General features: G+C 37.8%; 3 protein-coding genes across 4 annotated transcripts; 1 reads left to right on the top strand and 2 right to left on the bottom strand.

Annotated features, from left to right (window-relative positions):
* Positions 1 to 27,757: 27,757 nt before the first annotated feature.
* Positions 27,758 to 34,368, bottom strand: LOC140233843 (interleukin 17-like protein). The gene is made up of 5 exons (XM_072313935.1): positions 34,360 to 34,368; positions 32,781 to 33,050; positions 31,529 to 31,556; positions 30,778 to 30,983; positions 27,758 to 27,864 (listed from the first exon to the last, which is right to left on the bottom strand). Exons 1-5 carry the CDS (start codon positions 34,366 to 34,368, stop codon positions 27,814 to 27,816), a joined length of 564 nt encoding a protein of 187 aa, XP_072170036.1. The 3' UTR covers positions 27,758 to 27,813.
* A 12,247-nt stretch (positions 34,369 to 46,615) lies between these two features.
* Positions 46,616 to 83,271, bottom strand: LOC140234121 (tRNA selenocysteine 1-associated protein 1-like). Of its 2 annotated transcripts, none has more exons than XM_072314197.1 (9): positions 83,091 to 83,271; positions 79,877 to 79,974; positions 78,618 to 78,717; positions 77,690 to 77,781; positions 77,116 to 77,216; positions 71,664 to 71,811; positions 56,232 to 56,433; positions 49,664 to 49,688; positions 46,616 to 47,832 (listed from the first exon to the last, which is right to left on the bottom strand). In XM_072314197.1, exons 1-9 carry the CDS (start codon positions 83,127 to 83,129, stop codon positions 47,693 to 47,695), a joined length of 945 nt encoding a protein of 314 aa, XP_072170298.1. In that variant the 5' UTR covers positions 83,130 to 83,271; the 3' UTR covers positions 46,616 to 47,692. The 2 variants fall into 2 exon arrangements, with proteins under 2 accessions (XP_072170298.1, XP_072170297.1); XM_072314196.1 differs by having other exon boundaries at positions 46,617 to 47,832; positions 49,664 to 49,691.
* A 5,806-nt stretch (positions 83,272 to 89,077) lies between these two features.
* LOC140234247 (ATP synthase subunit C lysine N-methyltransferase-like) lies at positions 89,078 to 93,872 on the top strand. Its single transcript, XM_072314310.1, has 3 exons — positions 89,078 to 89,450; positions 91,097 to 91,285; positions 93,305 to 93,872. The coding sequence occupies exons 1-3, from the start codon at positions 89,139 to 89,141 to the stop codon at positions 93,509 to 93,511; spliced, it is 708 nt and encodes a 235-aa protein (XP_072170411.1). The 5' UTR covers positions 89,078 to 89,138; the 3' UTR covers positions 93,512 to 93,872.
* Positions 93,873 to 144,179: the final 50,307 nt, after the last annotated feature.

The following is a 144,179-nucleotide window of genomic DNA, read 5'->3' as shown; positions in this document are numbered from 1 at the left end:
TGGGAAAGCGGTTTAGGTCTTCCTCTGCAACGAAGAACCACGGACAGAGACTGATGGCGTCCTGATTCACCCAGTGTACTGGCGCCGGACCGGTAGGGCACCGACTAAGGTCATGTTCGGCAGATATCAGGCCTTCGAGACGCTCACGCGCCGCCTCAGAGCTGGTGCTGACATAAGATGTCTCTGTCAGGTTCGTGGTAGCGTTGATTTTCTGGAAGGCGACAAAGCGGCGAGGAAAGGTTGTTGTGCGCTCTGCGTGCTCAAGTGACATAGACGTGACTGTCGCCATCACAACGCAGAGTATCAACGCGATGATTTGTTTCATCTTATTCCTCTGTGATGTGAAAAGATATTAAAGAGAAGGAGACACAAAGAAAGTTGACAATATGATTATTATGTCTTCCCTGCCAATCAGTCCCCAAATCCTCCAAGCATTCTTTAAAAAAAATCATGGGCGTACGTACTCGAGCAAGATACACCTGCTCGAGTATGTACCCCACAAATTCTTTTATCATGGCTACTACTAAACCATTGATTAATTCAGTGCTTATTTACGTAGATGTAGGGCAATTCGTCAATCAGTTGCAATGATAATGTTGATGTTGTTGTTACAATTCATAAAACTAAGGGGCATTGAAAAACTCACTCATTAACAAGGAAAAAAGAAAATGAGTGACTGAGTACCAAACTTTGGTCATTCATATTAAAATGTTGACCTTACCCCACATTTCAGAGTTACTGCACCTCAATAAAATCTTTATTCACAAAACGTAGGATATAATTTTTCATGGAGAAATTAACAGTTTTTCTGTGGTAACCTAGCATGCATCGAAGATAGCAATAACTATCACACTCAGATTTCGAAACATTTTGGATTTTATATACATATATTGTATAGTGTATTTATCATATTGTTATCATTTATTCGACCAGGTAAAGAATATAGGATACATATATAATGTATATATACTTGTAGTGCTATACATTTTATGCATATATGAGTTCCATTATACATATAAAATATAGCTTGCAAAGAGTAAACCAAACAACGATACACGCACACACACAAAAAAAAACATATTCAGCAGTATATAGCCATTCATTCAAACAAGATATATCATTCCAGTTTATCTGCTTGAAGTCAATAAGGTTATTGTGTATATATACTAATCTACTAATGTGAGACCTATTTCAGAGCCCCCCCCCCCAAAAAAAAAACAAAAAAACAAAAACAAAAACAACAACAACAACAACAACAACAACACAACAACAACAACAACAAAATTTTAAACTGCCACGAAAGTCCCGAGCTTTCTTTGCGCCTATTGTAGCTGAAGATTTTTATAATTATTTAGGAGGGTATCTAGTGCCATTAATCGGTCGGCATTTTGAGAGAGCGGTTGCTTCGGGAAGAGGATTTAAACAGTAAGAATCTTCTTACTTAGTCCAAGGAGGTACTAGGCGAGTTCGCCTAGTACCTCCTTGCTTAGTCTCAAATAATTACACATTCCTTGAGCGCTTCCAATGTGCACTCGCTGAATTTTGCCATTTGCTCTCATTGACTACAGGTAGGTACAGTTACTACAATGCAGCACATTTTAAATTCAAGGAAATCCATTTGTATACTAATCTTACAGAATTCACACATGAAAGTATCGTTATTTTGAATTGGAGGCTTATGTATAAAAGCGACAAATTTAGGTAAGTTGCGTACATAACGTTTTTTTTTTTGTTTTTTTTTTTAGATAAAAAAAGAAAGGTTATTTGTACCAATGTGCACATGAGCTAACTCCAAACCGGCCTATTGTTATCGTTTCATTATATTTTCCTCATCTTTTCTTAAAAAAAGATGGACACGTGTTTTTAATTGATACTGTTATTATCATGTGCTATTACAGAGGTCTTACAGGGAGCGGCCAGGGGAGAGAAGACCCTTTTGTGTGTGTGTTTGAAATATAAACATGTCAACAGGGCATGAGTTTCGCCTGTCTCCGCTTTTAGCGACTTGTCGACGTTTGATGCTTATTGCTTCTCGGGTTCACTGCATAGAAAATAGTAAACCATCCTCCTTCCGCACGCACGTACAGTCGGAACTATAAAGTATATGCACACTCGGTGCTTACGACAAGATACATATCGCTAAACGCTTCATCCATTGTGATGTATTGTATTTTTACAGAGCGTCAACTCAGAAAAAAATGCACAATTATTTTCCTTTTGTTGAGTTGGTATGAGTTTAAGTGATGGATTTAGTTGTGATGATAATTATATTAATTAGTAGTGTATATACATATCTGCCATACAGCACAAGTAACGTCTTGCTCCTTCGAATACGTGTCGATCCTGTTAAGCCGTTATTGTAATGTTTCTTGAAGATTATCGCAATGCACCCATTTCCTATGTGGATCAGCTTGTCAAGCCTTCCGGTTATAGTTTGAATAGAAACTTACGTCAACAATACGGATGAGTATTTTCTCGTATCTTCGTTGGGGAAAAATCATTCATCGTCTTCAGGAAAGTGAAAGATACCAAAATATGGAAGGAGTTCAAACTCAGGCCTACGTTTTGTGTGTGGATGATTTAGTATTCAAGTTGAGGAATGTACCTTTTCTTTCTCTCTATTAAAGTTTTGGTTTGACTTTAAAGTTTTGGTTTTGACGTCATAAAATGATTTTTTTTTTAATGTACATTCGTTCAATGCGCAAATGCAACATTTGGAAAAGAAAATGTCGCAAAGTCAAATCACATTGGACCAAAACAAGAGGTACGGCACTCAAAGCAAATACATATAGTCAGTGCTATACTTTTTGAGTTGTATAGACGAGCACGTATCTAATCATTTGTAATTATTCAATTTATAAGAATGCACATGAGATGGTAAGCGCCCGATGCGTCCTTTCTTTAAAAAATAACACTCACAAATAACGAAAGGCACATCCACAAATTGTGAAGCTTCAAAGAAATACTATATACATATAGGCCAGGTCAACTTACTGAAACCGGTAAAGATTCTTGTACAACAGTTCGCCCAGATGGAAATCTATTGATGCAGTAGATATTACAGGTGCAGACAATAATCAGACCAGCTTCTCTTTTTTATCAGTCCTCAAAAGTTGAAGTTCGAACTGACTAGGGTAGATTCACGATCTGTCAAGCCTTTTTATGCAGTAAATTACAAATAAAGAACACATTATGAAATCAATTTGAAAAGAAAACATCATTCCAGAAACAGTTTTGTTTTCTTCTTCTTTTTTTACTTCATGTTTTTTCTAAAAACAAATGTATTATACAAGATATATTATATTGTTACCGGGAAGTGCCTGTTTTTATATTCAGGGTTTTTCCTGTGTATTTTCTTTTTTTATTTCGATAGAGTGATCTTAAAATACCATTTCTGACACATTCAAAAGTATCAGTCTATTGGGTGTATTGTTATTCAGATAAATATGGAAACATTACGTTATCATAATGGGCTGCTGAACAGGAGTACAAACATACAACAAGACGTTTTAGTATGACATTTGTGGTTACTGCCCACTGCAATAGTGTAGCCAGCAAGCGTGACCAAAGAGCCCTGAAGTAGACACTGGTGTAGAAAGTAAACACTGTGACCATTGAGCAAATGTACATAGACCGCTGACAGAACAAAACCTGTTCAGATGTTTCCAGCACACAGAGAAAACACCCTTTACTTGATTTTGCTATTTGAGGTAAAGAAAATACCACGGTCAACACCGTAAGGTCATCAGGATTGGGCGAGGTCACTTCATATTGCTTCAAAACCGGATATATGAAGTAAGCACTTCCCACTGTGAATCCAAGAAAGATATAAAGCAAATGACGGTGGTATTTTTACAAAAGCGAAAAGTCCATGTACGTACGTTAGTTCATTATTTTTTCGGAAGTATGTATATGCGTCGATTATAAACTATGTGTGCAATTTATTATCCCAAGCGGTAAATGGTAGTAACGCTTTACGCATCAAAACTTCTTTTCAAATCATTTCCGATACGTGTAGGCAGTAACCGTAACACATGAGTTCATCAATTCATATGAGTATATATTGTTCTTAATTTTTCCCTGATCTTATCACTAGTATCATATATAGATTCTTTTCATATGGAGAGCAGCAGTAGTATGTATATATATTTATAATTAACATCACATTTTCTTTATAGCCGTGCATTAAAATCGAACGTATGAGTATATGCTATATATATACATATATATATATATATGTATATATATATATATATATATATATATATATATATATATATATATATATTTGTTTGTTTGTTTGTTTGGTTTATTTTTGCATTTTCTTTCTCCGAATACAATTGCAAATGAAAACAGAATTATACAGATAACATACAAATCAATACAAAAAACAAATATAATTTGCGTAACAACATTAGTCTGAAGTGACATATGAATCAAAATAAAATATTAAGGCATACTGTATCTATTAACAAAGGAGAAATCAATACAGGGGACCGTCATCATAAGCAGAGCTTGACGTGGATGAGGCCCTATCTGAATATGTGATACCAATATAATACAACACCAATCATATATGTACTCATAAAACTCTTAATCTTAATACACGAAAATCTTTCTCTCTCTATCATTATCATCATATAAGAACAATGCTTTGTCGAGCAGTTTCTAAAAACTTACATGGTGATTTTCACCACTGAATGTTGGTTTCTGTCTTGTTTTCTTGTTAGAATAACCCTGCATTATAATAGAACATCCACTTCTCCTATTTTTTTAATCTGTATTTCATCTTTTCCGAACATAGTACGACAAACTTGCCACCCAATTTGTTCGCTTCGAAAATATCATTTTCAGCACCAAGGATTTTAAAATATGCCCAAGCGCTAAAACATTGACTTCATGATTACAAACGTTACCACATTAATTAACGGATTTGCACCCACATATTATCGTGTCTATGCAAATTATGATATATTATAGAAATCATATGTGCACATAAATGATATAGTCTAACGATAATGATACTACTACACTGATAAGTATAGTTATGTATACAGATAGATAGATATGTGTAGGGAAGCAGCATATTACATTGCGCAGCACAGTTCTGCCGTATCACGCAGTATACTGAAAAAAAAAAATTGTAAGTAGAATTTATATTTGCTTATTATGAATGTGTGTGTATGATGTATACCTTTTGTGTTATGAGCCCAGGCGCGCGTGCCGACACACCATCTATTCCCCTACTGCCACCTCCCTGCTGGTATCGAGCTTGCCAGTGTGCACCAGCTGTAATGACAATGACCACGAGAATGCCTACTCCCAAAATGACCCACCTCTTTAAGCCACCAAATGGATCTACCCAGTTTTAGTTTACATGTAGTACATGACATGATTTCCCCTCATCCCACCACAAACAGCCACAACACAATTACCCAAGCAAGTAATACAAATGCACTGCAAAGTATAGTTATGATAATAATATGCCTATTTCTGTTTGTCATTTTCCTTTATATGAGATGTCCGTACAATGATGTATGCCCATTTATACAGTAACCATTTGTTGTGTTATGTTTTGAAGTTGTCAAATTTAATATGTTGTCGAATTCGTCCTTTGTTTGTATAAACAGACAACAAAGCTGAGGAAGACAGAAGGGTAGTAAGCTGCTACTACCCACCAGTTGGCATCCTGCCACATCTATTGTGTTCATTGTCATAATAATGTGTATATACATATACATATATGCATAATATATACTGTATTATGTGAGTGTGTGTGTGTGTGTGTGTGTGTGTGTGTGTGAGTGTGTTTGTGCCGGTCTTGTGAATATATGTATTCACATGCAGAAAATTAATTCCCACCATCAAAACACAAAACAAAACAAAAAACATGCAAATTATACACACACACACACGCACACACACACACACACATATATATATATATATATATATATATATATATATATATATATATATATATATATATATATATCACATCAAAAACCTTTTCAACTTGAGACCCCTTAAGATATAAAAGCCTGGTGCACTGGTAAGAGTTTTATTCAAATTTTTAATGTTGGCAAACACAAATATCTTCCATGATGTTTATTCTGAGCTCAAAGAAACTCCTCTCTTCGCCAAGAATGGAAAGTCAATTTAAATGCACACTCGGTGACAACCTCTTCATATCTTGATATAGTGGCAATAATTATTTCTGGAAACACTTCATAGACTCGCCGTAGGGTGACATTACGGCTCAGGATGAATAAAAATTGCTTATTGTCCAGGCTGCGAGTGTGATAAGCAAGTATTGATCATGCCTATTTATGAGGAAAACTGAATCGATGAAGGCGACTTGTTGATTTACCAAAAAGCGCATTCATACATTGGTTCCATTACCATTTGAAATGACACCAGTCCCCTTATAATGTCTTGAAATGTATGAAGTGTACCCGTAAACATGAAACTCCTCGACATCACGAAGATTTCATGGAGAAATAAGTGAAGTGTGGATGAAACTTTTATCACTTCTGGCCACAGAAACTTCATGAACACGACGCATGATGAAAGATATAGTATTGATGTGTGGTTTGAAAAGACTCTGCCGACTCACAATGTCTTAAAATGTGTCTTAAAATGTCTTAGAATGTTTTCTATGATCACTCCTTCATTAACAGTGAGTAATACGCACTTTTCCACTCCCACGCCGTGACTCGATCTCTACTAGGTCTTTATTTTCATTATACTGTTTTGATCTCATTGGTATGCACTTTGTCTTTTGAGGATAGAGAGTGAAAGAAGCATCGGAGATAGATGCTTTGGTCAAAACAGGGAGGTGAGCACTCCCTGGTCAAAAGTATCACACTTTACAACTTCCTTGAAAGATTCATCACTACCCAACTTGTCTTGAATACATCGTCTGGACTTCAAGAAATCAGTAGCTCTTTTCACCTGAAATGCTTGCAACTACATAGCAAACCCAGATGAGGTAAACCCAGGTGTAGCTTTAATTCCATCCTCTAGGAGTTTTCCCAGCTTTTCATTCGTGAGATCTTTTTTTTTTTCTTTTTTTTTAAAGAGAGACACACACATATTCGATTACTACTAAGCTGTTGCTTGGTTTATAATTTGACTTTATTTCAAAGTCGTATGAAGGAAAAGGTGATATAATATATAATTATCTTAGACCCACCTTCGAGCCTTAAATATGAAAGATTAAAGAAATGATTTTTAAGTGCCAACCCGTCTTCTCTCTCCTGTGATTCTCTTTTGTTTATATCAAAAAAAGGGAATACCTCCAGCCAAGCTACTGCTGGATTATCTAAAATTTGAAATCATCTCTGATGTTTAGCATAACACGACGGTGATGCAGTTCGTATATTACGAACAGATAGGAAAACTCTAGAACGAGTTTTTTTTTTTTTTTTTTTTTTTTTTTTTTTTTTTTTTTTTGTCAGCTAGCTACGCCCTAAGTCAGTCGAGTAGCACTTGCTACTACGGGCTGGCAGGGGGTACCTTCAAAGACAGATATAGGAATCATTTTAAATCCATCAAGAATGAGAAATACAAAAATGAAACCCAACTCTCAAAATACATCTGGAGCCTGAAAGAAAAACGCGTAAACTTCACACTGACATGGGACATCCAAAAAAAGTCAAACTTAACTCTAAGAAGGAGTGGCCTGTGCAACCTCTGCCTCGATGAGAAGGCCATCATCATCCGAAACAAAAACGCACTCAATAAAAGGTCCGAGCTCATATCCAAATGCAGACACCGGAAAAGAAAAATCATCCATGCGTCAAACCGATCCACCGCGCCACATGAGCACAGAAACACACCATTTTGTCAGTCTGCCTGAGGATCGCGACAGCGTGAAACCGCCGGTAGCAGACAAGGCACCAAAACACAGGTACGCCTAATATGCTCTGCTTTACAGCATTGAGCACTTTTCAATCCTCAATAAACTACATATTCCCGACGGATATATACCAAACGGATATATATATATATATATATGGGATATGCACACATGTATATATATATAATATATATATATATATATCGTATATATTATACACAAAAAACATATCATTTCATTTGAAGGAAGAACACATTACCATGATGACTAGAAGACAAATGCACATTCACAAAAGTCACATTGAATGACACGTCAGCACCGCTTGTCATAGCTGTATGTCTGTATCTCTCTCTCTCTCTCTCTCTCTAAATATATATATATATATATATATATATATATATATATATATATATATATATATATATATATATACTGTATACATGTATATATAATTATCACCTGTTATGATGGCAAAAACTACCTGTAACAGTATTCAGCATGTTCATGCAGAAAAACTCTAAAGTTTATTGAAAAAGTAGCAATTTGGCCATCAGTTTTGTTTCCCTAAACAAATTTGCCCATTCAGTACTTATTTTACCCCATGATGGTCGTTTCTTTGGCTGGGGGTGGGGGGGCAGTGTTCGTAGTTGGGTTATGGGTCAATGGGTCACAGGTACCCCCCCCCCCCCCCCCCCGTCACCACGCCTCGATATGAGGAATCTCCCTGCGAAACCTTCGGCAAGTCATGGGTTTTGTAGTCCCATTCCCAGATCCACCCCCCCCCCTCCCAACTGCCCCTGTCAAGAAGAATGATGTTTCTTGTGTTAAGGCAATCCATCCATGTCAGCATAATTCATTTAATGTCATTTATTGGTTTTCCAACTTTTTCATGAATACAGATTTTACAAAGAAAATACATATCCAAAATAAGAAAGGCGACATTTTTATATAATAATATAACATAACATACCTAGTCTTTACAGAATCAATGAGCATTATAATAAATTGTACTTTCCAACGTTTTCCTTACGTTTTATGGGGTTGCAGGGGTTAACATAAAATGCAGAGCTTGAAAGTGTAACAACGGAGAAAGAAATCTATAATCTGTATAAGAGGTGCAGGTGCATGTGTGTATGGGGGTGGGGACAGAACAAGGGAGGGGAGCTTGGCCCTTCTAATATGTTTATATCATTTATATCAAACTTAAGCATAAAACATATTTTACTCAATACACAAAGAAACATGTAAATCTTTACTACATATCCAATTGATTAGGTATTGTCTCATTCAGATTTCTTTTAACTTCTTTCACAAGAAAGCACAAATGTTCAAATTCATGAAATTACGTCGATATTGGGTAATTTGTCAATCAGTTGCAAAGGCACAAATGTATCTGTGTGAGGGAATGCGAAATGACTCCATAAATATGTCAGGTCCATGATGGCTAAGGGTTGTATGTGCTAAAATATCTTAGGGTCATTTGAGCAGATATTATTGTTGCATGTACGTATTGGGTAAGAATGCAAATTACATGAAAAGAAATTGTGTGAAGAAATCTAAGAATGCTGAGGAAAGCATTTTGTAATCAAATACTACAAATGATAATAAAAATGTTATGATATACCAGGGAGGTGAGACTCTCACCTCCCTGGATATACATAAAATACCTGTAGACTACTTATATCTGATACCTTGCAAATTTTCAAACGAATGAATAGTTGATCCACGTGTGAGGGATATGTGATTTAGTGCAAATGCTTACTGCTTTCTTTTTACAATGAAAAGTTTATGTATATATGATCTAGTTTGGTTTTCGAACAATTTCCCCATATAACATTGCAATAAGTAATATACATGTAAAACAAATGTTACGACAAAAAGTAAGGTTTCAATTTATCCGTTATTCAAATTCCTTTAGCTATTCAGTGGCGGATCCAGGAATTCCTTAAAGGGGGGAAGGCGCAGAAAATATTTCTGGTGATACTTAGTCAGCTGAGAGCTGACCTTCAAAAAAAAAAAAGCTCTCGTGTAATTTTCTTCTTTTCTTCCCTTTCTCGTGCCACTTCAGGATTTCATAGGCAATTCTTTTATTCTTATTTCTTTTATTCCCCCCCCAAAAAAAAAATCCAAAAATTAAGGGGGGGGGGGCGGCGCGCCAGGTGCGCCCCCCCCCCCCCCGATCCGCCACTGCTATTGAAGAACACACATTGTTTACGTGCTGGCAACATGATGAATGCATATCTATTAAAACAGCAAGAGATTTAACGTAGTCTTTCCCACTTAAATTACAGGAGATTATCTAATATATTTCAATGTAAATTAACAATTCTACAATAAATTTGGAAATGCGTAATATATTCTGTCTTCATTCAGATGAACTTTCTTGAAACAGGAAGAATACCTACCAGCAAGGATAACAAGTTAAATAATACAATCAAATTGAAATCACACATTTTCCTGTTGGCATTATATCTGTATACTTATTGTAACGACTCAAACAATATCTTAATATTTCATGGTATTTTTTGCCACAAATCATCAGTTACATCATCATCATTAGTACATCATCAGTTAATTGCGTTTTTATATTGTTACTTACATCTAAACTTGTAATACCAAGTATATCATATATATTAAGTAGAACCATACATTTTGATTACTTCTTTGGCCCTTGAAAGACAAAGGCTATTTATTAAACAAAAAATTGTTATTTATGTTTCAGTTAATATTGTGAAGCGATATGAAGTAATCCACAAGCAACAGAATTATACTGATGAAGAGGATATTCGTGCATGTATTAATACACATATGTATACATAATAATTATATAAATACCAAAAGTTTATCTTTTGCAATATCTGTATAATAGAATATTCAAACTGCGTGGAGTACTTTGGAGGAAAATGTTCTGTTAAGTTAATGCAAGTAAGGGAAAACGAATCTCCATGCAGATCAGTATATTGTGATGATTTTCGTCACCTTGCATAAAGCTTTTCTGGGTTGCAATAACAAAGAAAACACTGTGTTACTTAATTATGTCCTTACTTGGGCATTCAAACTCTAACTTATATGGCATTCATGTGATTGTTGGCTCAGAATAGTTTTAAATTCATAACGGTCGACATTAACGAGATTTTTCGCAAGTTAAAATTTTGCATGGTTTTTGTACCATTTCATTAAAGATGTAATCAATAACAACTAATAGTACACCAACATTTATTTGTACAGGGTCAAAAAGTGTCATACTACGTGCATATCTCGACGTAAAAAGCAGTCTGACTCACAAACTCAAATTGAACAATGTGATGAAAATAGCGCGATCAATCAATACAGAAAGATGACTACATTCGAATCTGCATTTTAATGCATACTGCTTGTCCTGCTGGCTTTATTGTTACAAATCGATTTTAAATCTAAATAACAATTTATAACTGCAATTTCTGACAAGACAAGGGAAATGTTCATTGACAAATGCAGAGGATAGCTAGTCAGAAATGTTTTCTATAGATGTCATTGCCCTATGTCACTCTCCTGATCGACTTCTAAAAGGGACGAGTTATACATTGATGCTTGTGATGTCATGCCCGCTGCTGTTCTCTTTCTCATGCACGCACATGCAACAGGAATGCGCTCGACTTCAGCCTGAATAAAAAGAATAAGGTGGAGAAATGAGAGAAGAGTGAGCTGTGTTGATGAGAGCAAAGCAAGGAGTAATCACTGGCACAGGCTGCTTAATTTGGCTTCAAGAAACCAAAACATACAAAACCGAATGTCATAAAAAGAATGCATTTTGATTCTTAAAATACTTCCAACACGCGGCTATTGTACAGTTAGCTAATATAGATAAAAATAACATAAAAATTTACGCTACGATCAGTTTTAAGACATCTATAAACACACACACACACACACACACATTCTACAAAAAAGTATGAATGGCATAGTATAAGCCTATTCTTTGAACATTATAAGTAGGATAGGGTCATCGGAGGAGTTACTTGGTTTAGCATCCATGCCATGCATTTTATTCATCTTTTAAGACATTGTATGAGGACATGCAAGCTATGCTCAGTTTAGGGCAAGGTGCATTCAAATGCCATAGAGGAGTTTGGTAGTGATTGACAGATGATATCATTGGAAGCATCTTTGGAGGGGAATCGAAGTATTCTTTTTGTTTTGTTTTAATTTACTTGATGTTCATTTTATTTCCCGTTTTTGTGTATTAATTGGTGCTTTGTTTTGTTTCGCTTTTGTTTTATCATTGAGGGTCCTTTTTTGCTGAGATTCACAACTGAAAGACATCAAACTCATCATTTGCTGAATTGACAAAATCTCATAAAGTTCACTGCTATACATCACACTAAATAGTATGTTCAAACTTTTGAACTGTTGAAATTGGTTCTTTTCATCACAATGTCCCCATTCATCAAGATGATAATGACACCATATCTGTCTCTTTAGTGTTGTAACTTGTAACTTACTTACAACCGATATACACAGTGAAATAATGTCTACAACGAAATGATCTAAGAGTTATGGACCGGACCTTCCCTTCTTTCTGTTTGTTGATACGTTTTAAGAGTGTTTGCAGTGTAGGGTTAAGTTACCCGACTTTTCTTTGAAAGACCATTAGCATAATAGTTCTGGCACAGATAATGGCGCTATTCTATGCAGATGTGAAGAAGATAAAAGTAAATGATATCTGAGAGGAGACAGACGTGGCGGTAAAACACAGAATGGAACACCAAATGCACCAATTACCCATGATCCACCGGCAATGATACGTAAAACATGTATGGCGAAGTGTGAGCAACGGAAAAAAAGATAATAATGATAATAAAAAAAAATGAATAAAAAGCAATATCTAATCTCAACAGACAAAAAAGATTATGTACTTACAGATTTGACTTGACAAACAAAAGAAAAAGAAAAATCGAAACAATACCAGACGCTACAACTGTCAAAGTGTGCTAGTAAGCATGGTTCTGCAGTGTATACCGACTCCCTCAACTAAGTGCATGGACATGAGGAAAAGAAAAAAACCCTATGTTATAGATTGTCAAAACGAGAGATTGCGCTGTGACATGATTACGTCAGTGAGCTTTACACGCACCATCAAACTTTCTAATCAAAGGTTTGAAATGTTTCGGGGCAAGAAGACTTAATCCTTATTCGCTAATACGTTTTTCTTCCTATTTTATCGCAAATTACACATTATAAGAATTATCTTGTGCAAACTCCATGTGGCAAAAGTAGAATACATGTTTGCTACCGAAAGGCCTGTCGTCTGCTTAAGGTAGGCTTATAATTAACATCACATTTTCTTTATAGCCGTGCATTAAAATCGAACGTATGAGTATATGCTATATTTATTATATATATATTGTATATATATATATATATATATATATATTGTATATATATATATATATATATATATATATATACATGTATATATATATATAGTGTTTTATGTATTATAGTTTAACGGTACCACACTTTAAAATTTTTTCCCAGTTTGTCCACCCTCTTTCCCTGTCTTTTCCATGTTAACACACTCATCCAGCCTATTATGACTGTTGTCAAACGCACACACACACACTCACACACACACACACACACACACACACACACACACACACAGAAATATATATTACAAGATACATGATAAATGACAGGACATGCATTCATAACCCCCCCCCCCTCCCCAGCACTTTCTTTTCGCAGGACATTTCGCCATTATGCACTGCCTGTACATCACGCTGCTTTGCTAGCTTCCCTTCCAAACCCTTGTGATACAGATAGAGGGTAATTTTGCTGGCCTGCCTTCCAAAAGCCTGTGATAGGGTGTCAAAATCCTGTCCCATTTCCATCCATGAAAAGGGAATCACTAAGAATTGGAACAAGCATTATATGAACTGTTGAGCGCTTGAGCTTGTGAGAGGTACATAACTGAATAAAATGTACTATGCATGAGTAACTCTTAGCCATCCAAATGATATAAGTAATATCGATAGGCCCTAATATTAATAGGCCCTAGAATTCCATGTTAAAGATATGATAAACATCAGAAAGATAACAAAATAAAGATACAAGAGACCCCCGCCATAATCATTTTATTTTTGCTTTATTTCGGATCGAGAACACGAAATGTATGGGCCTTCAACAAAAACTGAGGATAATAAAAAATAAAAATATTTATAAGAGAAAAACAAGTCAAAAAATAAACGAAAAGAAAATATGTTAAGTGTGAGTGGAAATGGCTTAAGCGTATATCATGGGCGTAAATCCGGGGGGGGGGGATGGGGGGATATATCCCCCCCCCCCTGAAATGGAGGAGGGGGGGGTGGCCTGTACAATCATCCCCCCCCCGAATTTTTAGGGAAAAAATGGAGGAAGCAGAAATGTGATATGTATCAATTTTGGCATATTGCATGACGTTTGTACGCCGGCCTTCAGACAGGTAACAGAGCTGAACAATATATGCTATCTTGTAGGAAAATGTATATACAATTTTCTCAGGCGCTCGCTCGCTTCGCTCGCTCGCGAAGAAAGTAACATCGACATACACTGCGAGGTATGGCTCAGACGTTGACAACGTCAAATAGTATAGGCCTACATGTAAACATCCTATGACGCGAGTAACTAGGGACCATCTGCAAAATATGTACGAAAACAAACAAACAAACAATAACAAAAAATATATCGCCATAATTGAACCCCCTCCATTTCCTAAATCATTATTGAGAAACGACAGTGACTGACGACTCAGTCAGGATACATCTATGGGCATACCCAGGGAAGATCAGGGGCGTCGAATCTATTGGGGGGGGGGGGGGCAAAGGGGCATTTGCCCCGCCCCTATACGGATGTGTTTAGGCAGACAAATCATTTATCCCCCAAGCAATTCCCGAGATGAGGACAAATCTCGAACTTTCTTACTGGAAAATATTGTCCAAATATCGCCAGAATTATGCACCAGATCGTTGTATTGCAATCATAAACATGCAAATGCTCTGCTATACAGGATCCCTTTCGATAAACTTTGTACACTTTTGATATTGACGTATATTTCCCTAATTTATCAAAGAGTGTGGAGCAGATCTTTCACTTAAAGGACAAGTTCACCTTCATAAACATAAGGATTGAGAGAATGTAGCAATATTAGCAGAACACATCATTGAAAGTTTGAGGAAAATCGGACAATCCGTTCAAAACTAAGTTATGAATTTTTGAAGTTTTAATGCAGTAACCACTGGATGAGAAGACTACTGCATTGTATGAATAACTTAGATGTCACATGCGTACAACAATATAAGGAAAATACAAAGAGAATTTCACAAAATTTCATCTTTTGAAAAAAGTACACATTCCCTTGACTCGTTACCGACAAATACGTTAGGGGTAATATCATTCCCCCTGCCTTTAGGAAGAGGCAAGTCAAGTGCTCTTTTATTATGCGAAAAAAGTGAAAATATGTTGAATTTTCTTTACATTTTTCTTTATACTGTTGTACGCATATGACTCACAAGCTGTAGTAGTCTCCTCATCCAGCGGTTCCAACACAAAAATTTTAAGAATTCATAACTTTTGCATCGATTGTCCAATTTTCCTCAAACTTTCACTGATGTGTTCTACTAATATTGCTGCATTCTCTCAATCCTTATGTTTATGAAGGTGAACTGTCCTTTAACAAAAGCACCCTCATATTATGAAGAGGCGTCGATGGGGGGGGGGGGTGGTTCCCCCATAAAAGTGGGACAAACAAAAGCGAAAAATATAGCTACAAACGGCAGTTTTTGGAGTGTAAAATGTCAAAATTTTAAAGCTTGCTCGCTCCGCTCGCTCGCATTGAACCGCTATGCCATTCTCCTGACGTTGCTGCCAGTGACTGACAGCAGTTGCGCCCGGTGCGCCCCCCTTAATTGCCAAAGCGAAAAATATAGCTACAAACGGCAGTTTTGGGACTGTAAAATGTCAAAATTTTGAAGCTCTCTCGCTTCGCTCGCTCGCATTACTAATCATTATTCCATTCTCCTTGTGTTGCTGCCAGTAATTGCCAGCAGTTTTCGCCCGGTGCGCCCCCCCCCCTTAATTTCCAAAGCGAAAAATATAACTACAAGCGGCTGTTTTGGGACTGCAAAATGTCAAAATTTTGAAGCTCGATCGCTTCGCTCGCTCGCATTTAACCATTATGCCATCCTCCTGATGCTGCTGCCAGTAATTGCCAGTAGTTTTCGCCCGGTGCGCCCCCTTAATTTCCAAAGCGAAAAAATACAGCCACAAACGACAGTTTTTTAGACTGTAAAATGTCAAAATTTTCAAGCTTACTCGCTTCGCTCCCTCGCATTTAATCATTATGCCATTCTCATGATGTTGCTGCCAGTAATTGCCAGCAGTTTACGCCCGGTGCGCCCCCCTTAATTTCCAAAGCAAAAAAATACAGCCACAAAGGACAGTTTTTTAGACTGTAAAATATCAAAATTTTCAAGCTCACTCGCTTCGCTCGCTCGCATTTAATCGTTATGCCATTTTCCTGATGTTGCTGCCAGTAATTGCCAGGAGTTGCGCCCGTTGTGCACCCCCTTAATTTCCAAGCGAAAAATATAGCTACAAACGGCAGTTTTTAGACTGTAAAATGTCAAAAATTTCAAGCTCGCTCGCTCCGCTCGCTCGCATTTAACCACTTATGTCATTCTCCTGATGTTGCTGCCAGTGATTGACAGCAGTTGCGCCCGGTGCGGCCCTCCTTAGTTTCCAAAGCGAAAAATATAGCTACAAACGGCAGTTTTGGGACTGCAAAATGTCTAAATTATTAATGCAAAAAGATTTCATCGTGGGAGGGGGAAACCTCCCTACCATACCCTCCCCCCCCCCCCCCGCTTGCTTCGCTCCCTCCGTGGCACATAACCGCTCCTCCTAAGATCAAATCCTGTCTACGCCGGTGATAGGCCCCATTATTTAGTAGGCCTTCACAGTGATGTCGCACAGGCGGAGCAAGAGCTGAAATACCACGATTTAGTCATTCAATAATATATTGAGAATATTTCATTTTCTTATTGTTTTTTAAAGAAAAGAAAACAAAATTTCACCAAAAGTGTGCACCAGATCGCTGAATTTCAGGTCTGAAAATGCAAAATCTTCCTCGTGTGGGAGAGGGATACACACCCTCCCCCCGTTCGGTCGTTCCGCTCCCTCTCACAGATATTTCAAAAACAAAAAGACAAATATTTTCATACTTTTAAGGTCTCATTTTCCGCCGAAAGTCATCTGACAAGCAAAAAAAAAAAAGCAACAAGAACAAAACGTCTTCATATTTTTGCTGCCACTTTCCTCCCACTATAACTCATTCCATGCAAAAGAGTGGGACATCCGATCCCTGTAAAGTGTGTGTGTGTGTGGGGGGGGGGGGGTTCACCAAGCTTCCCTTCCCCCCCCCCCCCCCCCCCCCAAGGCTGCGCCGGTCCGGTTTTGGGCTTGTAATCGTGGTGATGGTGACCATCCCCCCCCCCCCCCCCACTTCTCAGTACGGATTTACGCCGTTGGCGTATATAGAAGTATGATTACATTCGTAAGAAAGAGAGAGAGAGATAGAGAGAAACATAATTGTGTCTTAATTTTCTTAAAATTGTACATGAGTGCACAATAAACTATAGTCTTTAGACAAACACAGGCAAGTAAGTGTTCACAAGATGATTGATGCACAGTACTTCTCGAAACCAAATATTATTGCATAACATAATGTTAAGATGGCAGGAAAACTTACAACGTATTTGTAGAGACCATGTGCACATCCGGTTTTCCGCAGGACTTGCATATTAAAATAAACGGGCTGGCAAACGAGCATTGGGTCAACTCTGTGGGTGTAGGCATCGAGGCACACCGTGCACCGGCACTGCGCCACGGTGATGGTAGCTGGAATTCGATCGGCGTCATAGCAGTGTTTGTACGTCCACGGACAAACGGAATCAGAGTTTGGATGGGCAAGGTGACTGGCGTTAGCTCCTAGAAGAATTAACAAAGGTTAATCATAAGGTATAAAATGTGTTAGTCCGCTTGAATGCCTATCTAACATTTGAACAAATTGTATTGCTAATGACTGCAATTTCAAATTCTCATCGCTAATATGCAATATGTGTTTCACTCTTCTCGCCTCAAACAACATACAATTTTACCGAGCTGCAAGGATTGTAGGGCTAATGTCTCAAAGGCATTAATTCATTCCATGGTTTTGAGCACATTTTGTTTGTTTGTTTATTTGATCGATTTTATTTTCTTCAACATAATTTTACGCATAAATCAAATTTATTTTCAGTAATACCACAGAAAAAAAAAAATCAATATACGGATTACAATGTACATGACTTGAAGAAAGAATTGTGTTCATTAATTCCATTAACAAAATTAACATTGCATTATCAAATTGGCAAAATATTCAATAAAAAATTGATATCATCGGCATAAAGTATAAAATGAACTATTCATACACAATCTCATCAATGCATACTCATAGTAACAAGATAAGGGACCTAAAATTGAACACTGGGGCACGCCACATCTGATCTCCAAAAGATAGGATGACATTTCATTATGTACATCATATTGCTATCTACATGATAAATAATCCCTACACCACTAGAGTGCAACTCCTCGAACTCCATAAAATTGTAGATTTTTGATTAAGTTAAATGTCATGTTGTAACGTATCGAATGCTTTGAAAGATAGATCCATGAAAATCCCTCTGACATGCTTTTTATTTGCATTTGCATTTGTTATTTTGTCGTATAGCTGAACCAAAGCGAAATCTGTAGAATATTCCTTTCTAAAGCCATATTGATTTAAATCCAAAAACTTTACGACTTTTCAAAAATTTATAAAGCCTATCATAACTAATTTGTCAAAAATCATCTTTCTTTAAATTTTAGTCGATAAACAGTTGCGGATTTTGTTTAAGAGACTATTCAATTGTTATGCGTATTCGATCTTACAGGAGTAGTGTGTATGAAAGAAAAACAAAACAAGCCCTACCCCCAAAATAGTTTATGCTAATGTGGCAAGCTTTTTAAACTTTAAGATTTTGATAAATCGCACAATAAATTTGTCAATAAAGCTCAATGCAAATGGTTACAAGACTATACTAATACGTCACACGATGGTATGAAATTCACGTTATGCCCAAGGTTAATGCAAATAATCCACCTTGAATAAATGTAAACTGAAAAGGTATTTATTTCCACATATATTAGATGATTAAATTGCTTATGTAATGGATAAACCTTCTACTTTCACCTGTACTGGCGTTGAAGCGATGTAATCACAAACCTCTCTTCCTTTCTTCTCTGCTTCTTGCTCCTCCTCCTCCTTCTCCTCGTTCTTTGTTGCGCTATAATGTCATTCTGTTCTGTTCTTGCTACAAAACTGTTTCTTTTTTTTTGTATTTATGCATTTTTTCTTTTCTAGTTCTTTTTGCTTTTGTTTTTGTTTCGTGTCACTACCTGTGCGTCTTTTCATGTCTTCTTTTGTCACCATATTTCCCTGTACACTAGATACAGAGTATAATGAACAGTGTTCGTACCGTAATATTGTTAGCCTGCTTCAAGTTCATATTTTCTAGTACTTTAAAACATGTACTGTTATATGGTATATACCATTACCATCATATACATCAATATATGAAATGCTTTAACGGGACATATGTAGATTAATATTGCATATATGTTATTGGTACATTGTGTGTGGGTTTTTTTTTTTTTTTTAATGAGTGATCTACGTTTTACAAGCTTCGCTTTTCAGTAGATCACTCTTTTCCATCTTTCCATCGCTTTGATATGATAATTATGTTCTGCTACAATTGCAGTCCGTACATAATTTTGTACTATATTTCATGATTCGTATTTTTTTTAATTGTTCAGCAATATGAGGTGACAAATGTAAACTTTGCATCATGTTTTGTGTTTTGTTTGATAGAAATAAAGTTCTTAAAGAAAATAATATATTTCACAATATTTTGCATATAAGCAACAAACATTACGGCAAAGAAAATATTACATATGACGAACATTTTGTAAAGCTTACCATCAGGACATACTGCGTCTGTAGTCAATTCTCCTAGTTGACATTCCGTCACTGCATCTTCAGGGACGCTGGCGACATCTGCCGGCAAGCTTACGACACCATAAGCATCGACTGTCGTTCGTCTCCTTTCATGGGCGAGGCTTGGGTCAGGATGATGAGGACATCGTTCCATCGGATTACTAAAAAATCGAGTTGCAATCGGATTGCAGTCTGCTAAATTCGATACCAGAAGAAAGGCTAAACTGGAGCTAATGATCTGTGTGTATAGAACAATAACCAAAGAGTAGATTCTTTCTGTCAGTGATCATATGACATCGAGACATTTATATAATGTAACAAGACACAACGAATGCATGGTAATTTGTACCATCTGCACTTTTTCATTTCACCAATTAGAAAGATACCCACCCCTTTCTGTGCCAGTGAGTCAATGTACACAAGTTTCACACACAAATACATGGACAGGAAATTAACTTGGCATGCAGAGGGTTAAAGAACTTTGAAAATCTTCGTGAGCAAACACACAAAATAGTAACTCTGAAAGTGAATCTTCATGATTATGCTACAGGAAATGGAACAGGAATTGATCATGCCTGGACTATGTATGGAATTAACCGATGTACAGGCATGACATTAGAGTTATCAAAGCTTTTAAACCACGGATTTTGAATTTGAATGAAACAAGTTTATAGGAACAATCATGGTTGAAACATAAAAGACTAACAAAACGGCAAACATTGCTGCAGAGCACCAAAAGAACCCCCCCCCCAAAAAAAAAAGAACAAACAAAAACAAAACACGCATCCTCGCCGAACAACAAAAACAACAAAGCACATGCAAACAAATTCTACTGATAAAGATTTTTTAAAAAGATCTCACTGTTCTGTCACAAACCTGTAAATCATCTTTTATATTTTTAATATTCATATTCAAAGTTTTCTACTTGAAATAGAAAAATCTGAATGCAGTCAGGCGTGTAATAGGTATTTTGAAATGAACGATTGGTGCACAAAACATAAATATGACAAATTCATATTGAAAATAATAAAAAAACACGATACATTTAGCTTTCAAACATTTTTCACAACAATATTTCAACTTACAATAACAGAACTGTCCATTGTGAAACTCCCGGAAAGACCCACTATTACTGAAAGCTTCAACTGCGTTTCGGATTTATACGTTCTCTAATGGAATTTGTTTTATATTCTATGCCTATTTATATGCAATATCGCATAAAACACGTGGACAAATCGGTGAAAGAAGCTATCAAATCGCTGTTGAATAATGATCCCCACATACGATGTCAAGCACCGTGAATAATTTTTACGAAATAGTTCTCACCATTAAAACTAAAAATGAGGGCACTAGAGAGTCAGGGTAAGGATAGAAAATAAGTATATAAGATTTTGTTTGTTGTACGCTACACGTACATCGCCTCAGGTCTTTAGGGACACAATGATCTGTTTTTAGGTATGTCAGGTCCCCTATTGTTACATTCTGATAATTTTCTGAAAGATTAAGAACTACAAAAAACGAATCAACAGCCGTAGACCGTTTTTGCATATCACAAATTGTCGGGTTCACATCTCAGAATAATACGTGCCATTTACGTCAGATCACTCGAAGTTTAATCAAACAGAAAATACAATGCAGTACAATTCAAGTAGACAGAAGAAACAAAGAAGAAAAAAATTAGCTACCTCACCACGTTTGCATAAAGACACAAAGACAAAATAATCGTGCACTTGAAGTGGAATAAGTAAGGTTGAAAGCCGTCTCGCCTCAGGTCAATCGTATACAAATACACTTCTTTAGCCACTGTTAGCTAAGAGCGTGTATTGCGCACGTAACCAAAGAGTCACTGTGTATGACGGTGTGTAAAAAGTAAAGGCGCATTAATTCGATGAAAGGTACGCGGTGCGATGATGAATGAATGTGAATACACATTTCATCAGTTTTCACTTACACAGACTGTGATGTACATAATGGGTGAAAAAAAAAATACATGTAAGTCTCAAAAGTTGTTTATCTCATGCAACAAATATGTAGAGAAGCTACAAATCTGATCATTAAACTAACTTTCTTTTTACCCCGAACTGTTACTGTTTGTGAAGAAGCACATAAAATGTGTGGTTAAGGTGGATTGTCCTTACCAAATATATCTGCAGCGAGCCTTCCGATGTCATTGTCACTTTAACTTCACCTTTCGTTGATTTGTTGGCCCTTGATAGTGTAAGGGATTTGATGCTACTTTGATAAGAATTAACTCCTCCAATGTGTTACGAACTGCCCTCAGACACGGTCGAATTGAATCAAATATAATTTTTACGTAAATTTGGTTGCACCTGTGCGCCTGGTCCAGAAACGCCTTAACGAATAAAATATCTCTCACATTCAGGGCATTTTATACAAAATCAAATATCCTACATTTTTTTTTTTTTTTTTTTTTTTTTACTTTTATCATACACTTGAACGAACATCATGATATCATCAACGGAAATAGTTTTCTCCTTTTTTCACTCTAATTAAATGACTGGTTATAATGCATTGCGTAGGACTTCAGGGCCTATACTCGTGTTTGTATTAGGTCATTATATCTGATGTTTCTGGTTAATAGACACTATTTAAAGCAAAATGTCAATTCCTCTTTCTTATATAGTTTCTTTCCACAAACTTTAATAAAATGAGACATTATCAGGTTCAACCTCTTTTAGCCAAATATCCTACGTACATATTAGATCAGTAGAGACAGTAAAGACTCCTCAACCTATCTATAATCATCTGTTCCTTAACTACTCAAGATAATGACTGAATTGGGATATCGAGTCCCAAATGATGCTTGCTGTCTTAATTCTGGAGATTCCAATGACTTAATTTGTACCATTACAGTGAGTAGGCTTCATCTTTACTGTTGACGTAGATGAAGAGCTCACTGATGAATAAGTCACAAGAAGATTGTAAGACAATACTCAAGTATTAAGATGCAAAAAGCTGCTGATGTTGACGTGTATCAACGTGGTAATCTTTTATTCATCGCACTTTTGTAATGCCAATATGATGATGATGATGATGATGATGATGATGATGATGATGATGATGATATAATATAATGATAATGATAATAATAATAATAATAATAATAACAATAATAAATAAATAATAATGACGATGATAATGTGTGTTATGCTAACTAGTCATCTAAGAAGGGAATGCACACATTAACGCTAACAAGAAAGTACCAAAATGACAAAGAAGTCACAGAGGACAAATGAAATATTACAAGAATTTGAAAAACATATAAAATGTGTGGTAACATTGTGTGGGGGGAGGGGAGCGTTTGCGTGCGTGTGTGCGATTGTGTGTACTCTCTTCAATGCATATTTAATGTGCCTGGGTTTATGTTTGCATTTTCCTGTTAAAGCCTGTTTGTAGACTTTGCTGGTCATATTCAATAGTGATAAACTTGTAACTTGATTAATGATAATTTTTTTCTGCATTAATGCGCTTAGAAACATCAGTATTAAGCGCTATTTATTCATTATCATTATCATTAATTATTCACTTGCATGCTCTGGGCAATGTTATATTTTGCAGTCTTCCTCAACATCCTACATTAAATCGCATTAAGTTCCTTTGTGTGTTTTGTTTTTGTCAAGACCACGGGCATACCCTTTAGGTGGAATTGTCGGAAATTGCAGTTCATAATCCATCTTCCTTCTGCTGAAAGTCATTTGATAACAGAATTCGAATTTTACAAGTCTGAGCAGAGCTATACACAAAGCTATTACCGCTAAAAAGAGCCAATTATTTAAATGCTAACTAACTAATGAAATATCAGTCAACAACAGTCCTTTGTATATGATTATAACGAGTACCCTCTGTTTCTACTTTAAAGTAAAAATTGTGACTACAGTCTATTTTTAATCCAAAACAATTGTGAATCATGACCCCTAGGAAAGTCATTACGGAAACAAACGGAAACGCTTGTGTTAGAAATAATATGGAAATGTATGTTCTACTAATCCTGATAGTAGGACCTACTGTTATCATGTATATTTTAAGGGATGAACCGCGATTATGATGTTTTGGTTGAAGCAGGTACAGCCGTTCCTTAAGTGAGTAGCAAAGAGTCAGGGGCATCGATAGAGAGAGGGGGGGGGGAGTAAACATATAATTTTTGCACCCCCCCCCATTACTCCTGGAGATGAGGAATAAACTTTCCTTCTCTTTTGATTGAAAATTGTCTAGATATTTCGCCGAAATTATGCACCATATTATTGAATTCAATTTCTGGCTCCCAAAATACTTCCTTTTGACTTCTAGACTTGAGAAAAAGATTCCGAGGACGAAACCATGAATAGAATTTGAAAGAGATGTTTGAAGTGTCATTTATTTGCTACATTGTAACCGATTCATATATATGGCAGTATACTTTCTTTCCTTATCTGCTATCTCATTCTGTTGTATTTGATATTAACTGTTAATTTGCTTGTACTATATGCATATGTATACATTTGAAAAGAAAATACTATTGCTTTTTTCTTCAGTGTTTCTCATTTTCATATGTATTTAGTCAATCTATATTTTTGCAAGCATTACAAATATGTTCTGCCTAGACATTGTATATAATTTCTGTTTATTTTATGGAAATGAAAATACATTTGACTCTTGACTCTTGAATCTTGTTATGATTGTTGCAAAGCACTTTCGAACGCTGCTATCAATATACGCTTCAAGCTAAGGTGTTATCATCATTTGTAAAGACATTTCTTTTGTTATATTGTTACGGTTCCTTTTTTTCAATAAGTGTATAATATATATATATATATATATATATATATATATATATATATACACATATATACAACAGTAGTGAGTACACCCAAAGTGAACATTCAAAAATTTGAATGTAAGTCTTTAACTTGTTTGTTTTATCTCACAAGTCTCACAGAGATTGTAAAAATGACATTGAATGATATGGCTTGAGACAGAAAACGAGTATTTATAACCTTAATTTTGAAATATTATCATACTTGAGAAAATAATGGCAACAAAAGTGGGTACACCCTGTGTAATATTTGCATGGAAACATGGTTAAATCTGGAATTTTATGGTCAACAGCACTGGTCATAATTTTCCTTAGCACAAAAAACAAAACAAACATGTTGATATGACATGGCACTGCCTTATAATGCCCCTCTGCATGCTTTTGTCTGTGTTTCACTCCTGTTTGATGACTTCTTGGAGTGGTCAGGTTTTGACTCACTTTAATTCTTATATTCCTCTGTGCATTACTACTGGTGTGACTAGTGTGGTCAGGAGAAATCATCGAACATGCAACTGACTCCCTTGCTAACTTTTCACAAAAGCAGTTACATCCATGGAACACAAACTCAAGGTCACTACCATGTAAACATGTTTTTCACGCTAAGGAAAATTATGGCAAATGCTGGGACCATAAAACTCCAGATTTGATCATATCTCAATGCAAATATTACACATGGTGTACTCACTTTTGTTGCCACTATTTTCATGAAATATGCATAATATTTCATAATTAAGGTTATGAATATTAGTTTTTGCTTTGATTCCTATCACGCCAGGTCCTTTTTACAATCTCTGTGAGACCTTAAAATCAACAACTTGAAGAATTACATTCGAATTTTCAAATGCTCATGTGGGGTGTACTCACTTTTGTTGGGTACTGTTTATATGCTGTATAGCTGATTTATTGAATATAAAGAACGTTAATAACGCTTGATATTGTGTGCGTGTGTGTGTGTGTGTGTGTGTGTGTCTATTAGTATTCGAAATTGAAAACCATGTGTAATAGTTCTTAAGTAAACTCCAGGTATCATGATCAAAAAGAAGACACAAGCACTAATCGAGAGTTTGATATCTGAAAGATTTATTTTTAATCGATAGTTGAAAAGTCACATACACAATGGTAATAAATATCAGTCCAAAGTCGTGAATACAACGTAAACGTAATACATCCTCAGTAATGTAATCCCACTAAGCGTTGGTATGGATTAGAGATCACTAGTTTTATAAAACACATGTCAAAGAATGTCACAATTCGTTTACTGAAATAGACGTTTTTTAATTTAATCATCTTTTCTTTTACCTCCACATACTGTGTACTTTTCTATGATTGTTTTATATGTGTCTCTTTGCCAGAAACCTGGACATGCCGGCCGGGCTTTGTCGGTATGATGCCTTCTCAGGTCAATGATCAGTTTGATCTTACAATTTCGAACTATACACGGTTTAAGGAAATCTAATTTCACGCGCAATTTCTTGCGACCAAGGTTACGTGTATATGATGTGTATACACATTACTTGGATGTTTATGATTTTATATTTCAGTTTACTTCTGCCACTTTTTTAAAGAACATACATACAAAAAAAAAACACCCCGTCGTCAAGAACAGTAAGCATGTGCCTCTCCTTCCCTACTCCTCTTTAAATGAGCAAGGATATTAGCCAAAATCTTCAAATACATGATCATCTGATTTTTGACTCTGCAAAGTACCTGAAATACCTCAATACTTTGTCGAAACGGGGTTTTCTGTTGTTATATTAAGTTTCTCATGAACAAAGAACTACCCCACCAAAGCACACAATATGGACCAATAATTCTTATTACTTATTTCTTATCACGTTGTATTGCAACTGCCTCATAAGTATCGTTTATCGGGTAAAAGAAAATAAGCATCAAATTTACCGAAAGATAATTCAAAACCAACATGAAAACGTTGTTGTTCGATGCATTGAAAGAGTGTATATCTTATATTGGTATCAGTATTGATTGCATACAAAACAGTACAAACATATTCGCAGTTACTCCTCACAAGTTTATGACTCAAGATCATAGGGTGAAAATGACTAAGAAACTCTTTCAAGGCATGCTAGCATAATCGTTGGTATATTTTGCTCCTATTAGGACTGTTTCCCGCTGGAGACAGCTGGATTCTGCGTGTGGAACGTTAACCCTCACAGCCTCCCCTATTATGTTTTCCCCATCAGATGTAAGACCGAATGATATAGAACAATCAATACATTTTACAGGTTATGTCCCAAGTAATATATTGCAATGTGTATTTCTTTGTTTTCTCAGCTGTCAAAAGGGTATCTTAATACTATCATGTCAGCACAGCAGCATGATGAATAAATATGAGTTCTTTACGCCCCACATGGTGGGTACTATGATAATTATTTCCGTGAACAAGTTCTCTTTCTTAACAGCTGCATCACAGATGCAAAACTTTGAATACATGTCAATATGATGTATTACATAGTACGTCTCGTATTACGACAATCTCATGAACTAGTACTGTTCGTCAGAGATCGATAATCGATCGAAAATTCAGTCATTTTCAATGGTACAAAATGGTATATAACACAAACTGCAAATTTGATGAAATAGATACCTTGATATCGGTTTACTCGACAATAACCGGCGGATAACATCAATTATAAAGGAGTGTAGTTAGACACAACAATGGGCTTAGAATCAGTTAGCAATATTGGTCCTTTATCACTTTATCACATATTTACATGACTCGTTTTGTTTGATTATTTGTTAATTCAAGTTTAGAATTGTTTTGCTTAGTTTTTTTTAATGGAAATTAACCGAAAAGGTTTTAACGATGACCTACAGAGCACAAGCCCTTCGTGAAGGAACAAGGTAAATGAAACAAATGCTCCCAATACACAATATGCATAATACATATATGGATGAACATTGCTATTATCACAACAAACGGTCTTCCTGAATGTAACCTAACTTGTCAAAATCAAGACGACTTGGATATATATAAATAAAGAGAAATAAAGATCAAGTAGAAACTGATTTCACCGCAGCAGAGATTCAGGCTCGCCGCATGCAGGCACAGGAGACGGGGACCTTTTCTATCTCCAGCTGTGGATTATCGAATAGAAAAACAACAGATAGAAATCAAGTTACGTAAATGTCTAGATATCAAAAAGCAGGTTGGAAAAGTAAACTTAAATAACAATGGATTGGCTTTTGGGGAACAATATATCAAATGTTGATTATTATTTGTAGGCACGTGCTACAAACTCCAAACTTTGTTAGTGAGCACTCCTGCTCCTAAACACTGACGAATTGATATAATATACGGTGTTCACATCCTGCCATCTGTTGATATACCTACTGCCGTCAGCGAACAGTTGTAAATACCAGTGTATGCAATTACAACTTATTATTATGTTATGCAAACCGTCTTCGGCTTGAAGACAATCACATACGTACCTATTACCTTTAACAAATTGTTTTTGTCATGTTTTGGTCATTCCGTTTTGCCAAAGAGGCCAGAAAAAATATGACACATGACACGTATATTAAAAGGCAGTCAGAAGGAAAGGAAATCATCTCAGTCTAGAAAACTGCGAGAGTTAGTCGGAAAAGTTTTAGGCGATGATAATTGTCTTTGGTGTACAGGTCATTCATCTGGAATTAAATGATCTATGAGTACCAATTTCACTGTAAACGTTGATTTAAAGTTTGAGCTTATTCCCTACCACCCTCCCTCTTCCCGTTTGTTCCATGGAAAAGGCTCGGGTAGTACCGATATTTAAAGCAGGAGATATTTCTTCGTTGAATAACTACCGCCCCATCTCAATCTTACCAACAGTGAGTAAAATTATCGAAAGGGCCGTACATCAACAACTGAGCGAATTCATGAATGCGAATGATTTACTACACCCTAATCAATCTGGTTTTAGACCATTTCATTCCACATCAACTGCTCTTGCAAAACTTGTGAATCAGTGGTCTTTAAATATAGATAATAATCAAATTTCTGGAGTTGCCTTCATAGATCTTCGGAAGGCATTTGACACTGTAGATCATGACCTACTTTTACATAAATTAAAGTGTATAGGGTGTAGTAAGACGACTGTAGATTGGCTTAGATCCTATCTAAGTGACAGACAGCAAGTGACGCAATTCAAAGGAGCCAGGTCCCACCCTTCAACTATTAAATTGGGTGTACCTCAAGGGTCAATTCTTGGTCCCCTTTTATTTTCAATATATGTCAACAGTCTACCCGAGTGTACTTCAGAAGGTGTTATAGATATGTACGCTGATGATACGACCCTCACTGTCAGTGCTAATGACGCAACAGTTTTAGAAGAAAAGATAACTGTTGCACTAAATAAAGTAATGGGGTGGATTAAGAAAAATCGGCTCGTCCTTAACACTGACAAAACTTCTGTCATGATTATCGGCTCCCGTGCTAATCTCGGGAAAATTGAAAATTTCAGTATTTCATTAGATGGTTGTCGGATTAAAAGAGTTCAGTTCACTAAATGTTTAGTTGTTTTAATAGATGAAGAACTGAAATGGTCTAAACAAATCGAAAATGTATGTAAACGTACCCAAAAAAGTGTCTGCATGATAAAGAGAGCGAAGGCCTTTTTGCCCCAACAATCCCTAAAATTACTTTATAATAGTCTAGTGTTACCACAATTTGATTACTGTTCTGTTGTTTGGTCAAACAGATTTCAATACCATACAACTAAGTTAGAAAAAATTCAAAAGAGGGCAGCAAGAATAATTTTGGACAAAACATATGACACACCGTCGGCTGATTTATTCAAAAGTCTTAAATGGATGACACTAGACAAACGTTTTGATTTCAGCCGCGTTATGATGATATATAAATGCGTCCATAACTTAGCACCTTCGTACCTTCAGGTGCACTTAGTTAAGCCTAGTGATGTACATGAACATCATACAAGGCTAATAGACAGTGGAAATCTATGTGTACCAAGATTTCGCTCTGATTGTCACAAGTGCAGCCCAATCGTATCCTCTGTACTTGAATGGAACAGGCTAGATCGTTCAATTAGATCAGCTTCTTCCATATATTCATTTAAGAGATTGTTTAAGCAAAGTTGCTATTTGTAAGTAACACACGAAATTCATTCTGGGCTTTATCATTCCTGTATAATAGCGTTTTTCATTGTTATTTCGGCATTCTGGTGAACTCTTGCTGTGGCATGTACTTTTTATGTTACTTTGCAATGTACAGTATGCTGGTATGTATCTACACTGTATTATGTCATCTTCTGTATATACGTTTTGCTATTTAATGTACATATGTTCATCAATATTATTCAGGGCTCCATGGAAGACCACTATTTATTGGTGAATGGACCACCCTGACAAAAGATTAGAAATAAATAAATAAATAAATAAATAAATAAATCGTCTTGGGACAAAAGATTTGAGGGTGAGTAATTTTTCAGACGTAACGCATTTTTCATTGATTAAAAAAACACCTGAAATGCTACTCACACTTTAGTAGTGTGTATAAAAGAATGACAAAGAAGAATACAGAGACAGTCATCGACTGTAACGGACATAGGTGAACAATGAAGTAAATCTCTTCTGCTTCATGTATGATCTATGATTTTCTCATCCGTAATGTACTCCAAACGTTGTACTGTTTAACAGTTAAAAACGAAATGGTTTCGTTGATAGGTGGTACCTACCACTTGTCACTTGTGACGAGTATGACATTAGTCGTTTCAGTGTGAATAAAGGTATATTATTCTTCATAGTTAAAACTACTCTCAATACACGTACATGATTGAATCATTATCAGGGATGTGATCTTTAATAGGAAAGGCTTGGTGCATTCCTCCTATTTTATTGGTATCAAGGGGTAATAGCAAACGCAATAACGTTGACGACAATTAGCGATAAGACGTTTAACCTTTTTCTTCTCAACCCACTTATCGCGACGCTGACTGCCCCGCGTTACTTTTTGTTCAATGCCTTAGATTCTCGGCGGGGTTCACTCACCTCATACTGAAATAGACCATTATTGTCGCAGCCTTTCTTCTTCAACACAGGCATGTTGTAATACACTGGTTGGCAGCTTAGATTCAGATCGGGTTTGCTGGTGTGGGGGTCGAGACAGGCCGTGCACTGGCACTGAGTCACCGTGATCTGACTCGGGATGCGATCTGGGTCGTAGCAGGTGACGTAGGTGAAGGGACATGATGAGTCTTGATCGGGAGTCTTCATGTGACCCGGTTTAATATCTGAGGGCACAGAAATGGAAAAAAAACCCACCCGATATGAGACTTCTATAGTCGTGTGATACAAGCGCCAGTCAACAGGGCTATCAAGTTTTGATCAATGTTCACAAATGTGATTTTGTATTACTATAATATTCATGAGATATTGCAATTTTACGTTTTTATTACACAAGAAATTAAAGTGATGTCAATATATTCTTGTACATGTTGTACGAGCGCATGCGATATGGCACGGAAGAAATAATTTGTACTATGTAGGTTGCACTTTTGTCGGTATTTATAGGCGCTGAGTTATAAGTCTATACTTTAGCACCACAGCAGTCTCAGAAGATTTCGTCCATTGCCGCAAAATTATTATGAAGAAATGAACTACAGTTGCTGCTCTGAATTGGATTGCCGCAATAAACGTGTTGACTACAATTTCGGAAATGTTCTGCACGAAATGTTGGTTCACAATAATTTTCAAACACATTTCTACTGCCAGCTATCCATGTTAACAAACTTTGTTACACCTGTAAGTACATCGATGACTTTTTTCTTCTTAGCAACAAAAAGTAAAAGAAAAGAAAACATTTCTTGGTGGAGCAGGTGACCGGGAGCAGTTTGACCGGCCATTATACTGTAATTGCTTCTAATTCCAAAAATACCGTTCGTAACAACTATCCCTTGTGTATAGACATTCATTATCACTTCTGTATTGTCAAAATTAGTTTTTATGACGTAGCCCGTCTCGTTGCACTTGAGTACTATCATAATGTCATTCAGCCTACGTGACAGCCCACGTACCTCCTGAAATCAACTTATGAAGGGGTTAAACAAGGTAAGATTCAAAAGACAAAAGCTTTAGTTGAACTTTTAATTTCTGAATGGTTTCTCTTGTTATTGATAACATCACAAGTTATGTTTTTGTTTTTGGTTTTTTGCATGTTCATTATGTATGCATGCCGCTTCAATACGAAGTTATGTGTTTGGTATTTATGCATACAAATCTATGTTATACTGCGAACAAAATCAGAGTTTAGTTTACTCATGATACATAATGTTACCATGACTTTTGTCATGACTAGTTCAATAAGAATTGCTCAGTCTTGTCTGTATCAATGGGATTTTTGGTTTTAATGGTAGAGATAAGATTAAAGAGTTTTAATGACATAAAAATCAAATCATTTTCATATTTTGAGTAACGTTTAATCAGAAGACAATTTGGAAGCGAGTGAAATTTTCCCGGTTATCACTTTCAATAACTTAGATAAAACTGTTTTACATCATCAAAAACAAACAAACAAACAAACAGGCGTTGCTATAGAGACTGGGCAGAAATTTCAGCGCATCTATACATCTTCTGTTACATGGCGTCAAGAAAGCATTCAAATAAACATGGCGAGAAGACAAAATAACATGGACGAGGTATTTGGCATGCGCTGAAATCCCTTCCTCCACAAGCTTGTTTCTACATAAGTATGTACAAGCTTGCTTTTTATGTGGGCCTCTCTATTCGAATGATACAATGATTTTGAATAAATAGTTTTACATAATGTTTGTATATTGATTTTGTATTACATTTATTTCTCGTTACTTTTGTATAGACAAAAAAAAAATGATATTGGAAATAAAATTGGATTGATCAGAATTGAAATGAATCCCCGATCCTCACCCAATAATGCATCTTCTCATGAAGACAAAGAAAGATTTTTACATCAGTGACAGTGCATATCAAGCATTTGTCAAGGACTCACCTTGCGGACACTCTGTGGGGCTATCAACACCATCAAGAGGACAGTTTCCCATTGGAGTTTGATCAGCGAAGAGGTCGGGCGATGGGGAATTGAAGCTTTGCACGGCAAAAACGTTTTTGAACGGAAAAAGGTTGTGTGCATTTTGGGCTCTCCTGGCCTGTTCAGCTGGATCCGGTGAGAGGCATTGCGTACCGTCTGGCTGATTAGGGGGCATGGGGATACTGGGCAGACCCCCTAATGGGTTCGAGGCGGCTAGCCCTGCGATGACGATCAGAAACACGATAATCCGCTGGAATTCCTGCGAAATATATGGAAACCAAAACATTACGACAGATTAGCATTGTGATCCTTTCATTGACTTCAGTTTGGTATTATTCGCGTTTTGCAAAACTTCTCAGTTGTGTAGTTTGCCTTTTACAAACTAAATATCATAAATTAACGTTCATGATCAACCCTTACTGTGCCAGGAACTTTGAACCAGGTGTTTGTACAGTGCATATAATGCGATGGGGTTTTCTGTGCAAATCGACACTCCAAACAAACAAATAGTTAATTTCAAATCATAACAGACATAATTATCAAAACGTGGGATTTTCATAAGTAAATTAGCTTTAGATTGTATCTCTTAAACCACATAAATCAATATCCCTGTTCTTTGTCATCTGACACTGATTTTGAACAAAAAAAACAAAACAAAGACAAAGACAAAACACACGCAACACCAACAATTCGAAGGCAAAGTACTAATCTACGTGCGTTAATGTGGTGGGAACGAGTGGCGGAGTCTTCATGAAAACACTTTTGTATCGGTCTTGGTGAATATTGATGAACATCACTTATAGCATAAACCGTTGGGAACAGTAAGGTATGCTAATGATTCATGGATATAGTGAGAAGCAGAAGTATCAAGAGGTAAAAATGCCAGAGGTCAAATTCAATAAGTCAAAATGCATGAAGTATTTGTAGTACTCCACAGCAGAGAATGGAGTCGTCAGTAAACTTCGTAAAGCCAGAGCCATTTAAGTACAATGTTTAGACTGATATTCATGTGAAATTTCCGATGACGCCTTACCTCTGACATCTTACCTCTGATTACGAATATTCTATCTGGTATCACAGAGAACGAATAGCATAGCTGGCGAAAACGCCTTACCACGATACGAAATTAAGGTACTTTGCAAAACTATAATGATCAAGCCACTTCTTCAACCCTGGACGCATACATTCTGCTGGCGCTTGTTCATGAATCTAATAGACTCCAAGTGTGTGGGTGTTTTTTTTTTTTTTTGTGTGTTTTTTTTTTTACTCTCATTTGAAAAGAATAGGGTGAGATGAGATAACAAATCAACAGTGCCCTTTTACGAGTCATACTTTTCGGAACAAAAATTCTATTTAACAATAAACGGTAATAAAAGTATGAAACGTCTTAGTATGTAATACAAAAAAGCAGAGAAGACGAAAAACAACAAAATTGTTTCCTCTCTCTCTCGAAAAAAAAAAATGAGAGCATCCCTATAAACTGATATGAGAGGATCAAGAGAGTAAAAAAAAAAAAAAAAAATCGAAAACAGAGAAAATAGGGATCTATAACACGCTGCCAGCCTTACCTGTGCCATTTTGATACTCTCTTCTTTTTGTTGGATACGATGAAATAAGAAGATGGAGATTTAAAAAAACCGAGAATGTGGACTGCTTGGTTGTCAAACGATGTCAGGACTTGATAGAAGACCAGGTCGCCGCTCACTCCGGTTCTTTCCTCCGCACAATGAGATTTCCTCTAGGAGTTCTTTCCTCGGGTCCTGGATTTGCTGTCTATGGAGATGTAACACAGACACGTCTGGTTATATAGACCAGAGAAGGGAGGTTGGGATAGACGAAGGACTGTAACCTAGGTCTTCTTTCATCAAGAGCTGGTATGTGTTCTTCCGAACAACGTCATGTGATCAATTTAACAAGGGAAATTCCCGTTTCCGGCGCAGTCGACAAAAAAAAAAAAAAAAAAAAAAAAAAAAAAAATCGGTGTTGGATTATGATGCGCATGGCTAACTCGGCCTTCTACGCACATGCAGTCCAGTGCGTGCTCAAGCGTCCTCTGGATCCACTTCCTCCACAACATCTCAGGTTCTGCTGGAAAAGTTTCCACTTGGCAATTGAAAACTAAGATAAAATTTCCATATGACATTGTATGAATAATACGTGAATTGTCTTAACTGTCTTCTCTGTATATTTGATTGAAAAACAAATAAGTTTGAATCTTGAATCTTGAAACTGAAAGCAACAACTTGTTCTTTTAGGCACTCTTAGTGATATGAATTAATTTTATTGAGTTTTGACAAGAAACAAACTAAGAAAAGAACCTAGTGAAGTTTAAAGCACAATGATGATAAAATCTTGAAAATGTAGAGCCGGTGAGAATTTTACATTGGATTTTTTGGTCATTGTCATACAGAAGTAGAAAGATAGCACGAACAACATTTTCAAAGACAAATTAAACAAAACACCAGCAAGTAATGAGAAATCGGGTGCAAGACTCGCATAAAATTCAAACGTCGTTATCATTTTTCACATGGATTACACATTGTGATGCATGTCATTTTCTGAACATGAATCGACTAAAGTATACTTTTTGTCGAACTCTCTGGTCATTAACAGGAATAGAAGAAGCATCAACATTTCTTTTTTTCCTGGAAAGATCAAATCCTACGGTCATAAGATCATAACGGTGTAAGTGAAAAAATGAGTTAAGTTCTCTTAAAATCGATAATCAAATGGCCTTAATTCGTTCATCAGCTAGTTGAAAACTTCGCTCAAATGTCATGCACTTTTACTCTTGTGTTCTTGAACTGGTATTTATTTTTAACTTGCTCACAAGAGTTCGAACGCAATGAGTCATATTCCCAAAGTCGAATAGCCCATCAGAAGGACGGTTTGTCCCTCCGACAGGTTTTACATGGGATTAAACCCTTTGCAGTTCCGGTTTGTAACATCATCAGCTACTTAAATCTCACACTTTTCGCCCAGAGGAGTGGATAAAGGGTGGACGGTTATGTACCCGCTGGAAAGTGAAAAGCGGAAGAACAAACACTCTCCGGTTATATTTTCTGAATACATTAACATTTCTATATCCACGTAGAAACGAGTAAACTTTGAACACGAACAAAATAGTACTGCGTTCCCCCCTTTTTTTTTTGCCAGCTACAGAGCCGAGCTTTCGCATTTTGCAACACCCTGTATGCCACTGCACTGTTTCAGAATTGAAATAACCTGCTTCGTTGTTGAGACTGTACGCTCCACTGCCTCACAACAGACACAATAACTGCTTTCAGAGTGATCAATTATATTGGTAACAATGAGCTGCGAGAGAATACAGGTGGTTCCACTATTTTCCTAGTTTCTGAGCCAGCTGAGTCGAAAAGTCGGACAGTCGAAAAGTCCGACAGTTAAAATGCTGTGTGAATCTGCTCAGCAAAGTGTTTTCCGAAGCTCAAGACCAGATATCCCCTTAGTGAAGAAATAGAAGAGGAAGAAGAGATAGAGGGAGGACGTACCTGGACATTCACGACAAAATCAAGCCAGAGTAGACTGACATGCAATTAGTGAGGACAGCATTATTTCGTAATGGGCAGATGAGAAGTTGTCATCCCCCAACCCATCCCCTTCTTCCGTTAAAGGGAAGGTAAACCCAAAGAACAATGTGGATTGAGTGAAAGCAGCAACATTAGTAGAACACATCAGTGAAAGTTTGAGGAAAATCGGACAATCGATGCAAAAGTTATGAATTTTTAAAGTTTTGGTGTTAGAACCGCTGGGTGAGGAGACTACTAGAGGATATGACGTATGAGTGGACAACAATACAAAGAAAATATAAAGGAAATTCAACAAATATTCACTTTTCTACAATCATGAAAGAGCAATGGACCAACCGCTTTCAGAAAACAGGGGGAATAATTGCTACCCTTAACATATGTCAATATCAAGTTGATGGAATTTGTAATTTTCATGAAAAATGGATTTTTGCAGAATTCTCTTTATATTTTCTTGGTATTGTTGTCCACTCATACGTCATAACCTCTAGTAGTCTCCTCACCCAGCGGTTCCAACATCAAAACTTAAAAAATTCATAACTTTTGCATCGATTGTCCGATTTTCTTCAAACTTTCACTGATGTGTTCTACTAATGTTGCTGCTTTCACTCAATCCACATTGTTCTTGGGGTTTATCTTCCCTTTAAGATGCTATGCGGTACAACAGTCATTGGAGGATCTTCTTTATGTTTTTTTCTTTATTTTCTTTTCAAAAAAAGAAAGAAAGAAGAAGAAAAGAGAGAAACTTACGCTAACTTTGTACACAATGTGAAGAAAATACCAGTTAGATGTAATCGGTGCAATTAGTTAAAGTGTCGTGAACCAATATAAATTAGAACTATGTTTATGTCAGCTCTTTGTCTGTCTGTGTCTGCGTACGATAGAAAGGGTGATCTTCTACATCATCTATTGATCAAATTTAGCAAATTGTGAATAAATACAATGCGCACGAAGATACGATACCAGGATTCCCTGCTGCTCATTCAAAGAAATTTCATAGGAGACGAAATTTAACACGCTAAGAAAAAAAGCACCACCCATCACTGGGAAAATTTTTGCGTTGCTTTCATGGTCATGGTATTCCTGTTTACAACCAGCGACTGTCATGTTTCTGGTAATTTTGTTGAACGTTTAATGAAACAAATGCTGCTGAAATAATTTGTCTACAGCAACTATTGGAGTTGCAGTTATATACAAATGACTTTACTAGATGAATACATAATTACCAAGTAGTATCGTGGAGTACAAGTTAAACAAACACGAGATAATTGTAAAACCCATGCATTACCAGGGGATCACGAGTTGTTTTTTCACCAGTCACATAGAGTAACCATTGTAGAATCATGAAGATAAAACTCCATGGTATAGAATGTTAATCATATATCACAGCGACTACTGCATCGTGTCTGTTATAACGACTATGCATTTCTTATTCTTCAGCGGTTGTTGACAGGTTTGACTGTAATGATAGGCATATGTATGAAATACTATGTGTGCTATGGAATATTATACATTCACTCTAAACGCCAAAAAAATCACGACGTCAGTAAGAATAGTGATTATATATCAAAATTACTGTGCAGTTATGGAAGTCAAAACCAGTAAGAAGAATAGCTGTAACAGAGGTGTGCTATTTTATATGTACAGAAATCAAAATCCGTAAATGTAAAGGTATTCTATTTTGAGTAATATTCTGATGCCAAAGAATCTGTGAATAGGTTTCTGAAATACAAAACGAGAAAGAATTTAAAGCATTAAAAAAAAGGTGTTTATGTGTTTTTTCTTCTCAAGACCGATCGAATGCGAAAGCGGACAATATACAATGTCTAAAAGAATTGTGTTGATTATTACCTGTCAAATTTTTAAAGAGATTATTCCCTGATGTCGTAATGCGCATACGAACAAATGTTTGTCGATTATTCCCTCTTATTCTAAAGTCGGTCGGGAAATCGCACCCAGCGTGAAAGAGGACGGAAATGCGCGGAATTGTTTCGCGAGGGTCTAAGTCGGGAATTCACACTTTTAAAAACTGGTTGACGACGCCGATCCGTGTGTTTGGCGCCAGCCGTTATAGAGTTTGTCATGCATTTACTGTTTGAATCCGGTTTCACATTAGACTGAAGACACGGTTTGCATAAAGCATGCAGATAGGCTGCACATCACAAGCGAGGTGACAATATTAGTGGGGGCGCTGTGGCATATAGTGGATAAGACTCCCGACTCCCGATCGGAGGACCCGAGTTCGAATCCCGCCCAGTGCATACGTCCTTGGACAAGATGTTTTTACCCACTGTGTCCCTCTCGACCCAGGTGTATAAATGGGTACCTGGCAACGCTAGGGTAATAATAATAGCAGGGCCCTCTGGTAGAGCAGTGTCAACACTGAAGAGGCTACCCTGGGTAAATAAGACCTTATTATTATTATTATTATTATTATTATAGCATTCCAAGTACGCAATATGCGGACGGCTGTGCATCGAAATGCAATATAAAATATATTATGATAGATAGAGTTATATATGTATTTGCTGACAAAATGTCTTAATAACTCGACATAATGTCATGAAGAAGAAAAAAAAACACCCTTGGAGCCCTTCGAGGGTGAATCGCTAAAATTCTTTGTAAAAAGGGACGACATAGTTTAAACAAAAACAATTGCATCATGTTTTTGCTCTTTTAGGGACAAGTTTACCAAAATAATGCGTGGATGAAATGAATGCGGCAACATTACTGTAGCACATCAGTGAAACTTTGTAAAAGATTGGACAATCTGTATGAAGGTTATGAATCTTTAAAGACTTGTTGCCGCCATCTTTAAATAAAAAGACTACTTCAGTTTGTGTATAACGATATAAAGGAAATATTACAGACAATTTCACAAAATGTCACTTTTTATGAAAGTACACATTCCCTCGAGTTATTCCCTTGCTTTCTGAAAGAGGTAAGGCTTTATTTTTGCTAAAAATATAAAAATATGTTGAATTTTGTTTATATCTACTTTATATTGTTGTCCTGCAGTGACGTTTCAAACTGTTGGAGTCTTCTCAACCAGTGATGATGGCAGTGAAACGTTAAATATTTATAACTTTTTTTAAATGGCTGCACAGGATATACGATAGGTGGTCCTTTGACCCATTTATTCAATGCGATCTTACAAACATAACTATTATTCCAAAAGACTTCACGACAGCACGATTTACTCCGATACATAAAGGGGGATCTTCTGATATTGATAATATTAGACCTATTTCTGTGCTACTTACTTTGTCAAAAATATCGGAGAGAGCAATAGACCTCCACGATCAACTTAATACGTATCTGAATGTTTAATGACCCTTGCAAATTATTAATCAAGGTTCAGACCATCTTATTCTACTGCTACATGTTTAATTGAAGTTACATATTATTGAATTTGTGCGATAAAATTAACCAAAAACATGTAATTGGAGGTATATTCTTAGATCTGCGCAAAGTCATTGATGTTATTCCACACAATTTTATTCTTGCAAAGCTTCAGTACTATGGTATTGAAGGGAAAGAATACAACAGGATGGGATCCAGTATTTAAAGGACCGGAGATATTTGTTACAAGGAATAATAATCATTGCTGTCGTGTTTTTTGGTTGTTGTTTTTTTTTTTATCAAACCAGCCAGGTGTCCCGAAAGGGTCTATATTAGGACCGTTGATATTTTGTCTTTTAATCAATGATATGTGTAATGTTAATTTGAGTTTGAATTCTAAAATGTGTCTTTATGCTGATGATGAAGCCTTTTTTTTTTATCATGGAAGAACAATTAAGGAGGTACAAAAAATTGCAAGATTTTTTTTTTGGGTTGAAATATGCAAACGCTTAAACCTGAATAACATTCATTTCACCCACAAAAGACGGAATTCATAGATTTGGTAATAAGAAAAAATTGGGAATGATGTTTGTTAATAAAATTCAGAAATTCGCCTTTAGAAAATATGAAGAAGATCAAATATTTGGGTGTTTTGCTTGACTCCGATTTAACGTGGTGTGAACGCGTTTTTACTATTGTCTGTAAAATCTATCAAGCAATAGGTTATATACGGAGGGTTAAACTATATATATATATATATATATATATATATATATATATATATATATATATATATATATATATATATATATATATATATTTATTTATTTATTATATATATATATATTATATATTATATATATATATATATATATATATATATATATATATATATATATATATATATATATATACATACTTGGTGATTCTATCCTTCTATGAAGAGTGCTCGATATCCTCAAAGGAAGAGCTTTAGACAGAAGTATCACTGGAACAAGTTCACTCGGTTGACAGCAGGTTCATCCGTATTTATCGCAATAAATATGGATGAACCTGCTGTCAACCGAGTGAACTTGTTCCAATACTTATATATATATATATATATATATATGTCATGGACACCTCACCATCTTGTCTCTTGAAGAAGTATACAGGAGCAGTGGATTACACAGTAATCCCTATCTGATGCTGCTTTCTCTCGGATAAGTACTTAATCGCGCCCATAATTTCGATGTTCTGTTTTTTTTTAAGTTCTTCAAAAGTCTTGAGAGTGAATGCTCTATTTTTTTGTTCCAATCAGTATTATCTGTCCCCAGTTTGCTGTAAATGTCGCGCCTGTTTGAAGAATCTGTTTTTCTACTTTGTCTTCATTTTCTTATCATTCTCCTCTTCCTGTTCGTCCTACATTTAACTTCCTCTTTCTTACCTTTTTTTTAAAACTAAGTTTATCTGACTTTCACTTTTGTTCGTCTTCCTTTCATGACTTTGCTGTACGTGTTTTCGTTGTTTCTCTTTCTCATCTTCGTAATAATTGTTTTAATCTCCTTTCAATATCGATAAGCATCGATCCTCACTTGGCTTTCATTTTAATCTATACAGTGACGTGCATTTCGAGGTATTTTCAGGAAATCCTGTTCTTTTTCTCGTTCTTCCGTTTTTCTATTCTTAATCCAATTAATGCACTTATGCTTCAATCCAACGTCTATTCCCCTGCAATTTGGTAATAAGAAAAAATTGGGAATGATGTTTGTTAATAAAATTCAGAAATTCGCCTTTAGAAAATATGAAGAAGATCAAATATTTGGGTGTTTTGCTTGACTCCGATTTAACGTGGTGTGAACGCGTTTTTACTATTGTCTGTAAAATCTATCAAGCAATAGGTTATATACGGAGGGTTAAACTATATATATATATATATATATATATATATATATATATATATATATATATATATATATATATATATATTTATTTATTTATTTATTTATTTATTATATATATATTATATATTATATATATATATATATATATATATATATATATATATATATATACATACTTGGTGATTCTATCCTTCTATGAAGAGTGCTCGATATCCTCAAAGGAAGAGCTTTAGACAGAAGTATCACTGGAACAAGTTCACTCGGTTGACAGCAGGTTCATCCGTATTTATCGCAATAAATACGGATGAACCTGCTGTCAACCGAGTGAACTTGTTCCAATACTTATATATATATATATATATATATGTCATGGACACCTCACCATCTTGTCTCTTGAAGAAGTATACAGGAGCAGTGGATTACACAGTAATCCCTATCTGATGCTGCTTTCTCTCGGATAAGTACTTAATCGCGCCCATAATTTCGATGTTCTGTTTTTTTTTAAGTTCTTCAAAAGTCTTGAGAGTGAATGCTCTATTTTTTGTTCCAATCAGTATTATCTGTCCCCAGTTTGCTGTAAATGTCGCGCCTGTTTGAAGAATCTGTTTTTCTACTTTGTCTTCATTTTCTTATCATTCTCCTCTTCCTGTTCGTCCTACATTTAACTTCCTCTTTCTTACCTTTTTTTTAAAACTAAGTTTATCTGACTTTCACTTTTGTTCGTCTTCCTTTCATGACTTTGCTGTACGTGTTTTCGTTGTTTCTCTTTCTCATCTTCGTAATAATTGTTTTAATCTCCTTTCAATATCGATAAGCATCGATCCTCACTTGGCTTTCATTTTAATCTATACAGTGACGTGCATTTCGAGGTATTTTCAGGAAATCCTGTTCTTTTTCTCGTTCTTCCGTTTTTCTATTCTTAATCCAATTAATGCACTTATGCTTCAATCCAACGTCTATTCCCCTGCATACAAGCAACCTAAAGAATGCGGATTGACAAATACATGCGGGAAAAGAAAATGAAAAAGAAAGGAACGCAGATCGCTATATAGATCATTGCAACAGGTACCATGTTTACCAACTTATTCAATCTTGGGTTTAGGATAGTTTAGGGTTTTTTATCTGTTTTGTTTTGTTTTTGTTTTTACAAGGGATGTATGGATGTTAGTTCCATTCCCTCTGTCGCGTGTTCTATTATGTGGGAAATGATTGCAAAGAGGGATACCGCAAATTGTCAGAATACGGGAAGCGATTGCATAAAATTCAACTGCGAGAGAGAGAGAGAGAGAGACACGAATGTTCATCGAGAAGTGCTAGAAATACCCCCAAATAGCAAGATTGCTGCTTCTAGTATGCTTAACCCGCCTGGAAATCGGGAATTTTTTTTTCGGACATCAACTTCCGTGAGTATGCCCAAACTATGCCCACATCCAATGAAGCGAATCCACGGTGATGAGCCATTCACTTTTGTGAAGCACAAATCGTAAAACGGAAGTTCCTGCCAGCCCCTGTAATGACTGGTTGCAAGAATGAGAGAAGCTAGCGAGGCGCTTTTCGTCTTATAACAAGAGACTTAAGTTGCCCACAGCAAGGAGGAACACCCTCCACGTAAGAAACATTCAAGACAGCCTTTAAAGAAAAGTGTTTTCTTTGTATCCGTTTTGGTAATTACTTTTAGAAGATGCTGACCCCATCATGATAATATCATGCATATTATGCATTACAACATCATTCGGTCATATGGGTACGTTTGAAATAATTCCCCAAAGTTGCTGTGTAGATATAGCGGGTAAAAACTATCACCGAAAAGTTATTACATGTGCCTGTAAATGATTATGCTCACGTGCGCGTTCAGGAGGGGGGGGGGGGGGAGGGGTACACACTTAGCATAACAATATTTAATTGATGTCTCTATGAATGATAATGATGGCATGGGTTCACATTTTGTACACATAGTGACAAACATGGTTTGTTTGCGCACGGCAGAGATATCTGACTTAATATCAATCATGCCTTCATTTCATTTCTCTACATTTATTACGTCTTCTTCACATAAAAATTGTAACATACATCTACACATTACGAAAAGTAAAGAATGAAGATAAACCGTGTATAGATATTGCAATGTAGCTTACGTAAAACATTGTGTCTCAGATACACTTAAATCACGACAGAGTACACCATATCTATATTTGAAAATGAAAATTATTGTGAGGGGGTACCTATGACGAGCAGAGGCTTGCAGGCGTAAGCCCTCGGAAAAGAAATCGGCACACACACGCAATCAACAAGCATGCGTGCACAAACTGACAAACAACAAAGAGAGAAGTGAAATAGAGAAAAGAGAAAGAGGAGAGATCAAATTTGACTTTAACTCACATCTATCAACTCTCCTCGGAAACATTTTGCCCGTGATTATTGTAAAATGTGCGTTGTTCGCATAAAGTCGCATGTCGTTCAAGGGTAAAAAATGGCAAAATCAAAAGTTCATATTTAAGTCTGCGATAGATTGCAAAAACCGACGCGGTGGTTCAGAAGCGTTGGCAACTGTTCATGGGTGTCGTTTTAAGTTCGCCGGTAATTTCAGAAATTTTGAAATTTTTTGCGAACGTTTTCCGCACACTGGGTTGTGATTTGAAAATGTCTTGAAAGCCTCGTTATATCGATATACGCACGACGACATGAGCAAAATCTTCGTGAAACTCCTAACAGATAAACTACATGTATTTCATCTGTAGCCCCCCTTCTCAATAAACAATAAATTTTACATTTTATTTAGATTTGTAATTTTACTGCACTTGTCCTATATAATAGTTGAAAAGCTTGTCCTTGACTATCTTTCCCTTACGTTGTATTCTTTTTGGTTTCCTCTTTTTCCCCACTCCCTCTATGTTTTCAAAATCAGTATGCTGTTTATGAAATATAAGTTTTATAGAACCTCATAGCATGTTGCCTTTTTTGTTCTTGGTACTTTCCCTGTCTGTATACGTGTCGTCTTGGGCATTCTTTCTGCCTCCATCTTTTCTTCTTCTTTTTTTTTCTGACTGAACCTTTCAAGCTACGTGCACTATTTCTATATATATGATCCATGAAGTCTATTGATAATGTTTGTGTGCATGCTATAATGCCATTTAGAATGTATCATATAATCGTATTTCTTAAGTCTTCTTTCAGGAAAATTTCGCATTTTTCCTTTTAGTGACAAAGCATAATTGTGATATCTATGATATAGGTTTTATCAATATAGAGTATATGACCACATATAAGGAGATAAAATATTGATATATTTGGTAGTGTTTCCGTCATCATTTGAAACTACACACTGTAGTTTCTTAATGCATTTTTAGTAGATTATCATACGTTTTATTTTGAAGGATATATTTTTTTCATTGATTTAGAATCAATATTATTCAAACTTTTCCTGCAGAAAAAAAGGTCTTGATGAACAGTTGTATTCTTTCTTTCTTTTCTTTTCTTTTTTCTTTTTAATTCGATGCCTACCGGTAAGCAGAAGAGTGAACATATTGCTATGTGCTTTTATTCAAACGGGTGCTTCCAGTAGATACATGACATAATTAAGCTTAATATGTTTGACAATGGATTCAAAAACGTGTTATCTGGCTGATCCATGCATCATGCATACCATACTGTGTATTCCTTCTTTTTTCCAAGGTGAAATAATGACGCAGAAACTGTAAAATTCAAAATCTGATGAAATACAATGTATATCAATATCTTGACTATGTATCTCATGGTTCCTAACAATTCCATAAAGAAAAATCGATATTTTTACCGGATGGTTAAAAGAAAAACAAAAAAAGTTTTGTATCTTCTGTGGATATCGTCTCCCTTTTTTTTTTCTGTACAGAGGTGTCTCCATTTGATTTAAATTCATTCATTAGGTTTTCTAATAAAAAAAAAAATCTAAATTGTACAAACACACATCTATACATCAAACATACATGTATTAAAGGGACTGTACAGCACTGGTTGAAGTACGGATTCATGTTTTGAACATTCCTAAGTGAGATAATGAGAAACCTCTTATGAAATATCAAAGAGCATGTAATTTTAAAAAGGATTCAACGCTTATTTGATGAAAATTGGTTTTCAAACGGCCGAGATATCCAAAAAGGTGATCTCTTTGTTTCACCTTGTTTTTGGATATCTCAGCCATTTCAAAACCGATTTTCATCAAATAAACTTTTGATACCCCTTAGAATTGCATGCTCTTTGACATCTCATAGAGTGGTTTCTGAATATCTCGCAAAACGTTAAAAGCTAAATCCTCATCTCAACCAGAACTGTACACACCCTAAACTATCATCATCACTCAAGTCTTTATCCGGGTCTGTCCCTGATAACGGTGGTGGCCAGAATTACCTCACACCTTCTCGCCACCTCTCCAGATTTGTTTTCCCCTCTCCCTTTACACACACACACACACACACACACATATTATATATATATATATAACATATACACCTCATCTTTTACCACCTTTGTATTAAAAAAGAAAAACATCACCTTGTTTACTTTTATACATGTCGCCCTAAAGAAGACGTATCACCAAAATTTAGATTTAATAAACATTTCTGTTAGACTTATAATGCGTTATAACCTTCTCTACTCCTTCTCTTATATACACACACACACATATATGTATATACATGTATATTGATATTTAAGAGAGAGAGAGAAAGAGAAAGAGATACAATTGTGTGTATATATATATATATATATATATATATATATATATATATATATATATATATATGCCTGTGTGTGTGTTTGGGTTTCATTTTCTTTTTAGAGCCTGAATTTTTTATTTATTATAAGAAATTTCAAGTAAAGCAGGTAAATCAAGATTTGTTTCCAAGAAAAAAAGGTAGCCGTCTCGGTTGTCATGGCTTGACAGAGATAGATAGACAACCCTGAGGCAGTACCCTAAGCAGCAGAAAATACATAAAAGTAATTAACGGGTAAAGTATCAACTCCACCACAGCAAAAACATGCACACAAGAGACAAGCTTTTTTTTTCTTGAAAAGAAAAATATTTACAATTGTACATTGTTTAATCATGGAATACCATGATTACAGTGTATATGAACACATGAGAAATTTCATAGTATAGCAGACATTCACTGGTACATTTTGAGGTTTTGAGGTTGTACTGACATTCACAAACATAATGGTCCAAGCAAACATAAATATCTCGTTAGCGCACTCTGTAGATACGCGTAGGCAGTGCTGAAAAGCACAGCATGCTGTACCTGAAAGTATAAGAAGTAAAATGGATACTTGAAAACAGGAAGCATTCAAGCTTCATTTTCAAATCATATTCATCAGAATGCATGAGGGTGATGGGGTTCTCAAGTTGATGTCATATGGCTGGCAAAGACAAATCTCTGAACAAAATTTGGTCACATGGGAGCAACAAATCCTAAGTCATTTGCAACATAAGAATCTAGATGCCACGACTTTTATAACCTTTGACCTCAGTATGTGAACTTGCTTACCTCACATGTATTGGATGACCCCTTGAGGGTATCTCTGATCCCAGTTTTGTTACATGTGGAGAAATTGTAGCAAAGTAATTTGTCACAAAGTGACAAATTAGTCTTCAAGCAAATTTCGAACTGTGGCATTTCTATGACATTTCAATGACATGACAAATTTCTTCTGGTGAAGAGAGATGTGGCTTCATACTACAAAATGACATCAGAAAAATACAAGCTAACAAAAATATGACAAGTTACTCCCAAATGGGCATTTAGACATTAAATAGTGTACACTCTGCTGTGCACATACTTCAAGACATGTGGGATGAAAACTTTATGACTTGACATTTTCGGTACACTCAGCCAGTTTCCCATCCCACTCTAATGGCTTGTTAAGAGGCTGTGAATACCCCCTCTGGTCTCCACATCATGGGATTAAAGTAAAATCAAGCAAAGTAATTTCATCTACAGGTTGTATTTACATCATACAATGTGGCTGATATGTGCTTAAGAGCACTTGAGACCATCTAATCTGACACACAAGTAATCAATAACAACATCATCCACTTGGCTGGAAAAGAAAAATGTCAGTGTCAGTGTCAGTGTGCTGACTGATGCAAGCTGCAGCGGCTACTTGCAAATCTGCTCGATAGTGGCCGTGTATGAAGTGACTGGCTGCCACCTTGACTCAGCTAACTTCTGGTAGAAATCTTGATTGGCTTGGATGAAGGCTAGGTTTGTGGCAACCATGTTGACAGGTGTACTGTGTTCTGTGGGTAGGAAGAGGAGACAGGCAAAATGATGAAATTAGATTACAAATACATTTACTATATACTATATAAAAAGAGAAAGATGTGTCTCTTGTGAGGCTGTAGGATACCGAGTCATCAACAGTTACTTCAAAGTTTCCACACAGTCTCACAAGACATTTGTACATGAGATCATTGTTTATTATGAACATGTTGCACACCATAAATGTAATTCTATCAGATCTCTTTTTCACAGTTTTCATAGTACAATGCATTTGGTATGTATACAGCAAAGGCCATGTCACAATCCAAACTAGAACCAAATCTTAATGTCCAATTTAGAGAGTTCCCTTACAGGATCCCCTTTATGTATGCTGCAAATGTCTTTCCATCATCTTTCTATCACAAACCGGCAGATGTTGAGAAATAATTCTGGCACAAATTAGCATGGCAGACGTGGATTTTCTGGTTCAAATCTTTCATGAGGTTTTGCAATGACAGTCAGCAACCTAAAGTAACAATGACACAGGATGAACTGTAACATGGACATAATGTAAGTCCTCATAACAGCTAACTTTGGTGAAAGAACAATGAAATACATGTACAGTACTTGAAAAAAAGCAACAACATGCATACAAGTATACCACTGCCTAGAAAGTTCCTGATTCATTTGGATTCTAAAAACTCAAGAGCTCCTGGAACTCTGATGGAAACTTTATCACATAACAATAAAATGCATACTTAATAAAAAGTCTCCCACATAATTGCTGAGGGAATTTATCATTTACCTGGATTCTAAATCAAGAGCTCCTGGAACTAAGAGGGAAACTTTATCAAGTAATAATCACCAAAATATATATATATGATGCATCACGTGTTACCCCGGGGTACCGTAGTACCCCGGATTACTGCGTTGTGTAACGCCATCTCACGTCCACTCGAGGACAGCCAGAGAAAAATGCATGCACTGTGTGTACACAGTCATTCCCATGCCACTGCATGTTATACTATGCATGCATGGCATGCTGTGCTACCACAAGTGTGTGCTTCAGTGCAGTGCAGTGCTGAGGCTAGCGTGCGCTAGCTCCAGCACCAAAATAATTTTTTGGCACCCAGGGTACAACCATTTAAAAAAAAAAATAATAATTCAACAAAATGGCTGATTTTTAGTTAGTACCCCGGGATACCATTTATGTCATCATATATACAAGAAGCTGTAATTATTATTATAAAAATGAAATTTGTAATATTCATTGAAGGAAAAGTTTGTTAGAACCTGTCAGGGACACAGTACTTACACAATTTGCCTTGTGCTCTGGTTAAATATTATGAAAGAAGTATCCATCACAGCCTGTGGAAAACTATTTTGTTCAGCTGAAATTTTGTATGATGATTGTGCAATGTGTTACCTGTGCCATTTAAAAATAGAATATTTTAACTGGCGAAGCCAATAACCACACTGCATCTTGGACATACTGCACTTCAGCTAGTGCACTATAATTACAATGCATCAAACTTAGATTTTAAGAGGTAATTGTGGCTGCGCAGGCAGCCAACTTTTAACAGGCCCTATGAAAACAGCCGAGACAGCCAAATAAATCAAATAAAAGATTTCAAATTCTAGATTTATAAATGACTGTTTGCTCAGTGTGTATGTTTACAAGCATAAACATGAAAGATTTTGCAGAGCTCTGCATGTATAAGACCCCAGGGCAGTATGCATGATTATGTTCCAAGTGTCTCTTATGTTTTCAACTAATGAGGTTCTGCAATGCACGTCATTCAGAGGTACTTCAGAGCTAAAATGTCAAAAAGTCACCATGTAGAGTTAGTTAAGGAAGGATTCACTTACCTTCGAGAGCCTCATCATCCTCTTCCTGCTGTTGAAATGAAGTGGGAAAGAGACAAAGACAATCATCTCTACAATCTCACTGCCTAATGGCTTTGTAAGTAAGGCTCATCCACAGAATCTCATGAGATTCCAGACAATAATATTGACAGAAAGCAACCTAGCTATCTGCCTGTACAAATATTTCATCAATCCACTTACACAACAACCAAAAAGTTATTACAAGAATTTGAGCATGGTGCAATGCACATCATTTTTAACCATCCCTGTTTCTGTGATCATTAGATAGACAAACTTTTCTACAGACAAACTTGGAATGTCTAGTGTGGGCGTTTGTCTAGACAAGTGGGCAAACCAATTTTGTTTTCTAAGGTTAGGAGGTGGCGTGATCATTTTTGTGATGTTATGAACTTGCGAAATGTTTTCACTTCTGGAAATACCTGCTCACGTGATCCTCATACATAGGATGACAGACAGAAAAAAAAAAGACAGATAGAAAGAAAAGGGAAAAAAAATCCCATGTGTTATGAATGTGAAAGGAAATACACACAAAGGATGCTTAATCCAAATACCACTGAGAGATTACCTCTAAAATATTACCCATAAATCACTTTATCACAGGATCCTTGGATTGGACCAATGATATAACTGCACATTCACTGGATCATTTGATTGGACCAATGATGTGACTGCAAATTCATTGGATCATTAGATTAGACTAATGATACAACTGCACATTCATTGGATCATTGGGTTAGACCAATGTAATAACTGCACATTCATCGGCTCATTGCATTAAACCAATGATATACACTGTACATAACTGCACATTCTTGTTGGCCACAAATATCTCAGATACAATATGTGTGTGTAGGCCCTTTTTCCACGTATTGACATCGGTGAAAACTCGATACTGAATGGTTTAATAATGAGAAGAGTACTACAAGGCAAGTGCCATAATGTGTCTCGCCCATTCGCTTATAAGAAATTGTACGCGAATGGGATATAAGAGATAATAAAAAGAGATATAACAGATAAAACAAGAAATGTCCCACAGCGACTGGTTATACCCCCGCCAAACAACATTTCATAAGCTTTGGTCAAAACAACATTTCATAAGCTTTGGTCAAAAAACTGAGGAAGTAGTTAAATCCGCAAGATCTTTCCTTGATCTTCTGCCATTAATATGCCGTTACCATGACAACGTACTTTCGGGTACTGTGAAAAAATGCGTCTTGCACATCTACAACCAAAGGCACACATCTGTACCAAGTTTCATGGAAATTGGGCAAAAACTGAGGAAGTAGTTTGCAACACAAAATTTTCCATCATTTTGGCTCATAATATGTGAGCGTGTTACCATGGCAACATACTTTTTGTAACTGTCAAGAAATGTGTCATGCTGACCTATATCCTAAGACAAACATTCAATATGAATTCCATGAGAATTGGAAGAACACTGATGAAGCAGTTTTGCCATGAAGCATTTTGCCCTATATTTTACCAATAACATGCCGTTACCATGGCAACGCACTTTTTGCCACTGCGGAAATATATGTCTTGCACATTAACATATTCAGATGAACATCTGTACCTAATTTCATAAAAATTGATCAAAAACTGTGGGAGGAGTTCGCGACGCAAGATTTGTACCCATTTTTGCCCATAATATGCCGTTACCATGGCAACGTACTTTTGGGTACTGTCAAAAAATATGTCTTGCACATCTACAACCCAAGGCACACATCTGTGCCAAGTTTTATGGGAATCGGTTGAAAACTGAGGAAGTAGTTCGCGACGCAAGATTTGCAACGAACCGACCGCCCGACCGACCGCCCGACCGCCCGACCGCCCGACCGACCGACCGACCGTCCGCTGATTCCTATATACCCCCTTCAAACTTCGTTTGGCGGGGGTATAAAAAGAGATATAACAGATAAAAAGAGATATAAAAGAGTAAAAATTTATGGCAAAAAAGAAACGTGCCATAAAAACTTAACATTGAGCCCTTAAAGTTCGTTGACCCCTGCCTGTGACCTTTGACCTTGTGGTGACCATCCACTCCCCAAGGGACATCTACCATCCAAGTTTAGTAACAAACGGACCTATGGATCAAAATTTATGACCCATTATAGAAACACGCCATAAAAAATTAACATTGGGCTCTAAAAGTTTGTTGACCCCTGCCTGTGACCTTTGACCTTGTGGTGACCATCCACTCCCCAAGGGACATCTACCATCCAAGTTTGGTCACAAATGGAGTTATGGGTCAAAAGTTATGACCCATAATAGAAACGCGCCATAAAAACTTAACATTGGGCCCTAAAGTTCATTGACCCCTGCCTGTGAGCTTTGACCTTGAGGCGACCTTCATATATTGTAAAATGTGAAACTTTGTATGACCCCTCTTCCCTCGAAGTTTGATTGCAAGTGAAGCCCAGAGTAAAGAGTTATTGAAGTTTTTGTAGCGTTACGGACAGACGACGGACGGACAGACAGACGACGGGCAGACGGACGAACGGACGACAGACGGACAGACGCCGCAGGCGATCCCTTAGTCTCCCCTCACCTCCGGTGGGCTCGACAAAAATGGCAGATTAGTCATATGTTGCGTATCAAAAAAAGAAAAAGGTAATTCAAATCTTGGAGGGCTACTATTTTATAATTGACAGCTATGGAGAGCGCAAAGTTGGTTGTGAGGAAAGAACTCTTCCTCTTTCCATTGATACCTAATTATGTTGACAATTGTCATGCATGACCGAGCACATTAACTTTAAAGCCAACAATGACAATGTGTACTTCTTCCTAGTTTGTGTGTTACTGTGAACAAACAATGCATGTCTCACTGCACGGATGAGCTCTGTCAATGAAAGTGGTCAAATCATCAGGCTAGCCTGCACAACTGCACGTTTGTGTTTAAGATTTCTTCTAACATTTTATGGTTCATAACCTTCAACATGGCCCCATTGTCGATAGTGGTTCATAACCTGCAACATGGCCCCATTGTCGATAGTTTGGTCCTTCCCATAAAGGCCAAACTATTACCTACTTTTCTCTCTTCAAGACATGGTTTGCTGCTGCAAGCTATGTGTTGAATATGAACATCTGAGAAAAATGGACTTTGTGGGTTGGCCTCTTGTGGGAGTGACCAAGTTATCAGACAGGTGGCCATGTTAAAGGTTACCGACCATAGAATATTAGGAGAAACCCTAGCAACAAACTCTAACAACACAAACCTGCATTCGTACAGGCTGGCCTACTTGGCTTCTTTCATTGACAAATCTCATCCATGCAATGAGATTTGCATTGTTCCTTTACAATAACAAGCAAACTTTGAAAAAATGCAATTTGCCATTGTTGTCTCTAAAGTTCATGTGCTCAGTCGTGCATAACATTTGTTGAACCTAATCAGGTATCAACAGAAAGAGGAAGAGTTCTTTCCTCATAACCAGTCAGTCCGCAGCACGTATGCTAATGAGCCGATCCGGCAAGATTTATTCAGCACTCTCGTTGACGATCTTTGCGTTCAAAAGGTGTCTCGTTGTGCGAGATTTTGCGAGACTTTGATAGGGCTATAGTTTTCACAGTGTAGCGACTTGTAAATACATTCGTCATGGCTACAAGTCACGGTAAATTGTTCTCCAGACTTTTATCTTTATTTTGATACTAAATTTGCGTATAACATCGGATCTTATCATGACTATATAATCAGTTGAATTTGCGTAAATTTTACCTGCTTTTCACGGAAGACTTTGTCGTCTAAAGTTCTTTTTGGTTCCTGACCGGATTAAGAAACTCTTGTTTCTGATTTTAGCTTTTTCGTAGAGAGGAAACTTAGATGTTCATCATATATTGGAGTCAAGGAGACGCAAGCATGATTTATACTAGTTTTTCCGTTTTGAAATGTCTGTAAAATTCACTCCTAAGCTGGAAGTATGCTCCACACGAAGTGTACAGTGGCGCGAAAGAGCTCTCTCATTGGACAGTGCTTGCATTCAGCGCTTGAACTACACGCGTGCCAAGAAACCACAAGTGGCATGAAACCGTTATGTAGCTGCGTAATGACGTAATGCAAGCGCTGAATGCAAGCGCTGTCCAATGAGAGAGCTTACTCTTGAGATTGCACAGTTTCAAGCTGATCAGCACTGACATTGATGTATATTTTACTGGTTCCTGACCGGATTAAGCAACAAATTGTCAAGATACTTACATGGATACAAAGATTAGGAGATGGACTACCAAATAAAGCATTTTCATTGAGACGCAAGGTGAATTTGGTATTTTTTTGACGTCTTGAACGTGTACTGCACAAATAACTTTTTTCATCATTTTTCAAGCTCAAATTACGCTATGATATTTTTCATTTACAATAATTTGAGTAACATGTGACGATAGTTTACATATTTTCCTTGAATTTGATACCAAATTTGTGAACATAAGGTGTATTCTTGTTGCCGAAAGCCCAAGGACAAAATCCCCTTACGCAGCTCATTACGTATGCAAGCCTAGAGCGGGCTTGCATACGAGTTGAATAAATACGAGCGAATTATCGGGTGCTGCGGACTGACTGTAACCAACATTATGCTCTTCATAGCTGACAAGTATGAAATACATGTAGTAGCCCTCCGAAGTTGAATTACCTTTTTTTATATGCACTGTAGTTCATAAATCAGTGAAGACTGGTAGTTTGCTATTACACATACTTCAGGTTGGCTGAGAATAATGTTTCTTTCTTTAGAATCATTAAAGCTATTGAAATCATGAAGAGTCTGCACATCTCTTGTAGCATCCAACAAACAAAATAACCCCGCCAAAATAGAAACAGGTTTAGAAAGAATTAGATGTTAAATTTCTCGACCATCAACTGGGATGCCTCTGTCTTCCAAAACAAATTACAAATACAACCAGTTTTCTACTACAGAATTAAATGCGTTGATAAGCTTTGTTTTAGACACCTATCACAAATGACAACATGACTAGATGTCAAGCCAAACATTACTTCTGACTTTCAATTATATTTTGTCATATTTTTGTACATATTACAGTGAAACCAGATACGTGTACCACATTTTACAACAATGAAATTTCTGAACTGATCAGAGCTAGAAAATCAATTTTTATGGCCAAAGTTAGTTGATCTTTGATCTGGAGGTTCAGTCATATTGTGGTAAATTTTCTACCAAATCATATCATCTTATATTTTCATATGGTTTCTCCAAGGAACATTTTGGTATTCATTGCTATACTTTTCATTCAAATATGACACCCTTGCATATTCCAACAATATTTCTTCTTAATTTTTTCCTTTTAACTACATTAAGGTAAAATTTGTTAACCTGTGATCATATGGGACCATATCTACACATCCATCACTTCATATGTATATATCCCACAGAACATTCAATGCAGTAACACCAAGTGAGATCACCAATCCCTTCAGGGTTTTCCAAACATGGTGCTCTGGGATGTTGGGGAGGACAATGCACAGCACACTATTAAAGAGTGTATCATTTTGGAAAGTAAGGATGAAAATATTCAGGAAAATGGATATTCAGAGCACCTATGTAATAACAGCAACCATGTCCCAAGACAATGACTTAGCATTACATGGACAAACACTAAAACAGCACATAAAATAACATACAAAAGTTGCTTTTTAAATCACAATAAATTTTGTGTATGTACAACATACTAAAGTATAAGCCCCCCCCCCCCCCTGACTTTGGAAGTTGTCAAAATGTAAGTATGCCAACTGAGAGCATGCCACTATGAATATTATTACACATCTAAGGGAATATAACACTACCAATCATTTCTACTGCTGTTGCAAAATTGCCAATCGGCAAAGTTTTCATTACAACCTATGAAGTTACAATGAAATGGTAGTGGTGGTAAAATAAAATCTGGCCCATTTATTTCGGTAAATGATTAAGATTAAGCTGATCTTCTGTCCTTTATGACCTTTAAACCTTTGACCTCATGAACCCCAAATCAAACTGTTTCTTTCTTACTTTATTATGAAAACAGTCTGCATGTTTGGTGAAAATCCAATCATCCATTCTTGATTTATTAAACTTAATTAATGTCCTATAATCCCACTATGACCTTTGACCTCATGACCCCCCAAATTATACTGTTTCGTTCTTACTTCATTATGAATACAGCACACAAGTTTGGTCAAAATCTGTTCTTGAGTTATTGGGGAATTAATCTTCCTAAATTTCCTTTATGGCCATATGACCTCTGTCCTCATGATCCCAAAATCTAATTGTTTCTTTCTTACTTTATCCTATCACCCCTATGATATTTTGGCCCTTGAATTCATGACCCTGGAATTTAATCTTTCCTTTCTTATCTAATCATGAACACACCCTACAAATTTTGTGAAAATTTGTCCATCTGGTCTCGAGTTGTCTCGCACAAATTAATGAGCAGACAGAAAAACACAAGGAAAACAAAAACATCTGCCACCTGCAGTAAGTTTAACCTGATGGCAGAAGTAAAGAAAAATCTTGTTCTCAAACTAACAAAAAAAAAATGTCAAAGATAAGATTTTGAAGGAAACTCTTACCTTGCGTGATTGCTGATTGCTCTTGTCATCTTGGTTCTGAGTAGAAGAGTACTGGTTGTACTGCTGCCCATGTGTTTGGCCATAAGGCTCTGTGCCTTGTTGGTATGGATACTGGCCAGGGTACCCCTGTTGCTGAGCACCCATTGCAGCTGTTGAGCCAGATGAAAGGGATGCTGTGGCTCCACCATGCTCTCTTATCTCCCTTTACAGACATACAAATCAAATCAAATTACCATAAACATTAATGAAGCATTTGATTCTGCTATAATACTGCTAAGGAATCATCAATTGCAAAAATAACATCAGACATGCATAGTTTTGCAAGTTGCAGTTCTCCTAACCTTCTGCTCACAATCATCTTCTACTGTCCTACAATGCTCTTGATGTAATTTACAGCTGACACATCACAGTTCCTTGAATGCTGGCTCTCAAGTGTACACAGATACCTTTCACACCTAGAAAGGCAACAAGCTTTCAAGTTATGACAGGTAGAGAAATGCACAAGAGATATATAATTTGCCCATGAATTAGATATTAAGATCAGTATTTCATTTATGAATTGGCACCATAAAAGGACCAGCAAATGATATCTAAAGGAGAAAAGGGGGCATTGGCTGATCATCTGACCTAAAGATGGTTTGACCTTGATGCAACCTTCTTGTGTTTCCCTTTATCATTAACTTGTTCCTCCCACAGTTCTCTGAGAGCCTCCAGTGTACCCAAACGAGATTTTTTTTTTTTTTTTTTTTAGGTCAACACAGAACAGACAGGTTGGTAATCCACCAGTGCAAAAGCAGTCAAGCGGTAATGTATGATCCCCTTTCCACGGTCAACTACATGTGCCATCAAACAATAGAACTATTGACCGGGCACAAGGTATGAATAGTGCATGATCTGATGGGCTCATAAACTCTTTTGTTATACACAAAAGGTGCACCTGAATGGAGTTAGTGCAAGCAAATCTCTACTGAGCTCAGCCTTAATTGCTATGTATATCTTCATACGAGTTTAAAAGCAAAATGAGCACACACACTACAGGTTTGTACATTGAAAAAAGAAAAGAAAAAAAAAAGGGCAAATAATAGTGCAATACACAGAGTTTTCATACAGAAAGAAAACCGACATTGATAGAAGAAACTCTAATCTTTCTAACAAAGCCACTTCCCTGGGCAGCATAACACAAATAAACATGAATTTAGGCCATGAATGCAGGCACTCTTGTCAACATTTTGGGAACCTGGTAAACCAGGTTCCTGTACATCAGTTGACGCCAAGGGAACCTGGTACCAGGTTCCCGCAGGAACAGGTTAAGTACCTCTTGGATGAACAATTTTCAGTGTGTACCGATGGGGTCTAGAAAGGGATCTCGAAGGGTAACATGATACCAGAACACTGTTCTACACTGATACACCAAGAAAGAGAGATAGGGCACAATGATTACAGCATCTCAAAGGCTGTGAGAATGGAAGGGTTAAAAGGTGGAAGACTAACAAACCCCCCCCCCCCAAAAAAAAAAAACAACTCCAAAACTTAAAGGATCTTAAATGTTATAAGAACTAGAAATGGCACTTAAGGTGAATAACACCCATGCCTGTTTCTTCTGTACCAGTACAATGCAATGAATGATAGACAGTAACTACAGCACTGCTACCATGGCAACATACTTTGTTACTTTTGAAGAATATATTAAGCAAAATATTACATCATAATCACCTTGTGCACTATACTTTTTAATTGCGTACAAACTGGAGAAGAATCTCAATCTGCAAAGATTTTTCCTGATATTGAGGCCATAATGCGATCTTTCCATGGTAACACACTTTCCGCTACTCTTACAAATTTGTCCTGCATGACTTTGCATCAAGCTCAACAAGTGTAGCAAATTTAAATGGACCTGGTTAAAAACTGTCAAAGTACAGTATACATGTATGCAAGGCTTTTTCTGATATAGGGGCAAAAATGCAGTGTTACCATTGCAATGCACTGCTGCTGCACTTAAAACTTGTCTTGCAGAACTTTTTACTGATTGCAAGACTGCCGGCCTGACCACCTGTCAGCCCAACCAACTGCCTGCCTGACCACACGCTGATTCCTATACCCCCTTCTAACTTCATTTGGCAGGTTGCAATGCAGTGCACTTCCGCTAAAGCAAAGTCCTTGCAACCAATTGTAGTTTTCTTTAGCTGAACTGAAATTCCTTTAATATGACCAAACAAATACAGCATATTGTGATGAAACATGCAAACCATGCGTATGACCATTGACTTTTGACCATTTGACTTTTGAACTTGTTGGACTTCATCAATGTTCGAACTTGACCGGCATCTTAACCCGTTGAGGACAGACTGATTTTGCTATAACACTCATTTTCCAATAGACACCTGCCCGAGTATTCTCGGGACTCACCTTGAACGGGTTAAGGTGATGTGCTGATGGTGTGAATTTGGTGGTCATAGCTCAAAGCAACGGCATAAATCCGTACTGAGGAGTGGGGGGGATGGTCACCATCACCACGCTTACAAGCCCATAACCGGACCGGCGCAGCCTTGGGGGGGGGGGGGTGGGGGGGGTGGGGGGGGGGGAGAGAAGCACACTTTACAGGGATCGGATGTCCCACTCTTTTGCATGAAATATAAAGTGGGAGGAAAGTGGCAGCAAAAATATGAAGACTTTTTGTTCTTGTTGTTGCTTTTTTTTTTTGCTTGTCAGATGACTTGCGGCGGAAAATCAGACCTTAAAAGTATGAAGACATTTTTTGTTTTTGAAATATCTGTGAGAGAGAGCGGAGCGACCGGGTTAACGGGGGGAGGGTGTGTATCGGGGGGGGGGGGGGGGTTCCTCTCCCACACGAGGAAGATTTTGCATTTTCAGACCTGAAATTCAGCGATCTGCTGCACACTTTTGGTGACATTTTTGTTTGTTTTTTCTTTAAAAAACCAATAGAAAATGAAATATTCATAATATATTATTGAATGACTAAATCGTGGTATTTCAGCTCTTGCTCCGCCTGTGCGACATCACTGCGAAGGCCTACTAAATAGTGGGGCATATCACCGGCGTAGACAGGATTTGATCTTGGGGGAGCGGTTATGAGATCGTGAGGGAGCGAAGCAAGCGAGGGGGGGGGAGGGTATGGTAGGGGGGTTTCTCCCTCCCACGGTGAAATCTTTTTACATTGAAACTGCCGTTGAAACTGCCGTTTGTAGCTATATTCTTCGATTTGGAAATTAAGGGGGGCACACCGTGCGCAACTGCTGTCAATCACTGGCAGCAGCATCAGGAGAATGGCATAGCAATTAAATGCGAGCGAGCGGAGCGAGCGAGCTTGAAAATTTTGACATAATGCTTTTACATGCTAAAAACTGCCGTTTGTAGCTATACTTCTTCGCTTTGGAAATCAAGGGGGGCCGCACCGGGCGCAACTGTTGTCAATCACTGGCAGCAACATCAGGAGAATGGTATAGCGATTAAATGGGAGCGAGCGAAGCGAGCGAGCTTGAAAATTTTGAAATTTTACAGTCCAAAAACTGTCCTTTGTGGCTGTATTTTTTTGCTTTGGAAATTAAGGGGGGCGCACCAGGTGCAACTGCTAGCAATTACTGGCAGCAACATCAGGAGAATGGCATAACAATTAAATGCGAGCGAGTGAAGCGAGCGAGCTTGAAAATTTTGACATTTTACAGTCCCAAAACTGCCGCTTTTGGCTGTATTTTTTCGCTTTGGAAATTAAGGGGGGTGCACCGGGTGCAACTACTGGCAGTTACTGGCAGCAACATCAGGGGAATGGCATAACGATTGAATACGAGCGGGCGAAGCGAGTGAGCTTGAAAATTTTGACTTTTTACAGTCCCAAAACTGTTGACTTTTTACAGTCCCAAAACTGTCGTTTGTGGCTATATTTTTCGCTTTGGAAATTAAAGGGGGGCGCACCGGGCACAACTGCTGGCAATTACTGGCAGCATGCAACATCAGGAGAATGGCATAACGATTAAATGAAAGGGAGCGAGTTTGAAAATTTTGGCATTTTACAGTCCCCAAACTGTCGTTTGTGGCTGTATTTTTTCGCTTTGGAAATCAAGGGGGGGGGGGGGGGACACACCGGGCGCAACTGCCGGCAATTACTGGCAGTAACATCAGGAGAATGGCATAACGATTAAATGCGAGCGAGCGAAGCGAGTGAGCTTGAAAATTTTGATATTTTACAGTCCCAAAAACTGTCCTTTGTGGCTGTATTTTTTCGCTTTGGAAATTAAGGGGGCGCACCGGGCGAAAACTACTGGCAATTACTAGCAGCAACATCAGGAGAATGGCATAATGATTAGATGCGAGCGAGCGAAGCGAGTGAGCTTGAAAATTGTGACATTTTACAGTCCCCCAAACTGTCGTTTGTGGCTGGTATTTTTTCGCTTTGGAAATTAAGGAGGCGCACCGGGCGAAAACTACTGGCAATTACTAGCAGCAACATCAGGAGAATGGCATAATGATTAGATGCGAGCGAGCGAAGCGAGTGAGCTTGAAAATTGTGACATTTTACAGTCCCCCAAACTGTCGTTTGTGGCTGGTATTTTTTCGCTTTGGAAATTAAGGAGGCGCACCGGGCGAAAACTACTGGCAATTACTAGCAGCAACATCAGGAGAATGGCATAATGATTAAATGTGAGCGAGCGAAGGGAGCGAGCTTGAAAATTTTGACGTTTTACAGTCCCCAAACTGCCGTTTGTAGCTATATTTTTCGCTTTGGAAATTAAGGGGGGCGCATCGGGCGAAAACTGCTGGCAATTAGCTGCAACATCAGGAGAATGGCATAATGATTACATGCGAGCGAGCGAAGCGAGCGAGCTTCAAAATTTTGACATTTTACAGTCAAAAAACTGCCGTTTGTAGTTTGTAGCTATATTTTTCGCTTTGGAAATTAAGGGGCCGGGGCGCACCGGGCGCAACTGCTGCCATTCACAGGCAGCAGCATCAGGAGAATGGCATAGCGATTAAATGCGAGCGAGCGGAGCGAGCGAGCTTTAAAATTTTGACATTTTACACTCCAAACACTGCCGTTTGTAGCTATATTTTTCGCTTTTGTTTGTCCCACTTTTACGGGGGAACCATTCCCCCCCCCCCCAATCGACGTCTCTGCATATGAGGGTGCTTTTGCTAAGTGAAAGATCTTTTTTTTTTTTTTTTTTTTTTGTTTTTGTTATTGAGAAAACAGTGTTATCTCTTTATTTTTTTTTTTTATTTATATGTTTTATTTCGAAATCACATAAAATCACAATATTTACAAATAATCATCAATCAGCAAACACGAGAAAAAGAAAAAAAAAAAGAAAAAGTGACAAGAGCAATTCAGAGATAAAATAAAAAGAGAACCGCCATGATTCATCAATAAGTAGTAAGGTAAAGCTTCCTCAAAGACCCCCGTCTCATAACACACCCAGGGAGAATGGCTCCCCCAGTGGGGTCCCCAGGTCTGAAAGAGGACCATACCCTCTTATTCAACGACAAAAGTCACACCATATCCTACACAATCAAATTTACTCATCTAATCATCCCTCAAAACTACACATTCTCAACTCATCTCGAGACATCTTTAGCATTGTAATTCAAACCACTACATAAAGCCTAAATCAGACCTGGAAATCCCTGACAGGAAAAGATTACATTACAGACTGTTTTAAAAAATAAAAAAAAATAAAAAATAAAAAAAAATTAGAGCCTAAAAAATTCCAAAACCATTGAGCAATTAGTTCATGTCCAAGGCGCGCCAACAAAGTTGGAGAAAACAAAAGCCAGACAGAGGGCCGGCAAATTCACTAACTACAATGTAGTACTACACATGGTTGTACTTTGTATCAGCGACAGATCATGGAGATTCCAATGAGCAAAATACAATGACAAGTATTCAGCATACCAATACACAATATGAAATAAACTTAATCCAAGGGGTATGAAACAATTTTAAAGTAACATTTAAACATATCATAAATCAAATCTCCATTTTTTGAAATGTAAAGTAAGCTTATTTCTTTTCTTAGCTAAATAATACTCTGTTTCTTTTTGCTTCTTAATGAAACTCTTAAAAAAATCAACAGTTGGTATTTCATTCCTAAATTTACAAATATAAAGGTAATATTTTACAACTAATACAAGGTATGTTAAAAACTGATCTGATAATAAACCAAATAATTTTTCAAAATTGGAGAGCTTAAAATTATTAATGTGGATTTCTATTATGTTTACTACATATCTCCAAATTGGTATAACCTTCTCACAATCGCAAAACAAATGAACCATAGTCTCTTCCATTTTCCCACAAAATGTACAGTTTGGTGAGTCTTTCCTTTTAATTTTATACAAAAAAGCATTCAAAGCTATGGATTTGTGAAAAACTTTAAAATAAAAAGAGCGTAACCTAGTATCAATAGTGCAAGTAAAATTAATCTTGTGTACATTATCCCAAATGATATCATCAGGGACTGTTATTTGGCTTTTCCAATATTCATATCTTTTCTCAGGGACATGTAGCACATTTAATATTTTGTAAGCATGTCTGGGTACTTTTTTCTGGGCATTCAAATCAATAACCAAAGAATCACAAATATCTAAATTATTCAATGCAGTATCGTCCAACCATCCATTAGGAATATTCCTTAATAAGAAATTGAATTTTCTTCTGTCTGTATGGGGAATATCAAAATCTAAAATCAATTCTTCAAATAATTTATGACCAGGGAGGGGTGGGTTCAACAAGTCGGAAATTCCCAAAACATTTTTTTCGTACCAAGTTTCATAATAGAAATACTTTTTTGATTTTGAACGAATCAATCTATTAAACCACAGCACTTGACAAGACCCAATCTCAGAAAATTTAGAATCATAGGATTCTAAAGTGGCATATTCTCTATAAATATACCAAGTACGTAATGACTCAGCCACTTGTGAGTTTTGCAAAGATCGCAAAATTGTTTCTGGGGCATATGCTTTCCAAAGAATCTTGGGGTCTCTATGAAATTTCTCTAGGGCCAATAATTCAATAGATTTCCAGACAGACTCATAATTTTCATCTAACAAACATTTAACCCATGTCATTTTTTGAGCAAGTGCACAAGCCCATGGATCAATCATTTTAAGACCACATTGAATATAGTCATTATACAAACATTTTCTTTGAACTCTATCCCTACCACCATTCCAAATAAACTTAAAAAAGAGACTATTCAAATCATTAAAAAATTTTTGAGGGATTTTTATACTAAGCACAGAAAAAAGATAAATTAACTGTGGCAAAACAAGGGACTTTATTACGCATACTTTACCAATTAAAGAGAGATTCCTCATCCGCCAGCAGTTTATAGTCTGTGCCATTCTTTTTAACTTCTCTTTATAATTAAGATCAAATATCAAACCCAAATCCAAAGAAAAATTAACCCCCAAGGATTTAAAGTCAGAAGTTTTCCATGTGATTCCTTGATTTCTCAAAGGAAAATCTTTACATCCCCTCTTTGACCCAATCCAAAGTGCCTCTGTTTTGGTTAAATTAATCTTACATCCAGAATATCTACCAAACCTATCCAAAATATCAAACAATACACCAAAAGAATCTCTAGTTCCATCTATAAAACAAACAGAATCGTCAGCAAATAAAGAAATCTTCACTTCATGATTATTTATCTTTATCCCATTCAACTGCTCATTCTGTCTTATTAATAAGGCCATGACCTCAATAACAAACAAAAATAAATATGGAGATATGGGGCAGCCCTGAAAAATACCTCTTTGCATGGATATACGATTGGTTAAAAAACCATTGTTTAGAACGTAAGACTTCCGTTCAGAATATAATGTCTTTATCCACTCAATAAATGTATCTCCAAAATTAAACTGTTTTAATGTCTGAAAAAGGAAGTTATGATTAACACTATCAAATGCCTTTTCAATATCAAGTAATACTATAGCTCCAGGAACTTCATTAACCTGAGTATACTCAATAATATCAAAAATTAATCGAACATTATGACTTATATTTCTGCCTTTTAAAAAACCAGACTGATCTGAGTGAATGAGAGAGTGCATAAATATTTTAATACGTTCTGCGAGACATTTTGCTAATATTTTATAATCAACCGTCAATAGTGTAATAGGACGATAATTTTTTATCAACAATTGGTCCTTATCTTTTTTAGGAAGAAGAGTAATAACACCATTTCTCTGTGATACAGACATCATTCCATTTTGTAAAGAAAAATTATAAGAGTTCATCAACATGTCACTTATGTCAGGCCAAAATACTATGTAAAATTCAATAGGAAGTCCATCAAATCCAGGAGTTTTATTAATTTTCATCGATTTGATAACATCAAATATTTCTTGTTTAGATAAAGGTTTTTCCAAAATTTGTTTTTCATCATCAGTCAACTTTGGAATATTCAAATCATTGAACAAATCCTGACGTACATTTTCATCAGCCATATCTTGATGCTCAGGGTTGGAATACAGTTTATTATAAAAAGCATGTATTTCTTGCAAAATCTTGTCAGGGTCAGAAATCAAGTTTTCTTTTTCATCCTTCATTCTACTAATCGTTTTCTTTTGCCAAGATCTGTTTTCTAAATTACAAAAATACTTTGAATTTTTTTCTCCTTCTTCTAACCACCTTACCCGAGATCTTATAATCAAACCTTTAGTTTCAAAATCATAAATTTTATTTAAATTATCTTCTAATTTTTCTAAATCTAATAACAAATGTTTATTTTTTGAGACATCCTCACCTAACTGCGAGTTAATTTTATGAATTTCATTTATAAGACGTTCCTTTTCTTTATTCCTTTCTTTTTTTTTCCTAGCAAAATACTCAATACTAGTTCCAGTTATAACACACTTCAGGGCATCCCATTGAGTATTAGGGTTACAATCAGACTCTTCATGAATTTGTTTGAATTCAATTATTTTTTCTTTAATCAATTTAATATAATCTGCATCATGGTGTAAATAATGACAATTAAGCTTCCAGTAACCTCTACCCCTCGAAGGAAGATTATCATTAAAATGAATTGAGACTACTGAATGGTCCGACTGAATTCCTGGAGAAATTTTAGATTTAATACAGTTTCCAATGAAATTGCTTGACACCAAAACATAGTCCAATCTAGATAACACCTGAGGTGTCTTTTGGTGCCTAGTATACTGTCTTAGTGTTGGGTGAAAATGTCTCCAAACATCAATCAAATTATATTCTTCAATAATATCAGAAAATATATTACTAACCCTAACATTGGAATGTTGCTGACGAGTACCCTGATAATCTAAATGGCTTACTACCGCATTAAAATCTCCACCTATAATTAAAACAGAATTATCAAATTTATCAATTTCTGCAAAAACTTCTAATAAAAAATCTGGGTCATCTTTGTTTGGGGCATAAATATTTACTAATGTCACAGGTATATCATTCAGAACAGCGTTTAAAATTAAGAATCTACCATTAATGTCATAAAATGCTGCATTTTCTTTAAAAACAACTGAGTTTCTTACTAGTATTGCTACACCCCGACTATTCGAAGAAAAACTTGCAAACCAACATTGTTCACCCCATTGGGATTTCCAAAACTTCTCATCATTTTTGGCAGAATGAGTTTCTTGTAGTAATATTATATCAGATTCAGTATTTCGCAAATAATGAAAAATCTTTCTTCTTTTTACAAAGTCTTGTAGACCCCTACAGTTGAAAGTACTTAATTTCACTACCATTGTTCTATAAACAAAAACACACAAAAGTACCACCCCGGATCACAGAAAAAACATAAAGTGCATTGGTTGAATGTCACAAATATACATAAAACTAACCAGATTGTAATAATCTGAAGTATACAATGAAAAGTTGAATAAAAACACATCTTGTCACAGAAAAAAAAACACACAATGAAAAATATGTAAAAAAGAGAGAAAAAAAAAAAAACAAATACGGTATTATCAAGGCAAAAAACTGAAGAGAGCAAGAGCACAAGTAGTCAAGACTTCAAATCAAGCAAAACAGTCTTGACAAGTGCAAAATCATGTAACCAAATGAACAAGTTTGGCACGGAACAGAAAAAAACCAAATCAGCTGGAAAAATCAAAAGGTAAATACAGTATTGTCACATACATAGATCCAAAGTAATTACACTCCAGATTAAACCAAAAGAGCCTTACCATAAAAAAAAAAAACAAAATTATAACCTTTTATAATTACTGAAATTACAATTCTACATGTGGTATATATTAAACTTGAACTACATGGAAGAAAAAAGGAGAAATCAAAGAAATGATACTAATACTAATACCCCAATCTCGACGAAGAATCGCCCTAGACATGACTTTAAAAATACATACTGTATAAGTAAATTTAAAAAAATAACTTTGGATTTATGAGAATGCAATCTACACATACATAAAAGGAAAAATTATTCCTCATAGTAAGTATATACATGTAACTATTACACACTACTCCTGGAATTATCTGAAAAGTGAAAATGCAATTGCAATGACCACACGATATAGCAAATCAGTTCCCACCAATACAATTTTAACATGTACAGTGGTCTCCCATTATAATGAGCATTGGCACGAGGTCTCATCACAACAAGGTAATCACCGTAGACCCAAATTGCAATCCTCCATTGCACCGCATTATTTTGGAATGCTAACACAAGGTTTCACCACAACAAGCACACCTTCCTGGCCCAAAAGACCTCGCCACGAGAGTCCACTGTATCTTAAATAACTAAGCAGCGAATTAGACCCAAAAGTAGAAAAAAAAAATATTTTGGAAAATATACTCGTGCCATGGCAACACAATAAAATACATACTAATGTACACTGTACAAGTATACAAATATGAAAAATAAAACGTACAACACTTATACAATACATGTATGTGGTTTTAAAACTTAACATCCATCTACTTTTCTACAAATACATGTCACATTGATCAAAAGATGAGAAAAACAATTAAAAACAAGTCAGAAAACTTTGGAACCAAAATTTGTAAACCAAAAAAAGTTCTGCCATCAATAAGGAGTCACTAACCTACACAAAGTGTTTGAAGTGTATATACATGTCTCAAATTCATAAAAGTCAGAGCTTATTCTTTATTTTGATCATGAGAGATCATGTCCTCACTAAACAAAGACAAGCTTTCCTTCCTTACTCCTGTAAGCTAGTTTTGCTGGGTACAAGAAGAAGGGCTTCCTTCCCGCGTCTTTCAACTGCTTTAGTTGGTCCATTTTTTCCTTTCGCATCTGTAGAATGCGTCGTGAAAAGTCTTCTGACACGTAGATCTTGCTTCCTCTGAAGGAGCCCTCGGCTTTAAGCTTGGATATGCACGCTTTTCTCACCCTCTCCTTGGTCGCATACGACGAGAAAGCGACGTGGATAATTCTTGGCTTCGTATTCCCTGTACCACTCAGCTCGCGTACTGTAGGGGTGCGGTGACACCGTTCGATAGCATACTCATCCACACCAACAAAATCGGTAAGTAACGACTTCACGGTTTCATAGCAGTTCTCCCTGGGAACTTCTGGGATACCATGCAATACCAGATTACTCCGTCTTGCACGATTTTCTAGGTCATCGATCTTCAACAGCATGTCATCCTTCTCCTTCTTCAACTTTTTCACTTCCTCTGTAACTGTATCCAGCTGGATACAGCAAGCACTGATTTTCTCCTCGTTGGCATTCGTTTTTAGCGCTATTTCTTCGAGCCTGTTTATTATCAACGAGTCTATACGCTCCTCCAGTTTGTAGAATTTGTCTAGGAAGGAAGCGAACCAGTCCGGCGGGGGCGAGCTAGCTGCGTCGCCCGGCCCAGCGGGCTGCGACACCATCGGAGTGTCGTCAACTACGTCAACGGCGCTCGCTTTCTTCGGCGGAGCAAATTTTCCCTTTTCAGGGGTATCAAGATGTCGCTTCACTGACATGATTGCAATCAAACTGTCCTACAAATGAATACTGACAATACTACTCACTGTATATAATCACCAAGACTTCTCTCCAGCAAATATTTGGTAAAATATAGCGAACTAAGTGAGAACCATGCTTTCAGAACAAAGGGTGAGAGCGCCCTCCCTAAGTGAAAGATCTGCTGCACACTCTTTGATAAATTAGGGAAATATACGTCAATCTCAAAAGTGTACAAAGTCTATCGAAAGGGATCCTGTATAGCGGAGCTTTTGCATGTTTATGATTGCAATACAACGATCTGGTGCATAGTTCTGGCGATATTTGGACAATTTTCCATTAAGAAAGTTTGAGATTTGTCCTCATCTCGGGAATTGCTTGGGGGATAAATGATTTATCTGCCTAAACACTTCCGTAGGGGTGGGGCAAATGCCCCTTTGCCCCCCCCCCCCCCCCCCCAGACAGATTCGACGCCCCTGATCTTCCCTGGGTATGCTCATAGATGTATCCTGACTGAGTCACCAGTCACTGTCGTTTCTCAGGAATGATTCAGGAAATGGAGGGGGTTCAATTATGGCGATATAGTTTTTGTTATTGTTTGTTTGTTTGTTTTCCTACATATCTTGCAGATGGTCCCCATTACTCGCGTCATAGCATGTTTACATTATAGGCCTATACTATTTGACGTTGTCAACGTCTGAGCCATACCTTAACAGTGTATGTCGATGTTACTTTCTTCGCGAGCGAGCGAAGCGAGCGAGCGCTTGAGAAAATTATGTATATACATTTTCCTACAAGATAGAATACTGTTCAGCTCTGTTACCTGTCTGAAGGCCGGCGTACAAACGTCATGCAATATGCCAAAATTGATACAATCACATTTCTGCTTCCTCCATTTTTTTCCCCAAAATTCAGGGGGGGATGATTGTACAGGCCATCCCCCCCTCCTCCATTTCAGGGGGGGATATATCCCCCCCATCCCCCCCGGGATTTACGCCCATGGCTCAAAGCTGTAAAGTTATTGAGAGTACACCACAATACTGTGAGTACAGTGCATATCAGGTAAAGTTATTGATCATTTGACCTTTGAACTTGTCGGACTTCACCAATATTCAAACTTGGCCAGTATCTTTAGGTGATGTAACTGTGGTGTGAGTTTCATGGTCATACACTTGTAGTTCAAAGCTGTGGACAGCTATTGAGAGTACACCACAATACTGTGAGTACAGTGGTATCTAGTAAAGTTCATGCACTTTTTTACTTGTGTTCTTGTTGAACTTCACCCATATTCAAACTTGAGCAGCATAGTTATGTTGTGGACCTTGGTATGAGTTTGGTGGTCATAGCTCAAACCTGTGGAAAGTTATTGAGAGTACACCACAATACTGTATGTACAGTGAATATTACAAAAAGTTCATTGACTTTTGACATTTCACCTTGTTGTACTTCACCCACATTCAAACTTGACCAGCATTTTTAGGTTCATTTGTACCTGTGTTGTGATGGTGGTCATAGTTCAAAGCTGTGGAAAGTTGTTGAGAGTACACAAAATTGTTGATGACATCACTGTGACAGGAGAGTGATGCCTATTGTATGTTTCGTCTTCTACTTTGCAGGTGACACAAAAATGATTCAGGACAGATTTTGGCCAAAAAAAATGTGAATGTCCGATTTAATTTTTGGACTATAAACTAAAAGGAATAACAATGAATTATTTTGGTAGATGGTTAATGGAAGGGCTATAGTCTCCATGTGTGCAAACCATTTAAATGGCTTCTGATTGGATGGTTTAAAACACAATGGATGTTGGTAAGCTGTTTTCAGAAAAACTCCCTGGGATCTAAAATGGAAACACTAACTATTTTTAAAGCCATTCCAGGGAGCATTTTTTAGTGCATAACTCAGACTAAGATTACCATAGACACTAGCCTCTAAACCCTTCACTAAAACTGATGAGAATGAAGTCATATATATTGTGATGCCTTGTGTGAATTTCACAAGTAATGGTTCAACGAAACATATCATTGCTAAGGAGCTTATGTATGCAGTATTTTCCACCCCATATGGCAGACAATCTTGGAACAAAAGAGAAACCAAGAGCAAACTTTGATAGTGATTTTCTCCGTATTTTGTTGTCACAAAATTCCCATGCACGCCATATTCGATTTGAAGTATCCCTGAATGTAGAGCGCATCTTTTCAAAAATTATACATTAAATCAAAGCTTAGAGACTGAACTAACTAGAAATGTTGCTACAGCGACTGGTTATACCCCCGCCAAACAACATTTCATAAGCTTTGGTCAAAACAACATTTCATAAGCTTTGGTCAAAAAACTGAGGAAGTAGTTAAATCCGCAAGATCTTTCCTTGAACTTCTGCCATTAATATGCTGTTACCATGGCAACATACTTTCGGGTACTGTCGAAAAATGCGTCTTGCACATCTACAACCAAAGGCACACATCTGTACCAAGTTTCATGGAAATTGGGCAAAAACTGAGGAAGTAGTTTGCAACACAAAATTTTCCATCATTTTGGCTCATAATATGTGAGCTGTTACCATGGCAACATACTTTTTGTCACTGCTAAGAAATGTGTCATGCTGACCTATATCCTAAGACAAACATTCAATATGAATTCCATGAGAATTTGAAGAACACTGATGAAGCAGTTTTGCCATGAAGCATTTTGCCCTATATTTTACCAATAACATGCCGTTACCATGGCAACGCACTTTTTGCCACTGCGGAAATATGTGTCTTGCACATTAACATATTCAGATGAACATCTGTACCTAATTTCATAAAAATTGATCAAAAACTGTAGGAGGAGTTCGCGACTCAAGATTTGTACCCATTTTTGCCCATAATTACCCATAATTACCATGGCAACGTACTTTTGGGTACTGTCAAAAAATACGTCTTGCACATCTACAACCCAAGGCACACATCTGTGCCAAGTTTTATGGGAATCGATTGAAAACTGAGGAAGTAGTTCGCGACGCAAGATTTGCAACGGACCAACCGCCCGACCGACCGTCCGCTGATTCCTATATACCCCCTTCAAACTTCGTTTGGCGGGGGTATAACTAGATATCTTGTTAAAAGAAAATTTGAAGAATCCGACTTATGGTTGCTTTTGACTTGATGGGTCACATATGTCCTCCGGTTGAACTGGCTTGAGCCTCACTTGGGTAATGGAGCTGAGATAGAGATTCCTATGCATGGTCAAAGGACACTGGGATATGAAGTGCCTGCAACTCAAGTCAAAGCTTCATCTCAGTCCTGCAGAACCCAAGATGATGACAAGTGAAACTGGCCACAAATCATTTTCAATACTCAAACAATGCAATACAAAGTCATCAAGCCTACAAAATGTGTGCAAAATGTGTGTCCTTGTTAACTCAGGAGCATGTAAGTGCAATATCAGAGTAGGGTTTGCCTGTAGAACAGCACACATACTCTATGTAGTGAGCTTATGTAATCTTATGACACTTGAACTGACCTTTTAGGCATGGCTTTGTCCACCTTGAGGGTGACACCAAGAGGACCAACAGCTCCATTCATTTGCAAGATGGCAGCCTCCTGGTCCATTTCCGTGTAGAACCGCACAAAGCCAAACCCCTTTGACTTCTGATTGTCATCCCTGACAACTGGATAATTTCATCAAGTTTGTCATGATATTTATAGGGGGGGGGGGGGGGAGAGAGGAAGAAAATAAAAGCACATTATAAAACAAAGATTAGATATGGGAAGAGTGAAGAATAAAAGTTAAACATTGCTACTAGCCAGTTTGGAATTAGAGTGGCAAAATTTAAATAACATCTAAACTTGTAAATGGAAGATGTTTTCTACGTATATAACTAATCAGACATTCTGATATTTGTTACCAAAACTGATGAACAACTGTTTATCCCCCACCTCAAGGAATGAATATTATTACGATTGATGAAAGTCTGACCATGCGCAATGTACTTGTAGAATACTGAAATTGAAAGGGTCACTGAAATTTTCTCATGTCTGACATTATGAATGAGTTCTTCCATTTAGGTTAAAATCAGACAATGGGGTTGACAAAGATAAAAACTAATGTGTAAAAAGTTTACTGACAAAGCATGACAAGCATGCACAACAGATGCAAACCTGAAAGACACAACTCACTTAATACATATGTCTCAGGTGAGCTCCAAATAAGATAATTACTTCTGATATTTTTTTCTTGTGTGTCTGAAAGCACATACTTTTAGTACAAAAAAAAAAAATAATAAAAAAAAAAAAAATATATATATATATATGGTTCTTGACGCGTGAAAAGGGCCCCTAGAGCATAAAATACCGAAAATGAGTTTTCATCGCCACACTGTAGAATGAACTCTGACATATATAGTAGCGATGTCAGCGGGGTCACATTTAACACATTTCCTATTCTGCCGACGTGTTAAAAGGTCAATTTTCATCAAAGCACTGTGGCTTTATATACAGCTTTAATTCTTTTAAGAAATATCAATAAAATGCACTATAAATTACTAAAAACAAAAAGTTTCATTTGGATCACCAAAATTATCAGGAAACTTGCATTCGATGACATTATCGTGGAGCTCCACATTACACGAAGTATGTCATGCAAGTAGCCATCTTGAATAAAGTGACCCCAAATTATTTCTGCTTCCGGGTTGTTTTTTCTCTCTTGCCTGGTTATATGACGTAGGTGTGTAGAGATATTTACGTCGGTACATCTCCACATGTTGCACATGCGAAATGACCAGTCAGAACTCGACGAGCAGTTCGTTTTCCCCGTAAAAATCTTGTATTTTGGTGAAGTTTGGATAAAGAGGCATCAATTTTGTGACTTTGGACTCTGTTTTCTATGGCAAAATCTCAAGGGTTTAAAAAAATTCGGTCTTTATTTGATTTTTGTGGATGTTTTTAAACTAGAAACCACTTGCATTTAGAGTAAAAACCTGTCGCATTTTGTCGCAACAAGGATAAGCAAGCCGGTGTCGGGAGATCTCTCGGGCATCTTTCGGGACGCAGAATCACGGTTTCGGAGGTGATTACGTAGGTTCGTATTTAAGGCCACCTTACGTTTTTCAAGCATAGACTCTATACGATATACGTGTAACCGTTACAAGTGAAGGGCCTGCTACTACGTGTTGTGCTAATTACTTCATTACTCTGCCGTTTTTGCCCATAGAATTCAATTGATTTCCACAATGATCGTTTCCAAAATAAGTTTTCGTTGTCAGCCGGTTGTTCAGTACTTGTAAAGTATTTTTTTTTTCTTTCAAACCACCTTAACACTAGTAGTATAACACTAACACTTCCAATCGTTCTAACCAGTTACTAAATAGACTTTCTAACGTCAGATCTAAAGAAAACTTCATGATAATGTATGTTTCACTTTTCAAATTCAGATCTTTAAATTCTGACATTACATGTAACAGTTAGACAAAGTCCAAGTTTAAATCGGCAAATTACAAGTAATTCAATCTTGTCTTGAGTTTAATTTGATGAAGAAGATGTTGGGTTTTGACTTTGAAGTACAAATGTTTACCAATGCCCCTCTGTATGTATGAATATGATTGTTGTTAGATAGGTTAATCATTAATTATTATCATCGGTCTATTGTTATAATAATTATTATTATTCAATATTTAACATTAGTATTATTATTAACAACTGCAGAATATCTCGCCAAGATTTTTGAGGCATGCACAAGATTTTCTTGTGCACTGTGTGCGTAGTATCCCGGACGAAATAAAGCACAGTCAGTATAGTCGAGAAATCTCGTCTGGAGATCTTGGCGGAGTATTCTGCAGTTAAGCCAATTATTGTTAATATTTATCTTAAGCTTATTAGTAATATTAATGTTTTATTGTCAGGCACTAACTTGGTTAATCATAACATTGGCATAGAGTGTATGCCTAATTGATTAGAATTGATTAGAATATTATGATTTTAATTTAAAATGTAATTTTGCAATATTTTCAGGCCATTTATGATATTATCCAGCAGTGGATCCAGGATTTGAAAATTGGAGAGGAGGGACGAAATTCAACGAACTTCACTTGTAAAACTCACAAAGGAATAGTGAAATATCCACCAACTCCACTTGACTTTTAGGAGTCTTCCTCGATCAGTAACATTAACAATGTGAATGAAAAAAAAAAATATAACCGTATGAAGAAACAATAGAATAAATTAAGATGAAGTACAGTTAACTTGCTATTTAACATTTTTTTTTTGTCTCTACATGTCTTATAGAAACAGCTTCATTTTGGTGCATAAAACCATCTTTTTTTTCCTTCTTTTTTTTGTTTCGAAAACCTGCATAGGGGGGTAATAGAGGAAGGAGAAGCAATTCTCCATAAATTGCCGCAGAATACATACAGTTGAGTGCGACATTCGACAAGCCATAACTCAGTAAATAAATATCCAATTTCAATTATCTCTTCACCATTGGATTTGTCTCGCTGAGACCTTTAATATGATATATGGTTTGGCCATATTTCATGAATTTTCTTTTTTGGTCTAACATAGCTATATATAGATATATATGCAAACATTTTTCTGAAATTCCACTCCTAAATGGCCAAATTATGACATTAAACAAGAGACCCAGGGGTCACGCGCTCACCTGAGTATCGCAATTTCACCTGCCATGCATTATTGCACACTCTTACCTAAGAACATTGGAAACTTAGGTCTGCACATATGGATCCCCCCCCCCCAAACTCCAGGTGGGGGGGGGGGGGGGCAGGCAGCCCTGGATCTGCAATGAACAAACTTGGAACTAAAGTCATAATCAATGTACAAACTCATGGTATTAACTTTGCTTTATCATTTCTGGTTCTAGAGTAGAAGATTTTAAATATTCCTTAACCCTAAAAAGACTGGGGGGGGGGCCTCAAAGGCCCCCCCCCCCTCGACATTTCGCACGATTACTCTGCAACACGCAATGCTCTCGCCGCGATGCTCTATGACTTTTTTCTTTTGAGTTTCCCGCACATTTTGACACCAAATTTGTGACGCCCGGGGGTACGGTTCTGAAGTTACATAACTTTTTGTACATGCACGTGAGGCCGAAAATGGCTCAAAAATGTGATTTTGTGTACAAAGTCAATGCAAATTGAGTTTTTTCACATGGCTCATATAAATATGCTTATTTTTACTCTCAATGGCTAAAATTAATTTGTTTTAGGAGTATTATGCTTCAAAAAGTGTCTGCTACAAATTTTGTTATAAAAAACAACAAAAACAAAAGGTCGAAAAAACAAGGAAATACATAAGAAATTCATAAAACAATAAAATAGATAAGAAATTAATTTTGATACCGAATTCTTTTTCAAGTACATTTGCTAAGAATGCCACTAAGAATAATTAGACCAAAAATGAGCACTTTCGGAGCTTTATTTACTGATTTACATCAAAGAGTCTGATTTCTCGCATAAATTAGCATAATTGATCAAAATAAAATAAAAGAAGACTATTTTGTAAAATTTGAATATACGATCTTGTAGATTACATCGCACACTACCATTGTGCAAATTTTTGCGGCGATCGCGCGATCCACGCCCGAGATCTTAAGGGGGGGCCCTTTAGGCCCCCCCCCCAGTCTTTCGAGCTACCAAAATAGCCCAGTCTTTTTAGGGTTAATGTGTGTGTGTGTGTGTGGGGGGGGGGGGGGGGGTGGGCCCCCTAGTGACCCCCAAGAGGGACATGGTGCCCATTTGAAGGAATTGAGATTCTATCCCCCTAGGGATGCTACCTGCTAAGTTTGGTCAAAATCCATCATGAGGTTTTCAGGAAGAAGATGAACATGTACAATTCAGGCTCCATTACAACTGTTGTAGGACTTCTCTCCATCCCCTCTCCTGGGTCCCAAGGGGGGGGGGGGGACCCCTGATTCCGCCAATCCCACGAACAAACTTGAAACTACAGTCATCAATGTACTAACTCATAGTATTATCTAAGCCCTATCACTTCTGGTTGTAGAAGATTTTTCAAGATTCCTTAATTTTAGGGGGTTTGGGCCCCCCTGGGGGCCCCCAGGTGGGCCATGGTGCCCATTTGAACAAATTGAGATCCTATCCCCCTAGGGATGCTACCTACCAAGTTTGGTGAAAATCAGACATGGGGATATCAAAGTGAAGATGAAAATGTACAATTTAGGCCCCATTAGGACCCCTCCCCACCCCCTCCCCTGGGTCCCAAGGGGGGCACCCCTGATTCCCCCATGAACAAACTTGAAACTACAGTCATCAATGTACTAACTCATAGTATTAACTAAGCTCTATCACTTCTGGTTCTAGAGAAGAAGATTTTGAAAGGTTCCTTAATTTTAGGGAGTTTGGGCCCCCCTGGGGCCCCCCAGGTGGGCCATGGTGCCCATTTGAACAAATTGAGATCCTATCCCCCTAGGGATGCTATCTGCCAAGTTTGGTGAAAATCGGTCATGGGGTTCTCAAGAAGAAGATGAAAATGTAAAAGTTTACGCACGACGGACGACGGACGCCGGACGCCGGACGAAGAGCGATCGCAATAGCTCACTTGAGCCTTCGGCTCAGGTGAGCTAAAAAAAAAGCATGTTTTGTCCAAATCCTACCTCTTTTTGATGCATCTATGCATGCGTGGGCAGCTAGCTAGCTGATCTTAGTCTGCGCGTATTGGTTTTTTTCAAACTTCCGCGTCATTTTATGGCGTTTGTGCACGACAGCGCTAAGGGCCCTTTTCTTGCATCACGGCTCATAAATATATCTACTGACAACTTCATGACATATTATAGTCATAACACAACAAGGGGTTATCCCAGGTCATCAAGTACTAAATGAACTTGAGTCTAATCAATGGACATATTACTGAATTATGACTGCTAACAACATGTTGATGTGTCTCCAAAATTAGGATATTATTCCACACAAGATAACAGAATTGTTGCACTTTGTGCTAATACTCACTTTTTGCTTCTTTGATTGATTTATAGTGACAGAACACGGAAAGCAGCTCCTCATCAGTTGTAGATGTAGACAGGTTTCCAACATAGACAGAATACTCTCGTCTAAATGATGAATATGAGAGGAGAAACATTTTGGATGTAGAATCTTTGATTTCCTTCTGGCATATGAAGAAAGATTTTTCTTCTGTAGTTTTCTCATTCTTATAATCTGACACAATTATTCCTTGCTCATAAAAGACTAAACTGCTCAATTGAGTGTGGTTCTAAAGGTAAATTCAAAAGATCATTCAAATATTAAGTGAATTCAGAATTTGCAGGAATTTACCTGTGTTTCCTCCGTTAAAAAGAAAAAAAAAATCCCGAGATAGATACCAGTGTAGTAGCTATGTGAAACTGTTGGCTCATTGCCTTTTTTAGGCACCACATTCTCTTCAAGTGAACATCATCCTATCAAAGCAACATTTGAAGCAGCACCAACTTCATTTTGAGTTAATAATTCCAAGCTCCCCTACCCCCTTAGAATTCCAAGCTCCCCTACCCCCTTAGTGTGGGAGTGATGGACGGAAAGTACTCACCCATATGGTGATGGTGTGGAGCCTGCATCTGCTTGCATTTGAGTTTGAGCAGCATTGTGATCACGTAATGAATAATTAAGCTTGAACCGTTTCTGTAACAAAATACAACACACACATGCACACACACATAGAGAACATAAGGAGATTACGATGTATGAGGCAAATGTTCATACGAGGTAAATGCTCATTAACAGAAACACAACACCAAAGACTTTCTGGCAGCAGGACATGTGTAGGGAAGGTACAGGGGCAGATTTAACTTTATGCTGGGGTGGGGCGGGGGCGGGGGAAGGTAAGCCCGACGAAACCCTCCCAGTACATTCGCCACTGAGGGAAAAGAATTCATGAAGCATGAAAGATGTGACCAATGAAATCTTCCTCAGACTAATTATCCATATTTGGAAAGCAAAGCATGATTTTTTTTTTTTTTTTTTTTTAAAGGACTTGTAAGCAGTCATGCAATGTGACCGGCTACACAAGGTCGGTATCAACAATATGTCTTAATTTCAATAATAGAATCCATCAGTCATCTGATTTAACTGTGTTCTGCTGCTCTACCCTTGTTCATTTATATGCAATTACTATTTGAAACAGATCAGGAAATCCTACAACCTCTGATGGTACCATATGACATGTGAAGATCTTGTCATAAAATTAAGATATTCATAACAAAGGAAACACATTTCATACTGTGCATCTACCAAAAACAGCAGTAATACATACCATCTCTCATTTGTTGAAAAATGATTAAATACACAATGGAATATCATCAACAGTTTTCAAAATTGAAATAGGATGCATACACAGTAGCTTCTATTAAAGTGTGGTTAGGCAAAGGTGATGACACCATAAATTTGAAGGGGAGTAGTTACAAGTTAGTCTAACTGGCATTATTTCACTTTCTTTGGAAGACGACATGTTTACTTACAGCTGGGTAATTGGGGAGTGGGAGACCATTGAGTCTCCTGAGAGCCAAATTCACTGCTTCCTTTGATGTCAGCTCAACAAAACAGTAGTTCCTGTTCTGCCTAAACATGTAAAGAAACAAAGCAAGATAGAAATCTTCATTCATGCTATTGATGATACAAACTATGGCTATGGCATTGCATCCAAAAACACAAATAATGAATTAGTATGTTGTAACCATATGCACTTGACACCAGTCCACTAACCTCTGCCTAATAGAAAAGTAAAAACAAACAAACAAACAATCAACAAATCAAGTACAAAACTAGTCATTATGCAAGCTAGACAAACCTACTAAAATGCAATGATGGGAAACTTTTACACCAATGCCATTATATCAATTCATTAAGGGGATAGTCAGATTACATGACTTATATCTATTCACTAATAATCTGGATCCTAACTCTAGCGCCACCCAAAGATTAAATCTCATGTTGGATAGATTGCAGACTCAATGTTTATGCTTGCCGATGAGATCAAGCACATGTTACACTTATTCGAATATATACTCAATATTCAATTTTGAGAAAACACCTAAGCCAGACAGTTACTGCAACATTGATCTTGTATACATTTCTTGTCGGATTAGTCAGCACTTTCTTGGCTGCATGCATTCATTCATCTCTGCAAATGTAGCAGCAGGAAGAGGAGGAGCATAGAACTTTCACAGTAATTGGAAGGAAGCTCCTGTGAAATGACTAAAGAGAACAATGGTTACTTTCATGGGCAACTATCATAAATAATCTTGTCCAAATTCTTGTTTATTTTTCTATGACATACAAACCCACCTACAACATCCTCAGAACAAGTTGAGTTTTGATTAAAGTGAGTCCCCTACAGAGTGATTGGACCCTGACAAGCCAGCAGTCACAGGCTAAACTGTTATGATTCTTTTCTGAATGACCAGACAAACTATATGGAAAGTGTTTGATATGGACTTGGGACAAGATTCATTGCAGAATTGATGTATGCTAATGACAATAAACATTCTTTTATACGATGGCTCAATGCTCATAATTAGACACATAAAATACAAAAAGACGAGTTGAGCTCCATTCAGTAATCTATTAATCGTCATCTAAAATGATTGTGTTCACATCAATTTGCACTTTCCATTTCCAGTGTTCTGAGAGTGATTCTATAGCAAGGAATACCATCCTGCTAGCAACAGGAATTGTACATAGTGTGGTTTGGAAGCTGTAATATTGATAACACCCTCACCCTGTCTTGTGGTCCTTGAGAAGCTTGACAGCCAAGACATGCTCTCCCATCATACTGAAGGCCTCATTGATGACTCGTTCATCCATGTAGGCATCAATCTGAGTAGAGAAATAAGAATGCACAATGTGATTTTTTTTTTTTTTTTTTTTTGGGGGGGGGGGGGAGAGCACGTATACATATAAAACATGTGACAAAATACATGTAAGATTAAGAACGAGAAATGTTATGGCAACTAGTATGCTTCCATAATTTCACATGATTCTCCCAATAGTTCTAGAGTCTTGACAATGTGAGAGGACAGTATCACATGATTGGCCAGAAAAAAAAGGGCATAATTATCACACTCCTTGAAATAGGATTCATTTGGATAGATGGCTAAATTGTTTAACAGAGCAGGTACAGTACATGTATTAAGGAATTTGAGCATTTTCACTTGATCTTTGACCATATCATGAGTCAACATGACCAACAATTTTTCATAAAATCACTAACTCATAACATCCAATTTTAATGACAGTACTTTGAGGTATTCTAATGGGAAATATTGTAACATTCTAACATTTTCACTTGACCTTTGACCGCATGACCAAAATTTTTCAATACAGAATCATTGTGCAGTAGTGCATGTAGATTGATTTAGCCCTACCAGATGCCAACACTTCTGTACAGTGGCAAGGCTGTGTATGCATTAAAAGGTATCTCCGAGGTATGGACTTGTTTGTAAGAAATTATGTATATTATAAAAGTAAGCCTTTTGCTGGTAAAATACGAAACTTATACTAGAGGTGCGAAAATTTCTGGGTTTTTTTTCACCATACAGAGATAGCATTCTTTTGAATCAGAGCGCTCCCACAGTATAACTGCATTAAGGAGCCCCGCGGGGCGGGGTTAGGTCATGAATAGACAGAAAGATCCCGTCTGTCCAGAGGAGTCTTTTATTTTTTTGACATTATCGCTCTCCTCTGGAGGTGATCCATGAAGCCAGAAGCAGTCTCCGCGGAACATATCCCCGACGACCAGATACAGACCGATCTTTCGGTCAAGGTCAAGGTCATGGTCATGAAAGGAGCCTAGCTACATGTACAGTTGTAGGAGTTAACACGACTCAGACAGGAGGCCATGTCTCAAAAAGTTACACACAAAATGTAACATTAGTGTCTACATGGTCTCCATACAGTGTATACAGGGGCCATATTCTGAGGGCTTAATTAAGGTGTAATTAGCACTTCATTACCGTACCGAACTGGTATTCTGAGAGTTTAATTAAGTACTACCACGACAACAAGCACTTTGGCGGGAAAGTCTTATGCGCATGCACTTCTAAGAGAACTTAATCACAGATTCAATTACAAATCGCTATTCTGAGTGTGTAATTAAGTATGAAAGTTAATGGAAAACTTACTGTAATGATACCAAAGAGTGTCATTAACTACTCCGATATCACGCATTACAGCGGTTTTTCTCGGCCACAACAATGCTTACCGTCTTCGGTTAACCGAGGAGCAGTTGAATCGATCTTGTTGTCATAGCATCCGTAGAATTCAGAGAAAACAGAAATATAGGCAATCTTCGAGGAATTTTGTCATTTTATGTGAGCAAAGAGGTTGAGATCTGATCACGTGCATGGGTGAAGGGTTGTAATCAAAGACTTGAGTGTGCGCATGGAGCTCTTGGGTTGTATACAGTGTAAATTAATACAGGGGGTGTGGAGGAGCGCGCATTGAGGGCATATTTGCGTGCGTAATTATCATTTTGGCTTCTAACAACGCGCAACGTGTCTGATTGGATGGAATAACAATTAGAGTAAAATACCCAATATGCGGCAGGATGACACCCAACTGGGCCTTTTCATCAATGTCAATGAATGAAATTGCCAATGTCCACTGCCGCAAACAGGGACCCTGTATAGGCAAGCATGGTGTCAAGGCAAGCATGGTGTCACCGGACACCATGGTATTACCGGACACGCACATTTTTGCGTACTAATGACATTCTGTACGCGCGAGACTTCATAGATTAGCCTCAAAGAACTTTGTGAAGACCAAAATCGCAAAAAACACAACATAAAAATGTAAAAACACAAAGAAATTCACATTTTACCTTAAATTTATAGTTGAGTGACCCGCACCTCATCATAGTTAATATTTATGCATGTTTGAATCACATTTCACGACTGAAATTCTATGCGATAATCTTCAAAACTTGAAGCTGCACTCTACCTGGAAGAAGAAGAAGAAATCCCACTCACATACAGGAAAAATGCTGAAGATGCCAATAGAACCAAAAGTTCACTGATCGATATCACTGTATCAGAAATTTGTAGCTATCGTCCTCAAACGCGAACGATGCGGAATAGTTGTGCGCTAAGGGGCCGGCAACATGTCACCCGCACGTGCAGCTCCCATAGACAAAGCATGTAAACTAGAAGTAGTTAGAGTTAGCCTAACCAGTTATCGATTTCTCACAAGGTTTTATTGCGTGCAACTGTTCGAAATGTTCAAGACAGACATTTTACCGTAAAATACGAAATTTGAACCTCATTTGCCGATTTTTTCTTTGTCATCCGCTCGGTGAGAATGTGTACGGTGATTTGTGGGATAAATTGTGATTCTGGTGCAAGGACTAGGTGCGAAAGATGTCGATTAGACCTATTTCATTGCGAAAATCGTGTCCAGATAGGCGGTAAATTTATACAATGCAATTTTGCACCGCGCAAAAAGACAACTTTTTTAGAGGGGTAAATTTATGTTTGAAGCATATTTTCTAAAAACATAAGTTGGCTGAATTCGTAATTTCCAGGAGTCTGTGAATAAGTGATGTTATTTTCAGCCGAAATTTCATCCTCTGAGTACGGAATTCAAAGCCACGAAGAAAAAAGCGTCCGGCAATGTCCGGTAGAACTCTAATTGGATGTCCCACCCTACAACAAAGCCTGCCGCAAACGGGGTATTTTACTCTAGATAGCAGGACCCGAAGATAATCATAGCAGGAGACATAATCATACCTTAATTACGTCCTCAAACTACCGAGTTTGCCTATGATGGTAGGGCCTATTAACTTCTCGATTTAATTACGAAGTTAAAATCAATGTGGACTTGACAGGAATATTCACGCATGGGACTAAACAATGCTCCTTGTCTACTGCGCGCTGCGATAACGACAAGACAAAGACAATGTACAAATTAGATCTAGGAACCTAGTCCAAAATACTCACATCACCCATCCACAACGATGAAGCACCTCTTCCTGACATTTTCTCCTCTTTCCCCCTATTGACTTAAGAAGTTAAAGGAGCTTCAGCACACGGTAAGGGCGCAAAATCTTCCACTGGACGGACGGATTGATTCGTGATCCACTGATTCCTGTTGAATGTAGGCCTACCTCGTTTGTTGAGCTCCGAGGACGTCACCCACCTCGTTTTTGGATCCGGGCTAACTCGGCCCATGGAACATCTCGTCCCACCCGTCGAGGGTGGGCCGAGTTGTCCCACCCGTTGGTATCGATAGTGATCGTGAGCGCTTGTCTGTGTTTGAGTTTATTTTGTCTTTATGACGTCTTCTCTAACCGTAATTTTTATGGAATTGTGTTCAGTGGTTTCTTCAAATAATATTTTCCAACTTTTGGGGGATAAAACGACGTAAAAATATGCGCAAAATTAAACTCCTTCGAAGATGAAATTAGTTGAAGGAACCCTGAATACACCTTCATACATGATAAAATTGATAGTTTTACGGAGATTTTTTTGACAAAACGCAACTAAAACTTAGTGGGCCGAGTTAGCCCACCGCGCAGATATGAACGTTCACCTATGGGGATCGCGAACCGCGATAAAAACGTCTGAAATTTCATTTCTACGTCGTTGTATCCCCCAAAAGTTGGAAAATATTATTTGAAGAAACCACTGGTAGCACCTTCTACCACAGGAAAATGGTGTAAACTGGATGATAATATTTTGGATATAATAACTGATCTCGGTATTACAAAGAAAGGAAAGCCTTATTGTGGAGGAAAAAGTATAAAGAGATTGAATGGGCATATGACTCGCTGGCAGTCAAGTTCTCCTGCTTCTAGTACATCTAATTCCACAGCAAAGCAAAGTAATGAGCAATGTCATGAGAAACGATTTCAGCGTCCTCAGTCAAGAAAGAATATCTCCTTCTGTATGATGAATGCAAGATCACTGAAAAATAAACCTGCAGATTTCATTGATTTTGCAACTGAGAATGATCTTCATGTCATTGGTGTATGCGAAACGTGGCTGTCGCCAGATGATGTTGCTACGGTTGGCCTTCTTACTCCAAGTGGATTTTTATTCCGACATGTTCCACGTGAGCACAAGAGAGGCGGCGGTGTTGCAGTACTCATCCGGAGCAATCTGGAACATTATCATCAGCTTTTCATGCAACTATAACACCTTCGAGTTGACCGAGATTGAAATTCTGCATAAGACAAGGAATGTTCACCTGATGATAGTATATAGACCTCCTAATCCAAACCAATTCAATGATTTCCTTAAAGAATTTTCTACTCTTCTGGATGAACAACTTCCACGGAGAAGTGACCTCATAGTATCAGGTGATTTCAACATTCAGATCGATCTTCCTTCGCCTAAAGTTCACAGATCTGGGGGGCGTTTCATCAACGAGTTCGTCGGAGGTTTTCACCGACGAATTTGCTATCAGCCAATCAGACGCAAGGATTTACACTGACAACTGTTAAAAGCTAATGAAATCCTTGGTCTGATTGGCTGATAGCAAATTTGTCGGTGAAAACTCCGACGAACTCGTTGATGAAACACCACCCTGATGGCTAGTCATAATCTTCAGCAGCATATACAAGAAGCCACACATTCCCGAGGGCATATACTTGATTTGCTCATGACAAGGCAAGATGATGTGACAACTGTCCAAAATATCAGGGTCTGTGAGGGCATCTCTGACCACGCTGCCATAATGTGTGAAATCAACACTCCTGTCAAAATCTCCTACAAGAAAATGATATCAACCCGGAAAGTGCGATCAATCAACATTGGTATGCTGCGTGAAGATCCGATGATGGAATCTCTTCCTTTTAATTGCTCAAGTGCTGAAAATGTTGAAAAAGCTATCAGCAATTATAACTCTACTTTGTCGATGGTTCTGGACAAGTACGCTCCTATCCAGAAGCGCTGTATTACCCTTCGCCCAAACACTCAATGGTACAATGAAGGAATTGCAAGTGCGAAACTGCGTCGAAGGCAATTAGAAAGAAATGGAGGAAATCGTTGTTAGAGATTGATAGGCAGTTGTATTGTAAACACCGTCAGTATGTCTGTTCACTACTCAGGAAAGCGAAAACTGAATATCACTCTAAACAAGTTAATGACTGTGGAAAAGACACAAAGAAACTCTTTCAGGTTGTAAACAAGCTTCTTGGCAGAAAACAGAAATCCCCTCTACCTGAGCATGATTCTGACAAAGAATTGGCTAAACCAGTTTAATCGGTTTTTCGCCGATAAGATAGCGAATATACGCTTATCCTTACCATGTGTCCGTGTGGTTAAAAGTGAAGCTGAAGTTGCAACTACTTCAAAATTAGACTCACTAAATCCAACCTCTGTAACTGAGGTTAAGAATATGATTATGAAGTCTCCAAATAAGTCATGTGAATTAGACCCTTTTTGTACGGATCTGATAAAAAAAAAAAAAAATGTGTATCAGTGACTGCCCCTGCCATTACGAGCATAATAAATGGCAGTTTTGCAGCAGGTGTTGTGCCAAATGAATTGAAAACAACGGTGATATTTCCAACCCTCAAAAGACCTCATTTAGATAAGAACGTGTTAAACAACTATAGACCAATTTCAAACCTGCCATTTGTTAGCAAAGTTATGAAACGTGTTCAAGGGCGCCGGAAGCGGGGGGGGGGGGGGGGGGGCAGGGGTGGCACTTGCCCCCCCAAACAAAATGTTGGGGGGGGGGGCAAAACGAGTTTTTGCCCCCCCCCCCCAAAGTGCCCCCTGTAACAAATAATTAATCACTGATTTAAAGACCAAAATGAACAATAAAGGCATATTTCTTGTCTAAATGTAGTAATTTCATAACTGAAAATGCAAAAATTTTCGCCCCTAATGGGGCGAAAATTATAATACACTAACAACATACAGTATTGTATCTATATACACTAATAGGAACATATGAGTAAATTTAGTGCATAGATGGTAGCCTCGTGTCCTCGAGTGTGCCCGCTGAAACATACCTTTAGTAAACCTTACATTTTTCATTTTCTTCTTTGTTTTCTAGCAGTATAAGAATATTTTTCATTGTTCGAACGATGCGATCACGTTTAAGCTTTTAATGAGTACATTTCAGATAAATTGCAAAGTGAAAGTGGCTCGCTCGTTCTGCCCGTACTTATAGTAAAATGAAAAGTTTTCATAAGTTATTATCATAGTCCTTCGCAGTGATTTCTTTTACTATGTTTAATTCCTCAGAAATTTGATTTAAAATGCTCTATAAAAGCGACTTTTATACTCTGTTTTTACAAAAAGTCCCTACCGTGGGAGGGGGTATCCTCCTCCCACACCCTCCCCCGCTCGGTCGCTTCGCTCCCTCGACGAGGATCTCACACCATCACATAATATACCCCCGTATGTTAAGATCATAGTCCTTCCAACTGATTTTTTTTCAATATGTTAATTCCCTAGAAATTTGCTTTTAAATGTTCTACAAACGCGACTTTTATACAAGTGTACTCTGTTTTCACAAAAAGTCCCTACCGTGGGAGGGGGTATCCCCCCTCCCACACCCTCCCCCCGCTCGGTCGCTTCGCTCTCTCGCCGAGGATCTCGCACCATCACATTATTAATGTACTCCCGTATGTTATGATCATAGTCCTTCCAACTGATTTTTTCAATATGTCAATTCCCTAGAAATTTACTTTAAATTCTCTATAAACGCGACTTTTATACTCTGTTTTTACAAAAAGTCCCTACCGTGGGAGGGGGTATCCCCCCTCCCACACCCTCCCCCCGCTCGGTCGCTTCGCTCCCTCGCCGAGGATCTCACACCATCACATTATTATGTACTCCCGTATGAATCATAGTCCTTCGCATTGATTATTTTTCACTATGTTTAATTCCTCAGAAATTTGCTTTTTAATGGTCTATAAACGCGACTTTTGTACCCTGTTTTACAAAAGCTCCCTACAGTGGGGGGGGGGGGGGGGGAAATCCCCCTTTCCACACCCCCCCCCCCCCCCCCCGCTTGCTCGCTCCGCTCCCGCGCCGAGGATCTCACATCGCACATAAATGTGCCCCCGTTGACATTTTGCCCCCCCAAAACCAGAAGTGTTCCGGCGCGCTTGAACGTGTTTCCTTTTCACGCCTACGAGACTACTTGCAGGAGAATGATTTTCTTGATAGCCACCAATCAGCGTATTGCCCTGATCATAGTGTAGAGACATTACTTACTGACCTAACAGATCAATGTTTGAGACAGATGGATGCTGGGAATATCACTGCAGTTGTTTTACTTGATATGTCGGCAGCTTTTGATACTGTTGACCATTCCATTCTCACCCAGACTCTCAGATCTGTTGGTGTCACAGGACTTGCATTAGAGTGGTCCCAATCTTACCTTACCAGCCATTCACAATATGTTAAGATCAATGACAGTAACTCTGATCCGACTGCACTTACTTGCGGTGTCCCGCAAGGGTCTGTAGGTGGACCACTTCTATTCTCACTATATCTTTCAAGGATTAGACACATTTTTGAAAGACACGACATTCAGTATCACTGTTATGCAGATGATATACATTTGTATCTTTTTCACCAACTAGGACTGAACTCTCTGTAGCTGTAAAACGATTGGAATTATGTATTGATGGATGGAAAGAAATGGTCTCAAATTTAATGACAGTAAGTCAGAATTTATTCTGATAGGATCCAAACAGATGTTGTCTAAAGTGAATTCTGATACATGTTATGTTAGAATTGGCAATAGTAATATCAAGCCTTCGAACAAAGTTCGTAATCTTGGTGTTGTTTATGATGCAAATCTGACATTCAAAGACCACATTTCCGTATCCCAATCTGTAAGATTTCATTTGCGTAACCTGGGCTCAATTCGGAGATATTTAACTAGATCAGCAGCAGAAAAACTGATGCATGCTCTTATTTCGCCTCGTCTAGATTTCTGCAATTCTCTGTTTTGCAGCCTTCCACAAAAAGAACTCAGTAAACTGCAACGTCTTCAGAATTGTGCCGCTAGATTACTTACTTTCAAGAAGAAAACTGTGCATACTAGTACCCCAATACTTCGGTTCCTACACTGGCTTCCTGTAGAAAAACGTATTAACTTCAAGATTCTTCTTCTTGTTTACCGTACATTGCACAAATTTGCCCCTGTCTACTTTCAAAATACTCGTCATCTTCACCAACCACCACGTAATCTCCGTTCATCAAACTCGCTAAAATTGACAGGTACCTCGAATCAAGCATAATTGGGGGGATCGGGCCCAGTTTTCATATATGGGCCCAAAACTATGGAATGCCCTACCAAAATCTCTTAGAGAAGCATCTTCCATTGATGGTTTCAAAAAGAATCTCAAGACATATATTTTCAATTTAAATTAACAATATTGTATACCTGTATGTATAGTATGTGTACGTATGTAGGCCTATTGTTTGTTGGTTTATTGTCTTAGTTTCTGTGATACTGTTGTAACGTGACACAATATGTACTCTGTTCTATAGCGCCATGAGTATCTTTTTAAGGTAGAAATGTGCGCTTTATAAGAGTCTCACTATTATTATTATTATTAATACAATTCCATAAAAATTACGGTTAGAAAAGACGTCATAAAGACAAAATAAACTCAAACACAGACAAGCGCTCACGATCACTATCGATACCAACGGGTGGGACAACTCGGCCCACCCTCGACGGGTGGGACGAGATGTCCCGTGGGCCGAGTTAGCCCGACCCCATAGCGGATAGCGGATAGCACTTTAGCGTGATGTTCCATGACACGTGAAAGGTGAAGTCTGCTATCATGTAACTAGACAGAAAGATCAGTCTGTCCGGAGGACTCTTTTATATTTTGCCATTGACGCTGTCCTCTGTATACGGAGGGGCCGGGGATCCGTGAATGCCAGACGTAGTCTCCGCGGAACATTCCCCGACGGACAGATACAGACCGATCTTTCGGTCAATCATGTAACATGCTCTATAACTAGGTTTATGAATATTAGCATTATTACGTGGGACTGTGGTTTGTCATGAGTGTAAATTCACCTATGGCCACTTTAAATGCAAATGACCACAGTAAGCGCAAGAAACTGGGGAAAGGAGCGATTATAATTGGTGTTACGGGGGCTGTTGTGGGCGGCCTATACGCTGTTACGACGCCGTTTGTGCTTCCAGCGTTTAGACGGGTCTGTCTTCCCTATGTCCCCGCAACCACGGGCCAAGTTGCCAATGTCTTCTCCATACTTCGAAGGACCGCAGTATATCAACAAACACATAACACAGTAGATGGGACTAGCGGAAAAGGCTTACTGGTCGATCTTGGAAGTGGGGACGGAAGAATCGTGAGTAGATTTAGAATTTGGTATACAAAATGTATGTGTTCTAGAAATATAGCAGGCTTGTGATGATGTGACAATATGATTTCGTTGGAGAAAAACGGTGTCCTGGTTGGTTTTGATATGACTACACTATACAGTCAAGTCAGCTCAGTGACAGTGTGCCAGTACGTGAGCTAGGTCTAAACGTTAGTCGGCCGAGGTCAACACCACCTGGTAGTGGTATTCCAATTTACAATGTAGGTGTGCCGTTTTTCTTTTGGCCATCAATCATGCCCCTCTCTTTATTAAATTGTTTTGGGTTCTGTGGTGATCACAAAGTTGAGTGTTTTTGGCAGTATTAAAAAAGTAATGGTACTGTAAAATTGAACATTTTCGCTGTGGTCAAATTTTTGCCCAAATTTTAGCACATTTCGCACAACTAGACCTAGATCTAGTAGAAACTAGCCCAACAAGTAAAGCACAGGATATTCTTCTTTTCTTTTCTTTTTTTGCTTGCCATATTCCAGTAGTTGATGTCTTGATTCCACGGTATAAAAAAAACATGCGATACTCTTCTTACCGGGCCCAGCAAAAAAAAAAATTGGTCGTGCAAAAATATTCACTTTTAGTTTACAGTAGCAGAAGAAAATTGCCTGCTGTTTTCTCGTTGCAGTTAGCTGCCTTTAGGTGACTCTGCATGCTCCATGTGTAGATATGATAGAGGATTTTGAATATTTAGGGGAAAAAAACACAAACTATTTAAACTAAACAAAACATGTAGTCATGAGGTGGTACAGTGTGTGAACACCATCTTGACCAAAAAAAAAAAAAAAAAAAAAAAGGAGAAAGAAAAATCCAACGATAGGTGCCATGTGACTTGGGAAAGGGGGAGTAGAGATCAGAAACCACACACTGGTGCCTTCCTGGAGGTCATAAACAACTCTGGGGCCTGGGGGAATGATAAGGAAAGAATGTTTCGAAGCTAGCACAAGCCGAAGATCCGAGGCAAGACCACTGGCAGGATTTCAAATGTGATATGATTCTGTTTCTTTTTTTTAATGGGCCTAGAATAAGGCTATTTCTCTTCTTTTCTTCATTTCTTAATTCTTAATTATCTCCCACTCCCCAAGAAGAAAGTAAATAGGAATTAGCTTCCTTTTGAAAGTGGCCTTAACCTGTTTATAGGACGGACTGATTTTGCTACAGCAGGTATTTTCCATAGACACTTGCTCGAGTATAGTCATCACTCGTCCTCAAAGGGTTAATGCTCTTTCAAATGACTTTGATGCCCCTTAAAATTTTGGGGTATCCATGGCCACTTTGCCCCCAAGCTGAAAGTGCAAAAAAAGTGGCTTTGACCTTCAGAGATTTTATTTCCAGCCCTGTATAAAATGTGTGTGTGTGTTATACTAAGTATTGCAATTCTGGTCCCAGTTTGCCTTACATTGCGCTAGTTGTTATCAAAAAAAAAAAAAAAAAAATATCTTGGTGCACTTTTGACCAACATTAGCTGCCCTTTAAAAGTGGTCTTAATGCCCTTACTAATGCCTGGATGTCCCTTGAAATTTTGGGGTATCCAAGGCCACTTTGCCCCAGCTAAAAAGTGCCCTTGTAAATGTGGCCTTGTCCTTCAAAAATCTTATTTCAAGCCCTGTGTGTTGTCTTTCAAGGTTATTGAGGCAGCAAAGCAAGGCTACCATGGCATAGGCTACGAACTCAACCCTTGGCTTGTCTGGTATTCTCGGATCGCAGCTCGACAAGCTGGCATCCAGCAGAGAACCTCATTTCATCGTACAAATCTTTGGAATGTTGACCTGGGGAAATTTGATGTCATTGTCATATTTGGTGTGTCACAAATGGTAAGAACAACGTTGATATTACTAAAGTAATTCAAATTTCGGTTTGGGTGAGAAACCAGTAACAAGTACATTTGTAACACTTATTTCTCATTACGTAACCATTAGGGTTGATTAATTTTTTATGTGCAATATTTCTGTGCTGTTAATGACCATGCAATTCTGGGAATTTGATGAATTCATTTTATTTCTTGCTGCTGAACCATAAAGCAGTTTGATTAAAAAATGATACATTCCATATTAATGTCTATTGCCATCAGACATAAGAAAATATTAATGGGCTTGCAGAAGACAGAGACTCAACTGTTTAGGAACTTTCTCCACCACTGATTATGAGTTGGCATTCATTGAAATCTTATTTGATTGACCTTTCATGTTGTAGTCAGTCATGTAGAAGTCCTGTTAAAACAACCACCCAAATGAAATCATACATTAGTTAGGTAATGACATTTTTCCCCTTTTTTAAATGAATTTTATTTGTAATACAGTGCACTCCCGTTATAACGAACACGGTTATAACGAAATTCCGGTTACAACGAAGTAAAATTGAGGGCCGCAACATTATCAACTCTATGTACTTTTATTGTTTATTCATTCGGTTATAACGAAATTTCGATATAACGAAAGAAAATTGCCGGTCCCGAGGACTTCGTTATAACGGGAGTCCACTGTATGCCATAGGGCGAGTTCAAGTTAGGTGTTATTGCTGCTACTGGTGTGATAAATACTGTATACGCTGTTATTTTCGCGTACAGATATTTTCGCAAATAACGAGGTCATAGACATTTTTGCGTGATGTTGTTTTCGCGAATCGATGCTGACGCGTACGTTAATGCTCTATTAAAGCCTTACAATCGTAGTGAGTGGTTTGTGCGGCACAGAGACGAACGCAACACGCTGCCTCCCCAATTCTGTATCAAATGTCGTGACACCGAATGAGAATAGCACTGGCTCAATGGGTCAGCGAACACACGCTGGAGTCTAAATCACCTGACCCAAAATGGCTGTCCGAGCCACGAGAGCTTACGATCAGTGCCGAAATGGACGCGCACTCACAGTGTGCATGCGCGTGAAGAGAGGCCAAAAGAGCCACGCGTCTTTTGGCCGCTCTCCTCCAATCACCGCAGCTCGCGGTCACAATGTTTGTGTATGATGCGTACACACACACACACACACACATGTCAGTGGCAGCACTGTCCCACACGTTACATGGTTAAATGGATAGCACTGCAGTCTGGCATTGCGCAATTGCAAGCACAAATTTTGTTCGTTCGGAAGAGTTACGCAATAACGTACCATTAGGGGTACATTTTTGCGTGTTGTTAAATTAGCGATCCAAATGTGATTTGCGAAATTCGTGAAAATAACAGCTTTTACAGTAGCTGCCCTGCAAGTGATCCCAATCATGCTGTAACTGTCAATCCTCAACACCAGTGTTTCTTATCACTACTTTACAGTTCAGCAGGAATTGCCTCACAAAAAAAAAAGAAAAAAAGATGATTGTACTTAAGTCAGATACAAAAAGCAAAAAACAAAAACATAATTATCATGTGTTTATAGTTCTAAAAGCATGTGATGATGTAGCATGTACTGTATGTTTAATTTTGGAAAAAATATTGTGAATGTATTAGCATAAGAACTTAGTCATGATGATTTGTTGCGCATAGACTGAGGGATGTCAACATCCTTTGCCATGCGCCATCAACAGTGGTTAATTGCTCACTGGCTGGTAATGTGAAAATAGTATTCACAGTTTTCATCAAGAAAATATGAAGGTAATGTCAAAAAGAATACAACAGAAGCCAAATTCTGAAATGTTGGATTACATGATTAGACAAATTACAAGATTTTCCTCAGAGCCAATAAGAGACTTTATATGTTCTAGAAACAACTTTTGGAAGAGTGAAAAACAATCTCAATTTTTATACACGTATGTGTCTTTATTTGTTTCACTAGATCCAGCATGCATGGTGGTGACTGTGTTCCCACTGCTTTATTTTGTTTGTTTGCTTTCTCTGCCAGATGAATGCTTTAGAGGAGAAGATCTCACAGGAGATGAAGCCAACAGCATCTGTGGTTGCATGCCGTTTTCCTGTGCCAAATTGGGAGCCTTTGGCATCAAAAGGAGAGGGAGTTGATGAGGTTTGGCTCTATGGTGCCACCAGCAATCCAAACAATAGGACTGACCCAAAGCCATATCCTGGATGTGATCATGTTGGAGATTCATGACAGGATTGTGTTTACGAAATTATTCATGACTGTGTGTGATACACTATACAGAGAGGTTATATCACCGTGTGTCTGTGTTATGCTATTAAAAGATGGAACTGATTGTTGTGGTTTTGTGGGTAGAAATGAATTGGTGACTACACTTCAAGATAGATTTTTATTTTTCTGAAAGTGGTACCTTTGGGATTACGGAAGAATTAATTACTGTGACAGAAGAGTCTTTGCAGTACAGGTGAAAATTTGGCAAATACATACTTGCCTGCATAAAAAGTTCATGTCAAATTACAACCATCTTATTTTCATCAGCCATATGATATCCACCTATTTGTTTCACTCCTTTGCCCTCATCCTCTTTCAGTAGGACCCCATTTACAGTGCGGGGCCAGGCTTGGCCACGGCTCGGCCGCGGCCGAGCCCGGCCTCAATTGCGCGGCCGAGCCCCGGAATTTTGTCCTTTTACACTGCTGGGCTCGGCCACGCTTTTGATTCAAACCTTTCAATATTTTGTCGTAGTGGCGCTCTGCTTGTAAACAAACGCAATTTGGTATTGTCTGGTTTTCAGACCCTTTGCCAACTAAATTCCGTGGCAACAAAGTCGCCGTACGGGCAAAGGCCTTTGCCGAAGGAAAAAATCCTTTGCAGGACAAAACCACCTTAAACTATACTAGTTTTCGACGTTGAGGGGGTTAACATCCTGAATAGCGAAAGATACTGGCAGAGGGTGTGGAAGCCAGACTAAAATTGGCCGTGCATTTGGCCCAGTTTGCGTTTATACTGAGAAAAGGCCGGGCTCAGCCGCGGCCGAGACCACCTCCACAGCGAGGCCAATTTTGGCCTCGCATTTGGCCTTTTGCGCGTTTACGAAATGAAGGTAGACTCGGCCGCGGCCGAGCCTCGCACTGTAAACGGGGTCTAGGTATAAATGCTATTTTAGAATGCAGGAGGAAGCATATGCAGTTCTGGTATCATGCATCCCATCTTGGTTCATCTCTTTTGCAACTGTAGAGGCCATTTTTTCTTCTTGAACTGCACTTGCTTCTAGAGCAGTATGATTTTCCTCGTTTGTTGTTCATCAGCTGCATTTTGATTTTTCTGCTGCATGAACTTAATTAGTAGTAAAAATTGGTCAACATACATCCACTTTGTACAAGTTAAGCGACAGTTTTATTGAGGTTGAATAAGACATACAACACTGGTTTAATAGCATATTGAATGGGTAGCTGTGCCCGAATTGTTTGGATTATTCAATTCTTCTGGTGGTATTAAAGGACAAGTTCACCTTCATAAACATAAGGATTGAGAGAATGTAGCAATATTAGTAGAACACATCATTGAAAGTTTGAGGAAAATCAGACAATCCCTTCACAAATTATGAATTTTTGAAGATTTCGTGCAGTCACTGCTGGATGAGAAGACTACTGCAGCGTATGATGTCATATGAGTACAACGATATAAGGAAAATATAAAAGAGAATTTCACAAAATTTCATCTTTTGAAAAAAAAAAAGTACACATTCCCTTGACTCGTTATTGACATATGTTATGGGTAATATCATTCCCCCTGCCTTTAGAAAGAGGCAAGTCAAGTGCTCTTTTATCATGCGACAAAAATGAAAATATGTTGAATTTTCTTTACATTTTCTTTATACTGTTGTACGCATATGACATCACAAGCTGTAGTAATCTCCTCATCCAGCAGTTCCAACACAAAAATTTTAAAAATTCATACCTTTTGCATCGATTGTCTAATTTTCCCCACACTTTCACTGATGTGTTCTACTAATATTGCTGCATTCTCTCAATCCTTATGTTTATGAAGGTGAACTTGTCCTTTAAGCAGGTCATCGCACAAAAATTAGGAAACTTAAGCCCCCTCAATGCTAACAAAACTTTTTGTTTATCAGAAATTCATTGCAAAATAAAAAATATTAAAAAATACAAACTCTTACAAAATACATTGGCTTTTTATGCCTCCTCCACAAAATGTGGCAGGAGGTATTATGTTTTGGGGTTGTCTCTCCATCCACAATCAATTTTGGGATGAGGTAATTTAAGAACTATTTGAAGAATCCAAATTAAACTTGTCATAGGTATGAAGGATTGGATAAAGCTGAGCCTATCAACTTGCACGCACATGGCACGGCACTTACAGTGAGTGCGTGAAAAGCGGAGGCAACCCAGTTGACCGCACGGCAGTGACAGTCAAACTGCTGCAGTTTGCATCAACGCTTTCTGTTGGCCTGCCCTCAGCTGCTGTGTTATATTAATTTGCTCCATTGTGATGTGACCGTACGAGTAGATGCATCAAACGATCACGTGTATCAAAGGTGGAGTCAAATGAATCGGCCATTCCTTGCAACTTTGTGAATGACTGATTTTTGTCACGCAGCATACATTACCAGCGATGACAAGCAAGTGAGTACGTGTACTGTACATTCTGCCAAGAGCATCTTTGAAGAATACATTGAGATGCATTGAGATGCATGCTGCATGCCATGAAAAATATCCAAGAAGGAATGATAATTATATGACGTGATTATTGTCTCTGATTTTCTGTTTATTCACGTTTCCATCTACATTGAAAGATTACTTGATTTATTAATAAAATATACTGCTATGTAATGTCTGTTACTACAGGGACGCAATGACTTTTTTGACGGCGTGGAGAAAGTAGAGAGAATATTGTGATACGAGACTTGATAAAGGGCGAGGAGCCCGAAAATTTGTATGTCAAAAATAAACTGTTAGTATTGACATCATGAGCTTGAGTTCTGTTATGTTTTTGATATCATTGTACTAACAAGTTGACTACGAATTACTCAATACACGTGAGTGTATATATATATATATATATATATATATATATATATATATCATAAGTGTGTGTGTGTGTGTGTGTGTGTGTGTGTTAGAAGTCTAAAGGACACATCAGCTAACTGAAGAAACTTCTTCAAAGTTATGGCACATCGGCCTGTAATGTAAAACCTGTAGGCCTAGGTGGTGTATATTCTTGATTAGAAAGGCCAAAGGGCCGTATATACATTGTACACTGTAATTCCTGATTGCTCTTTCCCCGTCCTGCAACTTAGGGAAGCACATCAGGGGGAGCCTGATTTCTTGGACTACACTTGTTCTGTTTGTCTGTCTGTTTGTTTATTTGTTTGTTCGTTTGTTTTGATTTTTCACGTGTCCCCTACAAATGCTGAATAATGCAGATTTAAACTGAGGTTGCCAACTGGCATTGCACGCTTAGTGATACAGAGGCCTATCTATGCGCCATTTGTTAGATCATTGACAAATTTCAAACATTGAAGATACTGATTAAATCAGTTTAGAATTGAATTGTAAGTTCCTAAACATTACTGCAACAAGCACAAATGCTACATGTTTCTATCTCAATCTTTCACAGCTTCTGTTTAAAATCAAAGATTCGAAAGTCTGATTTGTATTCATTCAGTTAGAGACCATTTCACTCAATCCAAGATTTAACCTATAAGATGCGCAAATCAAAATATTGATGTAAAAGATTGCTTTAACCGACGGTAGAAATGAGACCCAATTCTTTGCTGTCGGCACAATTGTGATTCTGCAGGATATTTTGATTCTGGAAAAGGTTACTACATGTACATGTATGTGTGGGAAAGGGAGAGGTCCACTTGATAAACCATGCAGTGAAAGACAATGGTCATTGCAAGGATAAGACAGTGCAAACTGTGTAGTATGTCAATAGACCGGAAAGCAATGGCCCTCCTCTTCTCGATGGGAACGGACGAAAATAACAAACCATTTTGCATTCTTACCCCTTGAAATAGAAGATGTTTGGAATTTAGCCGCTTATAAGGCCTTTGTGACTCTGTCTTGAAGCCCTCGGGAGCCACTTAAACTATTGAATCAAATTTATATTTCCTATCCTTAAGAGTTATTCCTGTCAAAATTAGTGAAAATCTGAAAACGCATTTAAAAGGGAAATACCATCATGCCAATTTAATCCCTATTTTAAGGCCCAAATATTGTTAAAACCTTTTCCATTTTACGTCATATGATATCATCATGATAATGTATGTTGTAGTGGATGTCGCATTGAAATAAGCTCAAGTTCATACTCCAATAACGCACGTAATGCACATACACGTAGGCCTATATATATTAAGATAAAATATAGTATAATGCCTTCATGACAAAAAGAAGTTAAATTTTATAATATTTCTAACGTATTTTTAATGAAACAGGGCATGTCATTTATTCTACATTGCTAAATTACATCAAATTGACGTGCTGATACATTATATACATTTATACTCGTGTGGATGCACTTTTCGTGGCATGAACGGGAAGGAAGTCACATCGCCAACGAAGTGACTCATATGAATTTAATTTTCATCTTTCCAGATGTTACTCGAGAATAATGGAATAGCCTGAAAGGATGCATTCTGCCTTTCAACCGACGAATGTAACATAACTTAATTCAGCTGAATTTCCTCTTTCAAGTCCACCAATTTGCGCTTATATTACACAGTCATTTTAGGAAGTGAAACCGAAAAAAATTAACATGTAGTTAGAGATGTTCTTTGATATCTGTGATCTGAGACCTCAACGATCCCGTATGTATAGTCGTAACAGAAGAGCAGCACTATAAACGACTTGACAGACTTGGTCTCTATACTATACGTGTTAAATTTCGAAATATGAACACCCCTTTGCGACTATGAACTTTCGCAAGTCGATGCGGCTTTCTTTTAAGCCAAACCATTTTCCGATATTCATTCGGGTTTTTTTTTTTTTAATGTGCAACCAGTCTTACTATCTTGACAGGAAAAAAAAAATATATCAAGGTACTGAAGAGGCATTAAACTGCATGGTATACTCGCGAAGACTTTCTGGTTTAGCTATCCTGTTACACTAGTCTGTCTAGTATATAATCCAGTGTTTGACATACTCAAGTATTTCAAATTTAAGTGGTCGGATGGCACACTGTTGTTTTTGAATTGCTGTTTGAGCCTCGTAAATAAGGGAAATCGGGAAACTTACAGTAAGGATCAATAATAGGAATGATAAATGGGTACATGACTGAGTCTGCATAATAACATGTAAAAACAAGGCAAATGCCGAGAGATGCCCCATCTTCAAATCGCAATTTGTATACAGGTATGGTAAGTTGACGCAGTTACCAAGCAGGGGGATGTCATAAAGATCTGATGAGGATGAAGCTGACTTTTTTACCCGATTGTCACGCCTGACTTTTGTTCAAGCTTGACTGTCATCTTTGCGTAGTGTACCTATACGGCACTATGAGGGCACTATTCATAGCTCAAGCTGGGGAAAATTATTGAGAGAACACCCCAATATTGTGAATGCAGCGTTTGAACTTTTGACCTCTGACCTTGTACTTCGCCATCGAACTTGACAGGCATTTAAGATTATGTTATACGTGACATGGGAGTTTCATGGTCACGGCTCAAGTCAAAGTTCTGGAAAGCCACTGAGACTGCGACTTGAATGCTTTTCATGAAAATTTCATGAACCTTTTGACCTTGTCGAACTTGTCGAACTTCACTAATTAATCGAACTTAACTGACATCTGTAGGTGTTATATAAACCTGTGGTCTGAGTTTCGTGGTCTGAGCTCAGAGCTGTGGAAAGTTATTGAGAGAACATAATGCTGTAGTGTGGTGCTTATCAGGTAAAGTTTATTAGGTGATCCGAGTATCCTCTCGGATCACCTTCTGTATCTGTACGGATTCTTTGTTGGTTGTTCTTCTTCTTTATTTCAGGACAAAATTTGTGTAGAGGTTAGCTCAGAAAGTCCTCTTGCTATCAATTTCAAAATTATACCATATATGTATCATGTCCCAAAGACGACAGATCTAATGTATCATAGTGATCAGTCGACCGTGACGTCACTATGACGTCATTATATGAAAACACATTTTCATTCATATCTCATTAATGGAAAGGAATTTTTCAATGAAATTTACGTCACATATATTTCAAGTCAAGCGCATTCTACTCATATTATCAAAATTCATATTTATTATTGAAAAGTGCGCGTACGCGCGCGTTGAAATATTTGTATGCTCCAATCGAGCTCAAATTTATTTTGCACACGTTTCAGACCATTTGCAGCATTTTTTGAAAAATTGGAAAAATTGGACGGGCGCGTACGCGCGCGCGTATATACGCACGCACAGCTCATATGCAATGAAAATTTCCCGTTTTTTCACATTGTTCGGATGCCTGAACAGTCAAGGAAGATTTCTACCAAGTGTCAAGTCAATCCGACTCAATATGACGTCATACGGGCCCGTCAAAGTTGAAATTCCGCGCGCGCGTCAATGGCGATATACAGTGCAACTATGCCAAAAAACCGCCAATTTTAAATCCGATTTTACTCGTCAGGATGGACGGTGACCCCCCATTTTCTTTACATATTCTGAAAGCTGATGAGTTGTACATGTCATTTCATGGGTTGGCGATGCTGAAAAAATGATTAAAAGATATCAAATTTCTTAATAAAATAAAAAAAGTAAATTTTCAAAATGACGTCATCAAAATTCAAGTTTACTCGAGCGTATCTCACTTATCCTTTGCCGATTTTCACACAAATTTCAGTATGTTGTAGCTTAATAAATGCTCTTTTATTGGTATAATAACAACATTTTGATTGGATGACGGCATCACCTCGTAAAAATGGATTGAAAGTAATCTTGTCAAGTTTGACCAGTTTACGTGTTATCTCTATGGGAGTGCAGTTTTTCTGGAACTGAAAATTGACATGACTATCTTTCTCGAGCACTAGCTCACTTATGCTTCGGTGTATTTCTCCCAAATTTTAATATGTTGTAGCTGAGACTTTGGGCTATCGTGAATGTGCAATTCGTTTTTTCATACGACGTCGGCATTACGTCAAAAAATTTGGTTGAAATTAAAGCTTATCTTCGATGTATTGAGATATTTCTTTCTTTCTGCAACTTTCTTTGCAATAACTCAAGAAAGACAGCCTCTATCACCTCCATGTTTTGCACATGTTTAGTTCATGTTATGTACATTATTTCATAAAATAACAACTACTTGATCGGACACCATCTTGGGTATGTAAATTAGGGTCAAAGGTCATAAATATTTCATCCTGTATCTTAGTAAATACATGTCCTATCTTTCCCAAATTTTGCACACGTAAAGACCATGTTACAAGAATCATTTCACAATGCCATCTTGTCTGTGCAAAGTGGGGTCAAAGGTCATATGTACTTTTTTTCTGTACCTTCGTTATGACGTGTTATCTCTATGGGAGGGAATTTTTCTAGATGTGAAAGTTGACATGATTGTCCTTATCGAGCACTAGCTCACTTATGCTTCGGTGAATTTCTCCCAAATTTTAATATGTTGTAGCTGAGACTTTGCGCTATCGCGAATGTGCAATCCGTTTTTTCATACGATGTCGGGATCATGCTAAAAAACTTGGTTGAAATTAAAGCTTATCTTCGATGTATTGAAATATTTCTTTCTTTTTGCAACTTTCTTTGCAATAACTCAAGAAAAACAGCCTCTATCACCCCCATATTTTTCACATGTTTAGTTCATGTCACGTACATTATTTCATAATATAACAACTACTTGATCGGACACCATCTTGGGTATGTAAATTAGGGTCAGAGGTCATAAATGTTTCATCCTGTATCTTGGTGAATAATTGCCCTATCTTTCCCATATTTTGCACCCGCAAAGACCATGTTACAAGAATCCTTTCACAAAATAACCACTTTTTGCTCAGATGCCATCTTTGGTGTGCAAAATGGGGTCAAAGGTCAAAATATACTTCATTCTGTGTCTTCGTTAGTGCATACGGAATTCGGTACCAAAGATGGCAGATCTGACTCCCTTTTCTAAATGAGACTTCAAACATCACATGGCCAATGTCCGCTCCACACAGATGAAACCTGTATGGTCATGCCTATTGGGATCAGGACTCGAATCATTGATTTCCCAATAGATCGGATCACCTAATTTGTCAGTCTTGACAAATTCCGAGTCTAGTTGTTCTTTTGGCCTTTGACCTTGACGGACTTCATCAACAAACAACATCTTCAGGTAATTTCCTGTGGTGTGAGCACTGGCGTAGCCAGGGGGAGCGGGGGGGGGGGGCGATGGGGGCGGTCGCCCCCCCCCCCCCCCCCCCCCCAAGATTTGGACCGGGGATTTGGGAAGCGGAAGAAAAAATGCGTGTATACTGTATGCATACACATGAAGCGGGTCTCCTTTGCAACCTTTCATCAAATAAGATCATAATTATTTGTTTTTTGAAATTTCACTCAAAGTGTGCACCAGATCATTGAATTTCAATTCAAAATATGCAATATCTCTCATCTCGTGCTTGGGAGGGGGTATCCCCCTCCCAAACCCTCCCCCTCTGTGCCTCTTTTCCTAGCTTAGTACACTTTTTAGATTTAAAAAAAAAAAGAATAATTCTGAGTGCACAAGACTTGTCATTTATATTCCGAAAACTCAAAGTTCCCTCATGTACAAGGGGAATTTCCCCTTTTAATCGACCCTTTCCTCCCTCAGTCTCCCCCCCCCCCCATCATTTTTTTTTTGTTTTTTTTTGTGATTTCCCAAATATTCCATCAAATATGCGTATACGAGATATCTCAATTTCAACCTTAAAAAGGCAAAAGCTTCATAGTGAGGGAAGGATGGAGATAACACTCGCCCTCGCCTTCTCCCTGCTCGCCCGCTCCTCCTCCCCCCCCCCCCCCCCGCCATGCACAGAAGTAGACTGCGGCTACACTTTGAACATAAACAGTTTTCCAAATATGACACAAAATGTGCGCACCAAAACGTTAAACTGCAATCAGAAAATTATACAGAATCTTCTTCCACAGACTTGCTACACTTCTCTTCTGATTGACAAATTTCCAGATATTCCAACAAAAGTGAAATGAAATGAAATGAAATGAAATGAGATTTATTTACCAAACAAACAAACAAACATCGTCAACAAAATCACAACAATTAATAGTTATAGTTTGGCAAAAAAGAACTGGCAATAGCGTGCAGGCTAGTCGAGGCCAGTCCTTTCAATGATATAGATTATAATATAATATAACGTATTTACAATATTTACAGAAGAATTGTTATATGTACATAATTATTTACATGTTTTCATAGGGGATCATTGTTATATTGATAACAGATATTTTCGCAATGATATCCGAAAAGCATTACGGGTGTTTATCTTTTTGACATAATGAGGAAATCCTCTCCAAATTTTACTGCCTGCATATGATAAGGCGTGTTTACCTGTTTCAGATCTGATTCTTATTGATTTATAATTCATATTATTTTTAAACCTTGTATCATGCTTATGGTCAATTTCAAAACAATAATCAGAGATATCATGCGGTAAAGTATGATGGATTAGGTCAAACATTACAGTTCCAATTACAAATTGGTATAGTCTGTAAACATCTAGCATTTGTAAACGATGAAATAAAGGGCCAGTATGCTCCCTAGGTCCTTTGAAACAGATTGCACGCACTAATTTCTTTTGTAACAAAAATATAGATTGAAGATATGAGTGGTATGTACATCCCCAAACTTCTAGTCCATAAGACATACGCGGAAGGATAAGAGTGTTGTATAATAATTGTAAGATTTGTCTAGGCACAAGTTGTCTAATTCTAAATATGATTCCAATTGTTTTCCTCATTGAGGAAGAGACACACTCAATATGTTTTCGCCACGATAAGTTTTCGTCTATATTAACTCCCAGAAAGAAAGTCGAATGTACCTGCTCTATAATGTCTGTGCGTACCATAATATTTCCATTTATCTCCACATGTCTACGTTTACTTTTAAAAACTATATACTTTGTTTTGGACGTGTTGATTGTTAATTTGTTAGCATTACACCATTTCATAACGTCTAAGAAATTATGTTCAACTTCCTTTAAGTTAATATTCTTAGTTCCAGATGAAAAAGAATGAAATAAACTCGAATCATCCGCAAATAATCGAAAACTGAAGTAATCTGTGGATTGTGGCAAATCGTTGATATAAATTAAGAACAGAGTGGGTCCCAATACAGATCCTTGTGGTACACCACATGTAATCGGTAGTTGTGCAGACTTTTCATTTCCATAACATACAAACTGAAATCGATTTGATAAATAGCTGCGCATCCACTCTAACGGTAACCCACGTATACCATAGTGTTGTAATTTATATAGCAAAATGTCATGATTTATCGTATCGAAAGCTTTTGCAAAGTCTAAAAATAATCCAACGGTAACCTTGCCCTCGTCCGTTTGTTTGGTTAATTCATCACTTAGATTGATCAGCGATAGTTTTGTACTGTGTCCTTGTCTAAAACCGTACTGGTGTTTGTATAATAACTTATTTTCCTCAAAAAATTTCATCAGACGACTGTTTACCAGTTTTTCGATTATCTTACTAATTATTGGAAGGACCGAGATAGGCCGATAGTTTGAAGGCGCATCTTTAGCTCCCTTTTTACACTCTTAAAACATCCGAGTCAGAACTGACCCGGAACTGGGTCCGTTGGGGTCATACACCGTTCCGGGTCAAAAATGACTTGGAATTTGGTCATGAAGACCACGAATTGGATCACCCTGACCCAATTCATGACTCTGAATGGGTCATATCTGATCCCATTCCTTGTCATTTCTGACCCGGAACGGTGTATGACCCCAACGGACCCAGTTCCGGGTCAGTTCTGACTCGGATGTTTTAAGAGTGTATAAACAGGTAGTACCTTAGCAATCTTAAGCGCATCAGGAAATACGCCAGATGATATTGATAAATTTATGATATATGCTAAAGGATGAGCTATGTACCGAGCAGCATCAAGTACAACTCTTACTGGGATGTCATCATATCCACATCCCTTATTTGCGTTCAAAGAGAGAATAATACGATGTACTTCAATCACCGTCACAGGTAACATGAAAAATGATTTATCAACTCCTCCTTTCATGAAAGTGTAAGCATCGTTTTCACTAATTTCTATTTTCTTAGCTAAATTTTCCCCGATTTCAGCAAAAAAACGATTGAACCTTTCACTTATTTCTCGAGGTGTTTTGCATTCCCTTCTAACACCATTCTCAGAAGCCTGAAGTTTCTCTACAATCAATTTATCTCTTTTATCTTTCTTTTTGTTTAATATTTCATTAATGTGGTTCCACGTTTTCCGTATATCCTTCTTATCTCTATCAAAAAGTTCATAATAATGCATCGACTTTGCTTTCCGTAAAACCTTTGTTAAGGTATTTCTATAGCGTTTGTATTTCACGATTAAATCAATATTGTGTTTAGACGCAAGTACCTGTTTATACAATTTATACTTTTTTGAAATTGATTTTGCTATTGCAGGTGTAATCCATGGCTTCTTCACTCGATGTTTTCTTATTTTTGGTGTTTTAAAGGGAATATGTTTGTCACAAAGACTCGATAAGATCAAAAGAAATGAATCGTACGCATCATTTACATCGGTACAGTCATAAACATTTTCCCATGAAATACAATCTAAGTCATTCCCTAATGCTACTGGAGAATAGGTTGCATAGTTGCGGAACCTTTTTTCGGAGGCATGAGGTTTCAATCTTGCTTTTTGGAAATAACACTCAAATAAAGCAAAAACAGGTAAGTGATCTGACATATCAGCTAATATGGTTCCAGCTGAAATTTGACACGAACTGATATTTGAGTAAATATGGTCAATCAAAGAGCTACTATGTCTAGTTATTCGTGTAGGTGTTTTAACAAGTTGCTGCAAACCATAGCATTCCATCATTGATATATACTCACTAGTTTTGTCATCTTCCGAAAGTAAATTGATGTTGAAATCACCAAGAATAATGCACTCGTTTCTATCTAAACTCATTTGATGCAATACATCGTTTAAACTGTTACAGAAATCATCCATTTTTCCACCTGGTTTTCTGTATACAGTACCAACAATAATATGCGTGTTACCATGTTCTACTTTCATCCAGAGCGATTCCGTATTCGGTATAGCGATATCACGCATGCGCGTGTAACGCAACTCGGAGTGTAAGTACATTGCTACACCACCTCCTCTACCATCATTTCGGCTTTGGTATTCAAAGTTATAATCAAACAATTTATACAGATTCGGGTTATCGACATGCCATATTTCTGAAATTCCAATGATCTTGAATTTAGATTGTAGCGCTGTTTCAAACAACAATTGTAATTCGTCGAAGTTTGCATTAATAGATCGAATATTAATATGTGATACGCTGAGTGTGGAATTCGTTTCACATGGAAATGTAAGTAGATCATTCGGGCTTAGATCGAAATGATTTACCGACAATGAATTATCAACTAAATCGTTCTGAAAGCGTCGTGTATTCATCTTTGAATATTTACACTATATACACAGTGGCGTAACTACGGGGGGGCATGGGGGGGGGGGGCACGTGCCCCCCCCCCCCCCCCCCCCCCAATCCGCTGGTAAAAAAAAAAAAAAAAGAAAAAAAAGAAGAAAAAAAGAAAAAAAAACCTACCAAAATGGTAATTCAAGGGTTAGTAAACTACTTTTGAAATCGACATGAAAGGATGATCAAGGAAAAAGATATTTTTCTAAGATTTCTTTTAACCATATAATTAAAGAGGTATTATAGTGAAACATTGTTCAAAAAGCCCGGAGACGACAAAAGATTGTGATTCAGTGTGATTCCTGGTTGGCATTTTGAATACAAGCAGGATGTGCGCAGTGTGCTCAGAACATCGGAATGGCAAAAAGAGTCGCTGCAATGTTGCGCAATGTGATGTTTGATAGGTTGTACACATTTGCTATCAAAGCTTGATCATTGATTTTGCAGTGTTGCTTTACATACTAGTCTATATTAAAATGCCTTGCATGGCCAATAATAAGACTTGACCTTGGCTATTTCCTAACTTTTCCATCTATATGAAACACACACACTCACAAACACAAACAAATTAGGGGATGCTCTATATAAAGTGCAGATTTTGGACATCATTCTCCCGCTTGGTCACTTCGACACCCCCTCGCTAGTCATACCTCCCCCAATCATGAACATAAACCGACACCCTTGACTACCAGTGGCGGATCCACGGGGCGCAAAAGCACCGGGCGCCCCCTCCCTCCAAAGCGAAAAAATATATATGTAGCTACAAACGACAGTTTTTGGACTGTAAAATGTCAACATTTTCAAGCTCGCTCGCTTCCCTCGCTCGCATTTAATCGTTATGCAATTCTCCTGATGTTGCTGTCAGTAATTGCCAGCAGTTGCGCCCGATGCGCCCCCTCCCCTTAATTTCCAAAGCGAAAAAATATACCTAAAAAACGGCAGTTTTGGGAACATAAAATGTCAAAATTTTCAAGCTCGCTCGCTTCGCTCGCTCGCATTTAATCGCTATGCAATTCTCCTGATGTTGCTGTCAGTAATTGCCAGCAGTTGCGCCCGGTGCACCCCTTCCCCTTAATTTCCAAAGCGAAAAAATATAGCTAAAAACGGCAGTTTTGGGACTATAAAATGTCAAAATTTTCAAGCTCGCTCGCTTCGCTCGCTCGCATTTCGTTATGCAATTCTCCTGATGTTGCTGTCAGTAATTGCCAGCAGTTGCGCCCGGTGCGCCCCCTCTCCTTAATTTCCAAAGCGAAAAAATATAGCTACAAACGGCAGTTTGGGGACTGCAAAATGTCAAAATTTTCAAGCTCGCTCGCTTCACTCGCTCGCATTTAATCGCTATGCAGTTCTCCTGATGTTGCTGTCAGTAATTGCCAGCAGTTGCGCCCGGTGCGCCCCCTCTCCTTAATTTCCAAAGCGAAAAAATATAGCTACAAACGGCAGTTTTGGGACTGTAAAATGTCAAAATTTTCAAGCTCGCTCGCTCCGCTCGCTCGCATTTAATCGCTATGCAGTTCTCCTGATGTTGCTGTCAGTAATTGCCAGCAGTTGCGCCCATGCGCCCCTCCCCTTAATTTCCAAAGCGAAAAAATATAGCTAAAAACGGCAGTTTTGGGAACATAAAATGTCAAAATTTTCAAGCTCACTCGCTTCGCTCGCCCGCACTAACCGTTATATGCCATTCTCCTTATATTACTGCCAGTAATTGCCAGCAGTTGCACCCGGTGCGCCCCCCCCCCCCCTGAATTTCCAAAGCGAAGAAATATAGCTACAAACGGCAGTTTGGGGACTGTAAAATGTCAAAATTTTCAAGCTCGCTCGCTTCGCTCGCTCGCATTTAATCGTTATGCCATTCTCGTGGTGTTACTGCCAGCAACTGCCAGCAGTTGCGCCCGGTGCAACCCCCTAAATTTCCAAAGCAAATATATATATATATATATTTGTATATATATACATACATATATTATTATATATAGCTACAAACGGCAGTTTGGGGACTGTAAAATGTCAAAATTTTCAAGCTCGCTCGCTCCGCTCGCTCGCATCTAATTGTTACGTTACGCAATTCTGATGTTGCTGCCATGAGGTGCCCCCCCAATGTCTTGACCCACGGTACGCCACTGTATATACATAACATGATATCATCATGATATTAAACAATGTAAAGCCACAAGTAGACTAGATATCTATACAATCTACTTAATCTTCTGAAGATCCTCCTCACAGCAAATGACAATCGCCGGAGAGTCAGAGTTTTTCCTTACAAGGATTCTGGCGTTCGATGTCCAGAGGTACTTGTAATCGGCCTTCTTTCTCTCCACGTTGGCCTTCGCAAGTAGCTGCCTGGTGGCTGGCAGGAGATTCTCGTTTATGAAGACCCTCTGATTCTTGGTTTTGCCCCGCAGGTTCTTTCTTCCGTTATACACAGCATCCCGGGCGCGTCGTGTCGTGAATCGTACTATTATGGGCCTTGGAGGTCCGCCTTTCTCTTTTTTCGGCCCGAGACGGTGTGTCACGTCCACGTCCTGCTCGGCCAAGTTGGGATCAGCGTGCTTCGCAACTTCTACAACGATCTTTTTAACGTTTTCCCCCTCTGTCTCGGGAATGCCGACAAATTCTAGGTTGACCCGTCTGTGGTACTGATCTAGGTCGGTCACTCGGTTCTCCAGCTGAGTCACGCTCTCCTTCAGCAAACTATTCTGGGCCTGAAGCTCCTTGTTCTGCTTCTCCAGCTTTTCCGTCTTCACTTTCATCTCTTCGAACTTTTCATTGAGAAAGGACAAGGACCGTACGATGGTTTCTTGTCCGTCGCTCATTTCACGAACAGTCGCTTGAAGAACAGAGAGTTTGGTTCCAATGTCTGATTGAAGGTTTGACATCTGCTCTCGGAGCTGAATGAAGGCTTCGACTGGGCTTCCATCTACCCCGTCATGTCTGTTGATATTGGAAGTTGATGCTGTAGATAAACTCCCGTCCCCGTCACTCTCAGCTTTTGCAACTAGGGTTGTATCTGCCCCCTTCTCACCTCCCTCCACTGCTGATTTTCTCTTCTTCCTTGGCATTGTGACGTCACAAAGCAATGTAACTGTAGCGCTTCGCGTAGATGGCGTAAGTGCGTCGTTTGCACTTGCTGAACTGCGTGAAAAATGTGCGTGGAAACACTCACGCACACAAGCGATGATGCAAGCGCGAGTTTCCAAGAGACAGGCGCTGTTGAGATAACAATAAGATGCGTAGATGATCCCTTGCTAGGATAATGATGATGAAGCTCGAAGAAGTTTATATGATGAAAATGTATCCCGAAACGACGAAAAATCGCCGAAAATTTCAAAATGGTGATATGATGTAAAAAAGATATTATCACAGACAGGTCCACCTATGTGCAAGCGTTCAGCCAATACGAAAACTTTCCAGTAGAAAGGTGAATAGACGGATATAGGGAGCCAAACTCAAGAGCAACAAACACGCACGTCCTCCCCCACCAAGAGCCACTTTCCATCCAAAAGTGTGTGCCAGATTGTTGAATTTCAGTTCTAAAAGCTTAAACTGAAAAAAAAAGGCTCCCTTGAATATGGGAGAGGTATCTTGCCACCCATTCATTGCTTGTTACCCACTATAGACTTGGTACATTTTTGGGAATGACAATTTCCGAATTTTCCACAAATAGTGTGCCCCAGATCGCTTTATTTCAATTCTAAAAACGCAAAAGCTCCGCGAGCGGGAGGGGGAATCCCCCTTCCCCTAAGCTCTACCTCATTAGACATGGTACATACACACAGATGATGCACATTCGGAATAAGAGCTAAATTCCGTGATTTTAACACTTCGATGAAAAAGTATTGCACCAAAAATTTGCATCAGATCGCTGAATTTCAGGTCTGAAAACGCAAAAATCACTTTCGTGTGGAAGGGATATGCCCCTATCAACATCCTCGTGTGCATGCTTTTTCTGTTTGATTGCTGAACAGACAGGTTCATGATATTCAGTGTAAGAATTAATACAAGACGATTATTCAAATGATACCATTTTATAGGCAAATTCATTGTTCAATAATAATCTACATGAAAATATACTGCTACCTTAAACAAGTGGGGCTGTTTCACGTCGATAAAACGCGCAAAAACATGCATCAAATTGCGCCATTTACAACATCAAAATGCAAAAAAGTTCTTACCGTGGGAGGGGGACACCCCACGGTTATCTACAACAAAATATACTACAACCTTAAACAAGTGGGACTGTTTTAACTCGTTAAAACACGCAAAAACATGCATAAAATTGCACCATCTGCAATATCAAAATGCAAAAAGTTCTCACCGTGGGAGGGGGGACACCCCCCTCCCACACCCTCCCCTCCCCCTCGCTCGCTCCGCTCGCTCGGGTTCAGTCGCGTTCATGATATTCAGTGAAAGAGAATTAATACAAGAAGTGTATTTAAACTATACCATTTTATAGGCAAATTGTTCAACCATAATCTACATCAAAATATATTGCTACCTTAAACAAGTGGGACTGTTTAACGTCGATAAAACGCGCAAAAACATGCATGAAATTGCACCATTTGCAACATCAAAATGCAAAAAGTTCTCACCGTGGGAGGGGGACACCCCCCTCCCACACCCTCCCCTCTCACCTCGCTCGCTCCGCTCGCTCGGGTTCAGTCGCGTTCATGATATTCAGTGAAAAGAATTTAATACAAGAAGTGTATTTAAATTATACCATTTTATAGGCAAATTGTTCAATAATAATCTACATCAATTCAATTCAATTCATTTATTTTTCATTCTTCTTTTTCCAACAAAACATAACGCATAATAAATTTGGAATTACATTATAAACATAAACATTCGACTTTGCAAAAGATAAATGATACAGATAAACGAAAGAACACATACTGGAAAAAAAGTACAAAGTTATGCTTCAGTTGAGAAAAAAATATACTGCTACCTTAAACAAGTGGGACTGTCGATAAACGCGCAAAAACATGCATTAAATTGCACCATTTACAACATCAAAATGCAAAAACTTCTTACCGTTAGAGGGGGGACACCCCCCTCCCACACCCTCCCCCCCCCCCCCCCCCCAAGATGAAATCCTGGCTACGCCGTTGGGTGTGAGTCTCATGTTTAAAGCTCAAACTGTGGAGAGTTACATCGCAAGACGAGAGTACACCAAATTATCCTAAACTAACCCTAACCCTCCGCCGCAATCAACGACGACAAAAGACGACGACGTTTCCCTTCCGCTACACGGGTGAGATAAAAATGTTATATATGGAAATACAATCACAGCATATTGCTGTATCACTACCTTTGATCGGTCTCTAAAAGGGGGTATCTGACTGAGCACCGAATGTTTGCGAACGTATATAGCGAATTTTAGCGAGTTTTAGGTTTCGTCAGGGTTCGTAATACGAAACAGTTGCAATCAAATTCGCAAAAAGTTTTCATTGTCGCAAACAGCTTTTCTGGTCGCAAAGAAATGTTCAAATTTTCTTTACGACAAGAAAAACGTTTAAAACAATGACAACTGTGTGCAAATTCGATTGCAATATTGTTTATGAATGTGATTGCAACTGTTAACGAACCCTGAAATTCTCCAGAATTACGCTCGTAACATTCGTAGCTCAGTGAGATACCCCCTAGGCAAGGCACTGCACCTACACAGCCACGATGACGTGACTTCGCAGAGTATTGTTCGAGTAGGTCAGCTACATTACCTGGTTTATTATTATAACCAGCTATTAGGGACAAATTCTCGAATGATTAAGGAATACCAGATTGAAAAGGATGAACTGTAAAACATCCCTGAATGTTTCAGAACCTTTACCTGTTAAAATGGGTGCACCGCTGAGCGAGGACAATAAAATAATGTTTGCGAAGTAGCGAATTTTAAGTTTCGTCAGGGTTTGTAATCAAATTCGAAAACAGTTCCGTCTGTCGCAAACACCTTTTCTTGTCGCAAAGAAATTTTAAACAGAAAACTGCGAATTTAACTGCAACTGGTTACCAACGGCGTGGCCAGAATTTCATCTTGGGGGGGGGGGGAGGGTGTGGGAGGGGGGTGTCCCCCCTCCCACGGTAAGAACTTTTTGCATTTTGATGTTGTAAATGGTGCAATTTGATGCATGTTTTTGCGCGTTTTATCGACAGTCCCACTTGTTTAAGGTAGCAGTATATTTTGATGTAGATTATTATTGAACTTTTTGCATTTGGGATGTTGAAAAATGGTGCAATTTCATGCATGTGTTTGCGCGTTTTATCAACGTGAAACAGTCCCACTTTTTTTAAGGTAGCAGTACGTGTATTTTGATGTAGATTATTATTGAACAATTTGCCCATAAAATGGTATAGTTTAAATACACTTCTTGTATTAATTCTTTTCACTGAATATCATGAACGCGACTGAACCCGAGCGAGCGGAGTGAGAGAGGGGGAGGGGAGGGTGTGGGAGGGGGGTGTCCCCCTTCCACGGTGAGAACTTTTTGCATTTTGATGTTGCAAATGGTGCAGTTTGATGCATGTTTTTGCGCGTTTTATCGACGTTAAACAGTCCCACTTGTTTAAGGTAGCAGTATATTTTGATGTAGATAATTATTGAAAAATTTGCCTACAAAATGGTATAATTTAAATACACTTCTTGTATTAATTCTTTCCACTAAATATCATGGACGAGGCTGAACCCGAGCGAGCGGAGAGAGCGAGGGGGGGGGGGGAGGGGAGGGTGTGGGAGGGGAGTGTCCCCCCTCCCACGGTAAGAACTTTTTGCATTTTGATGTTGTAAATGGTGCAATTTGATGCATGTTTTTGCGCGTTTTATCGACGTGAAACAGTTGCACTTGTTTAAGGTAGCAGTATATTTTGATGTAGATTATTATTGAACAATTTGTCTATAAAATGGTATCATTTAAATGATCTTCTTGTATTAATTCTTACACTGAGTATCATGAACGCTGTCTGTTCAGCAATCAAACAGAAAAAGCATGCACACGCGGGTGTAGATAGGGGCATATCCCTTCCCACACGAAAGTGAATTTTGCGTTTTCAGACCTGAAATTCAGCGATCTGGTGCAAATTTTTGGTGCATTACTTTTTCATCGAAGTGAAAAAATCACGGAATTTAGCTCTTATTCCGAATGTGCATCATCTGTGTGTATGTACAAAGTCTAGTGAGGTAGAGCTTAGGGGAAGGGGGATTCCCCCTCCCGCTCGCGAAGCTTTTGCGTTTTTAGAATAATAAAGCGATCTGGGGCACACTTTTTGTGGAAAATTCGGAAATTGTCATTCCCAAAAATGTACCAAGTCTATAGTGGGTAACAAGCAATGAATGGGTGGCAAGATACCTCTCCCATATTCAAGGGAGCCTTTTTTTTCAGTTTTAAGCTTTTAGAACTGAAATTCAACAATCTGGCACACACTTTTGTTGGAATATCTGGAAATTTGTCAATCAGAAGAGAAGTGTCTGTGGAAGGAGATTCTGTATGATTTTCTGATTGCAGTTTAACGTTTTAGTGCGCACATTTTGTGTCATATTTGGAAAACTGTTTATGTTCAAAGTGTAGCCACAGTCTACTTCTATGCATGGCGGGGGGGGGGGGGGTGGGAGGGGCGGGCGAGCAGGGAGAAGGCGAGGGCGAGTGTTATCTCCATCTTTCCCTTACTATGGAGCTTTTGCCTTTTTAAGGTTGAAATTGAGATATCTCGTATATTATACGCATATTTGATGGAATATTTGGGAAATCACCAAAAAGAAAAAAAAAAAACTGATGGGGGGGGGGGGAAGACTGAGGGAGGAAAGGGTCTATTAAAAGGGGAAATTCCCCTTGTACATGAGGGAACTTTGAGTTTTCGGAATATAAGTGATAAGTCTTGTGCACTCAGAATTATTCATATATATATATATATATATTTTTTTTTTTTTGTACATCTAAAAAGTGTACTAAGCTAGGGAAAGAGGCACAGAGGGGGAGGGCTTGGGAGGGGGTATCCCCTCCCAAACCCTCCCCCTCTGTGCCTCTTTCCCTAGCTTAGTACACTTTTTAGATTTACAAAAAAAAAAAAAAAATATATATATATATATATATGAATAATATACCCCCTCCCAAGCTCGAGAGATTTTGCATATTTTAAATTGAAATTCAATTTTGAATTGAAATTCAATGATCTGGTGCACACTTTGAGTGAAAGTTAAAAAAACCCAAATATGATCTTATTTGATGAAAGGTTGCAAAGGAGACCCGCTTCATGTGCATGCATACAGTATACACGCATTTTTTTCCGCCTCCCAAATCCCCGGTCCAAATCTTAGGGGGGGGGGGGGCGACCGCCCCCATCGCCCCCCCCCCCTATCTATAGCTACGCCAGTGCTGGTTACGCACTTGAATGCAGTTAAAATTGTTTCCGAACCCTAAAAACCGAAATCGCTATCTGTACGTTCACAAGCATTCTCTCCTCAGTGAGATACCCCCATAAGTGGTCGATAAGGGGTTGACAATGTTGAGGAATAAGATACCCGGTGCCATCAATGCTTATTTAAGTATAGCGCATCTGGTAAAGAATGTCAGTTTCGAGTATCAACGCAGTGTCATCGTTTCTATAACGAATAAAGGAGGGTTCATTTTAAACGAGGAGGAATTGGTGTTGCGTGTTGACCGTGCGCTGCAAGCAATAGCATATAAATTGGTAATGAACATCGATGTAACTTAATTGCAGGTCATCAACGGCCTGTGTTTCTTGATCACAAGAGGAACATTACTAATTGATAGTAAATTCGTGTGAATATATTGTAATTTTATCGTCAAAGTGTTCACCTTTCACTTTAACGTTCAGGCCAAACCGGAGTGGAACCAATTTCTTAATGTAGCAGCCAATGTACCCTTGGAAAAGAGATGATTATCGAAGGTACATATCCATCCCGTGCAAAAAAGCATGAACCCTCTGATTCTGCTTCGAACGTTCACAGGTAGGAAAGTATATAGGACATAAAGTAATCATCTATCATAGGATATGGTAATTGATGTGGTCATTATGACCAGTATTCCTGGTTTCACTTAGCCTGCAAGCAGAGGACTGCACATCTTGGGAAATATAACCCTCTAACGTCTTATACTGCTTTAAACGGAGAGTCGTGACACTCTTAACTTACGTTTCTCCTCGGGTTTGCTGTGTAAGTGTTTCCTTAATACGAGGCGTGGTTGCTAATAACCCGCCCATATAAGTACGGTGCATTTTTCCCAATGTTTGTACTTATCAACTTCAGAAATGAATACTTGGAATCTCTTGGAGTTCCTAAATGCGTTTTTCATGATCTTGATGAGTGGATCAAGTGGGGAATCTATTCGAAAGGGAAGACCTCTTGAAGAAATCCACGCAAACGGTAAGAAAGAAGAACGATTCTAAAAATAAATAAGTTGAGATAATTTCAGAAAGTAATAATGTGATCGTTGCTATTCACTGTGGATTGTAATGGAACGGAGTTACGTTTCCACTTCGTGTTTTGATGCTGCACTTGAGCCTACTTCTTTGCATGCCGGAACTATTTTACACATCATTTTCACTCAATCAAACTGTACCCAATTTTAAAGCTCAGAAGAAATTTGTGCAAAGAAGAAATACGGTTGAGGTGCAAAGAAGAAATACGGTTGAGGTGTGAACTTTCTTCAGTTTATCTCCCTTTACAAATGAAATTTGTAAGATTTGTAATTCAACTGCTGATCTGTAATTTATCAAGCATGTCTGAAAAAAAGGAATCACGGGACTTGAACCTGTCATCTACCGCTTTCCGGGCAGCGGCATTAATGTACCACCAGGCTATCCCTGGTTGCCGACAGTGACACGATGAACGTGGAACAATATCCCAAAGTAATAAAAACATTAAAGGTACATGATGAAACGCTTTAGAGTAAAGGAACAAATTTGCAAGGGCATTTCAAGTTCCTAAAGTTCCACGAACGTTTTTTGACGTCGCATTCGATCGGGTCTTCAGGGCGTATCTCACAAGATAAAAGAACATTGATTACTCAGTATTTCACTTGAGTCACTGCTGTCTCTGAAAGTTTTATTAGGCTGAAAGTCCTATATCGGCATGGCAGCACGTACTAAATAATTGGAGAGAGAGAGAGATAGAGATGAAATAAAAACAATTAAGACGGCAGATCCGATGTTATTAGGTAAATTAGACTTGAACTTGTCACTGAAATTCGATGATCCGCAGCATCTATACGATAGCAATTTCAAGACCATTAACTTCATAAATGGAAAGAGGATAGATCATGACAAGGACTTCGATGAATAATCGCACCACTGGCAATATTGCTTTCATAATAACCCTTAATTTGTATGCAGCATGTGGTTCAGTTTTGTTGTCATATATATAAATATTGCATTTCAGAAGCATTTTCTATGCCCCTGAATTCTATTGTCCTTTTTTTTTTTTTTTTGATTTGATCCTAAGTTGTATCCGTGTCCTGGGATCCGTGTTCCTTTATAGTTCTTCTACTATTATTTCTATTGGGACATACGCTTAAAAGCTTGCTTTCACCTAAAGTGGGTTCCATCCTGTTTCTCTATCCATAGCCTTCGTATTGAATTGTTGAAATTTGAACATTGATATATAGACCACCATGTTCCATGTTTAGAATGTTTTATTGTACATCTAAGCTGGATTGCATGCTTTTTATTTTGTTACAAAGTCATGCATTTATCATTCAGAAATTGATAAAACAAGACATTGATATATCGACATTTAACATGACCTTTGTCTGTATAAGGAGGAGTATTTGAGTGATTTTCAGCTACATCGTCGTTCGCATCTCACCACGAAGTTTCCTCTCTGACCAAAGTTGTCGAGTAATTGATAATCTATCTTTGTTGATTTGCTTGTTTGGTGTTTTTTTATGCATGGTTTGCATGTATTCATACATGGTTACGTATGAATGAATGTTGTGGCAGTTCTCGGTTAGAGAAAAAAAAATATGTCAGTGAAGTCTGTAATGATTTTATGACACGGTTTAGTTATCATTGAAATAAAAAGCAGACCTAAAGTTAAAATGAAATATACAGGTAAACGCATAGTATGCCTTGTATATTAACCAAATAAATACAGTGCACTCCCGTTACAAGGAACAAGGTTATAATAAAATTCCTGTTACAACGAAGTAAAAATTCAGGCACAGACATTATCTCCTCGATGTTTTCTATTGTTCATTTCTTAGGTTATAACGAAATTTCGATATGACGAAAGAAAGTTGACGGTCCCGAGGACATCGTTATATTTATTCATTTATTTATTTATTCAAGATTTCATGCGTGTTCACAAAATAGGAATGCATACAAATGTATGCAAGTACATCTCATATAGCCAAGACAGAATATATACAATAAGTATACATTGATAAGAAGTAGTTACAGGATAGTAAACAACTCCACTAAGAGAGCTACATTATTCAAGGTAACGAACACGCAAAGGAATTTCAACATAAGCTTAAAGCTTGAAAATCGTTGCAACCCCCGTGAACACAATCTATATGCTTGCAAATAGTTTAAATGATACTTGATAGGAGTTGGGGGGGGGGGTATTTACAAAGAGAGCAAGGGAACATGAGGGGGAAAGAAGAAATGCATGTGTGGTGCCTATTTGTCCTGTCGGACATTGACAAGAGAGAGTAAGAAAAAGTTTAAAGTGTCAAGTCATTATAAGCAAATTATACTGATTAAATTGATTAAATTTCTCACAAATCCCATTCAAATGTTATAACTTGAGTCGACCGTACTTTCATCAATAATGATAACAATAATGTCTTATTTACCCAGGGTAGCCTCTTCAGTGTTGCCACTGCTCTACCAGAGGGCCCTGCCATTATTATTACCCTAGCATTGCCAGGTACCCATTCATACATCTGGGTTGAGGGGGACATGATGGGTAAAAACATCTGAATGGGAATCGAACTCGGGTCCTCCGATTGGGAGTCGAGAGTCTGATCCACTATGTCACAGCGCTCCCATCAACTAGGAACAAGGACTATATCAATATGTATTATAAAATGAGCAAAAGGAATCCTACTATAAGTAATCGGAATAGATTAAAAAACGAATCCTAATAATTCAACATCTGTTTCATATGTTATTCGTTTGTTTAAGAGGAGACACTTTCCTAGAAAATTGGAGAATTCAATTGGAAAATTAATGATGTACTTGTTCAGTCAAATGAATCGACAACACAAAATAGCTTCAGTCACTGTGATGATTTATTTCATCAATCAATTTCACAGGTAGACCGGAACAAGCCTGTAATGTGCCAAGCACACAGATTTTAAACACTATTTGAAAACACCGTAATACTTCTTTGTTTGTTTGTTTGTTTTTTGTCCTTTTCTTTTTTGCTCCAGTAACAAATTATGTATCAACCATTATCGCCCGATATCTTTGTTAAATTCGTTATCAAAAATCTTAGAGAAACTGTTTATTCAAAGACTCTTTGTTAAATTCGTTATCAAAAATCTTAGAGAAATTGTTTATTCAAAGACGATTACCTTCCTTCAAAGTCACAACATCACATCTAACTCCCAATTTGGCTTTAGAGAAAAACATAACACAAATCATGCCATTACTAAGTTTAATCAATACCATATCAGCTTCAATAAAAAAAAAAAAAATCCCGTCATACTATCAGTTTGTTCTTTGGGAGATTTGTCTAAAGCGGTCGATGCTATAAATCATGACATTCTATTATACGAACTTGCGCACTATGGTGTCAGAGGGAAGGCCGTGGAATGTTCTGAGAGTTATCTTTGTGAAGAAAGCAATTCGTTATCATTGGTGGATATTTAATTCGTCTCGGTTCCAATCGCGTGTGGAGTTCCCCAAGGAAGCCTTCTCGGTAAGCTGTTATTCTCTCTTTATGTAAATTGCCTTAAAGGGATGGTACAGTATTGGTGGAGATGAGAATTGGGCTTTTAACTTTTTGAGAGATACCAAGAAACACTTATGATATAGTTCAGAGCATACCATTTTAAGAGGTATTAAAAGTTTATTTGATGAAAATCAAGTTTGGAATGATTGAAACATCCAAAAACAAAGTAAAACAAAGCGATCGTAATAAAGTGTGGGTCCCACACTTTATTAGAATCGCTCTTTTTTGGATATCTCAGCCATTTCAAAATCAATTTTCATCAAATAAACGTTGAATTCCTCATAGAATTACATGATCTTTCATATTTCATAAGAGGTTCCTCATTATCTCACCAAAAAATGTTAGAAACCTGAAATTAGGTCTCAACCAAAACTATACGATCCCTTTAACTTTTCTTCGAGTGTTCTCTCTTTTATCCTCTTTGCTGATGATTCATATTTATTTTATACTCATTATTGTACCTGAACCTTTATGCCGATGTGTATCACAGCTGGTCAGTGTTGACTGTGAGGAAAGTGTGTGTGTGTGGGGGGGGGGGGGGTATCTTGCGAGATACATGAATAGGAGCTATATCGGGTGATTTGGAAAGGAAGCAGAGGTGTAGGTTGTAATCCTTGGAAGGGCTGGAATGGAAAGTGCCCAGTTGTTTGGCACATGAAGGAAGCGATCGTAGGCTGAAGCCCACCATGCATCAAGCCGTTCCCGAGCCTCGTACCTGTTGTATAACCCCATGAAGTTTGATGGCTTGTGAAATCACCAACATGCAGTTGCAAATGGGAAGGGATTTTGAGTGTAGGAGAGGGCAAAATACTCCTGGAAGGCTATAGTAGACCCTGTTGACAGTAAGATCTGCTATTCCTACTGTTGCAATGAAAATCTCATCCCTGCTGGACTCCTCAAGTACTTCGCGGCAGCAATCTGTAAGAGCACACCTGAAGTAAGTGGCGACACCATGACTGGAGGGGTAAACTGCAGCAATGTGCTGATACGTACCCGTTGATGGGGAGTTGGAGCTGTTCTCAGCACCACCAACATGGGTTTTTTTTTTCGCAATAATACTTTGATGACATTTATGTCCAGCGTCTAGCCAAGTGGTCACATAGTTTTGACATACTTTCAGCGTTGGTTTGTAAGAATACGAAGAGATTTCCTAACGTGTCGAGGAGGTTGGCCTTTATTAGGAGGGCCTTTGGGATGAAGACTCAGACGAGTCATGATCAGAACAATGATCAGAACAATGTAGGCAAGGAGTCAATTGGGTAGGCATGTTCATTGTATCCAGTGATGGCATTGGTTGGAATGGACCACACGAAGGTTGCCATTTCCCGTCCCATGATAAATGATCTTGTGTACTGTTAGTGTACATAGATGTTTAAACTTGACTGAGCGTCCCATAAACGTCAAGCCTTGAATAACTTGTGACGATTTACTCTCTTATAGATGAGATGATAGATGATTCCGTGTACAAACCAAATTTAATGTTAATCTGAATGCATATTTACTTAGTAGTATATGCATTTCATGAAGGAATTAAATCACAATCAAATCAAACTTATCACCCTTTAAAACTAAAGCAAGCAAAATAGAGTTAACAAAGCCGCATTCACACGTACGAAATAGTGTGATAACGATCGCGTTTCATATCTCGAGATTTTTTTTGCAAGCGTTCACACTGGTCAGTGTCCATTGAATCTGAGCAATGTGAAATTTTGCACTCATTATAGCGCTGATAATCCTTATCAATCTTTTATAAATTATTTCATCGTCACGATCGTCTGATCACGAATTTGCTGTTAAAGGGATTGTACAGTTTTTGTTGAGACCTAATTTCAGGATTCTAACATTTTTTGGTGAGATAATAAGAAACCTCTTAATATGAAAGAGCATGTAATAATTATTCTATGAGGGATTCAACGTTTATTTGATGAAAATTGGTTTTGAAATGGCTGAGATATCCAAAAAAGAGCGATTCGAATTAAGTATGGAACCTACACTTTATTACGATCGCTTTGTTTTACTTTGTTTTTGGATGTTTCAGTCATTCCAAACCCGATTTTCATCAAATAAACTTTGAATTCCTCTTAAAATGGTATGCTCTGTACTTATCATAAGTGTTTTCTTGGTATCTTGCAAAAAGTTAAAAGCCACATTCTCATCTCCACGAATACTGTACCATCCCTTTAACGTCGGCGGTATTAAATTGAGTTGTTTTTAAAACGAGAATTAAAGAGGTAATTGGGTATGGGCTTTGGTGTTTCATTAATTCACGCAATTGGCGGCACACGCGCTGACGTCTTAACTTAAAGTGAAAAATAAAGTTTGCGTGTGCATGCAGAACTGTCGATTTTTGTACTATCGACAATTTTGTATTTTGTCGATCTGGTACTATGCAGGCCTATATAGGGCCTACACTTTGGTATAGGAAATGTGTGAAGAACGCCGTGACTTATAAGACGATTGCCGTCGGGTCATGACGAAAATGCGAAATAATTACAAAAAGGTTTCGCCGGAAGTGCGCCAGTTTCAGAACCTTATACTTGATCATGAACTGATTGTTTTACATTCGATTACATCAATTACAATATAATTATCGGGCTATAGCAGTATCCATCGCGCGCGAGAGTGAATTGCATGTTCTGCATGCGATTCAATGATACTGCTTGAACACGATTCGATCATACACGTACTTATAGCAAAGTTCTACACATCAACTGCTGAACGGGGATGGCGCTTCCGAAATAAAAGTCGGTATACCGACTTATAGACCGACTTTTTACCATTGCACACTTTTGATCTCAAAATATCAGAAAACAAGTCGATATTCTGGCAAATCGCGCCAGCCAGACAAGTTTATTGGTAGAGCTTCCGATATATTGCAAGCAAAATTCAAAATGGTGGAAGATGAATTTTGAGTCCTCTCGCGTACTATGTTTTAGCTTTAAGCTTACAATGTTATTGTTGTGTCATATGACCTACTGAGTATTATGTCCATAGTGGGCTACACATATCACATGACTACTTCTGTGTGTTGGCGCTTTGCGTTTTTATACACCAAGACTGTCATTAGGAACCCCACGCATGTACCTTCATGTGAAGCCTCACATGATTGCTTCTGTATTCAATAGAGCCACAACACTTCCGCCTTCAAGTTTGATGCAAGAAAATGTACTGTGTCACATGATAACTATCCTTTGTAGATGGTTATATACTTGTCACGTGACTACTATTGTAAACTGTTATACCAAGCACTTACATGTCAAGGTGCTGTAAGAAATGCGGTGATTGCTGCCATCCAGATTTGGAACCCTTGCATTTATGTCTTTGTCACAGTGCAGGAATTAGTCGCCGCTAAAGTCTTTGAGTCTTGAGTGTGACGGTTTTGCATGCACTAAAAATGGAAGTACATGTATTTCTGTAAGTGCTTTCCGAGTATGTTTGCGTGGGACGTATGAGCAAGTCCATAAAATGTGCAGACGTTGTGAAATACATACACAGGGAATATGCTATTTGAAGTCAAATCACTCATTCAAACAAAGCCTATCGTTTCATCATCATGAAAGAATATTTCATTAGGCAGCTATCAGGAAAGATATTGCGGCGAAGCAGGGAGGATTTTAGATTGCTGATTGCCCATGTTCTTGCTATCCAAAAAGTAATCTGCTGTTTGATGATATGAAAAACTCAATCGTCAACAAATTCTGTTATCACTAAAACTTAGTCTGACGATTTCCCAAGGGCATGCTCAACCGCTTCTATGTCTCGGCATGCAGTGACGTCCCTGAAAAAGAGAATCATCATTCCCGAAACATTGCTGGATACCTAAGTCACGTCGGTGACCTTATTGTTTTGTTTTGTTTTCATCTGAACAATGTATTTGAGGGAAATGAGCAGAAAGTAATCTTTTAGTCTTAAAGCCATACATACAGTCTTAATGACATAATACCACATCATCAATGACAAATGTAATCCACAATAAAGCAGTTCCTTGATCCATAATATTTTGCCCTTAATTTCAAAGCAGGACAGCAAGTGAGATATTCCCGCTATATGCCATCGCATTATAAAGCTGCTGCTCTAAATACAGTTCTTATTAATTTTTTCTCTGTGTTTCAATAGGAACCAAGGATATTGGCTGCCTTAATCTAAGCTGTGTTTTAAAGGGCAGCGAAACCAAAGTTTACAATACACCTACAGTCCCTGAATGTATCCAGATTTGCAGAAGTCGCCAATTCAAGTTTGCCGCCATTCACAACGGATCGAGCTGTTCTTGTTCCTGTGAATATTCGTGTATAAGAACACTAAGCGCAGATGTTTGCGGTGTTCCCTGCTCGGGTGATTTAACAGAGTTTTGTGGAGGTTCCAAGGCAGCCTCTGTTCACCAAAGTGAGTCACCAAAGTTACATTACGCACGGTGTAAAGTGCTTTCTATAGTGATAAATATTTTATTGCAATTTTATGTTATGTTTAAAGTGGAGCAGGCCGTCACGTAAACAAATACGCAGGTAAAAATAACTACTGAAATGAGCAGACCTATGATTGATTTGTATTAGGTGGACGCTCATTTCATGCTCACGCAAAATATTTGAGTGTTTTGTACAATTAACAAATGACATACCTCATGGGAGTGGAAAAGGGTGGATATCAGCTACGGATATTAAAAATCTAAAGCCTGCATCATTAACGTTATGATTCTGCGCATCTACGATGTCAGTCAAAGTTACAGTCATAAGATATCTGATTGGATTTATGTGGGTATGATGTGTAAGAACAGGAACCAATATCAAATCATTTTCTTTCAATTCATGAAGATTAATCAGTGTTGTTGTCAAAGGCTATATTAAGCGGTATAGGTAGCAGACGTGAAAATTCATCGATGTCACACATCAAAACTAACTTTATAGTATAACAAAAAACAAACAAACGTGATTTCAACAAACGAATAAAACATACAAAATGTACATTTCCAACACTTTGAAAGAAGTATATGTTTCGTACAAAAATATTCATAAGATACATTAGAGTATATGCAAACGGATTATATGATAATAAGGAAAAAAATATACCTTGAAAGGTTCGCCAGAAATTCAATATGATGACGTAAATAAGTGCATGATTCACTGAAGAGCATGAGCTTAAAGTAGATCATTCTAGCAAGGAGAGGGAGCAGAGAAGAAAGACGAGATTTCTGTCTATCAAAGTTTTTTTTTTTTTTTGTATAATTCTAACATTGATACTTTTTATGAAGGGACTTCAATATGATCTTAACAGACGTTTTTGATTTTTAGTGAGCAACATCCATTTTAAGACCTGATTAAAAAAAAAAAAGAAGAGTTTTCATATTGTATAGGTCCCTGTATCAAATAAATGTTCGTGAGCTTTTAAGTTAATTTCAGTATAGCTGAAAGATATTTTATAGAAGAGTGAGAGCAACTGTTGATACGTAAACCGAATGTTAGCATGAGATGAATAATTGCCCTTAAGTCAATAGAAAAATTATCACTGTGATTTTTAAACGTGAAATTGACGAATTTAAGGCTACGTAGAACAAGCTCTCAAATAAATCATACCCACAAAACAGATTTATTGTGTGTCCAGATGTACTGAGAAATTATTGCTGAAGATAATAACCATTCGTTTATCATCTCAATGCATGGTTTTGTTTTCATGACGTGTCTCAAATATTTGATTGATTTCGTTCTTGTTCTTGGACACAAAGTAATCTACCAAACGAGAGTAACCTCATCATGTGATCTTGGCGGGAGAGGCAACGAAAGTTTTGACAGCAGTAAGTGATTTAACATCAGTAAGATGAGAATGCTTGCAAATGAGAGACCAACCCCGAGTTACCTTCAGCTGCCGTTGATATGGAGTCAATAAGGAAAAATGAGAAAGTACACATTGACAACCATCGCCTAAGAAATGTGTTTAATTCCAAATATTCGAAGAGGACCATCTTCGCAGTACCCTATAACTAAAGAAAGACAGTAATCTATACTGCCTCTAAATTCATTGTTGATAAGTCGGTTAAGGGATAGGACCGAGTTTAGGTCGGTTAAGTGATAGGACCAAGTTCAAGTCGGTTAAGGGATTGGACCGAGTTCAAGTCGGTTAAGGGATATGACCGAGTTTAATTAAGTCGGTTAAGAGATGGGACCGAGTTTAAGTCGGTTAAGGGATAGGACCGAGTTCAAGTCGGTCAAGGGATAGGACCGCGTTTAAGTCGGTTAAGTGATAGGGGGGCCGAGTGTATAAGAGTGATATCTTTTCTTGTTGTTTTGTTTTGTTTGCTTTTGTGCCAGGTATGAATGTCAGTGGTAAAAGTGTCAAAAGTAAAAATGTCCGCGGTAATAATGCCAGAGGTAAAAATATCAGGGTAAAAATGTCCGAAGTGAAAATACCAGAGGTGAAAATGTTAGGGAAAGATATGTCAGAGGTAAAATATCCGAGTAAAATTTTCAGAAGTAAAAATGTCAGAAGTGAAAATATCAGAGGTAACAATATAAGAGGCAAAAATATCAGAGGTATACGTTTGAGGGGGATAACGTCAGAGGTGAAAATGTCAGTAGTAAAAATATCAGAGGTTAAAATGTGAGATGAAAACAGTGTCAGAGGTTAAAATGTGAGATGAAAACAGTGTCAGAGGTAAAAATGACAGAGTTTACATATACTAAGAAATCAACAATTAAAAAAATTACAAAGGTTAATCTTATTTGACAAAGTAAAATCGTGATAAAAGAATATTTAATTATTTTTCTGCACTTGAAACCGTGCGTGCGAGTATCCAGAAGCATATCTTATATTTCGTATATACAGTCTGCCAACAGTCTGCCAAAGACATGGATAAATCGTAATTTTAACGAAGAAAGTTGGCGTAAAGGTACTTCTTGTGACTGCAAATTGTGCGTCTACTTTGTTTTAAACAATCTCGTGCATATTTAGCTACATAATATTTCCTGTCATGAATGTAGGCCATTTTTAAATATACACCTCGCAAACGTACACACAACACACACGCACATGTATGTGCGTGTCTATGTGTGTGGGTGGGGGCGTATGCATGAAAGATAATGTAATAACTATCTTCAACAGATCACGATACATACCTGTATTCGACTGTGGCCTTGGGTATACTTGTGGGAATCGTGATGGTTTACGCCATTGTCAGACGGTGAGTTTGCACACAAATTCATGAGATAAGAATGTATGAATATTGCCGGGAGAATGTTTTGACATTCTATTTTGTCTCTGACGTAACATAACAATAAACTTTCTTGTTTTTCTTTTGTTACTTGTAACTCTGACAGTGGGATATGTAACGTGTTCATACCCAAAGCCATTAGCATTTTGAAGTGGCTGTTCTGTGAGTGGATAAAAAACACCTTAAAGCCCAAAGAAAGTTCTGGTACGCCTGCAAAAGTTGTCAAATTTTGCTCCAAAATGTGAACGTATGCCTGTGAAATGTGCGGAATAACGCTGTAATAACAAGATATTCGATGGTTAACAACGAAAATGGGAAATATTAACCAAAAACGTTCAGTCTCAGAACTTACCCGAACGGGGTCAGGCTAGACTCGGACTCGGGGATAACTCGGCCTCGCTTTGCTTGACGGCGGGATGAGTTGTATTGGTTGTTCCTCTGGATTGTACAGCGTTGTACTATGCATGGGAGCGGCCTGTATAAACTACATTGTAGCGTTCTGGCTACTCGCAGTAATGGTCCGAGTTGTTACAACGCGCATCAAAAACCTCTTTGGCGCGCATGCAAAATTAGTGTGCGCCTCTCAAGCACCTCTAAAAACAATAGACGCTTGATAAACAACAACAAAAACTTCAAAGACCGCGCGTCTCAGCAACTGAGGTGATCGATGTGCGTATAGTAGGCTTGAGGACCGCGCGCTGTCCATTTGTTTTGTACAGGATTAGCACGCACTTTCCTTTCTGCTCATCAAGGCCTCGTTTGGTACCCGTAGTATAGAGTACTGATGAACATGGCGACCACGAACTGTCTGTCTGTAAATTGTCTGAAATAGGGTCGAGTTTTCCATGAGACCGAGTTAGTCTGGAGCCTTCTGGAATAAAAGTCGGTCTACCGACTTTTATTATTTTTCTCAAAATACTCCAAAACGACTCATCATTCCGGCAAACCGCGTCAGCCAGGTAAGTTTCTTTGTAGACTCTTTCGATATATTGCAAGCAAATATGAAATGGTGCCAGACGGGTTCTCAGGCCCTTACCAGAACTTTGTTTTCACTTTAATCCCTCTCACGAGTGCAGACTGACCATCCAGCACCTGCAAGAGCACTATGCATAATGAACAGGTCGTATTGCAAACTGATAAGACTTCATTTTACGTCTGTTTACAGGCATACTTTCCAATTATTTGAATATGTCATGTTTAACTCTATGATGGTTGTTATCAATTTTATACCGTTTTAGGTAGAAATCCATGTGTACACTGTATAGATGTACAAAATATGTCAGATTAATACACAAATCAAACATTTGATGTATGGTATGACGTATAGCCACGGGACTACGCAAGTTTTTTTTTTTTCTTTTAATTCGTACTAGAAGGGTTTATAGTCTTATTTCTGCTTCAAAAGATTATTGGACGTGTTGACCACGGAAAAGAATTGCAGAACTTTATGACAGATGCTTGGTGCCAGTCCTTTTGAAGACGTTATCGGACCTTCAGTCATATGCAATTACAAACTGATGATTTTTTTTTTTCGGACCGCAGTTTCTTCTTCAGTAGCAATAACGCAATATAAAGGAAATACATTTAACGTCAGCATACTTCTGTTATATTTTCTGTAAACGCGGTTATGTAGGTGCGAGTTACGTTCGAGGAGTAGACCAAGAGCTGACCACGTACCGGGAAATCAAACACATGATACACCCACCGTGGATGCACCTTTTTCCGAACCTACCCGCCCCGCCCTGCAGCCTACCCGCCCCGCCTTGCAGCCTACCCGACCCGCCCTAACAAGTGATCCGCTGCCGATGGCTCGATCCGAAGAAGAGCGTAGTGAACACGACATGTACTTTGAGTTAGAACGGGAGGGGACTGAAGGTAACCTAATTGTCAGTGACGTATCCCATTCTACGACTCAACCACATGCCTACTGCATTTTCGAATTCGCCAACAGTCACGATGAGCTGGATGAACAAGTTGGCTCTGATTTAGCAATAGCTAAATCACTGGAAGACCATGTAGCTTTCTACCACAGCATACACAAGGACATGACGGTGCTTTCACCTTGCCATCAGGAGCGGAGGGAATCGGAGACAGTCTACAATCCCTCGAAAATGGACTCTGGTGTCGTGACTGTGGCCACTGAAAACATCTATGAATGAGAACCTATATAGTACGATACCACCTAAAACTCACATCATTCAAAATGCCAAACCTATTTCTCATTAAAAACTTTCTGTGTGAACCTAAAGTTTCAAGAACCCAATATGTTGTGAATGTGTTATGATATCTAAAACCCCGGTCACACAGCACTTTACGGCTTAATCACGACCAAAACCCGTCAAAAAGTGGTTTCCCGTGAAGCAGACGATGTTGTTCGCTTTGATGTCGAGTTTAAGACGAGCTACGATCGATTTATAGACGTGGCAGGACGCGGGGAAAAATGGGAACGGCGTCGGACGCGGTAAAAAGTTTTGAACTGCTCAAAATTTTGTTCCGCGGACAACCACGGGCGGCACACGTGGTAAAGACGTGCAACACGCGTGAAACACACGTGATAATCCGTGTTCCGGCAGTGATTAAAACTTTGGGAGACGCTGTAAGACGCGAAAGTTTAGCGGTCTGTCACAAGCAGAGCACGGTCATCTGACGCGCGTTACGCGTTGGTATCACGGGAAATAGCGCGTGTTTAGCAGCTTATCACTGACAAATGGATTTTCCGCGTACATACACGTGGCTGGACGTGGTTAGCCGTGCTTAGGGAGTGCTTCAGCAGTGGAACAGTCGCCAACAGCCATACCCCGTACAAAGCTCGGCCAAACCAAAATTGACCAAAAATTTACCACTTACGACCACGTCCACCAGATTTTTGTACGTGATTTAGACGTGGAGTGCTGTGTGACCGGGGCTTAAGAAATCAAATTTCTTTCTAAAATTATTAGACAGCTACTTCGATCAAAATGTTGGAAATGTCTTTTGTATGAAAATTACATATTTTGTTGAACTATACATGTTATTCAAATAATCAGTTCTTTCACCTCAGGGCAATAAGCTTAGAGCCTCAATTACTACAGATTCTGTAAATGAATAATTCACCTCAATGTAAGTCGGACATGCGAAATTATGATTGACAGTTTTAAAATATTGACCGTAATAAACCTGCACATCGACTTCTTAACGCTGATCCAATTAACAACTGACTCCATTTTTGTTTCATCATATCATTATAATCAAGTAAGATTTTTGGTATCTATGCAAGAAGATTATATTTCTAGGTTTCAGAGAAGGAATAATGTCCTTCTTACTTCATCAACTACAGAAATGATAACGATATATATTCTCATTGATATCATTGTTCCTGTGACATATCACTTATGAATTAGTAGCAGATATATTCATACAGTTGTCATCGTTTGGGCTATTAATTTTGTTCATATGGATATTAAATGAGCTAGAAAGCAATATCCTATCACATGTATAGGGCGTACCCTCTCACACACACACACACACACACACACACACACACACACATACACACACACGGGATGAAATAACATATACCTCATTACATATTTGTGTGAGTGTGTGTGTGTGTGTGGGTGGGTGTGTGTAACGTACTAATCTTACTATAGGAAAAAAAGAACCACACGTAAATTTCGAGAAAGCAGAATAATGTTCATGCCAAGATGCAAAAATAAATTGCGTGGAGAGAAGTTTACGCGTTTGAAGGTAGATAAGCATCGTGTACATACGATGTTTCGAAAATACACTTGCAGACATAATTGCAAACAAATATAAATTATACTGTACTGATACCAACCAACGAATAGACGTTTGTAATGCGGACCATGTACGATCGCAAATTCCTCCCTTTAAACGAACACACATATTGGATCTTTAAACCAACTCATTCAGGCAAGGCAGAAATCAACTATTTCTCCTTAACACAGCCAAAGATTATAATGTATGAATTACACGATATTCCAATCTGAACGCAGTGACCAACGCCAATGCACTTTTTGCCTGTTTTTTTCTCTACTTGTGTCATCATTTTCAATAGAATTATCGCAGTTATCAATCGGAAATGATTTGTATAATTAACGGTTTCCTTTTCTGAAGTCACATGACACTTAAACCACCCTCGAATGATATGGGAACTACCGCAAGACTGTTATTACCGCGGAGGTGATTGTTGTTTGTGCATAATTATGACTGATTAACGTGGGTTTCCTTAGTTTAGGTTCCCTTCCACGTCAAGAAGGTAAGTCTAAAGGGTTTCTTATAACACACAAGAAAGCTTTGTCTTAAATAAAACGGTATAATGACTAATGTCATATCAATATGTCGTAGAATGTTGGTTAAGGTAGAAGGCTAAATCATACTATAGAGGCCTACGCTGTATCAGATGTGGGATGTTCAGTGGTGGGCTTAATTGACAGCACTGCTCAACCGATACTGTCTTGACTGACAGCAGATATGCCGGACTTTTTCTGAAATTTTCTGAATTTTAGCATATTTGCTTATTGTACTCTTCGACTAAATCATGGAAGGGGTGAGGCATGGATTTGTTTGCAGTTTCTTCTCCTTTTCTCTCTGTTATGGATGAAAAGTTACTTGGTATTACGAAAGTACAAATGTCACAGGTTACTGTTTTCAAAGGTCCTGAGTAGAGCAGTGATAAACCGTAATTTTGTATGTGTTACCACTTTTAGCTCTTGCACCGAACAAGTGGCTTTTTTCAGTTCCCGTTGTATGACACAATGATTCCAACAGAAAGAGTTTTGATTACCACTTGGGGTAAAGAGATATGCAAGGCCGGAGCTGCGTTATCAAAAGTGGGGAGGGGGCAGTTTATGTTTAAGATGAATTTTCTGGTGCTACTTCAGGGGTAAAAAAAAAAGGAAGTGCTGGGCCAAGTGGTTAGACACCCCTATGTTTTGTGTCAAAAAAAAAAACAAACAAACAAACAAAGAAAGAAAGAAAAATGAAGTGGGGGCTCAACCTGGTTGTGCCGGCCCTGAAATGTATAAATGTGTAGACGTATATAATCAAGGCTCTACACCAACCTTTTCTTTCGGCCCAAAAAATAATCATAATTTTCTCTTGTTGTTTTTGTTGCCCGACAATGAAATTTGTTGACCCGAGAAATGAGGAAAAAGAAAAAAAAAAGTAGTCATTTGCTGAAACTGTGAAATGATTAAATAAACCATTGTATATTTCAAAATTGGCAGGTATGAAAAAGAGCTTCAAGAACACCGTACTGTGACTAGGTATTATAAAGAAAAACATTAGAATTTTTTGCCGAATTGGCTATAAAAACCGTACATCTAGCCAAGAATTCAGACTTAAACTGCGATCTGGCACCCCTGGCGCCCGCAGCCAGGCAAAAACGTCTGCAGTTGTTAAGCACTCCCCTTTTCTGGATGAGAAAATACACACGAACAATATACACATTCATAAATTTTGGTAGCCCGAGCGGGCCACCAAAACGTATACTTTCTTTACAAAGAGGTGGCCTGACATCTATTTCTGGTGGCCCCGGACCATCGGGTTACCGCTAATGTCGAGCCGTGCATAATTATTATAATTATCTATACAGATTTGGGGAAATGTGTGTGTTTCGTTCTGTTTGCATTTGTCTTTGTCATCGAAGGGGAGGCAAGGCTCAAGTGTCCTCATGTCTCCCAACCCCTACCCCTCCTCTCGTGGTGCTAAGTATGTCGCTGTCAAGTGCTCACGCTCGGTGTGTCTGACTTTGGATGTGTGTTGACGACATCATGAGTTTTGCAAGTGCTTTTAAATGAAACATGTTAATGTATCATGCTTATCATGTTCATAACAATGGATACGTGAGTAAATTTACATGAACCTTCATGCACGTGTTGGTGCACAGCATATGGTGTGAGTAAGAACAGACAAGCGGAAACAAAAACCATACACGTATCCCCTTCCCTGGTATTTGGTTTTTACTATCATTATTTCATGTAGTAAAAGATAACAGTTTGGTTTACCGATTAAACAGATTTGGAAAATATGCGAGCTAACTAAAACAACCCAATGGGAAGAGATATGAAAGAAACAGTGGAATTAGGCAATTCTTACATTCATGTCTATCAAGAGTATAGGTTTAAGCGGTATAGGTTTAAGAAGTATAGATAGCAGTGATAACGATATTTGTTTTCTATTGCGTTGCTATTTCGAAAAACCTCTTCCCTCCTAGTCAATTTTGGCAAGTTATTGTATCGTAATGAAATTAATAAGCTTGATGATGTATGATGTATAACAACCACTCTCCACATAATAGATGTATTGTTTGCTGCAGATGTTCTATACTTTCTATACCGTTAATGTTATTAAAGACAGAAATTGAAATAAAAACCTTTGTCTACTAATGGAGATAAAAACTAATGAAAACAATACTCGTAGTAAAGCTGCATGTGGTCTCCTATAGTCTGCATGACAGTGCTATTGATACGACATTGTATCTCGTTTTCACTTTCGAGACAGCATGGCTCGTAATCATCGAAGACAGTTTTCGTCACAGTAGAAACAGCAGAGGAGAGGAAATCTATCCTAAAGGCCGTGTTACACCTTTGTGGGCAAGCCTTACGTGCGACTTGCGCAGAACAATTTTTGCTACCCGGAGGTCCCCGCAGATGACCCGCACATGACAGTACCTAGCACGTATCTCACCCGTAATTACCCGGAGTTGCGCACGTTGGGCATAGGTCCATTGGCATACAAACTCGTGTGCGGATTTTGCTAACGCTAGGATTCATGAAGGCCTGTTTGTCTTGCGATTTTCATCAGAATTCTCTGCCTTTGGATCTAAAAGGTATAATTTGCAAGCTGAATTCCTCCTGGAGTTCATTGGAGACGCGTCAACAGAATCGGTCGGAAAAGGCTGTCAGTTGTTAGTTTGTTATCTGCAAACTCTGAATATAAAAGTAAAGCCATATCAACTTCATCAGACCATGACTGATATTATGTATGGTGTCATAATTATGTCTCCCTACTTGTTGACAGGCCTAGGTGTAAATCGAAGACTGTCATAATTGGGAAGCAGATTCGGGTTCAATAAGTATAGTCTAAAAGACAGCTGATATTCTTCTGGCGCAATTTTATGAGATGGAGTGCTGTGGAGCATCACATTTTTTTTTTTAATTATCGTCGATTGAATCACGATGCGCAATCGAGAATTACTCAGTCATCTCTACACTATTTGATTATTTTGAGGTTTACCCAGTTATAGTACACCTCGGGGTTCCCTTTGCACTGACATCCTTTTCTTTGTAAAAGTTGAAACGCTGAGCAAGGAGAGGGGGTATGCATGTGTATGAACGAATATATGTATTCATACGATTTAAATGTAAATACATCATATAAATATTTCATAAGCATTCATAAGTAACATATTCATAAAACAATGTACATTATAATTGTATACTGTATATAAATGCACATGATTGTATACATTAATCGTTTAAGAATACAATATTGTTGATGAAAAGCTTGTTTGTTGATTCAATAAGATATTATTTTGGAATATCTCTTTATACTGTATTTTTTGGCATTAGTCTGCTACCTATTTTTTGTCTGTTCTTTATGTCTCCTGCTTTTTAGGATGACGGTCTAAGGGTCACATGTTGTATTGTTTATTCACATTTATAAAGAATGATGAAAAAATATGCGTATTTATTCGCAGCCATGCTCAAATTCTGTATAGCCCCGTCCCACTTTAAAGCCATCGTGCAGCATACAAACGTCTACGTTATTGCAATTTTATAATACCCGGCGAGATACTTAACAGTGACATGCATGCAATGGAAGCATACACAAATGCTATGTTCTTATTCGATTTTCACACACAATACAAATCCATATGTGTGTATGTATTTATATAATTTGTTTGCAGATAATAACAGTGTACGTAGGCCTAAGGCCAAAGGGTAAGGAAGGTGTGTTCTCGACAACGTAGGCCCAATGAACTTTACATACTCGGGGGGGGGGGGAGACCATACAATACGCACGTGATAAGGAGGGATAGCTGTCAATACGCAACTTTGTGGGACATCACAATTCACCACTCGACAATCTCCACCACTTGTGTTTTCTTTGGGATATGGAGCATGCTATTTAAATTGTATCGTGCAATAAAGTAAGATGTAGTAAATGGACATTTTTATGAGTGTGGCATGTAAGATGTCTATCTAACTGCGTCTCTGCATGATTATTCCATTAAATTAAAGACGCTCTCACTTGATGCACACACATTATGTGGTGAGATGTTGTGAAAAAGTTCCCTATTCAGTTTTCTTTATGCTTTCAAACCAAAGGAGCAAACGAATAACGCTGTGGGTTTGAGCTATGTCTTTGTAATACATCGCTCGGTTTGTTTAAGTTTACTTTTGAAAAGGAGTTTTCTCGTGTTGCTATTTCTATTCGGGATATGCGATTACGAAAATTTACATTTGTATTGCAATATAAATTAAATTTCCATCGTCCCGTTATTATTGTTTAAAAGCAAATCACGTTGATGAATCTTTATTACGACGCGACAAAACACGCTCAAAGGTAAAAGGATTGAATGATTTAACACCTTTGAGACCAATAGTTCAAGAATACATCGGTACCTATACGGTCTCGACTAGTTAATCTGGGGCCCGTTGCATAAAACTTACCATTGAATTTCAATGGTAACTACCGTCAAAATTAGGCATCACAGCCAATCAGCATCAAGGATTATAAAATTTACCGCTGATTTGAAGACTTACCGCTAGAAAGGAGCGGTAAGTCCAGCGGTAAGGGTTTCATGCAACAGGGCCCTGGTGTCAATGAGCAAAAACTGCGAAAAGCGCAGTCTTGATGATGAATAATTTGTTCTGTAGACGCACTATCCTAATATGGACATCGAAACTTTCGTAAGTGGCGCGTGATGCATGTTGAAGTTCAAATTTCATCGAGGCAATGTCACGACAGACTCTGATATGCTTTCTTTTGTTAACAGGTGATCGACTGAAGTTTGAGAGAGCGATATTTCAATTTCGGTAAGATTTATTCACTAACTCAGACAGAACTCGCATTCTGAAACTACAGCGCCACACGAGGCTCTCTACTTTGTCTTGGGAGATAAGTTCTCATTTCACCACTTATACCACAGCATATCAGTTATATCTCCTCTGAAATTCAGTTCTTTCTCCTTCTGTCGCGATCTGGAGCAGCTGTGTTACACTGAAGATTTTAGTATGAAGGCAACAGTTTGTTTAGGATTCCATTTGCTCATTCAAACCCTGGTCGTCGAAGTCGGCGGTGAACAAGCTTCACCGGATTGCCACAATGTTAGCGTCAGTAAGTGGCAAGTAGACGGTACGTACCACATTAACTTCTTTCTTCCCTGCTTTGTGACGTAAGTAGTGATGCAGTCGACATTGATAACGTATAGGCCTTGTTCTCAAGCGCTTTTATGGGTCATATTTTTTTCTCCATATCAACTTTTCTTCGGTGTTGTGTAAACCAATATTAGAGCTTGGTCTAGATTTAAAGAGAAGAGCGAAATCCGTATCAATTAGAATGTTATTGCCCATGTAATATTGTGAAATTCAATAAATATTGGTCTTTTAAGCTATCTTTTATTCCTATAGAATTTCATAAGATTTTTAAATAGAAATGAAACACAGTACTTGTATTCATTTTTAAAAATCCACATTATAAGACTAAATAGTTAGTAGTGATAGTAAATTGTTCCAGGAGACGTATAGATATTGTCTTCTGATTCATGTATAATTAATGACATTCATGAAAATGAAAGAAATCGTCAATCTATAGCTCTGATAAAAAAAGAGAAGGAATGATACACCATTTCAACGGTCTCTGAGAGGTCCGTTTCATGAAGTCATTACATAAAAGTATTGACATAAATCTCAGAATGGCCAAATCTGCTCACATGTTGCTATGAGAGACTTTCAAAGAGATGTAAAATTCATTTCATGAAGTCTCTCATAAGTGTGTCTTACGAAAAGTCTCTCTGAAGACTTTCATGACACGGACTCCAGGTCTTGGTATGATTGAGCGTTTACAAAATCATCAAGTAGTTATGCGATTGAATGCATACCTTTTGCATATTATATATCACCTAAAATCTAACAAAGAAGCTATAATTCTGTAAATCAAATTTTTATTTATATTACTATATTTATATGAAATACAGTTTTAATACAATACTGGGCAAAGATACATTTTCTCTCAAGTAATCGGACGTTGAAGCCTATTATGTTGACCGCTTCATAAACCATTGACTGTCTTATACATCAGAATATTAATTGTATACTTTTCTTTAGTCTAATACTGATCACCTGTGCAATCAATTTATAATAAAAATTCAAGAACGAAATAGGGGAATAATTATTCAACAGAAAAATGATTGTATCAGCCCACATCTTTGAAACTATGACGACAAATTCCTCTTTGGAAACAGTTATTGAGCTTCGTTTGAAAGAAAGTGGTTACTTAAACTTCATGAGTCAGACTATCAGCCTCACTTTTGTCAAAACCTATCAACTTCATGAGATATCTAATTCCTACCAATTCATGGACATAGCTTTCCGGTAGGATTATGAGGAATAGATATTTTTATAAATCACAAAGGTCTGCGTCTCTCCGGTAAACTTATACGGTTTGAAATAAATCACAACCATCTATAATTCAGCAAATACATGTGATTTCTGTAAGCTGGTTTTTTTTTTGGTCAAAATTACAACAAATATACAGAATTTTCTTCAGCACTAAAATATCTAGCATAGTTTACTATCATTCTCTTTCCAAACTCGAATTCTCAATCAATTTTGAATTTCTTCCACTAAAGATTTGAGAAGGAGTTTTTGCAGGCTGCCCTTGTTTTTTTGTTTTTTGTTTTTGTTTTTGTTTTATTTTTTGTTTTTGTTTTTGCGAACCAGTCTTGTGTTTTTGATAGTGCACTTTTGTTCATGTCCGCTTTAAATCTGCTTCTCGATACAGTATCCTAAAATGGTATTTCCTATAACTGGAATCTTATACTTGCTTTTTCAAAATTTATCCTTAATTAACGTGTAGAGGTTATTGTACGTTGTGTTACACGCTCAAAATCTTTCGTCCCTGCATGGATAAATCAGCCAACATAAAATTGATATGACCATGCCTTGATTACCTTGGCAACTATTATCAGCAAGTAAATCTTATAATTGACAAGAAAGAAAATGATATCCACAAAGAATGCATTTTTTTTATCCCATCATGTAAAAATATAACTAATTATACAAAATCTCCAAGGAAATTCGTGGGATTGGTGGAAATTGGTGCTTTCAATTCAATTCAATTCAATTCAATTCAAAGGTTTTATTTTCACTTCTTTCAACAGAATGTAGAAAAGTATAAATTTGACATGCATTTTAAGGAATGATGCATAGGTGGCAAGGAATAACATATACATGTCAGTAGTCATTACAAAGTGAGGCATTTTTCATACAAACATATTTATACATTCTGTGAAAAAAAAAATCCACGGCTCCCATGGAAACCAGTTGAGAAACTGAGGGGACTACCCTGTTTAAATATGACGGAATAAATAAATAAACAAATAAATGATAATATATATCTTCACATTTTTTATCTTTCCAGTTTCTGCGTCATTATTTCACCTCGAAAGAAACAAACATACAATACACAGTATGTACTTGGTGTATGCATCAGCCAGAGAACATTTTCTTAAATCAGTTGTCAGACATTAAGCTCATTTTCTCATGTATCCACCTAATAGCAGTTGTTAATGCGGTTACAGCTCGTTATTCCGAAGGTTCGTTATTCCGAAGGCTCTTCAGTCCGAAGATTCATTATTCCGAAGGTTCGTTTTTCCGAATTTCATTTTCGGATGAACACATCTTCGGAATAACGAACCTTCGGAATAACGCCAAAAATGTTCGGATTAAAGAACCCTTTTTCATTTTCGGATTAACGAACCTCTAGGTATAGGGAATTTGCGTGTTTTGGATTAACGAACCTTCGGATTAACGAACCTTCGGAATATCGAACCTTCGGAATAACGAACAGCACCCGTTAATGCGAATTAATGCGCTTATGATTCACACTGCATGGTGCTCACAAGTAGGGATACAACTGCAGCTACAAATACAACAACTACAACCACGCTCAGATGATGAAGGAGACGCTACGAAAAATGATTTTTTTTTTTTTTTTTTTTTTAGGGGGGGGGGCTCTCTTATGTAATCATGTATTTAACATTGACAAAAATTACATCAAAAATTGCAGTTTAAGTTAATTCATTACTCAAAGATGTTACAAAATTCACATTGAAGAAGAATTTGTATACATATATTATGATACATTCTAAATTAAACTATGGGTTTTCTCGCCCAATTTCATCAGATTTGCATTCGAATTAATGAAAAGGCGTTCAAATTCAAGCGATTTTGGTCACTGCTCTCCTCTCACGGTTCATTTTAATTCTTTGAGTATTCAATTTCATTTCATGTCATTCCTTTTACATTTCATTCAATTTAAGAGAAATTCATTCAATTTAACGACTCAAAGTTGGCATTCAATTCACGCCAGCTGGATAGACGTTCAAATTTGTGTCAAATGCCAGTTTCAATTTGATTTATAGGAACACGACTTCGCACTTTGAACATTCGAATTCAATCAACATACACAACTTCTACGGGCCCTTTTTTTCACTCTCATACGATTGGATGATACAATTTCATTTTCATTTCAAAGTCTCATTTAATTATCTTAGTTATATCGGATGTATTTCTTTCCTGTCGACCTTTCTGTCACTTTCAATTCATCCCTAACAGTATGGATGTATAACATTTAGGAAATAGCCATATTATCTCAGAATTTTATATCTTAAAGGGCCCTTGAAATCCAAATGCATGTTGATTTGTGTTGATTTATGATACCCTCAACATCACTTTTGCGGTGAAACGAATATATCTAGAAACATTCCATATATTTTTAACGATTTTTTCCCCTCGCCATGTTTTTTGTTAGTCACATTAATATCACAGAAACATGCAAGTTATGGTGAGTCGAGGGGACGGTGCATTCCAATGTCTTTTGTTAAACATTTCAGTATTTAGCAATGATTGACAGATGAGGTCATCTGAGGAATATTGGTTTGCAATGATTTTTTTTTTTTTTTTTGTGGACGTTCCCAAGTAATCTGAAGAAAAATAGAAGAAAAATCGTTGAAAATATATGGAATGTTTCTAGATATTCGTTTCACCGAAAAAGTGATGTTGAGGGAATCATAAATCAACACAAATCAACATGCATTTGGACTTCAGGACCCTTTTAAGGGTCCTATACGTCCAAAGCCATAATGATCCATTTTGATTCCATTCCTTAGTTCCCTTTGTTGCCGTAATCGGATCAGTTGTAAATAGACCTACATGTATTTCACCCACGGGTTATATCGCCAATTTTGCTGGTTGTCAAGGTCGTGCTTCATCCACTAATTCTGTCCGTATTCGAGATGTTCACTCATACTTTAGGTGCTGTAGCAGCGACTGAAATCGTGGATATGAATAAAGTCTGAATGTATGGGTTTGAAAGTGAGGTTATATGACTTATTAGCTATATAGTATGAGTAGAAAATCACATTTCAAGGTATATTAAGTTTGCACACTAAATTATTCTAACAGCTGAGTAACTACAAGGAATAAAGGCAACAGCGAAAAAGACGGCCCATACTTTGTAATTGTTTGCCTTATAGAGAATTTGAATTCCTTAACGCTCTCCGCGACGGTGCTGATGCGAATTGAACGCGTTGCACTTGCATTTTTAATTTGAATGCCCTTTTTACACCCTGGTGTGAGAAATTCATGAAATCGCATGCTGATGAAATTACTTGAATGAACTAGTTACCTTTTTGAATGTCGATCTCGGCGATCATTAAAATTCACACAGACTTGAATGACCGCATCGTTAAATCGAATACAAATCTGATGAAATTGGGTGGGAAAAACCTATATCATATACATAAACATATCTATATGGTTCATAAATCAAAAAGAATAAAGATACTAGTAGTGCAGCTTAAAAGAATCAGTCGGAGAGGAGAAATACGCAGAATGGAGAAAGAAAGCGCAAGACAACACGTGCAGAAAGGGGAAATTTACAAGAGAACCAAAGAAGGCAACAAGCTGTGAGGTTCTTACAAAATTCTCAGTGAAACCTGAAAATTGAAAAAGTATGTAAAATGTGCCCATTTGAGTGTAAGTTGAGAATAAAATAAGCAAGATAATTAAAAAGCAAAAATAAAGCAATCGACAGCTATAGAACACAGAAAAATTATAGAGATATTATGAGTACATGTATTTTATGAATAAGCAGAAAATACCAAACAGAACTATAAATGCCAAACACACTTTTATACGTTAAATACCGCATACTGATTTTTTTAACACAGACGGGATGGAGGAAACGAGAAGACAAAAAAGAGAAAGAATACAAATCATGTTAGAAGGGTAGGAAAGGACAAACTTTAAACGTAGTACAGTAACGAATCTGAATAAAATCTAACAATTATTGTTCATTAAGAAGGCGGACTTCAGATGGAATAGTGACTCTACGATATAGCGTTCAGTTCTACAAGGCGCCGTGATCAGTATAAGAGAATGACAAAATTCAAATCTGACTACGGGAAGGTGGCAAAAAGTCTCCATGGCGGGGGAGTGAAGGAGTCCACTTCCAAATGATATAAAGTTATCAATATCGCAAAGTTAAGTGTTCAACATTTTCATGGGAAGTGTACTGTCTATCTAAGATGATGCGACAGGTGGTTCAATAAGATATTTGATCGCACCATAGACATAAAAAACAATAAAAACATACATACATAAATTATATTGTACATAAAGATATTTAAAAAAAAATCAGTTATCGGAGTTACCGTAATCAATTTCACTCACAAACAGTAGGCTTGTAGTGTCAGAATAAAGATTTGAAGAGCGTGGAGGTTCGACCAGCTTATTATGATTGTCACTGGTTCGATGACATTTGCTCCTGTGACAATTTCTCCCATGAGCACCCTAAGCCAAACATAAATTTTATCTACAAACCTAACCCAAACCCTAATCCTAATCCTCACATCAAACTAAACCTAAAACCATATCGCAACACTAACCCTATGTCCTTGGAGAAAAGACCGGAGCAATTGTCGCAGGAGCAAATGTCGTGTCACCATTGACACCATCATTTACAAGATAAGGTAGATTTCTTTACTGCTCCGTTCCGTTCTTCATTCCACACTTTCAACTTCACTTCCATAGAGCTTGAGCTGTTATAAGTTTGATAACAATTGTATATCACAGTATTTATAAAATGTGACGTTGCATAATAAAACCAACAGTAAACCGCTAGACAGAACTTGTGAGTGCGAGGCTCAGATTTTAAAGCAAAGATGATCGTCCTTACCGAAGCAGATGACAGAAAATCCAATCACTACAATCACAAGAGGAGAGTTACGTCTGAGAAATAAGAATCCATTGATATGTACTGAATCTCTTTTGTGCTCTGGACAAAACAAGAGGACAGAACTTCACAGTAACCACCATGACGGGATTATTGGAATATCCTGACACTCATGAGGCATTCTTTTCATGATTATGTAAATGTATAAAATTAATATTGCTGCTCACTTTTTAAATAATTTGTTTATGTAAATATTCCTGCAGCATGTGATTGGAAAACGAAGGAAACCCATGCAAGTCTTTTATTTCATTTATTACTTTTTCTTTATTCACTTCATAAAAAGGTACAGCATACATCCTAAAACAATTCAAAAACAAAACTTCATAGGAAAAAAGTATCATATAATCATTATACATGGGAATCCCGTTATAACGAGATCGGATACAAAGAGAATCCGCTTAAAACGAAATAAATTGTCCGGTCCCAACAAACTTTGTGTTTTAGCCTATAGGAATTTGAAGTTCCGTTTATAGCGAGATAAGTTTAATAGACAAAGAAAACAGAGACAAAATTGTGCGGGTATAACGACATAAAAAAAAAAAACCGAATTAAACAGTGGGCAAAATCACGCATTGTTTTAAAACCAGAAAAGGTCCATTCTCCATGTAATTGTCTGAATTATCGTTGCGTGCAGGCAGTGACTACACAACTGCCGGTGCCAACAGAACGCGATCAAGGAACGCGCACCGCAAGTACGTGAAGGCTCTTTCCGAGGGCAGAGATGGGACAGCATCGCAATATCTAGAAGCTATTTCCTTCGCTAAATAGGTCTAAATGTAATATTACAAACGCTACAATTTGAATTAATGTTTTTTGTCTGAAATAAGAAAAAAAAATGGGATATTTATTCATCTGAAATGTCAAATTAACCTTTCCCACAAAGATCCGTAAAGGGAGCAACTCTCTGAGCGGCGAATGCTTATGAACAAGGGCGCCTGAAGCGGGGGGGGGGGGGGGGGACGGGGGACAAAACGAGTTTTTTGCCCCCTCCCAATTTATTTAAAGACAAAAAATAACCAAACAGGCACATATCTTGTCTAAAAATTATAAATTTCATAACTGAAGAATTACAATACACTAATGTTTACTTATAAGTAAAGTTAGTGTATGGATGGTGGCCTCGCGTCCTTCGACGAGTGTACCCCCTCAAACATACCTTTAGTAAACCCTTTCATTTGTCATTTTCCACGTTTTCTGCTATGCTTTCTAGCAATATAAAAGAATAATTTTCATGTCTCGAACAATGCGATCACGTTTAAGCTTTTAATGAATACATTTCAGACTAAAACCGAATGGCGAAGTGAAAGTGGCTCACCAATGCATGCTGGCGGTGACTATTTTCAATTCAATTCAATTCAAACTTTATTTTCACTTTCTTTCTTCAACAGAATGTATAAGAAACAATATCATGAACTTTACATGCGACTCGTTGTAAATATATATAACCAGACAGGATTAACAACATATTCTTGTCTACATGATCAGTAAAATAAAGATACATACACTCTATATATACACACTGAGGAGAAAAAAAGTGGAGGTACCCACTCAAAAGACTAAGCTTGTAACATGTGGATACCTCTGAGGGAAAGGGGGAAAATGGGGTGAAAACTTACAACTACAAAGAGTGCGGGAAACTGGGGAAGCGGGGAATAGAGAAAAAAAGAAAGCAAAAGTGTGAGAAAAAAAAAGAAACAACAAACAGGGAAAAGAGGAAGAGAGAGAGAAGAGAGAGAGAAACCAAAAATTTGTTGATGCATACACCAAGGGCGAAAGCCCACAGAGACAATTAGCCAGCTGTTTTCGAAAGTGACAAATTGTTGAGCAGCTTTCCAGCGGAAGAGATTCAACTGTGAGGTCGAATGAACGAGAGCACGTATAGAATACTACCAGGTAGTAAAAATAAGTGATACCTCAAGAAAACGCAGCCTTTCAGTCAAAGAAGAGAAGATGATATCGTGCTCACAAAATATATTACAAAATTAAAAGCATTCAGTTACATTATAAGACTTCAAAAGAAGCATTTTCAATCTCGTTTTAAAAGAATTCAATGAAGGTGCACTTATTATATCCATAGGAAGGGAGTTCCAGAATCTTGGACCTACATAAATAAAAGTCTGTTGAGCTAACAAGGTTCTTAACAGAGGTAAATGAAATTCATTTGATTGTCTAGTTGGGTATCTATGGTATGTCCGGTTGCGCATAAACATGGAGTTAAATACAAACGGGAGGCAATTATTATTATAAGTATACATAAACTGCCCTAATTGTAATAAAAACAAATCCTTAATTTTCAGAATCTTGTTATCAAAAAACAAAGGATCTGTATGAGAGTATGGGACAGTATTACAAATAATGCGAAGAGCCTTCTTTTGTAACAGTAGAATCCTATCCAATAATAATTGATGCGTGTTTCCCCATACCAAAATTCCATAATTCAAATAAGGCAATATCAAAGATGAATACAATGTTAACAGCGAATGCTGAGGAATAGACAGTTTTAATCTATTAATAACACCTATGTTACGTGAAATTTTCTTGCAAACATTATCAATATGAAATTTCCAAGAAAGTTTGTTATCAACTGTAACACCGAGAAACTTTATATGGGGAACACTTTC

The sequence above is a fragment of the Diadema setosum genome, chromosome 10 (assembly GCF_964275005.1).
Source record: "Diadema setosum chromosome 10, eeDiaSeto1, whole genome shotgun sequence".
In the NCBI taxonomy this organism is placed as follows: Eukaryota; Metazoa; Echinodermata; class Echinoidea; order Diadematoida; family Diadematidae; genus Diadema; species Diadema setosum.
The sequence above is the reverse complement of the archived record's forward strand: the minus strand, read 5'-3'. Positions and strand labels throughout refer to the sequence as shown.

Coding starts and splice junctions, on each gene's coding strand:
- LOC140234121 (XM_072314196.1), bottom strand. CDS start 83,129: ATGTCAGGAAGAGGTGCTTCATCGTTGTGGATGGGTGAT. Junction 78,718..79,876: donor CTCAAGGACCACAAGACAGG/GTGAGGGTGTTA, acceptor TTACATGTTTAG/GCAGAACAGGAACTACTGTT. Junction 71,812..77,115: donor ATCAATCAAAGAAGCAAAAA/GTGAGTATTAGC, acceptor GAAATTATCCAG/TTGTCAGGGATGACAATCAG.
- LOC140233843 (XM_072313935.1), bottom strand. Junction 31,557..32,780: donor GAAACTGTCCTCTTGATGGT/GTTGATAGCCCC, acceptor TTTGTTGCTAAG/AAGAAAAAAGTCATCGATGT. Junction 30,984..31,528: donor AGTCATCGATGTACTTACAG/GTGTAACAAAGT, acceptor CTCCCGATCAAG/ACTCATCATGTCCCTTCACC.
- LOC140234247 (XM_072314310.1), top strand. CDS start 89,139: ATGAGTGTAAATTCACCTATGGCCACTTTAAATGCAAATGACCACAGT. Junction 89,451..91,096: donor GAAGTGGGGACGGAAGAATC/GTGAGTAGATTT, acceptor TTGTCTTTCAAG/GTTATTGAGGCAGCAAAGCA. Junction 91,286..93,304: donor TATTTGGTGTGTCACAAATG/GTAAGAACAACG, acceptor TTTCTCTGCCAG/ATGAATGCTTTAGAGGAGAA.